At 49.9% G+C, this 132198-nt stretch overlaps 1 protein-coding gene across 1 annotated transcript; it reads right to left on the reverse strand.

The window, feature by feature from the left end:
- Positions 1 to 40137: 40137 nt before the first annotated feature.
- Positions 40138 to 106448, reverse strand: LOC147097805 (3',5'-cyclic-AMP phosphodiesterase 4D-like). The gene is made up of 13 exons (XM_085971924.1): positions 106372 to 106448; positions 103714 to 103784; positions 100543 to 100586; positions 99033 to 99145; positions 63006 to 63099; positions 61168 to 61349; positions 59853 to 59951; positions 49553 to 49717; positions 49144 to 49243; positions 47906 to 48060; positions 47390 to 47512; positions 45144 to 45326; positions 40138 to 44182 (listed from the first exon to the last, which is right to left on the reverse strand). The coding sequence occupies exons 4-13, from the start codon at positions 99045 to 99047 to the stop codon at positions 43745 to 43747; spliced, it is 1554 nt and encodes a 517-aa protein (XP_085828050.1). The 5' UTR covers positions 99048 to 99145; positions 100543 to 100586; positions 103714 to 103784; positions 106372 to 106448; the 3' UTR covers positions 40138 to 43744.
- Positions 106449 to 132198: the final 25750 nt, after the last annotated feature.

Here is a 132198-nt window from a genome sequence, read left to right on the forward strand (position 1 = left end):
CAGGGCTATGATCGGAGAGCGGGGCAGTGGGATTAGTTTGGGGATTGATACAGGGCTATGGGGGGAGAGCGGAGCAGTGGGATTAGTTTGGGGATTGATACAGGGCTATGGGGGGAGAGTGGGGCAGTGGGATTAGTTTGGGGATTGATACAGGGCTATGGGGAGTGAGCGGGGCAGTGGGATTAGTTTGGGATTGATGCAGGGCTATGGGGAGAGAGCGGGGCAGTGGATTAGTTTGGGATTGATACAGGGCTATGGGGAGAGAGTGGGGCAGTGGCATTAGTTTGGGGATTGATACAGGGCTATGTGGAGAGAGTGGGGAAGTGGGATTAGTTTGGCATTGATACAGGGCTATGGGGGGAGAGCAGGGCAATGGGATTAGTTTGGGATTGATACAGGGCTATGGGGAGTGAGCGGGGCAGTGGGATAAGTTTGGGATTGATACAGGGCTATGGGGAGAGAGCGGGGCAGTGGGATTAGTTTGGAATTGATACAGGGCTATGATCGGAGAGTGGGGCAGTGGGATTAGTTTGGGGATTGCTACAGGGCTATGATCGGAGAGTGGGGCAGTGGGATTAGTTTGGGATTGATACAGGGCTATGGGGAGAGAGCGGGGCAGTGGGATTAGTTTGGGGATTGATACAGGGCTATGGGGAGAGAGCGGGGCAGTGGGATTAGTTTGGAATTGATACAGGGCTATGATCGGAGAGCGGGGCAGTGGGATTAGTTTGGGGATTGATACAGGGCTATGGGGAGTGAGCGGGGCAGTGGGATTAGTTTGGGGATTGATACAGGGCTATGGGGGGAGAGTGGGGCAGTGGGATTAGTTTGGGGATTGATACAGGGCTATGATCGGAGAGCGGGGCAGTGGGATTAGTTTGGGGATTGATACAGGGCTATGATCGGAGAGCGGGCAGTGGGATTAGTTTGGGGATTGATACAGGGCTATGGGGAGAGTGCGGGGCAGTGGGATTCGTTTGGAATTGATACAGGGCTATGGGGGGAGAGCGGAGCAGTGGGATTAGTTTGGGGATTGATACAGGGCTATGGGGGGAGAGCGGGGCAGTGGGATTAGTTTGGGGATTGATACAGGGCTATGGGGAGAGAGCGGGGCAGTGGGATTAGTTTGTGATTGATACAGGGCTATGGGGAGAGAGCGGGGCCGTGGGATTAGTTTGGGATTGATACAGGGCTATGGGGAGAGAGCGGGGCAGTGGGATTAGTTTGGGATTGATACAGGGGCTATGGGAGAGAGCGGGGCAGTGGGATTAGTTTGGGATTGATACAGGGCTATGGGGGGAGAGCGGGGCAGTGGGATTAGTTTGGGGATTGATACAGGGCTATGGGGGGAGAGTGGGGCAGTGGGATTAGTTTGGGGATTGATACAGGGCTATGGGGGGAGAGTGGGGCAGTGGGATTAGTTTGGGGATTGATACAGGGCTATGGGGAGAGAGCGGGGCAGTGGGATTAGTTGGGGATTGATACAGGGCTTTGGGGAGAGAGCGGGGCAGTGGGATTAGTTTGGGGATTGATACAGGGCTATGGGGGAGAGTGGGGCAGTGGGATTAGTTTGGGGATTGATACAGGGCTATGGGGGGAGAGTGGGGCAGTGGGATTAGTTTGGGATTGATACAGGGCTATGGGGAGAGAGCGGGGCAGTGGGATTAGTTTGGGATTGATACAGGGCTATGGGAGAGAGCGGGGCAGTGGGATTAGTTTGGGGATTGATACAGGGCTATGGGGGGAGAGTGGGGCAGTGGGATTAGTTTGGGGATTGATACAGGGCTATGGGGAGTGAGCGGGGCAGTGGGATTAGTTTTGGATTGATGCAGGGCTATGGGGAGAGAGCGGGGCAGTGGGATTAGTTTGGGATTGATACAGGGCTATGGGGAGAGAGTGGGGCAGTGGCATTAGTTTGGGGATTGATACAGGGCTATGCGGAGAGAGTGGGGAAGTGGGATTAGTTTGGGATTGATACAGGGCTATGGGGGGAGAGCAGGGCAGTGGGATTAGTTTGGGTATGATACAGGGCTATGGGGAGTGAGCGGGGCAGTGGGATTAGTTTGGGATTGATACAGGGCTATGATCGGAGAGTGGGGCAGTGGGATTAGTTTGGGGATTGCTACAGGGCTATGATCGGAGAGTGGGGCAGTGGGATTAGTTTGGGATTGATACAGGGCTATGGGGAGAGAGCGGGGCAGTGGGATTAGTTTGGGGATTGATACAGGGCTATGGGGAGAGAGCGGGGCAGTGGGTTTAGTTTGGAATTGATACAGGGCTATGATCGGAGAGCGGGGCAGTGGGATTAGTTTGGGGATTGATACAGGGCTACGGGGAGTGAGCGGGGCAGTGGGATTAGTTTGGGGATTGATACAGGGCTATGGGGGGAGAGTGGGGCAGTGGGATTAGTTTGGGGATTGATACAGGGCTATGATCGGAGAGCGGGGCAGTGGGATTAGTTTGGGGATTGATACAGGGCTATGATCGGAGAGCGGGGCAGTGGGATTAGTTTGGGGATTGATACAGGGCTATGGGGAGAGAGCGGGGCAGTGGGATTAGTTTGGGATTGATACAGGGCTATGGGGAGAGAGCGGGGCAGTGGGATTAGTTTGGGATTGATACAGGGCTATGGGGAGAGAGCGGGGCAGTGGGATTAGTTTGGGATTGATACAGGGCTATGGGGAGAGAGCGGGGCAGTGGGATTAGTTTGGGATTGATACAGGGCTATGGGGGGAGAGCGGGGCAGTGGGATTAGTTTGGGGATTGATAGAGGGCTATGGGGGGAGAGTGGGGCAGTGGGATTAGTTTGGGGATTGATACAGGGCTATGGGGGGGAGAGTGGGGCAGTGGGATTCGTTTGGGGATTGATACAGGGCTATGGGGAGAGAGCGGGGCAGTGGGATTAGTTGGGGGATTGATACAGGGCTTTGGGGAGAGAGCGGGGCAGTGGGATTAGTTTGGGGATTGATACAGGGCTATGGGGGGAGAGTGGGGCAGTGGGATTAGTTTGGGGATTGATACAGGGCTATGGGGGGAGAGTGGGGCAGTGGGATTAGTTTGGGATTGATACAGGGCTATGGGGAGAGAGCGGGGCAGTGGGATTAGTTTGGGATTGATACAGGGCTATGGGGAGAGAGCGGGGCAGTGGGATTAGTTTGGGGATTGATACAGGGCTATGGGGAGAGAGCGGGGCAGTGGGATTAGTTTGGAATTGATACAGGGCTATGATCGGAGAGTGGGGCAGTGGGACTAGTTTGGGGATTGATACAGGGCTATGATCGGAGAGTGGGGCAGTGGGATTAGTTTGGGGATTGATACAGGGCTATGGGAGAGAGCAGGGTAATGTAATTAGTTTGGGGATTGATACAGGGCTATGATCGGAGAGCGGGGCAGTGGGATTAGTTTGGGGATTGATACAGGGCTATGATCGGAGAGCGGGGCAGTGGGATTAGTTTGGGGATTGATACAGGGCTATGGGGAGAGAGCGGGGCAGTGGGATTAGTTTGGGATTGATACAGGGCTATGGGGGGAGAGCGGGGCAGTGGGATTAGTTTGGGATTGATACAGGGCTATGATCGGAGAGCGGGGCAGTGGGATTAGTTTGGGGATTGATACAGGGCTATGGGGAGAGAGTGGGGCAGTGGGATTAGTTTGGGGATTGATACAGGGCTATGGGGAGTGAGCGGGGCAGTGGGATTAGTTTGGGGATTGATACAGGGCTATGGGGGGAGAGCGGGGCAGTGGGATTAGTTTGGGGATTGATACAGGGCTATGGGGGGAGAGTAGGGCAGTGGGATTAGTTTGGGGATTGATACAGGGCTATGGGGAGAGAGCGGGGCAGTGGGATTAGTTTGGGGATTGATACAGGGCTATGGGGAGTGAGCCGGGCAGTGGGATTAGTTTGGGGATTGATACAGGGCTATGGGGGGGGGAGAGTGTGGCAGTGGGATTAGTTTGGGGATTGATACAGGGCTATGGGGAGTGAGCGGGGCAGTGGGATTAGTTTGGGATTGATACAGGGCTATGGGGAGAGAGTGGGGCAGTGGGATTAGTTTGGGGATTGATACAGGGCTATGGGGAGTGAGCGGGGCAGTGGGATTAGTTTGGGGATTGATACAGGGCTATGGGGGGAGAGCGGGGCAGTGGGATTAGTTTGGGGATTGATACAGGGCTATGGGGGGAGAGTGGGGCAGTGGGATTAGTTTGGGGATTGATACAGGGCTATGGGGAGAGAGCGGGGCAGTGGGATTAGTTTGGGATTGATACAGGGCTATGGGGAGAGAGCGGGGCAGTGGGATTAGTTTGGGGATTGATACAGGGCTATGGGGAGTGAGCGGGGCAGTGGGATTAGTTTGGGGATTGATACAGGGCATTGGGGGGAGAGCGGGGCAGTGGGATTAGTTTGGGATTGATGCAGGGCTATGGGGAGAGAGCGGGGCAGTGGGATTAGATTGGGATTGATACAGGGCTATGGGGAGAGAGTGGGGCAGTGGGATTAGTTTGGGGATTGATACAGGGCTATGCGGAGAGAGTGGGGAAGTGGGATTAGTTTGGGATTGATACAGGGCTATGGGGGGAGAGCAGGGCAGTGGGATTAGTTTGGGGATTGATACAGGGCTATGGGGGGAGAGTGGGGCAGTGGGATTAGTTTGGGGATTGATACAGGGCTATGGGGAGAGAGCGGGGCAGTGGGAATAGTTTGGGATTGATACAGGGCTATGGGGAGAGAGTGGGGCAGTGGGATTAGTTTGGGGATTGATACAGGGCTATGGGGAGTGAGCGGGGCAGTGGGATTAGTTTGGGGATTGATACAGGGCTATGGGGGGAGAGTGGGGCAGTGGGATTAGTTTGGGGATTGATACAGGGCTATGGGGAGTGAGCGGGGCAGTGGCATTAGTTTGGGATTGATGCAGGGCTATGGGGAGAGAGCGGGGCAGTGGGATTAGTTTGGGATTGATACAGGGCTATGGGGAGAGAGTGGGGCAATGGCATTAGTTTGGGGATTGATACAGGGCTATGCGGAGAGAGTGGGGAAGTGGGATTAGTTTGGGATTGATACAGGGCTATGGGGGGAGAGCGGGGCAGTGGGATTAGTTTGGGATTGATACAGGGCTATGGGGAGTGAGCGGGGCAGTGGGATTAGTTTGGGATTGATACAGGGCTATGGGGAGAGAGCGGGGCAGTGGGATTAGTTTGGAATTGATACAGGGCTATGGGGGGAGAGCGGGGCAGTGGGATTAGTTTGGGGATTGATACAGGGCTATGGGGGGAGAGTGGGGCAGTGGGATTAGTTTGGGGATTGATACAGGGCTATGGGGGGAGAGTGGGGCAGTGGGATTAGTTTGGGGATTGATACAGGGCTATGGGGAGAGAGCGGGGCAGTGGGATTAGTTTGGGGATTGATACAGGGCTTTGGGGAGAGAGCGGGGCAGTGGGATTAGTTTGGGGATTGATACAGGGCTATGGGGGGAGAGTGGGGCAGTGGGATTAGTTTGGGGATTGATACAGGGCGATGGGGGGAGAGTGGGGCAGTGGGATTAGTTTGGGATTGATACAGGGCTATGGGGAGAGAGCGGGGCAGTGGGATTAGTTTGGGATTGATACAGGGCTATGGGGAGAGAGCGGGGCAGTGGGATTAGTTTGGGGATTGATACAGGGCTATGGGGGGAGAGTGGGGCAGTGGGATTAGTTTGGGGATTGATACAGGGCTATGGGGAGTGAGCGGGGCAGTGGGATTAGTTTTGGATTGATGCAGGGCTATGGGGAGAGAGCGGGGCAGTGGGATTAGTTTGGGATTGATACAGGGCTATGGGGAGAGAGTGGGGCAGTGGCATTAGTTTGGGGATTGATACAGGGCTATGCGGAGAGAGTGGGGAAGTGGGATTAGTTTGGGATTGATACAGGGCTATGGGGGGAGAGCAGGGCAGTGGGATTAGTTTGGGTATGATACAGGGCTATGGGGAGTGAGCGGGGCAGTGGGATTAGTTTGGGATTGATACAGGGCTATGATCGGAGAGTGGGGCAGTGGGATTAGTTTGGGGATTGCTACAGGGCTATGATCGGAGAGTGGGGCAGTGGGATTAGTTTGGGATTGATACAGGGCTATGGGGAGAGAGCGGGGCAGTGGGATTAGTTTGGGGATTGATACAGGGCTATGGGGAATGAGCGGGGCAGTGGGATTAGTTTGGGATTGATGCAGGGCTATGGGGAGAGAGCGGGGCAGTGGGATTAGTTTGGGATTGATACAGGGCTATGGGGAGAGAGCGGGGCAGTGGGATTAGTTTGGGATTGATACAGGGCTATGGGGAGAGAGCGGGGCAGTGGGATTAGTTTGGGATTGATACAGGGCTATGGGGGGAGAGCGGGGCAGTGGGATTAGTTTGGGGATTGATACAGGGCTATGGGGGGAGAGTGGGGCAGTGGGATTAGTTTGGGGATTGATACAGGGCTATGGGGGGAGAGCGGGGCAGTGGGATTAGTTTGGGGATTGATACAGGGCTATGGGGGGAGAGTGGGGCAGTGGGATTAGTTTGGGGATTGATACAGGGCTATGGGGAGAGAGCGGGGCAGTGGGATTAGTTTGGGGATTGATACAGGGCTATGGGGAGTGAGCCGGGCAGTGGGATTAGTTTGGGGATTGATACAGGGCTATGGGGGGGGAGAGTGTGGCAGTGGGATTAGTTTGGGGATTGATACAGGGCTATGGGGAGTGAGCGGGGCAGTGGGATTAGTTTGGGATTGATACAGGGCTATGGGGAGAGAGTGGGGCAGTGGGATTAGTTTGGGGATTGATACAGGGCTATGGGGAGTGAGCGGGGCAGTGGGATTAGTTTGGGGATTGATACAGGGCTATGGGGGGAGAGCGGGGCAGTGGGATTAGTTTGGGGATTGATACAGGGCTATGGGGGGAGAGTGGGGCAGTGGGATTAGTTTGGGGATTGATACAGGGCTATGGGGAGAGAGCGGGGCAGTGGGATTAGTTTGGGATTGATACAGGGCTATGGGGAGAGAGCGGGGCAGTGGGATTAGTTTGGGGATTGATACAGGGCTATGGGGAGTGAGCGGGGCAGTGGGATTAGTTTGGGGATTGATACAGGGCAATGGGGGGAGAGCGGGGCAGTGGGATTAGTTTGGGATTGATGCAGGGCTATGGGGAGAGAGCGGGGCAGTGGGATTAGATTGGGATTGATACAGGGCTATGGGGAGAGAGTGGGGCAGTGGGATTAGTTTGGGGATTGATACAGGGCTATGGGGGGAGAGTGGGGCAGTGGGATTAGTTTGGGGATTGATACAGGGCTATGGGGAGAGAGCGGGGCAGTGGGAATAGTTTGGGATTGATACAGGGCTATGGGGAGAGAGTGGGGCAGTGGGATTAGTTTGGGGATTGATACAGGGCTATGGGGAGTGAGCGGGGCAGTGGGATTAGTTTGGGGATTGATACAGGGCTATGGGGGGAGAGTGGGGCAGTGGGATTAGTTTGGGGATTGATACAGGGCTATGGGGAGTGAGCGGGGCAGTGGGATTAGTTTGGGATTGATGCAGGGCTATGGGGAGAGAGCGGGGCAGTGGGATTAGTTTGGGATTGATACAGGGCTATGGGGAGAGAGTGGGGCAATGGCATTAGTTTGGGGATTGATACAGGGCTATGCGGAGAGAGTGGGGAAGTGGGATTAGTTTGGGATTGATACAGGGCTATGGGGGGAGAGCAGGGCAGTGGGATTAGTTTGGGATTGATACAGGGCTATGGGGAGTGAGCGGGGCAGTGGGATTAGTTTGGGATTGATACAGGGCTATGGGGAGAGAGCGGGGCAGTGGGATTAGTTTGGAATTGATACAGGGCTATGATCGGAGAGTGGGGCAGTGGGATTAATTTGGGGATTGCTACAGGGCTATGATCGGAGAGTTGGGCAGTGGGATTAGTTTGGGATTGATACAGGGCTATGGGGAGAGAGCGGGGCAGTGGGATTAGTTTGGGATTGATACAGGGCTATGGGGAGAGAGCGGGGCAGTGGGATTAGTTTGGGGATTGATACAGGGCTATGGGGAGAGAGCGGGGCAGTGGGATTAGTTTGGAATTGATACAGGGCTATGATCGGAGAGTGGGGCAGTGGGACTAGTTTGGGGATTGATACAGGGCTATGATCGGAGAGCGGGGCAGTGGGATTAGTTTGGGGATTGATACAGGGCTATGATCGGAGAGCGGGGCAGTGGGATTAGTTTGGGGATTGATACAGGGCTATGGGGGGAGAGCGGAGCAGTGGGATTAGTTTGGGGATTGATACAGGGCTATGGGGGGAGAGTGGGGCAGTGGGATTAGTTTGGGGATTGATACAGGGCTATGGGGAGTGAGCGGGGCAGTGGGATTAGTTTGGGATTGATGCAGGGCTATGGGGAGAGAGCGGGGCAGTGGGATTAGTTTGGGATTGATACAGGGCTATGGGGAGAGAGTGGGGCAGTGGCATTAGTTTGGGGATTGATACAGGGCTATGCGGAGAGAGTGGGGAAGTGGGATTAGTTTGGCATTGATACAGGGCTATGGGGGGAGAGCAGGGCAATGGGATTAGTTTGGGATTGATACAGGGCTATGGGGAGTGAGCGGGGCAGTGGGATAAGTTTGGGATTGATACAGGGCTATGGGGAGAGAGCGGGGCAGTGGGATTAGTTTGGAATTGATACAGGGCTATGATCGGAGAGTGGGGCAGTGGGATTAGTTTGGGGATTGCTACAGGGCTATGATCGGAGAGTGGGGCAGTGGGATTAGTTTGGGATTGATACAGGGCTATGGGGAGAGAGCGGGGCAGTGGGATTAGTTTGGGGATTGATACAGGGCTATGGGGAGAGAGCGGGGCAGTGGGATTAGTTTGGAATTGATACAGGGCTATGATCGGAGAGCGGGGCAGTGGGATTAGTTTGGGGATTGATACAGGGCTATGGGGAGTGAGCGGGGCAGTGGGATTAGTTTGGGGATTGATACAGGGCTATGGGGGGAGAGTGGGGCAGTGGGATTAGTTTGGGGATTGATACAGGGCTATGATCGGAGAGCGGGGCAGTGGGATTAGTTTGGGGATTGATACAGGGCTATGATCGGAGAGCGGGGCAGTGGGATTAGTTTGGGGATTGATACAGGGCTATGGGGAGAGTGCGGGGCAGTGGGATTCGTTTGGAATTGATACAGGGCTATGGGGGGAGAGCGGAGCAGTGGGATTAGTTTGGGGATTGATACAGGGCTATGGGGGGAGAGCGGGGCAGTGGGATTAGTTTGGGGATTGATACAGGGCTATGGGGAGAGAGCGGGGCAGTGGGATTAGTTTGGGATTGATACAGGGCTATGGGGAGAGAGCGGGGCAGTGGGATTAGTTTGGGATTGATACAGGGCTATGGGGAGAGAGCGGGGCAGTGGGATTAGTTTGGGATTGATACAGGGCTATGGGGAGAGAGCGGGGCAGTGGGATTAGTTTGGGATTGATACAGGGCTATGGGGGGAGAGCGGGGCAGTGGGATTAGTTTGGGGATTGATACAGGGCTATGGGGGGAGAGTGGGGCAGTGGGATTAGTTTGGGGATTGATACAGGGCTATGGGGGGAGAGTGGGGCAGTGGGATTAGTTTGGGGATTGATACAGGGCTATGGGGAGAGAGCGGGGCAGTGGGATTAGTTTGGGGATTGATACAGGGCTTTGGGGAGAGAGCGGGGCAGTGGGATTAGTTTGGGGATTGATACAGGGCTATGGGGGGAGAGTGGGGCAGTGGGATTAGTTTGGGGATTGATACAGGGCTATGGGGGGAGAGTGGGGCAGTGGGATTAGTTTGGGATTGATACAGGGCTATGGGGAGAGAGCGGGGCAGTGGGATTAGTTTGGGATTGATACAGGGCTATGGGGAGAGAGCGGGGCAGTGGGATTAGTTTGGGGATTGATACAGGGCTATGGGGGGAGAGTGGGGCAGTGGGATTAGTTTGGGGATTGATACAGGGCTATGGGGAGTGAGCGGGGCAGTGGGATTAGTTTTGGATTGATGCAGGGCTATGGGGAGAGAGCGGGGCAGTGGGATTAGTTTGGGATTGATACAGGGCTATGGGGAGAGAGTGGGGCAGTGGCATTAGTTTGGGGATTGATACAGGGCTATGCGGAGAGAGTGGGGAAGTGGGATTAGTTTGGGATTGATACAGGGCTATGGGGGGAGAGCAGGGCAGTGGGATTAGTTTGGGTATGATACAGGGCTATGGGGAGTGAGCGGGGCAGTGGGATTAGTTTGGGATTGATACAGGGCTATGATCGGAGAGTGGGGCAGTGGGATTAGTTTGGGGATTGCTACAGGGCTATGATCGGAGAGTGGGGCAGTGGGATTAGTTTGGGATTGATACAGGGCTATGGGGAGAGAGCGGGGCAGTGGGATTAGTTTGGGGATTGATACAGGGCTATGGGGAGAGAGCGGGGCAGTGGGTTTAGTTTGGAATTGATACAGGGCTATGATCGGAGAGCGGGGCAGTGGGATTAGTTTGGGGATTGATACAGGGCTACGGGGAGTGAGCGGGGCAGTGGGATTAGTTTGGGGATTGATACAGGGCTATGGGGGGAGAGTGGGGCAGTGGGATTAGTTTGGGGATTGATACAGGGCTATGATCGGAGAGCGGGGCAGTGGGATTAGTTTGGGGATTGATACAGGGCTATGATCGGAGAGCGGGGCAGTGGGATTAGTTTGGGGATTGATACAGGGCTATGGGGAGAGAGCGGGGCAGTGGGATTAGTTTGGGATTGATACAGGGCTATGGGGAGAGAGCGGGGCAGTGGGATTAGTTTGGGATTGATACAGGGCTATGGGGAGAGAGCGGGGCAGTGGGATTAGTTTGGGATTGATACAGGGCTATGGGGAGAGAGCGGGGCAGTGGGATTAGTTTGGGATTGATACAGGGCTATGGGGGGAGAGCGGGGCAGTGGGATTAGTTTGGGGATTGATAGAGGGCTATGGGGGGAGAGTGGGGCAGTGGGATTAGTTTGGGGATTGATACAGGGCTATGGGGGGGAGAGTGGGGCAGTGGGATTCGTTTGGGGATTGATACAGGGCTATGGGGAGAGAGCGGGGCAGTGGGATTAGTTGGGGGATTGATACAGGGCTTTGGGGAGAGAGCGGGGCAGTGGGATTAGTTTGGGGATTGATACAGGGCTATGGGGGGAGAGTGGGGCAGTGGGATTAGTTTGGGGATTGATACAGGGCTATGGGGGGAGAGTGGGGCAGTGGGATTAGTTTGGGATTGATACAGGGCTATGGGGAGAGAGCGGGGCAGTGGGATTAGTTTGGGATTGATACAGGGCTATGGGGAGAGAGCGGGGCAGTGGGATTAGTTTGGGGATTGATACAGGGCTATGGGGAGAGAGCGGGGCAGTGGGATTAGTTTGGAATTGATACAGGGCTATGATCGGAGAGTGGGGCAGTGGGACTAGTTTGGGGATTGATACAGGGCTATGATCGGAGAGTGGGGCAGTGGGATTAGTTTGGGGATTGATACAGGGCTATGGGAGAGAGCAGGGTAATGTAATTAGTTTGGGGATTGATACAGGGCTATGATCGGAGAGCGGGGCAGTGGGATTAGTTTGGGGATTGATACAGGGCTATGATCGGAGAGCGGGGCAGTGGGATTAGTTTGGGGATTGATACAGGGCTATGGGGAGAGAGCGGGGCAGTGGGATTAGTTTGGGATTGATACAGGGCTATGGGGGGAGAGCGGGGCAGTGGGATTAGTTTGGGATTGATACAGGGCTATGATCGGAGAGCGGGGCAGTGGGATTAGTTTGGGGATTGATACAGGGCTATGGGGAGAGAGTGGGGCAGTGGGATTAGTTTGGGGATTGATACAGGGCTATGGGGAGTGAGCGGGGCAGTGGGATTAGTTTGGGGATTGATACAGGGCTATGGGGGGAGAGCGGGGCAGTGGGATTAGTTTGGGGATTGATACAGGGCTATGGGGGGAGAGTAGGGCAGTGGGATTAGTTTGGGGATTGATACAGGGCTATGGGGAGAGAGCGGGGCAGTGGGATTAGTTTGGGGATTGATACAGGGCTATGGGGAGTGAGCCGGGCAGTGGGATTAGTTTGGGGATTGATACAGGGCTATGGGGGGGGGAGAGTGTGGCAGTGGGATTAGTTTGGGGATTGATACAGGGCTATGGGGAGTGAGCGGGGCAGTGGGATTAGTTTGGGATTGATACAGGGCTATGGGGAGAGAGTGGGGCAGTGGGATTAGTTTGGGGATTGATACAGGGCTATGGGGAGTGAGCGGGGCAGTGGGATTAGTTTGGGGATTGATACAGGGCTATGGGGGGAGAGCGGGGCAGTGGGATTAGTTTGGGGATTGATACAGGGCTATGGGGGGAGAGTGGGGCAGTGGGATTAGTTTGGGGATTGATACAGGGCTATGGGGAGAGAGCGGGGCAGTGGGATTAGTTTGGGATTGATACAGGGCTATGGGGAGAGAGCGGGGCAGTGGGATTAGTTTGGGGATTGATACAGGGCTATGGGGAGTGAGCGGGGCAGTGGGATTAGTTTGGGGATTGATACAGGGCAATGGGGGGAGAGCGGGGCAGTGGGATTAGTTTGGGATTGATGCAGGGCTATGGGGAGAGAGCGGGGCAGTGGGATTAGATTGGGATTGATACAGGGCTATGGGGAGAGAGTGGGGCAGTGGGATTAGTTTGGGGATTGATACAGGGCTATGCGGAGAGAGTGGGGAAGTGGGATTAGTTTGGGATTGATACAGGGCTATGGGGGGAGAGCAGGGCAGTGGGATTAGTTTGGGGATTGATACAGGGCTATGGGGGGAGAGTGGGGCAGTGGGATTAGTTTGGGGATTGATACAGGGCTATGGGGAGAGAGCGGGGCAGTGGGAATAGTTTGGGATTGATACAGGGCTATGGGGAGAGAGTGGGGCAGTGGGATTAGTTTGGGGATTGATACAGGGCTATGGGGAGTGAGCGGGGCAGTGGGATTAGTTTGGGGATTGATACAGGGCTATGGGGGGAGAGTGGGGCAGTGGGATTAGTTTGGGGATTGATACAGGGCTATGGGGAGTGAGCGGGGCAGTGGCATTAGTTTGGGATTGATGCAGGGCTATGGGGAGAGAGCGGGGCAGTGGGATTAGTTTGGGATTGATACAGGGCTATGGGGAGAGAGTGGGGCAATGGCATTAGTTTGGGGATTGATACAGGGCTATGCGGAGAGAGTGGGGAAGTGGGATTAGTTTGGGATTGATACAGGGCTATGGGGGGAGAGCGGGGCAGTGGGATTAGTTTGGGATTGATACAGGGCTATGGGGAGTGAGCGGGGCAGTGGGATTAGTTTGGGATTGATACAGGGCTATGGGGAGAGAGCGGGGCAGTGGGATTAGTTTGGAATTGATACAGGGCTATGGGGGGAGAGCGGGGCAGTGGGATTAGTTTGGGGATTGATACAGGGCTATGGGGGGAGAGTGGGGCAGTGGGATTAGTTTGGGGATTGATACAGGGCTATGGGGGGAGAGTGGGGCAGTGGGATTAGTTTGGGGATTGATACAGGGCTATGGGGAGAGAGCGGGGCAGTGGGATTAGTTTGGGGATTGATACAGGGCTTTGGGGAGAGAGCGGGGCAGTGGGATTAGTTTGGGGATTGATACAGGGCTATGGGGGGAGAGTGGGGCAGTGGGATTAGTTTGGGGATTGATACAGGGCGATGGGGGGAGAGTGGGGCAGTGGGATTAGTTTGGGATTGATACAGGGCTATGGGGAGAGAGCGGGGCAGTGGGATTAGTTTGGGATTGATACAGGGCTATGGGGAGAGAGCGGGGCAGTGGGATTAGTTTGGGGATTGATACAGGGCTATGGGGGGAGAGTGGGGCAGTGGGATTAGTTTGGGGATTGATACAGGGCTATGGGGAGTGAGCGGGGCAGTGGGATTAGTTTTGGATTGATGCAGGGCTATGGGGAGAGAGCGGGGCAGTGGGATTAGTTTGGGATTGATACAGGGCTATGGGGAGAGAGTGGGGCAGTGGCATTAGTTTGGGGATTGATACAGGGCTATGCGGAGAGAGTGGGGAAGTGGGATTAGTTTGGGATTGATACAGGGCTATGGGGGGAGAGCAGGGCAGTGGGATTAGTTTGGGTATGATACAGGGCTATGGGGAGTGAGCGGGGCAGTGGGATTAGTTTGGGATTGATACAGGGCTATGATCGGAGAGTGGGGCAGTGGGATTAGTTTGGGGATTGCTACAGGGCTATGATCGGAGAGTGGGGCAGTGGGATTAGTTTGGGATTGATACAGGGCTATGGGGAGAGAGCGGGGCAGTGGGATTAGTTTGGGGATTGATACAGGGCTATGGGGAATGAGCGGGGCAGTGGGATTAGTTTGGGATTGATGCAGGGCTATGGGGAGAGAGCGGGGCAGTGGGATTAGTTTGGGATTGATACAGGGCTATGGGGAGAGAGTGGGGCAGTGGCATTAGTTTGGGGATTGATACAGGGCTATGCGGAGAGAGTGGGGAAGTGGGATTAGTTTGGCATTGATACAGGGCTATGGGGGGAGAGCAGGGCAATGGGATTAGTTTGGGATTGATACAGGGCTATGGGGAGTGAGCGGGGCAGTGGGATAAGTTTGGGATTGATACAGGGCTATGGGGAGAGAGCGGGGCAGTGGGATTAGTTTGGAATTGATACAGGGCTATGATCGGAGAGTGGGGCAGTGGGATTAGTTTGGGGATTGCTACAGGGCTATGATCGGAGAGTGGGGCAGTGGGATTAGTTTGGGATTGATACAGGGCTATGGGGAGAGAGCGGGGCAGTGGGATTAGTTTGGGGATTGATACAGGGCTATGGGGAGAGAGCGGGGCAGTGGGATTAGTTTGGAATTGATACAGGGCTATGATCGGAGAGCGGGGCAGTGGGATTAGTTTGGGGATTGATACAGGGCTATGGGGAGTGAGCGGGGCAGTGGGATTAGTTTGGGGATTGATACAGGGCTATGGGGGGAGAGTGGGGCAGTGGGATTAGTTTGGGGATTGATACAGGGCTATGATCGGAGAGCGAGGCAGTGGGATTAGTTTGGGGATTGATACAGGGCTATGATCGGAGAGCGGGGCAGTGGGATTAGTTTGGGGATTGATACAGGGCTATGGGGAGAGTGCGGGGCAGTGGGATTCGTTTGGAATTGATACAGGGCTATGGGGGGAGAGCGGGGCAGTGGGATTAGTTTGGGGATTGATACAGGGCTATGGGGAGAGAGCGGGGCAGTGGGATTAGTTTGGGATTGATACAGGGCTATGGGGAGAGAGCGGGGCAGTGGGATTAGTTTGGGATTGATACAGGGCTATGGGGAGAGAGCGGGGCAGTGGGATTAGTTTGGGATTGATACAGGGCTATGGGGAGAGAGCGGGGCAGTGGGATTAGTTTGGGATTGATACAGGGCTATGGGGGGAGAGCGGGGCAGTGGGATTAGTTTGGGGATTGATACAGGGCTATGGGGGGAGAGTGGGGCAGTGGGATTAGTTTGGGGATTGATACAGGGCTATGGGGGGAGAGTGGGGCAGTGGGATTAGTTTGGGGATTGATACAGGGCTATGGGGAGAGAGCGGGGCAGTGGGATTAGTTTGGGGATTGATACAGGGCTTTGGGGAGAGAGCGGGGCAGTGGGATTAGTTTGGGGATTGATACAGGGCTATGGGGGGAGAGTGGGGCAGTGGGATTAGTTTGGGGATTGATACAGGGCTATGGGGGGAGAGTGGGGCAGTGGGATTAGTTTGGGATTGATACAGGGCTATGGGGAGAGAGCGGGGCAGTGGGATTAGTTTGGGATTGATACAGGGCTATGGGGAGAGAGCGGGGCAGTGGGATTAGTTTGGGGATTGATACAGGGCTATGGGGGGAGAGTGGGGCAGTGGGATTAGTTTGGGGATTGATACAGGGCTATGGGGAGTGAGCGGGGCAGTGGGATTAGTTTTGGATTGATGCAGGGCTATGGGGAGAGAGCGGGGCAGTGGGATTAGTTTGGGATTGATACAGGGCTATGGGGAGAGAGTGGGGCAGTGGCATTAGTTTGGGGATTGATACAGGGCTATGCGGAGAGAGTGGGGAAGTGGGATTAGTTTGGGATTGATACAGGGCTATGGGGGGAGAGCAGGGCAGTGGGATTAGTTTGGGTATGATACAGGGCTATGGGGAGTGAGCGGGGCAGTGGGATTAGTTTGGGATTGATACAGGGCTATGATCGGAGAGTGGGGCAGTGGGATTAGTTTGGGGATTGCTACAGGGCTATGATCGGAGAGTGGGGCAGTGGGATTAGTTTGGGATTGATACAGGGCTATGGGGAGAGAGCGGGGCAGTGGGATTAGTTTGGGGATTGATACAGGGCTATGGGGAGAGAGCGGGGCAGTGGGTTTAGTTTGGAATTGATACAGGGCTATGATCGGAGAGCGGGGCAGTGGGATTAGTTTGGGGATTGATACAGGGCTACGGGGAGTGAGCGGGGCAGTGGGATTAGTTTGGGGATTGATACAGGGCTATGGGGGGAGAGTGGGGCAGTGGGATTAGTTTGGGGATTGATACAGGGCTATGATCGGAGAGCGGGGCAGTGGGATTAGTTTGGGGATTGATACAGGGCTATGATCGGAGAGCGGGGCAGTGGGATTAGTTTGGGGATTGATACAGGGCTATGGGGAGAGAGCGGGGCAGTGGGATTAGTTTGGGATTGATACAGGGCTATGGGGAGAGAGCGGGGCAGTGGGATTAGTTTGGGATTGATACAGGGCTATGGGGAGAGAGCGGGGCAGTGGGATTAGTTTGGGATTGATACAGGGCTATGGGGAGAGAGCGGGGCAGTGGGATTAGTTTGGGATTGATACAGGGCTATGGGGGGAGAGCGGGGCAGTGGGATTAGTTTGGGGATTGATAGAGGGCTATGGGGGGAGAGTGGGGCAGTGGGATTAGTTTGGGGATTGATACAGGGCTATGGGGGGGAGAGTGGGGCAGTGGGATTCGTTTGGGGATTGATACAGGGCTATGGGGAGAGAGCGGGGCAGTGGGATTAGTTGGGGGATTGATACAGGGCTTTGGGGAGAGAGCGGGGCAGTGGGATTAGTTTGGGGATTGATACAGGGCTATGGGGGGAGAGTGGGGCAGTGGGATTAGTTTGGGGATTGATACAGGGCTATGGGGGGAGAGTGGGGCAGTGGGATTAGTTTGGGATTGATACAGGGCTATGGGGAGAGAGCGGGGCAGTGGGATTAGTTTGGGATTGATACAGGGCTATGGGGAGAGAGCGGGGCAGTGGGATTAGTTTGGGGATTGATACAGGGCTATGGGGAGAGAGCGGGGCAGTGGGATTAGTTTGGAATTGATACAGGGCTATGATCGGAGAGTGGGGCAGTGGGACTAGTTTGGGGATTGATACAGGGCTATGATCGGAGAGTGGGGCAGTGGGATTAGTTTGGGGATTGATACAGGGCTATGGGAGAGAGCAGGGTAATGTAATTAGTTTGGGGATTGATACAGGGCTATGATCGGAGAGCGGGGCAGTGGGATTAGTTTGGGGATTGATACAGGGCTATGATCGGAGAGCGGGGCAGTGGGATTAGTTTGGGGATTGATACAGGGCTATGGGGAGAGAGCGGGGCAGTGGGATTAGTTTGGGATTGATACAGGGCTATGGGGGGAGAGCGGGGCAGTGGGATTAGTTTGGGATTGATACAGGGCTATGATCGGAGAGCGGGGCAGTGGGATTAGTTTGGGGATTGATACAGGGCTATGGGGAGAGAGTGGGGCAGTGGGATTAGTTTGGGGATTGATACAGGGCTATGGGGAGTGAGCGGGGCAGTGGGATTAGTTTGGGGATTGATACAGGGCTATGGGGGGAGAGCGGGGCAGTGGATTAGTTTGGGGATTGATACAGGGCTATGGGGGGAGAGTAGGGCAGTGGGATTAGTTTGGGGATTGATACAGGGCTATGGGGAGAGAGCGGGGCAGTGGGATTAGTTTGGGGATTGATACAGGGCTATGGGGAGTGAGCCGGGCAGTGGGATTAGTTTGGGGATTGATACAGGGCTATGGGGGGGAGAGTGTGGCAGTGGGATTAGTTTGGGGATTGATACAGGGCTATGGGGAGTGAGCGGGGCAGTGGGATTAGTTTGGGATTGATACAGGGCTATGGGGAGAGAGTGGGGCAGTGGGATTAGTTTGGGGATTGATACAGGGCTATGGGGAGTGAGCGGGGCAGTGGGATTAGTTTGGGGATTGATACAGGGCTATGGGGGGAGAGCGGGGCAGTGGGATTAGTTTGGGGATTGATACAGGGCTATGGGGGGAGAGTGGGGCAGTGGGATTAGTTTGGGGATTGATACAGGGCTATGGGGAGAGAGCGGGGCAGTGGGATTAGTTTGGGATTGATACAGGGCTATGGGGAGAGAGCGGGGCAGTGGGATTAGTTTGGGGATTGATACAGGGCTATGGGGAGTGAGCGGGGCAGTGGGATTAGTTTGGGGATTGATACAGGGCAATGGGGGGAGAGCGGGGCAGTGGGATTAGTTTGGGATTGATGCAGGGCTATGGGGAGAGAGCGGGGCAGTGGGATTAGATTGGGATTGATACAGGGCTATGGGGAGAGAGTGGGGCAGTGGGATTAGTTTGGGGATTGATACAGGGCTATGCGGAGAGAGTGGGGAAGTGGGATTAGTTTGGGATTGATACAGGGCTATGGGGGGAGAGCAGGGCAGTGGGATTAGTTTTGGGGATTGATACAGGGCTATGGGGGGAGAGTGGGGCAGTGGGATTAGTTTGGGGATTGATACAGGGCTATGGGGAGAGAGCGGGGCAGTGGGAATAGTTTGGGATTGATACAGGGCTATGGGGAGAGAGTGGGGCAGTGGGATTAGTTTGGGGATTGATACAGGGCTATGGGGAGTGAGCGGGGCAGTGGGATTAGTTTGGGGATTGATACAGGGCTATGGGGGGAGAGTGGGGCAGTGGGATTAGTTTGGGGATTGATACAGGGCTATGGGGAGTGAGCGGGGCAGTGGCATTAGTTTGGGATTGATGCAGGGCTATGGGGAGAGAGCGGGGCAGTGGGATTAGTTTGGGATTGATACAGGGCTATGGGGAGAGAGTGGGGCAATGGCATTAGTTTGGGGATTGATACAGGGCTATGCGGAGAGAGTGGGGAAGTGGGATTAGTTTGGGATTGATACAGGGCTATGGGGGGAGAGCGGGGCAGTGGGATTAGTTTGGGATTGATACAGGGCTATGGGGAGTGAGCGGGGCAGTGGGATTAGTTTGGGATTGATACAGGGCTATGGGGAGAGAGCGGGGCAGTGGGATTAGTTTGGAATTGATACAGGGCTATGGGGGGAGAGCGGGGCAGTGGGATTAGTTTGGGGATTGATACAGGGCTATGGGGGGAGAGTGGGGCAGTGGGATTAGTTTGGGGATTGATACAGGGCTATGGGGGGAGAGTGGGGCAGTGGGATTAGTTTGGGGATTGATACAGGGCTATGGGGAGAGAGCGGGGCAGTGGGATTAGTTTGGGGATTGATACAGGGCTTTGGGGAGAGAGCGGGGCAGTGGGATTAGTTTGGGGATTGATACAGGGCTATGGGGGGAGAGTGGGGCAGTGGGATTAGTTTGGGGATTGATACAGGGCGATGGGGGGAGAGTGGGGCAGTGGGATTAGTTTGGGATTGATACAGGGCTATGGGGAGAGAGCGGGGCAGTGGGATTAGTTTGGGATTGATACAGGGCTATGGGGAGAGAGCGGGGCAGTGGGATTAGTTTGGGGATTGATACAGGGCTATGGGGGGAGAGTGGGGCAGTGGGATTAGTTTGGGGATTGATACAGGGCTATGGGGAGTGAGCGGGGCAGTGGGATTAGTTTTGGATTGATGCAGGGCTATGGGGAGAGAGCGGGGCAGTGGGATTAGTTTGGGATTGATACAGGGCTATGGGGAGAGAGTGGGGCAGTGGCATTAGTTTGGGGATTGATACAGGGCTATGCGGAGAGAGTGGGGAAGTGGGATTAGTTTGGGATTGATACAGGGCTATGGGGGGAGAGCAGGGCAGTGGGATTAGTTTGGGTATGATACAGGGCTATGGGGAGTGAGCGGGGCAGTGGGATTAGTTTGGGATTGATACAGGGCTATGATCGGAGAGTGGGGCAGTGGGATTAGTTTGGGGATTGCTACAGGGCTATGATCGGAGAGTGGGGCAGTGGGATTAGTTTGGGATTGATACAGGGCTATGGGGAGAGAGCGGGGCAGTGGGATTAGTTTGGGGATTGATACAGGGCTATGGGGAGAGATCGGGGCAGTGGGTTTAGTTTGGAATTGATACAGGGCTATGATCGGAGAGCGGGGCAGTGGGATTAGTTTGGGGATTGATACAGGGCTATGGGGAGTGAGCGGGGCAGTGGGATTAGTTTGGGGATTGATACAGGGCTATGGGGGGAGAGTGGGGCAGTGGGATTAGTTTGGGGATTGATACAGGGCTATGATCGGAGAGCGGGGCAGTGGGATTAGTTTGGGGATTGATACAGGGCTATGATCGGAGAGCGGGGCAGTGGGATTAGTTTGGGGATTGATACAGGGCTATGGGGAGAGAGCGGGGCAGTGGGATTAGTTTGGGATTGATACAGGGCTATGGGGAGAGAGCGGGGCAGTGGGATTAGTTTGGGATTGATACAGGGCTATGGGGAGAGAGCGGGGCAGTGGGATTAGTTTGGGATTGATACAGGGCTATGGGGAGAGAGCGGGGCAGTGGGATTAGTTTGGGATTGATACAGGGCTATGGGGGGAGAGCGGGGCAGTGGGATTAGTTTGGGGATTGATACAGGGCTATGGGGGGAGAGTGGGGCAGTGGGATTAGTTTGGGGATTGATACAGGGCTATGGGGGGGAGAGTGGGGCAGTGGGATTCGTTTGGGGATTGATACAGGGCTATGGGGAGAGAGCGGGGCAGTGGGATTAGTTGGGGGATTGATACAGGGCTTTGGGGAGAGAGCGGGGCAGTGGGATTAGTTTGGGGATTGATACAGGGCTATGGGGGGAGAGTGGGGCAGTGGGATTAGTTTGGGGATTGATACAGGGCTATGGGGGGAGAGTGGGGCAGTGGGATTAGTTTGGGATTGATACAGGGCTATGGGGAGAGAGCGGGGCAGTGGGATTAGTTTGGGATTGATACAGGGCTATGGGGAGAGAGCGGGGCAGTGGGATTAGTTTGGGGATTGATACAGGGCTATGGGGAGAGAGCGGGGCAGTGGGATTAGTTTGGAATTGATACAGGGCTATGATCGGAGAGTGGGGCAGTGGGACTAGTTTGGGGATTGATACAGGGCTATGATCGGAGAGTGGGGCAGTGGGATTAGTTTGGGGATTGATACAGGGCTATGGGAGAGAGCAGGGTAATGTAATTAGTTTGGGGATTGATACAGGGCTATGATCGGAGAGCGGGGCAGTGGGATTAGTTTGGGGATTGATACAGGGCTATGATCGGAGAGCGGGGCAGTGGGATTAGTTTGGGGATTGATACAGGGCTATGGGGAGAGAGCGGGGCAGTGGGATTAGTTTGGGATTGATACAGGGCTATGGGGGGAGAGCGGGGCAGTGGGATTAGTTTGGGATTGATACAGGGCTATGATCGGAGAGCGGGGCAGTGGGATTAGTTTGGGGATTGATACAGGGCTATGGGGAGAGAGTGGGGCAGTGGGATTAGTTTGGGGATTGATACAGGGCTATGGGGAGTGAGCGGGGCAGTGGGATTAGTTTGGGGATTGATACAGGGCTATGGGGGGAGAGCGGGGCAGTGGGATTAGTTTGGGGATTGATACAGGGCTATGGGGGGAGAGTGGCGCAGTGGGATTAGTTTGGGGATTGATACAGGGCTATGGGGAGAGAGCGGGGCAGTGGGATTAGTTTGGGGATTGATACAGGGCTATGGGGAGTGAGCCGGGCAGTGGGATTAGTTTGGGGATTGATACAGGGCTATGGGGGGGGAGAGTGTGGCAGTGGGATTAGTTTGGGGATTGATACAGGGCTATGGGGAGAGAGCGGGGCAGTGGGATTAGTTTGGAATTGATACAGGGCTATGATCGGAGAGTGGGGCAGTGGGACTAGTTTGGGGATTGATACAGGGCTATGATCGGAGAGCGGGGCAGTGGGATTAGTTTGGGGATTGATACAGGGCTATGATCGGAGAGCGGGGCAGTGGGATTAGTTTGGGGATTGATACAGGGCTATGGGGAGAGTGCGGGGCAGTGGGATTCGTTTGGAATTGATACAGGGCTATGGGGGGAGAGCGGAGCAGTGGGATTAGTTTGGGGATTGATACAGGGCTATGGGGGGAGAGTGGGGCAGTGGGATTAGTTTGGGGATTGATACAGGGCTATGGGGAGTGAGCGGGGCAGTGGGATTAGTTTGGGATTGATGCAGGGCTATGGGGAGAGAGCGGGGCAGTGGGATTAGTTTGGGATTGATACAGGGCTATGGGGAGAGAGTGGGGCAGTGGCATTAGTTTGGGGATTGATACAGGGCTATGCGGAGAGAGTGGGGAAGTGGGATTAGTTTGGGATTGATACAGGGCTATGGGGGGAGAGCAGGGCAGTGGGATTAGTTTGGGATTGATACAGGGCTATGGGGAGTGAGCGGGGCAGTGGGATAAGTTTGGGATTGATACAGGGCTATGGGGAGAGAGCGGGGCAGTGGGATTAGTTTGGAATTGATACAGGGCTATGATCGGAGAGTGGGGCAGTGGGATTAGTTTGGGGATTGCTACAGGGCTATGATCGGAGAGTGGGGCAGTGGGATTAGTTTGGGATTGATACAGGGCTATGGGGAGAGAGCGGGGCAGTGGGATTAGTTTGGGGATTGATACAGGGCTATGGGGAGAGAGCGGGGCAGTGGGATTAGTTTGGAATTGATACAGGGCTATGATCGGAGAGCGGGGCAGTGGGATTAGTTTGGGGATTGATACAGGGCTATGGGGAGTGAGCGGGGCAGTGGGATTAGTTTGGGGATTGATACAGGGCTATGGGGGGAGAGTGGGGCAGTGGGATTAGTTTGGGGATTGATACAGGGCTATGATCGGAGAGCGGGGCAGTGGGATTAGTTTGGGGATTGATACAGGGCTATGATCGGAGAGCGGGGCAGTGGGATTAGTTTGGGGATTGATACAGGGCTATGGGGAGAGTGCGGGGCAGTGGGATTCGTTTGGAATTGATACAGGGCTATGGGGGGAGAGCGGAGCAGTGGGATTAGTTTGGGGATTGATACAGGGCTATGGGGGGAGAGCGGGGCAGTGGGATTAGTTTGGGGATTGATACAGGGCTATGGGGAGAGAGCGGGGCAGTGGGATTAGTTTGGGATTGATACAGGGCTATGGGGAGAGAGCGGGGCAGTGGGATTAGTTTGGGATTGATACAGGGCTATGGGGAGAGAGCGGGGCAGTGGGATTAGTTTGGGATTGATACAAGGCTATGGGGAGAGAGCGGGGCAGTGGGATTAGTTTGGGATTGATACAGGGCTATGGGGGGAGAGCGGGGCAGTGGGATTAGTTTGGGGATTGATACAGGGCTATGGGGGGAGAGTGGGGCAGTGGGATTAGTTTGGGGATTGATACAGGGCTATGGGGGGAGAGTGGGGCAGTGGGATTAGTTTGGGGATTGATACAGGGCTATGGGGAGAGAGCGGGGCAGTGGGATTAGTTTGGGGATTGATACAGGGCTTTGGGGAGAGAGCGGGGCAGTGGGATTAGTTTGGGGATTGATACAGGGCTATGGGGGGAGAGTGGGGCAGTGGGATTAGTTTGGGGATTGATACAGGGCTATGGGGGGAGAGTGGGGCAGTGGGATTAGTTTGGGATTGATACAGGGCTATGGGGAGAGAGCGGGGCAGTGGGATTAGTTTGGGATTGATACAGGGCTATGGGGAGAGAGCGGGGCAGTGGGATTAGTTTGGGGATTGATACAGGGCTATGGGGGGAGAGTGGGGCAGTGGGATTAGTTTGGGGATTGATACAGGGCTATGGGGAGTGAGCGGGGCAGTGGGATTAGTTTTGGATTGATGCAGGGCTATGGGGAGAGAGCGGGGCAGTGGGATTAGTTTGGGATTGATACAGGGCTATGGGGAGAGAGTGGGGCAGTGGCATTAGTTTGGGGATTGATACAGGGCTATGCGGAGAGAGTGGGGAAGTGGGATTAGTTTGGGATTGATACAGGGCTATGGGGGGAGAGCAGGGCAGTGGGATTAGTTTGGGTATGATACAGGGCTATGGGGAGTGAGCGGGGCAGTGGGATTAGTTTGGGATTGATACAGGGCTATGATCGGAGAGTGGGGCAGTGGGATTAGTTTGGGGATTGCTACAGGGCTATGATCGGAGAGTGGGGCAGTGGGATTAGTTTGGGATTGATACAGGGCTATGGGGAGAGAGCGGGGCAGTGGGATTAGTTTGGGGATTGATACAGGGCTATGGGGAGAGAGCGGGGCAGTGGGTTTAGTTTGGAATTGATACAGGGCTATGATCGGAGAGCGGGGCAGTGGGATTAGTTTGGGGATTGATACAGGGCTATGGGGAGTGAGCGGGGCAGTGGGATTAGTTTGGGGATTGATACAGGGCTATGGGGGGAGAGTGGGGCAGTGGGATTAGTTTGGGGATTGATACAGGGCTATGATCGGAGAGCGGGGCAGTGGGATTAGTTTGGGGATTGATACAGGGCTATGATCGGAGAGCGGGGCAGTGGGATTAGTTTGGGGATTGATACAGGGCTATGGGGAGAGAGCGGGGCAGTGGGATTAGTTTGGGATTGATACAGGGCTATGGGGAGAGAGCGGGGCAGTGGGATTAGTTTGGGATTGATACAGGGCTATGGGGAGAGAGCGGGGCAGTGGGATTAGTTTGGGATTGATACAGGGCTATGGGGGGAGAGCGGGGCAGTGGGATTAGTTTGGGGATTGATACAGGGCTATGGGGGGAGAGTGGGGCAGTGGGATTAGTTTGGGGATTGATACAGGGCTATGGGGGGGAGAGTGGGGCAGTGGGATTCGTTTGGGGATTGATACAGGGCTATGGGGAGAGAGCGGGGCAGTGGGATTAGTTGGGGGATTGATACAGGGCTTTGGGGAGAGAGCGGGGCAGTGGGATTAGTTTGGGGATTGATACAGGGCTATGGGGGGAGAGTGGGGCAGTGGGATTAGTTTGGGGATTGATACAGGGCTATGGGGGGAGAGTGGGGCAGTGGGATTAGTTTGGGATTGATACAGGGCTATGGGGAGAGAGCGGGGCAGTGGGATTAGTTTGGGATTGATACAGGGCTATGGGGAGAGAGCGGGGCAGTGGGATTAGTTTGGGGATTGATACAGGGCTATGGGGAGAGAGCGGGGCAGTGGGATTAGTTTGGAATTGATACAGGGCTATGATCGGAGAGTGGGGCAGTGGGACTAGTTTGGGGATTGATACAGGGCTATGATCGGAGAGTGGGGCAGTGGGATTAGTTTGGGGATTGATACAGGGCTATGGGAGAGAGCAGGGTAATGTAATTAGTTTGGGGATTGATACAGGGCTATGATCGGAGAGCGGGGCAGTGGGATTAGTTTGGGGATTGATACAGGGCTATGATCGGAGAGCGGGGCAGTGGGATTAGTTTGGGGATTGATACAGGGCTATGGGGAGAGAGCGGGGCAGTGGGATTAGTTTGGGATTGATACAGGGCTATGGGGGGAGAGCGGGGCAGTGGGATTAGTTTGGGATTGATACAGGGCTATGATCGGAGAGCGGGGCAGTGGGATTAGTTTGGGGATTGATACAGGGCTATGGGGAGAGAGTGGGGCAGTGGGATTAGTTTGGGGATTGATACAGGGCTATGGGGAGTGAGCGGGGCAGTGGGATTAGTTTGGGGATTGATACAGGGCTATGGGGGGAGAGCGGGGCAGTGGGATTAGTTTGGGGATTGATACAGGGCTATGGGGGGAGAGTGGGGCAGTGGGATTAGTTTGGGGATTGATACAGGGCTATGGGGAGAGAGCGGGGCAGTGGGATTAGTTTGGGGATTGATACAGGGCTATGGGGAGTGAGCCGGGCAGTGGGATTAGTTTGGGGATTGATACAGGGCTATGGGGGGGGAGAGTGTGGCAGTGGGATTAGTTTGGGGATTGATACAGGGCTATGGGGAGTGAGCGGGGCAGTGGGATTAGTTTGGGATTGATACAGGGCTATGGGGAGAGAGTGGGGCAGTGGGATTAGTTTGGGGATTGATACAGGGCTATGGGGAGTGAGCGGGGCAGTGGGATTAGTTTGGGGATTGATACAGGGCTATGGGGGGAGAGCGGGGCAGTGGGATTAGTTTGGGGATTGATACAGGGCTATGGGGGGAGAGTGGGGCAGTGGGATTAGTTTGGGGATTGATACAGGGCTATGGGGAGAGAGCGGGGCAGTGGGATTAGTTTGGGATTGATACAGGGCTATGGGGAGAGAGCGGGGCAGTGGGATTAGTTTGGTGATTGATACAGGGCTATGGGGAGTGAGCGGGGCAGTGGGATTAGTTTGGGGATTGATACAGGGCAATGGGGGGTGAGCGGGGCAGTGGGATTAGTTTGGGATTGATGCAGGGCTATGGGGAGAGAGCGGGGCAGTGGGATTAGATTGGGATTGATACAGGGCTATGGGGAGAGAGTGGGGCAGTGGGATTCGTTTGGGGATTGATACAGGGCTATGCGGAGAGAGTGGGGAAGTGGGATTAGTTTGGGATTGATACAGGGCTATGGGGGGAGAGCAGGGCAGTGGGATTAGTTTGGGGATTGATACAGGGCTATGGGGGGAGAGTGGGGCAGTGGGATTAGTTTGGGGATTGATACAGGGCTATGGGGAGAGAGCGGGGCAGTGGGAATAGTTTGGGATTGATACAGGGCTATGGGGAGAGAGTGGGGCAGTGGGATTAGTTTGGGAATTGATACAGGGCTATGGGGAGTGAGCGGGGCAGTGGGATTAGTTTGGGGATTGATACAGGGCTATGGGGGGAGAGTGGGGCAGTGGGATTAGTTTGGGGATTGATACAGGGCTATGGGGAGTGAGCGGGGCAGTGGCATTAGTTTGGGATTGATGCAGGGCTATGGGGAGAGAGCGGGGCAGTGGGATTAGTTTGGGATTGATACAGGGCTATGGGGAGAGAGTGGGGCAATGGCATTAGTTTGGGGATTGATACAGGGCTATGCGGAGAGAGTGGGGAAGTGGGATTAGTTTGGGATTGATACAGGGCTATGGGGGGAGAGCAGGGCAGTGGGATTAGTTTGGGATTGATACAGGGCTATGGGGAGTGAGCGGGGCAGTGGGATTAGTTTGGGATTGATACAGGGCTATGGGGAGAGAGCGGGGCAGTGGGATTAGTTTGGAATTGATACAGGGCTATGATCGGAGAGTGGGGCAGTGGGATTAATTTGGGGATTGCTACAGGGCTATGATCGGAGAGTTGGGCAGTGGGATTAGTTTGGGATTGATACAGGGCTATGGGGAGAGAGCGGGGCAGTGGGATTAGTTTGGGATTGATACAGGGCTATGGGGAGAGAGCGGGGCAGTGGGATTAGTTTGGGGATTGATACAGGGCTATGGGGAGAGAGCGGGGCAGTGGGATTAGTTTGGAATTGATACAGGGCTATGATCGGAGAGTGGGGCAGTGGGACTAGTTTGGGGATTGATACAGGGCTATGATCGGAGAGCGGGGCAGTGGGATTAGTTTGGGGATTGATACAGGGCTATGATCGGAGAGCGGGGCAGTGGGATTAGTTTGGGGATTGATACAGGGCTATGGGGAGAGTGCGGGGCAGTGGGATTCGTTTGGAATTGATACAGGGCTATGGGGGGAGAGCGGAGCAGTGGGATTAGTTTGGGGATTGATACAGGGCTATGGGGGGAGAGTGGGGCAGTGGGATTAGTTTGGGGATTGATACAGGGCTATGGGGAGTGAGCGGGGCAGTGGGATTAGTTTGGGATTGATGCAGGGCTATGGGGAGAGAGCGGGGCAGTGGGATTAGTTTGGGATTGATACAGGGCTATGGGGAGAGAGTGGGGCAGTGGCATTAGTTTGGGGATTGATACAGGGCTATGCGGAGAGAGTGGGGAAGTGGGATTAGTTTGGGATTGATACAGGGCTATGGGGGGAGAGCAGGGCAGTGGGATTAGTTTGGGATTGATACAGGGCTATGGGGAGTGAGCGGGGCAGTGGGATAAGTTTGGGATTGATACAGGGCTATGGGGAGAGAGCGGGGCAGTGGGATTAGTTTGGAATTGATACAGGGCTATGATCGGAGAGTGGGGCAGTGGGATTAGTTTGGGGATTGCTACAGGGCTATGATCGGAGAGTGGGGCAGTGGGATTAGTTTGGGATTGATACAGGGCTATGGGGAGAGAGCGGGGCAGTGGGATTAGTTTGGGGATTGATACAGGGCTATGGGGAGAGAGCGGGGCAGTGGGATTAGTTTGGAATTGATACAGGGCTATGATCGGAGAGCGGGGCAGTGGGATTAGTTTGGGGATTGATACAGGGCTATGGGGAGTGAGCGGGGCAGTGGGATTAGTTTGGGGATTGATACAGGGCTATGGGGGGAGAGTGGGGCAGTGGGATTAGTTTGGGGATTGATACAGGGCTATGATCGGAGAGCGGGGCAGTGGGATTAGTTTGGGGATTGATACAGGGCTATGATCGGAGAGCGCGGCAGTGGGATTAGTTTGGGGATTGATACAGGGCTATGGGGAGAGTGCGGGGCAGTGGGATTCGTTTGGAATTGATACAGGGCTATGGGGGGAGAGCGGAGCAGTGGGATTAGTTTGGGGATTGATACAGGGCTATGGGGGGAGAGCGGGGCAGTGGGATTAGTTTGGGGATTGATACAGGGCTATGGGGAGAGAGCGGGGCAGTGGGATTAGTTTGGGATTGATACAGGGCTATGGGGAGAGAGCGGGGCAGTGGGATTAGTTTGGGATTGATACAGGGCTATGGGGAGAGAGCGGGGCAGTGGGATTAGTTTGGGATTGATACAGGGCTATGGGGAGAGAGCGGGGCAGTGGGATTAGTTTGGGATTGATACAGGGCTATGGGGGGAGAGCGGGGCAGTGGGATTAGTTTGGGGATTGATACAGGGCTATGGGGGGAGAGTGGGGCAGTGGGATTAGTTTGGGGATTGATACAGGGCTATGGGGGGAGAGTGGGGCAGTGGGATTAGTTTGGGGATTGATACAGGGCTATGGGGAGAGAGCGGGGCAGTGGGATTAGTTTGGGGATTGATACAGGGCTTTGGGGAGAGAGCGGGGCAGTGGGATTAGTTTGGGGATTGATACAGGGCTATGGGGGGAGAGTGGGGCAGTGGGATTAGTTTGGGGATTGATACAGGGCTATGGGGGGAGAGTGGGGCAGTGGGATTAGTTTGGGATTGATACAGGGCTATGGGGAGAGAGCGGGGCAGTGGGATTAGTTTGGGATTGATACAGGGCTATGGGGAGAGAGCGGGCAGTGGGATTAGTTTGGGGATTGATACAGGGCTATGGGGAGAGAGCGGGGCAGTGGGATTAGTTTGGAATTGATACAGGGCTATGATCGGAGAGTGGGGCAGTGGGACTAGTTTGGGGATTGATACAGGGCTATGATCGGAGAGTGGGGCAGTGGGATTAGTTTGGGGATTGATACAGGGCTATGGGAGAGAGCAGGGTAATGTAATTAGTTTGGGGATTGATACAGGGCTATGATCGGAGAGCGGGGCAGTGGGATTAGTTTGGGGATTGATACAGGGCTATGATCGGAGAGCGGGGCAGTGGGATTAGTTTGGGGATTGATACAGGGCTATGGGGAGAGAGCGGGGCAGTGGGATTAGTTTGGGATTGATACAGGGCTATGGGGGGAGAGCGGGGCAGTGGGATTAGTTTGGGATTGATACAGGGCTATGATCGGAGAGCGGGGCAGTGGGATTAGTTTGGGGATTGATACAGGGCTATGGGGAGTGAGCGGGGCAGTGGGATTAGTTTGGGGATTGATACAGGGCTATGGGGGGAGAGCGGGGCAGTGGGATTAGTTTGGGGATTGATACAGGGCTATGGGGGGAGAGTGGGGCAGTGGGATTAGTTTGGGGATTGATACAGGGCTATGGGGAGAGAGCGGGGCAGTGGGATTAGTTTGGGGATTGATACAGGGCTATGGGGAGTGAGCCGGGCAGTGGGATTAGTTTGGGGATTGATACAGGGCTATGGGGGGGGAGAGTGTGGCAGTGGGATTAGTTTGGGGATTGATACAGGGCTATGGGGAGTGAGCGGGGCAGTGGGATTAGTTTGGGATTGATACAGGGCTATGGGGAGAGAGTGGGGCAGTGGGATTAGTTTGGGGATTGATACAGGGCTATGGGGAGTGAGCGGGGCAGCGGGATTAGTTTGGGGATTGATACAGGGCTATGGGGGGAGAGCGGGGCAGTGGGATTAGTTTGGGGATTGATACAGGGCTATGGGGGGAGAGTGGGGCAGTGGGATTAGTTTGGGGATTGATACAGGGCTATGGGGAGAGAGCGGGGCAGTGGGATTAGTTTGGGATTGATACAGGGCTATGGGGAGAGAGTGGGGCAGTGGGATTAGTTTGGGGATTGATACAGGGCTATGGGGAGTGAGCGGGGCAGTGGGATTAGTTTGGGGATTGATACAGGGCAATGGGGGGAGAGTGGGGCAGTGGGATTAGTTTGGGGATTGGTACAGGGCTATGGGGAGTGAGCGGGGCAGTGGGATTAGTTTGGGATTGATGCAGGGCTATGGGGAGAGAGCGGGGCAGTGGGATTAGATTGGGATTGATACAGGGCTATGGGGAGAGAGTGGGGCAGTGGGATTAGTTTGGGGATTGATACAGGGCTATGCGGAGAGAGTGGGGCAGTGGGATTAGTTTGGGGATTGATACGGGGCTATGGGGAGAGAGCGGGGCAGTGGGAATAGTTTGGGATTGATACAGGGCTATGGGGAGAGAGTGGGGCAGTGGGATTAGTTTGGGGATTGATACAGGGCTATGGGGAGAGAGTGGGGCAATGGCATTAGTTTGGGGATTGATACAGGGCTATGCGGAGAGAGTGGGGAAGTGGGATTAGTTTGGGATTGATACAGGGCTATGGGGGGAGAGCAGGGCAGTGGGATTAGTTTGGGATTGATACAGGGCTATGGGGAGTGAGCGGGGCAGTGGGATTAGTTTGGGATTGATACAGGGCTATGGGGAGAGAGCGGGGCAGTGGGATTAGTTTGGAATTGATACAGGGCTATGATCGGAGAGTGCGGCAGTGGGATTAGTTTGGGGATTGCTACAGGGCTATGATCGGAGAGTGGGGCAGTGGGATTAGTTTGGAATTGATACAGGGCTATGATCGGAGAGTGGGGCAGTGGGATTAGTTTGGGGATTGATACAGGGCTATGATCGGAGAGCGGGGCAGTGGGATTAGTTTGGGGATTGATACAGGGCTATGGGGAGAGTGCGGGGCAGTGGGATTCGTTTGGAATTGATACAGGGCTATGGGGGGAGAGTGGGGCAGTGGGATTAGTTTGGGGATTGATACAGGGCTATGGGGAGAGAGCGGGGCAGTGGGATTAGTTTGGGATTGATACAGGGCTATGGGGAGAGAGCGGGGCAGTGGGATTAGTTTGGGATTGATACAGGGCTATGGGGAGAGAGCGGGGCAGTGGGATTAGTTTGGGATTGATACAGGCCTATGCGGAGAGAGCGGGGCAGTGGGATTAGTTTGGGATTGATACAGGGCTATGGGGAGAGAGCGGGGCAGTGGGATTAGTTTGGGATTGATACAGGGCTATGGGGGGAGAGCGGGGCAGTGGGATTAGTTTGGGGATTGATACAGGGCTATGGGGGGAGAGCGGGGCAGTGGGATTAGTTTGGGGATTGATACAGGGCTATGGGGAGAGAGCGGGGCAGTGGGATTAGTTTGGGGATTGATACAGGGCTATGGGGGGAGAGCGGGGCAGTGGGATTAGTTTGGGGATTGATGCAGGGCTTTGGGGAGAGAGCGGGGCAGTGGGATTAGTTTGGGGATTGATACAGGGCTATGGGGAGAGAGCGGGGCAGTGGGATTAGTTTGGGATTGATACAGGGCTATGTTCGGAGAGCGGGGCAGTGGGATTAGTTTGGGGATTGATACAGGGCTATGGGGAGAGAGCGGGGCAGTGGGATTAGTTTGGGGATTGATACAGGGCTATGGGGGGAGAGTGGGGCAGTGGGATTAGTTTGGGGATTGATACAGGGCTATGGGGAGAGAGTGGGGCAGTGGGATTAGTTTGGGATTGATACAGGGCTATGATCGGAGAGTGGGGCAGTGGGACTAGTTTGGGGATTGATACAGGGCTATGATCGGAGAGTGGGGCAGTGGGATTAGTTTTGGGATTGATACAGGGCTATGGGAGAGAGCAGGGTAATGTAATTAGTTTGGGGATTGATACAGGGCTATGGGGAGTGAGTGGGGCAGTGGGATTAGTTTGGGATTGATACAGGGCTATGATCGGAGAGCGGGGCAGTGGGATTAGTTTGGGGATTGATACAGGGCTATGGGGGGAGAGTGGGGCAGTGGGATTAGTTTAGGGATTGATACAGGGCTATGGGGAGAGCGGGGCAGTGGGATTAGTTTGGGATTGATACAGGGCTATGGGGGGAGAGTGGGGCAGTGGGATTAGTTTGGGGATTGATACAGGGCTATGGGGGGAGAGTGGGGCAGTGGGATTAGTTTGGGATTGATACAGGGCTATGGGGAGTGAGCAGGGTAATGTAATTAGTTTGGAATTGATACAGGGCTATGATCGGAGAGTGGGGCAGTGGGATTAGTTTGGGATTGATACAGGGCTATGGGGAGAGAGCAGGGTAATGTAATTAGTTTGGAATTGATACAGGGCTATGGGGGGAGAGCGGAGCAGTGGGATTAGTTTGGGATTGATACAGGGCTATGGGGGGGAGAGTGGGGCAGTGGGATTAGTTTGGGATTGATACAGGGCTATGGGGAGAGAGCGGGGCAGTGGGATTAGTTTGGGGATTGATACAGGGCTATGGGGAGAGAGCGGGGCAGTGGGATTAGTTTGGGGATTGATACAGGTCTATGGGGAGAGAGCGGGGCAGTGGGATTAGTTTGGGATTGATACAGGGCTATGGGGAGAGAGCGGGGCAGTGGGATTAATTTGGGATTGATACAGGGCTATGGGGAGAGAGCGGGGCAGTGGGATTAGTTTGGGATTGATACAGGGCTATGGGGAGAGAGCGGGGCAGTGGGATTAGTTTGGGATTGATACAGGGCTATGGGGAGAGAGCGGGGCAGTGGGATTAGTTTGGGATTGATACAGGGCTATGGGGGGAGAGTGGGGCAGTGGGATTAGTTTGGGGATTGATACAGGGCTATGGGGGGGAGAGTGGGGCAGTGGGATTAGTTTGGGGATTGATACAGGGCTATGGGGGGAGAGTGGGGCAGTGGGATTAGTTTGGGGATTGATACAGGGCTATAGGGAGAGAGCGGGGCAGTGGGATTAGTTTGGGATTGATACAGGGCTATGGGGGGAGAGCGGGGCAGTGGGATTAGTTTGGGATTGATACAGGGCTTTGATCGGAGAGTAGGGCAGTGGGATTAGTTTGGGGATTGATACAGGGCTATGGGGAGAGAGCGGGGCAGTGGGATTAGTTTGGGGATTGATACAGGGCTATGGGGAGTGAGTGGGGCAGTGGGATTAGTTTGGGGATTGATACAGGGCTATGGGGGGAGAGCAGGGTAATGTAATTAGTTTGGAATTGATACAGGGCTATGATCGGAGAGTGGGGCAGTGGGATTAGTTTGGGGATTGATACAGGGCTATGGGGAGAGAGTGGGGCAGTGGGATTAGTTTGGGATTGATACAGGGCTATGGGGGAGAGTGGGGCAGTGGGATTAGTTTGGGATTGATACAGGGCTATGGGGGGAGAGCAGGGTAATGTAATTAGTTTGGAATTGATACAGGGCTATGATCGGAGAGTGGGGCAGTGGGATTAGTTTGGGGATTGATACAGGGCTATGGGGAGAGAGCGGGGCAATGGGATTAGTTTGGGATTGATACAGGGCTATGGGGGGAGAGCAGGGTAATGTAATTAGTTTGGAATTGATACAGGGCTATGATCGGAGGGTGGGGCAGTGGGATTAGTTTGGGGATTGATACAGGGCTATGGGGAGAGAGTGGGGCAGTGGGATTAGTTTGGGATTGATACAGGGCTATGGGGCGGGGGGAGAGTGGGGCAGTGGGATTAGTTTGGGATTGATACAGGGCTATGGGGAGAGAGCGGGGCAGTGGGATTAGTTTGGGGATTGATACAGGGCTATGGGGAGAGAGCGGGGCAGTGGGATTAGTTTGGGGATTGATACAGGGCTATGGGGGGAGAGTGGGGCAGTGGGATTAGTTTGGGGATTGATACAGGGCTATGGGGAGAGAGCGGAGCAGTGGGATTAGTTTGGGATTGATACAGGGCTATGGGGGGAGAGCAGGGTAATGTAATTAGTTTGGAATTGATACAGGGCTATGATCGGAGAGTGGGGCAGTGGGATTAGTTTGGGGATTGATACAGGGCTATGGGGAGAGAGTGGGGCAGTGGGATTAGTTTGGGATTGATACAGGGCTATGGGGGGAGAGTGGGGCAGTGGGATTAGTTTGGGATTGATACAGGGCTATGGGGAGAGAGCGGGGCAGTGGGATTAGTTTGGGGATTGATACAGGGCTATGGGGAGAGAGCGGGGCAGTGGGATTAGTTTGAGGATTGATACAGGGCTATGGGGGGAGAGTGGGGAAGTGTGATTAGTTTGGGATTGATACAGGGCTATGGGGGGAGAGCAGGGTAATGTAATTAGTTTGGAATTGATACAGGGCTGTGATCGGAGAGTGGGGCAGTGGGATTAGTTTGGGGATTGATACAGGGCTATGGGGAGAGAGCGGGGCAATGGGATTAGTTTGGGATTGATACAGGTCTATGGGGGGAGAGCAGGGTAATGTAATTAGTTTGGAATTGATACAGGGCTATGATCGGAGAGTGGGGCAGTGGGATTAGTTTGGGGATTGATACAGGGCTATGGGGAGAGAGTGGGGCAGTGGGATTAGTTTGGGATTGATACAGGGCTATGGCGGGGGGGGTGGGAGAGTGGGGCAGTGGGATTAGTTTGGGATTGATACAGGGCTGTGGGGAGAGAGCGGGGCAGTGGGATTAGTTTGGGGATTGATACAGGGCTATGGGGAGAGAGCGGGGCAGTGGGATTAGTTTGGGGATTGATACAGGGCTATGGGGAGAGAGCGGGGCAGTGGGATTAGTTTGGGGATTGATACAGGGCTATGGGGAGAGAGCGGGGCAGTGGGATTAGTTTGGGGATTGATACAGGGCTATGGGGGGGAGAGTGGGGCAGTGGGATTAGTTTGGGGATTGATACAGGGCTATGGGGAGAGAGCGGGGCAGTGGGATTAGTTTGGGATTGATACAGGGCTATGATCGGAGAGTGGGGCAGTGGGATTAGTTTGGGGATTGATACAGGGCTATGGGGGGAGAGTGGGGCAGTGGTATTAGTTTGGGGATTGATACAGGGCTATGGGGAGAGAGTGGGGCAGTGGGATTAGTTTGGGATTGATACAGGGCTATGGGGAGTGAGCGGGGCAGTGGGATTAGTTTGGGATTGATACAGGGCTATGGGGAGAGAGCGGGGCAGTGGGATTAGTTTGGGGATTGATACAGGGCTATGGGGAGAGAGCGGGGCAGTGGGATTAGTTTGGGGATTGATACAGGGCTGTGGGGGGAGAGTGGGGCAGTGGGATTAGTTTGGGGATTGATACAGGGCTATGGGGGGAGAGTGGGGCAGTGGGATTAGTTTGGGGATTGATACAGGGCTATGATCGGAGAGCAGGGTAATGTAATTAGTTTGGAATTGATTTTGGGCTATGATCGGAGAGTGGGGCAGTGGGATTAGTTTGGGATTGATACAGGGCTATGGGGGGAGAGCAGGGTAATGTAATTAGTTTGGAATTGATTTTGGGCTATGATCGGAGAGTGGGGCAGTGGGATTAGTTTGGAATTGGTTTGGGAAAGAGGTGGCACCGACACGATGGGCCCTGTGGCCTCCTCCTGTGCTGTAACCGTTTACGGTTCTATGATATAAAAGATTGACACCAACTCACCGCAAACCTTCTCCGTGCTTTTTATTTGTTTATTTTTGACGTTTCTCATAATTAAACCCCATATATTGATTGATGGGGGGAGTGTGAACACATTCTACACTGACGGATTGAGAGAGAGACGGACAAAGATAGCGAGATGTCTCAAACCCCAGCCACAATGTGGACTGGCTGAGATGTGAATCTGGGCACGAGTTCAGAGACAGCTCTCGCCCGAGCACTGCAACAAATGTACAAATATTACAATCGGTAATTTCAAGTGATTTTTAATATTTTTTCAAACATATTTCTGTGAGATTTGATGCTACAGTTTACAACAGGTCCATCTGATGAATGTGGAACGTTGAATATTGAAAGTGCTGTGTCCTTTACCAAACCATCCTAGACCCTCCTGTTCTGTGGGCACCTTGGATTAAAAATATACAATCGCACAGCAAAGTGTGAAGCTCAGTCCAGCAGTGGCAGCTACTGAGCCGTGACCTTTACCATGCCCATTTGATCTTTTGTTGGTCTACGATGATTGTGTAAAGCTTCACGATTTCCGGGACTTGAATTACTGTCACTGCTGTGAGCTCAGACCCAATGAGCTGGACAGTGGGGCTGAGCTGAGGCAGCGAGTGGGGGTTCGCCTGGAGTCAGCTTTGTCCATTCAAACAATGGTGGAGCAAAGCCGGGTTGGGTCGATAGTGGACGACACACACCTCACCCTCACCGCAGGGTGTCTGACTGGAAAACGCTGAGCCATATCCAGCCCACAGGCAATGTTCCCTCGAAATGTTTTTGTCGTTGCATGGCCCCTTGCCGTGCTGGCCATGCAAAATACCGCGTGTGATTTTTGCATTGACAAGCTGGCAGCGCGGGATCCCTGGAGCACTGTGCAGCCGCACAGCTTAAAGGGAACGTTGCCCACAGGGTGCTGCATTTCTGACTCATTAGCCTGAAGGAGACCCTGAAGGAGTTCTGTTTACCATTAGGCTGGTGTGCGCTCAGCGAGTGTGTGTTCAGTGTGAGCTCATCGAGTGTGCGATCAGTGTGAGCTCAGTGTGTGTTCAGTGAGTGTGCACTCAGTGCATGTGCGTTCAGTGTGAGCTCAGCGAGTGCACGCTCAGTGAGTGTGAGCTCAGCGAGTGTGTGTTCAGTGAGTGTGAGTTCAGTGAGTGTGATCAGTGAGTGTGAGTTCAGCGAGTGTGTGTTCAGTGAGTGTAAGTTCAGCGAGTGTGAGCTGAGTGTGGGCTCAGTGAGTGTGAGCTCAGCAAGTATGTGTTCAGCGTGTGTGAGTTCGGCGAGTGTGAGCTGAGTGTGCGTTCAGCAAGTGTGGGCTCAGTGCATGTGAGCTCAGCGAGCGTGTGTTCAGCATGTGTGAGTTCAGCGAGTGTGCTTTCAGCGAGTGTGAGCTGAGTGTGCGTTCAGTGAGACAGCTGAGTGCATGTGTGCTCAGCGAGTGTGTGCTCAGTGAATCTGTGCTCAGCGAGTGTGAGCTCAGCGAGCATGTTCAGTGAGTGTGAGTTCAGTGAGTGTGAGCTGAGTGCATGTGAGCTCAGCGAGTGTGAGCTCAGCGAGTGTGAGCTCAGTGAGTGTGCGCTCAGCGAGTGAGCTCAGCGAGCATGTTCAGTGAGTGTGAGCTCAGTGAGTGTGAGCTCAGTGAGTGTGAGCTCTGCGAGTGTGCGCTCAGCGATTGTGTTCAGTGAGTGTGAGTTCCGAGAGCGTGTTCAGCGAGTGTGTTCAGTGAGCGTGAGTTGAGCGAGTGTGTTCAGTGAGTGTGTTCAGCGAGCGTGTTCAGTGAGTGAGTTCAGTGAGCGTGAGTTCAGCGATTGTGTTCAGTGAGTGTGTTCAGTGAGTGTGTTCAGCGAACGTGTTCAGTGAGCGTGAGTTCAGCGAGTGTGCACTCAGTGTGTTCAGTGAGCATGAGTTCAGTGAGCGTGTTCAGCGAGTGTGCTCAGTGAGTGTGTGCTCAGTGAGTGTGTTACACAGCTGCACAAGGGTCCTGCAAGTTTCCTGTTTGCAGTTTCCAATTCTCTCAAATTCCTGAACATGCGATTCAGAGAACAATTTGGCCAATCAAGTTTAGCCTCGATATTAAATATTACAGAGTGAATCAGTCGGGGAATGGGCGAGGGGGGGGATGGGCGAGGGGGTTTGTGCGAGGGGGGGGTGGTGGGCGAGGAGGGTGGGTGGTGTGCTTGGGAGGGGATGGGCGTTGGGGGGGTGGGATGGCGAATCTGTGAGTCAGTATATTGGGGTATCTGTGCAGGGAGAGATGTCGGCTTTTGGCGTTGTGCCTCATACTGGACCGTTAGTAATTATATCCCCTTCAGAGGCAGAAATTAGACTTTGTGCAGATCTGGGTTTACGCTGATCTTTTTGCCTGATCCAATCTCTGATGTGTAAGCCCACTCCCCCGCCATGCGTGAGTACGAGTGCGAGTGTGTGTGTGTGAGAGTGAGTGTGCGCGAAAGTGTGAGAGTGTGCAAGAGTGAGTGTGTGAACGCGCGAGTGTGTGTGTGTGTGTGTGCGAGTGAGAGTGCGCGTGAGTGTGTGAGAGAGTGAGTGCGCGTGCGAGTGTGTGAGAGTGAGTGCACGCGCGAGTATGTGTGAGTACGCGTGCAAGTGAGTGCGAGTGTGTGTGAGTGCGCGCGCAAGTATGTGTGAGAGTGTGAGTGCGCGCGCGAGTGTGTGTCAGTGAGTGCGTGCACAAGTGTGAGAGTGTGCGCGCGAGTGTGTGTGCTTGCGAGTGTGTGTGAGAGAGAGTGTGCGCGCGAGTGTGAGAGTGAGTGCGTGTGAGAGAGTGTACACACGCGAGTGTGTTTGAGAGAGTGTGTGCGCAAGTGTGTGTGATAGAGTGTGCGTGCGAGTGTGTGATAGTGTGCGCGCGAGTGTGTGTGAGAGTGAGTGCGCGAGTGTGTGTGAGTGAGTGCGTGCGCGTGTCTGTGTGAGAGTGCACGCGTAAATGAGTGTGTGTGCACGAGAGTGTGTGTGAGAGTGAGTGTGTGCTGCACACGAGCGTGAGTGTGTGTGCGCGAGTGTATTTGAGTGTGTGTGAGTGAGCGAGTGTGAGCGAGTGTTTGCGAGAGTGAGTGTGCGAGAGTGAGTGTATGTGAGTGAGTGTGTGTGTGTGAGTGAGCGAGTGAGTGCGCGCGAGTATGTGTGAGAGTGAGTGCGTGTGCGAGTGAGTGCGCGCGCGAGTGAGTGCGCACGCGAGTGTGAGAGAGTGAGTGCGTGCACGAGTGTGAGAATGAGTGTGCGCGCGAGTGTGTGTGTGAGTGCGCGTGAGTCTGCGATAGTGAGTGCACGTGCGTGTGTGTGCGCGCGAGTGTGTGTGCGCGCGAGTGTGAGAGAGCGAGTGCACGCGCGAGTGTGAGTGAGTGAGCGCGCGTGATAGAGTGTGCGCGCGAGTGTGTGTGTGAGTGCGCGCGAGTGTGTGTTTGTGCGCGAGTGTGCGAGTGCGCGCGCGCGAGTGTGTGCGAGAGTGAATGCGCACGCGAGTGTGTGAGTGCGCGCGAGTGTGAGTGCGCGCGCGCGCGAGTGTGAGTGAGTGAGCGTGCGTGAGTGAGTGCACGCACGAGTGTGTGAGAGTGAGTGTGCGCGCGAGTGTGTGTAAGTGTGCGCGCGATTGTGTGAGTGAGTGCGCGAGTGTGTGCACGTGTGAGCGTGTGTGTGTGTGTGTGTGTGCTGCACATGAGTGTGTGTGTGCGCAAGAGAGTGTATGTGAGTGTGTGTGTGTGAGCAAGTGTATGTGAGTGAACGAATGTGTGTGTGTGAGCGAGTGTGTGTGTGTGAGCGAGTGTGCGTGTGAGTGAGCGAGTGCGTGCGAGAGTGAGTGTGTGTGTGAGCGTGTGCGAGAGTGTGAATGAGTGTGTGTGTGTGAGTGAGCGTGTGCGAGAGTGAGTGTGTGCTGCATACGTGTTTCACCCCCCTCCCCATGTTGGTAAAGGATGCAGGGTTGGTGTAGATGTCAATCAGCGGTTCCAGGCTCCAAGTGTTCGCAATTCCACAGCACATTATATTACACAGGATTTGACACTATTCTCCTCACCAGGATTATCTCTCGGTCTCAACAGCTTTTGAATGAATCATTTACAAACATTACATTATGTACAAATATCAAACCAGAACCAAAAAAATAAAATCATGAATAATACAAACTAAAAAACTGTACAACAACCACAGACCCGTGCCTGAACCTGGCTGGTTGGTGGAGACTGTACAGAATGGCCACGATATCACCAGCTGATATCTCTCTGTTCGCTGGCCCGCTTGGCTGAGATGGGGGAGCGGGTTTTCACTAACTGCTCCGTGATTTGGAACATGTTTTCCCCAAAGTACCCGGCAACTCGGAGAGTCCGAGGGGAACAAATAAAACCACCGTTAAAGCAGGAATGAAGTGAGGGGTCAGAACCACAAGAGGCCGCTGGATGCCACAAGCAATGAGTCGCAGCGATTGGTCAGAGAGCTGTTGGGACACGAACCCCTATCGCCAATGTAGAAAACGTCCCACCGCCATTTTGAGACACAATCAGACACAAGATGGATGCCAAACCAAAGAGGGAACTAGTAGGTGACCCCCCCTGCCATTTTCTGTCCCCAGGGTGTGATTCCTCCAACCCATCCCGATAAAATCTGCTTAATTTGTGCCTGAATTTGAGGCGACAACATGATTGGCTGATCTGGGGTCCGCGGTGCTAACTTTTTGGAGTTTCTGCTGATTCCTGAGGATTGCTACTGAAGCTACAGATCCTGACCAGGGCTGATGGACTTTATCTTTCACGTGGTGTGAATCTTGAGCCAGTTGTTGTGATCCGACCTTTAATTAACCTGCAGCTCTGGGTGATGTCAATGCCTTTCGTGGATAAGTCTGACCTTGCTTCAGAATCTAACCCACACCCGTCACATCACATCAGACTACAATAATGGGACAGGGAGGGACAGACCGTGACTGGAGGCTGGGATTGGAGCCAACCCTCGGCCCGGTTCAGTGCTCTAATGGGTAAGGGTGGTGCTATATGGACACACAGGGGAAGCGTACAATGCTCCAGCTGTCTAATCTTTGGCTCTGCCAGCCTCACTCTAAGCGCTCTGGCTATGAGGGGTTCTGATAAGAGTAAATAAGGAGAAACTGTTTCCAGTGGCGGGAGGGTCGGTAACCAGAGGACACAGACTTACGGTGACTGGCAAAAGAACCAGACGGGAGATGATTTTTTTCCGCAGCGAGTTGTTGTGATCTGGAACGCGCTGCCTGAAAGGGCGGTGGAAGCAGATTCAATAGTAACTTTCAAAAGGTAATTGGATAAATACTTTGGGGGGAAAATGGGGAAAGAGCAGGAGAGTAGGACTGATTTGGAGAGCTCTTTCAAAGAGCCGGCACAGGCACGATGGGCCGAATGGCCTCCTCCTGTGCTGTATCATCCCACGATTCTAAATGGCTGTTACGCTATGGGGAGAGCGTGTGCTCCATATCAGGCTCTAGCTGTGTGGGTTCCTGCTCCGTCAGATATCGCTGGAACAAATGGACTCCTCCCCAAAACAAGCCTGGATGGAATCTTGGAGTGACAACAGTGAGCAGGAGGCGGACTCTGTGGAGGCATTTAGACTCTTGCTGCCCAGGCAGGACAGTGGATAGAAACTAACATTATGTTTAGAGGTTTTTGGGGGGTTTAAGATCCCCCAGAAATGGTGGTATTTGCAACATTGTTTGGGGCAGGGATCGGCTCTGACTGGTTTCATACCCGACTGTGATCAATCACTCCTTACATGTTCAGTTCACAGAGAGCGGACACTCGCTGGAACTGCTCACCCTTCCTTCTCCGTCTATTTCCTCTCTGGAATTTTACTTTCAGAGAAAGGCAGACAGAAATTCCATTAACTGGATTCACAAGTGACAATGTAGAGCCAGGACTTCATTCCAGCTCATCCCGTTAGTTCTGGAACTCGATATGATTAGCGTCAAGTTCCATGGGCTGTGTCCTGATTGATTGAACCATTGATGGTGCTGAGAACAGCAGAGTATTGGCGATTCTGGTAGACTCCGATAGCTCGGCCCTTGGCACAGGAAGGAATCTCCATGGCATCACACCCACAATCTCATCTCCGGGATTGAGAGCGAGCTGTCGGGAGTTCTCTTGCGAGCGCAAACTGAGTTTAAGGCAAAAAAAATCTACTTTATACTGACCCTTATACAGCAAACCAGGAGAGCAGCAATTTCATGTCCTGAATTTAAAGGCCGTGTGTAATCGCGGAGATAAATGGAGAAACAAACAAATAAAGGTTGTGGTTTAGAACAGAACTCTCTCCTTATTCTGGGGCAGAGAAGCAATCATTCTGAATCCAGTATTTGTTTTGCACCCCAGGATATCAGTGTGTGCGTACATGCTTGTGTGTTTCTCTGCGTGTGTTTGTATGTGCATGCATCCATGTATGCGTATGCACGCGTGTGTATGCGTATGCACGCGTGTGTGTATGTGCGCATGTATCTGCGTATGTATGTCTGTGTGTGTTTGTATGTGCGTGTGTGTCTGTGTGCATGTGTGTGTCTGCGTGTTTATGTGTATCGGGTGAAGACACTATTGGGCTTGGCTGTGATATTCCCATGGTTAAATAGCCTGCCAGCACTCACTGAAGAATGGCCGCCAGGTACTGGAGATGCTGTGGAGCTGACCTCAGTGAGAGTCAGTGCCTCCAAAAGAGGAGAGGAGTAAAGTGGATAAGAGGTTGTCCTGATGTGGTACAGCTGGAACCCAGGAGTGATGGACCAAACCTGACCTCGTTCCACTCAAAGCTGCTCACAGACATGAAAGTGCAGCGCCCTCCCAGCACAAAGGAATGGGAAACCTCGAGCGGAGGAAACTTTCCCATCCTCAGCCAGCACAGTAAGTCCCGCAAATCCCACACATCCCAGAATCTCTGTAACATAAATTATTTAAAAATGTCCCAAAGATATTGCCGTATTGTGCAAAAGAAGGTTGGAGGAAGACTTCACAAATTGAAGAGCAGAGCTTAGTGTTTGTAACCGGTTTAGCTTCAAACCCACCGGCTTGTGTCCCATTGATCTGGCTCTTTCCAGAACCTCGCAGAATAAATTATAAGAAACAGTGCGTAAAATATAACATTAAAAATAAAACAAATCATTGCTTGACTTAACTACAAAGACGAAGCTTGTAGATAATTCTAGAAAAGGCACGCAGTCCCCAGACCCTGTCACACTCAGAGAAACAGATCCCCTTGCCATGGAAACTGTGCGGAGGAGAGGAAGCTTAGTCTGGTTCACCTGATTCCGGTTGAAAGTCTGTCGTTCTCTCCAGCTTGTTACCTTCTCCTTCACTCCTGTCGGGCTGGGGCGAGAGTGAGGAACACAAGTGTGATTTCAAAACAAACTCCTCTTGCCCCGTTACCCGTCGAAGGTTCAAACCAGACAAAGAATGGCTTTGATCTCCCGCCCCCTTCCCGTTGCGAGTTTCCTGAGTGTTAGGGCGGTCTGATGGTGGAACCCGCCCACAGACGCAGATTCCAATCTACAGTTGATGCGCATGTCTCCAAAAAAAGACAAATTTCATTCGTTTTGTCTGTTCCACACACGCCAGCCGCCCATTTTTATGATTCTACAGAAGATGCGTCCTTGGCTGTGGCGCCTGATTGTCCCTCCTCGCTGTCTCTCTCCTCCTGTACCTCCGCTGTGCTCAGCATGGTCTCCTCCTCGCTGTCTCTCTCCTCCTGTACCTCCACTGTGCTCAGCATGGTCTCCTCCGAGCTGTGGCAGCTTGTTTCCTCCTCTCCCATGCTGTTCCTCTCCTTGTCTGATCGGTCGGAATCCTCTTCCTCCTCCAGCGTCAGTTCAAACTGGAACTTGTCGATGCAGACCTCTTCGCCCTGGCTGGGATCATCGAGTGGTGGGGAGGGGCTCTGTGGAATCATACTCTGGTACCAGTACCTGTTGTCCTCCAGTGTGTCCAGGATATCCTGAGCATCAGGGTGTACCAGGTCACCCCAGGTCTCCCACAGAGGGTGCACAATGTAGTCAATGAACCCCACCTGCAAGGTACAGAGATTGACATGAGAGACAGTAAACTCCTCCCCTTCCCTTCCAGAGATTGTGTAGATTGGGCCTATACCCTCTGGCGTTTAGAAGAATGAGAGGTGATCTCATTGAAACATACAAGATTCTGAGGAGGATTGACAGGGTAGATGCTGAGAGGTTGTTTCCCCTGGCTAGAGTGTCTAGAACTAGGGGGCATAGTCTCAGGATAAGGGGTCGGCCATTTAAGACTGAGATGAGGAGGAATTTCTTCACTCAGAGGGCGGTGAATCTTTGGAATTCTCTGCCCCAAAGGGCTGTGGATGCTCAGTCATTGAGTATATTCAAGGCTGAGATCGATAGATTTTTGGATTCTAGGGGAATCAAGGGAAATGGGGATAGTGCAGGAAAGTGGAGTTGATGTAGAAGATCAGCCGTGATCTTATTGAATGGCGGAGCAGGCTCGAGGGGCCGTGTGGCCGACTCCTGCTCCTATTTCTTATGTTCTCATGTTCTTCCCCCTCCTGCCCGCCCCCTTCCCCTCGTCCCTTCCCCCCCTCCTCCCTGTGGGATCTTGCCGTCTGTCCCGCTGTTCAGTGCTGCTCCCATGACATGAAGCCCAGATCGGGGAAGGTGCTGAACAGGGATCAGAGGTGAACCCACATTTTTCCACTAAATTTCTCCCTTCTCTCCTGGTGATACTAACTCTGACTGAGGTACGGACCCACAAACCTCCGTCTCTCTCTGGCACTAACTCAAGTGCCCAGAGCGTCAGCTATTAAACCATGGGGGGCATCACAGCAAATCGTCAGTCGATGCTCACACTCAGACAGTCGCTGGATAGAGAGGAGGAGCAGGAACCTGTGAGAACCCCGGAGTACTGAGGCTAACTGGTGTGTGTGGCTCAGAGTTATACTAACCGCGCCCCAGGGCAGTGACTCCCAGCCCCAGGTGGGAATGCCCAGTGCCCACTGGTACCTGCGACTTTTCCACTGAGGCTGTGTGCTTGTCACACATGGGGCTGATCTCCATCCCTCGCTCTCGCTCCTTGTCTCCCTGTCGGAAGAACTCCTCCAGGATGCGGTCTGTCCACTGACGGTACAGCTCCAGCGGTTTAGTGGGATTACTCAGGTCCGCGCAGTGAACCATGTTCCTCATCACCTAGCAACACAAACGCACCTACACTCAGTAACCACGGCACCCGACCTCTGGACAGTCGATCCCCCCGGACACGGGACAGTCGGTACCCCCAGACATGGGACAGTCCGGCCCCCCAGACACGGGACAGTCGGACCCCCCGGACACGGGACAGTCGAACCCCCCGGACACGGGACAGTCAGTCCCCCCAGACAGGGGACAGTTGGACCCCCCGGACACGGGACAGTCGGTACCCCCAGACACGGGACAGTCGGTCCCCACAGGACACGGGACAGTCGGTCCCCCCAGGACACGGGACAGTCGGTCCCCCCAGGACACGGGACAGTCGGACCCCCCAGACACGGGACAGTCGGACCCCCCAGACACGGGACAGTCGGTCCCCCCAGACACGGGACAGTCGGTACCCCCAGACACAATACAGTCGGTCCCCCCAGACACGGGACAGTCCGGCCCCCCGAACACGGGACAGTCGGTCCCCCGGACACAGGACAGTCGGACCCCCCAGACACGGGACAGTCGGACACCCGGACACGGGACAGACCGCCCCCCGGACACGGGACAGTCGGTCCCCCGGACACGGGACAGTCGGACCCCCCAGACACGGGACAGTCGGACCCCCCAGACACGGGACAGTCGGTCCCCCGGACACGTGACAGTCGGACCCCCGGACACGGGACAGTCGGACCCCCCAGACACGGGACAGTCGGACCCCCCAGACACGGGACAGTCGGACCCCCGGACACGGGACAGTCGGTCCCCCGGACATGGGACAGTCGGTCCCCCCAGACACGGGACAGTCGGACCCCCCAGACATAGGACAGTCGGACCCCCCAGACACAGGACAGTCGGACACCCGGACACGGGACAGTCGGTCCCCCGGACACGGGACAGTCGGTCCCCCGGACACAGGACAGTCGGTCCCCCCAGACACGATACAGTCGGACCCCCCAGACACAGGACAGTCGGTCCCCCGGACACAGGACAGTCGGTCCCCCGGACACGGGACAGTCGGACCCCCGGACACGGGACAGTCGGACCCCCAGACACGGGACAGTCGGTCCCCCGAACACAGGACAGTCGGACCCCCCAGACACGGGACAGTTGGACCCCCAGACACGGGACAGTCGGTCCCCCAGACATGGGACAGTCGGTACCCCAGACACGAGACAGTCGGTACCCAAGACACGGGACAGTCGGTCCCCCAGACACGGGACAGTCGGTCCCCCAGACACGAGACGGTCGGTACCCCAGACACAGGACAGTTGGTCCCCCCAGACACGTGACAGTCTGGTCCCCCCAGACACAGGACAGTCGGACACGGGACAGTCGGTCCCCCGGACATGGGACAGTTGGTCCCCCGAACACGGGACAGTTGGTCCCCCAGACACGTGACAGTCGGTCCCCCAGACACGGGACAGTCGGTCCCCCAGACACGTGACAGTCCGGCCCCCCCAGACACAGGACAGTCGGACACCCGGACTCGGGACAGTCCGGCCCCCAGACACGGGACAGTCGGCCCCCCGGACACGGGACAGTCGGTCCCCCGAACACGGGACAGTCGGTCCCCCGGACACGGGACAGTCGGACACCCGGACACGGGACAGTCGGTCCCCCGGATACAGGACAGTCGGACACGGGACAGTCGGTCCCCCGGACACGGGACAGTCGGTCCCCCGGACACAGGACAGTCAGTCCCCCGGACACGGGACAGTCGGACACCCGGACACGGGACAGTTGGTCCCCCGGACACGGGACAGTTGGACCCCCGGACACGGACAGTCGGTCCCCCAGACACGTGACAGTCGGACCCCCAGACACGGGACAGTCGGTCCCCCAGACACGAGACAGTCGGTACCCCAGACACAGGACAGTCGGTCCCCCAGACACGGGACAGTCGGTCCCCTAGACAAGAGACAGTCGGTACCCCAGACACGGGACAGTCGGTCCCCCAGACACGGGACAGTCGGACCCTCCAGACACGGGACAGTCCGGCCCCCCCAGACACGGGACAGTCGGACCCTCCAGACACGGGACAGTCCGGCCCCCGGACACGGGACAGTCGGTACCTGGATCCTGTCAGTGTAATTGTCGAGCAGCAGGACTCCTGAGCTGGTCACTTTCTTTGTCTCCACCATGGTCTTCAGGTCTGCCAGGAGGGTCATGTGTTTCGACATGTCCGTCGCCAGAACCTGTGGATGGGCAATAAATCAGACAGAGAGACTCGCATTTATATAGCGCCTTTGACCACCTCGCGATGCCCCAACGTGGTTTACAGTCAATGAAGTACTTTTGAAGTGTAGTCACTGTTGTAATGTGGGAAACACGGCAGCAGAACAAGCTCCCACACACCGCAACACGATAAAGATCAGATCATCTGTTTTAGTGACGTTTAATGTCTGATCTGAAGAACGGCCCCTCTGACAGTGCAGCACTCCCTCAGTACGGTACTGGGAGTGTCAGCCTGGATAATGGAATCCACGACCTTCTGACTCAGAGGCGAGAGTGAGACCCGCCGAGCTGGGCCGGGCTGAGCCGGGAGCAGAGCAGGGGCTCCGAGGGTTCACGTGCGGAGGCAGACTCACCATGTCGATGACCATTTTGCGCAGACTCTGCCGCTGCCGTTTGGGAAGGTTCTGGAAGATGTCGCAGTTTTCCTCCTGAAGGAGTTTGAAGCCCACAGCGAGGTGATGATTCTCCAACACAGACTCGTCGTTATACATCAGTGCCAGCTCGGAGTCTGAGAGACAGTAACACAACCGTCAGTGCTGGGCATCAGCCCAGGGCCAGAGTGTTAAAACCACACAACCGGCTCCTCACACCAAACACACGGCGGCACCTGCCTGTCAGGGACAAATCTCAGCCCGTCCCTGGAGGATGCAAACCGGCAGAATGCTGCGCCCCTTTAGGAGCTGAGACCAGTATCAGGAGCAGTGTCAGCTCCTCTGGTGACTCAGTGGCCCCATGTGATACTGAACCTTGATCCCAGGAGGGCCTCGGCTTCAAACCCCGCTCTGCGCTGAGTGAGTGATCTCATTGTAGGGGCTACGATTGGCCTCAGCCAAGCTGGGCTATGGAGGGGCGGGAAATCAGCCAGGATTGCTGTTCCTGATCGCTATCCAGTGACTGGGCATCGGGTCAGGACAAGGTTAGGATGGCTATGATGGCGCCTACAGTCGAATAGCCTGCCAACACTCACTCTCTGGGCTCACACAGAACGGCCACTTGGGTGATGGTGGAGAGCAGGGTGGCTGCTTCCCGTCATTCCCCAGCAAGAGTCAGGCCTTTGAGAGAGGAAGGAATAAATGTTTCAAACAAAGTTGCTGATTCCTGCAGCCCTCGCCACCCTGAATAATGAACACTTGCAGTTAACAATCTCCCCAGATCAGGCTCCACTCCCGAGCTGTGTAGAGGCCGGTAATGCAGTGGTTGCGTTACTGGACTAGGAATCCAGCCGTGGCAGGCTGGGAATTTGAAATCAGTTTTTTTTAAATCTGGCAATAAAAAGCTGTGATTAGTAAAAGTGACCATGAGGCTGTCGTCAGAACCCAACCCGTTCACTAATGTTCTTCAGGGAAGGAAAGCTGCTGTCTTGTCCCGGTCTGGCTCCAGTCGCCCACCAATGTGGCCGACTCCTCACTGCCCTCTGAAGCAGCCCAGCAACACACTCAGTTCTATCAAACCGCAAGCGGTTCAAGGCGGCGGCTTACCGCCACCTTCTCATGGCAGCTAGGGATGGGCGATGAACGCCGCCCGTGCCAGCGACGCCCACAAATCGAGAATGACTAAGAATGAAAGTGCCCGTGCTGGGTTTGATACTCACTGGTGTTGATGAGGAATTGATTGGAAACTCCCGGGTGATCCACATCGTGAATTGCGGCAGCAAACAGTGCGGCAAGAGTCTCCAGATCGGTGAAGACAGCCTGAAATAAATCGCAGGCACAGTCAGAGGCCACACATTACGTCTATTTGTAGATAACTGGCATCCACCCGCGATCAAACAGGGGCCCAAAACACGCAGCATCTCCTTCCTCAGCCAGCAGGACCCAGGGGAGCGAGGGCAGCAAGCAGCCACCCAGCCAAGAATCAAAAGCGTCTGGGAATCTGTCCTGGAGCCCTGAGGGAGAGACTGTGTGCAGCAGGAGTTACACTCGCCCTGGATGTGTCGCTCCCACCTACCCCACACGGTGAAGGAGATATACTGAAGAGGAGTGAGGGCGAAATGTACTCACATCGAGGGCCGGGGTGGACAGCAGCACGTGCATGGACTGGGTGACGTCAGCCGCGTGCAGACTGTTGTGGTATGCGACATCGGCATGGTAATGATCCTCCAGTGTCATAATGTAGGTGATGAAAGTGTCAACCGGAATGCTGAAGGTCTTCATCAAGTCTCTCTCCTGAAATAAACACAGTGAATGACCCTTAGCCTGAATAAACAGTGACTCTGTACAGTTACAGTGAGTGACCCTCACCCTGAATAAACAGTGACTCTGTACAGTTACAGTGAGTGACCCTTACCCTGAATAAACAGTGACTCTGTACAGTTACAGTGAGTGACCCTTACCCTGAATAAACAGTGACTCTGTACAGTTACAGTGAGTGACCCTCACCCTGAATAAACAGTGACTCTGTACAGTTACAGTGAGTGACCCTTACCCTGAATAAACAGTGACTCTGTACAGTTACACAGTGAGTGACCCTTACCCTGAATAAACAGTGACTCTGGACAGTTACACAGCGAGTGGCCCTTACCCTGAATAAACAGTGACTCTGTACAGTTACACAGTGAGTGACCCTTACCCTGAATAAACAGTGACTCTGTACAGTTACAGTGAGTGACCTTTACCCTGAATAAACAGTGACTCTGTACAGTTACAGTGAGTGACCCTCACCCTGAATAAACAGTGACTCTGTACAGTTACAGTGAGTGACCCTTACCCTGAATAAACAGTGACTCTGTACAGTTACAGTGAGTGACCCTCACCCTGAATAAACAGTGACTCTGTACAGTTACAGTGAGTGACCCTTACCCTGAATAAACAGTGACTCTGTACAGTTACAGTGAGTGACCCTTACCCTGAATAAACAGTGACTCTGTACAGTTACAGTGAGTGACCCTCACCCTGAATAAACAGTGACTCTGTACAGTTACAGTGAGTGACCCTTACCCTGAATAAACAGTGACTCTGTACAGTTACACAGTGAGTGACCCTTACCCTGAATAAACAGTGACTCTGGACAGTTACACAGCGAGTGGCCCTTACCCTGAATAAACAGTGACTCTGTACAGTTACACAGTGAGTGACCCTTACCCTGAATAAACAGTGACTCTGTACAGTTACAGTGAGTGACCTTTACCCTGAATAAACAGTGACTCTGTACAGTTACAGTGAGTGACCCTCACCCTGAATAAACAGTGACTCTGTACAGTTACAGTGAGTGACCCTTACCCTGAATAAACAGTGACTCTGTACAGTTACACAGTGAGTGACCCTTACCCTGAATAAACAGTGACTCTGGACAGTTACACAGTGAGTGACCCTTACCCTGAATAAACAGTGACTCTGTACAGTTACACAGTGAGTGACCCTTACCCTGAATAAACAGTGACTCTGTACAGTTACACAGTGAGTGACCCTTACCCTGAATAAACAGTGACTCTGTACAGTTACACAGTGAGTGACCCTTACCCTGAATAAACAGTGACTCTGTACAGTTACACAGTGAGTGACCCTTACCCTGAATAAACAGTGACTCTGTACAGTTACAGTGAGTGAACCTTACCCTGAATAAACAGTGACTCTGTACAGTTACAGTGAGTGACCCTTACCCTGAATAAACAGTGACTCTGTACAGTTACAGTGAGTGACCCTTACCATGAATAAACAGTGACTCTGTACAGTTACACAGTGAGTGACCCTTACCCTGAATAAACAGTGACTCTGTACAGTTACAGTGAGTGACCCTTACCCTGAATAAACAATGACTCTGTACAGTTACACAGTGAGTGACCCTTACCCTGAATAAACAGTGACTCTGTACAGTTACACAGTGAGTGACCCTTACCCTGAATAAACAGTGACTCTGTACAGTTACAGTGAGTGACCCTTACCCTGAATAAACAGTGACTCTGTACAGTTACAGTGAGTGACCCTTACCCTGAATAAACAGTGACTCTGTACAGTTACACAGTGAGTGACCCTTACCCTGAATAAACAGTGACTCTGTACAGTTACAGTGAGTGACCCTTACCCTGAATAAACAGTGACTCTGTACAGTTACAGTGAGTGACCCTTACCCTGAATAAACAGTGACTCTGTACAGTTACAGTGAGTGACCCTTACCCTGAATAAACAGTGACTCTGTACAGTTACAGTGAGTGACCTTTACCCTGAATAAACAGTGACTCTGTACAGTTACACAGTGAGTGACCCTTACCCTGAATAAACTGTGACTCTGTACAGTTACACAGTGAGTGACCCTTACCCTGAATAAACAGTGACTCTGTACAGTTACACAGTGAGTGACCCTTACCATGAATAAACAGTGACTCTGTACAGTTACACAGTGAGTGACCCTTACCCTGAATAAACAGTGACTCTGTACAGTTACAGTGAGTGACCCTTACCCTGAATAAACAGTGACTCTGTACAGTTACAGTGAGTGACCCTTACCCTGAATAAACAGTGACTCTGTACAGTTACAGTGAGTGACCCTTACCATGAATAAACAGTGACTCTGTACAGTTACACAGTGAGTGACCCTTACCCTGAATAAACAGTGACTCTGTACAGTTACAGTGAGTGACCCTTACCCTGAATAAACAGTGACTCTGTACAGTTACAGTGAGTGACCCTTACCCTGAATAAACAGTGACTCTGTACAGTTACACAGTGAGTGACCCTTACCCTGAATAAACAGTGACTCTGTACAGTTACAGTGAGCGACCCTTACCCTGAATAAACAGTGACTCTGTACAGTTACAGTGAGTGACCCTTACCCTGAATAAACAGTGACTCTGTACAGTTACACAGTGAGTGACCCTTACCCTGAATAAACAGTGACTCTGTACAGTTACAGTGAGCGACCCTTACCCTGAATAAACAGTGACTCTGTACAGTTACAGTGAGTGACCCTTACCCTGAATAAACAGTGACTCTGTACAGTTACACAGCGAGTGACCCTTACCCTGAATAAACAGTGACTCTGTACAGTTACACAGTGAGTGACCCTTACCCTGAATAAACAGTGACTCTGTACAGTTACACAGTGAGTGACCCTTACCCTGAATAAACAGTGACTCTGTACAGTTACACAGTGAATGACCCTTACCCTGAATAAACTGTGACTCTGTACAGTTACACAGTGAGTGACCCTTACCCTGAATAAACAGTGACTCTGTACAGTTACAGTGAGTGACCCTTACCCTGAATAAACAGTGACTCTGTACAGTTACACAGTGAGTGACCCTTACCCTGAATAAACAGTGACTCTGTACAGTTACACAGTGAATGACCCTTACCCTGAATAAACTGTGACTCTGTACAGTTACACAGTGAGTGACCCTTACCCTGAATAAACAGTGATTCTGTACAGTTACAGTGAGTGACCTTTACCCTGAATAAACAGTGACTCTGTACAGTTACACAGTGAGTGACCCTTACCCTGAATAAACAGTGACTCTGTACAGTTACACAGTGAGTGACCCTTACCCTGAATAAACAGTGACTCTGTACAGTTACACAGTGAGTGACCCTTACCCTGAATAAACTGTGACTCTGTACAGTTACACAGTGAGTGACCCTTACCCTGAATAAACAGTGACTCTGTACAGTTACAGTGAGTGACCCTTACCCTGAATAAACAGTGACTCTGTACAGTTACAGTGAGTGACCCTTACCCTGAATAAACAGTGACTCTGTACAGTTACACAGTGAGTGACCCTTACCCTGAATAAACAGTGACTCTGTACAGTTACACAGTGAGTGACCCTTACCCTGAATAAACAGTGACTCTGTACAGTTACACAGTGAGTGACCCTTACCCTGAATAAACAGTGACTCTGTACAGTTACAGTGAGTGACCCTTACCCTGAATAAACAGTGACTCTGTACAGTTACAGTGAGTGACCCTTACCCTGAATAAACAGTGACTCTGTACAGTTACAGTGAGTGACCTTTACCCTGAATAAACAGTGACTCTGTACAGTTACACAGTGAGTGACCCTTACCCTGAATAAACTGTGACTCTGTACAGTTACACAGTGAGTGACCCTTACCCTGAATAAACAGTGACTCTGTACAGTTACAGTGAGTGACCCTTACCCTGAATAAACAGTGACTCTGTACAGTTACAGTGAGTGACCTTTACCCTGAATAAACAGTGACTCTGTACAGTTACACAGTGAGTGACCCTTACCCTGAATAAACAGTGACTCTGTACAGTTACACAGTGAGTGACCCTTACCCTGAATAAACAGTGACTCTGTACAGTTACACAGTGAGTGACCCTTACCCTGAATAAACTGTGACTCTGTACAGTTACACAGTGAGTGACCCTTACCCTGAATAAACAGTGACTCTGTACAGTTACAGTGAGTGACCCTTACCCTGAATAAACAGTGACTCTGTACAGTTACAGTGAGTGACCCTCACCCTGAATAAACAGTGACTCTGTACAGTTACAGTGAGTGACCCTTACCCTGAATAAACAGTGACTCTGTACAGTTACACAGTGAGTGACCCTTACCCTGAATAAACAGTGACTCTGGACAGTTACACAGCGAGTGGCCCTTACCCTGAATAAACAGTGACTCTGTACAGTTACACAGTGAGTGACCCTTACCCTGAATAAACAGTGACTCTGTACAGTTACAGTGAGTGACCTTTACCCTGAATAAACAGTGACTCTGTACAGTTACAGTGAGTGACCCTCACCCTGAATAAACAGTGACTCTGTACAGTTACAGTGAGTGACCCTTACCCTGAATAAACAGTGACTCTGTACAGTTACACAGTGAGTGACCCTTACCCTGAATAAACAGTGACTCTGGACAGTTACACAGTGAGTGACCCTTACCCTGAATAAACAGTGACTCTGTACAGTTACACAGTGAGTGACCCTTACCCTGAATAAACAGTGACTCTGTACAGTTACACAGTGAGTGACCCTTACCCTGAATAAACAGTGACTCTGTACAGTTACACAGTGAGTGACCCTTACCCTGAATAAACAGTGACTCTGTACAGTTACACAGTGAGTGACCCTTACCCTGAATAAACAGTGACTCTGTACAGTTACAGTGAGTGACCCTTACCCTGAATAAACAGTGACTCTGTACAGTTACAGTGAGTGACCCTTACCCTGAATAAACAGTGACTCTGTACAGTTACAGTGAGTGACCCTTACCATGAATAAACAGTGACTCTGTACAGTTACACAGTGAGTGACCCTTACCCTGAATAAACAGTGACTCTGTACAGTTACAGTGAGTGACCCTTACCCTGAATAAACAGTGACTCTGTACAGTTACAGTGAGTGACCCTTACCCTGAATAAACAATGACTCTGTACAGTTACACAGTGAGTGACCCTTACCCTGAATAAACAGTGACTCTGTACAGTTACACAGTGAGTGACCCTTACCCTGAATAAACAGTGACTCTGTACAGTTACAGTGAGTGACCCTTACCCTGAATAAACAGTGACTCTGTACAGTTACAGTGAGTGACCCTTACCCTGAATAAACAGTGACTCTGTACAGTTACAGTGAGTGACCCTTACCCTGAATAAACAGTGACTCTGTACAGTTACAGTGAGTGACCTTTACCCTGAATAAACAGTGACTCTGTACAGTTACACAGTGAGTGACCCTTACCCTGAATAAACTGTGACTCTGTACAGTTACACAGTGAGTGACCCTTACCCTGAATAAACAGTGACTCTGTACAGTTACAGTGAGTGACCCTTACCATGAATAAACAGTGACTCTGTAGTTACACAGTGAGTGACCCTTACCCTGAATAAACAGTGACTCTGTACAGTTACAGTGAGTGACCCTTACCCTGAATAAACAGTGACTCTGTACAGTTACAGTGAGTGACCCTTACCCTGAATAAACAGTGACTCTGTACAGTTACACAGTGAGTGACCCTTACCCTGAATAAACAGTGACTCTGTACAGTTACAGTGAGCGACCCTTACCCTGAATAAACAGTGACTCTGTACAGTTACAGTGAGTGACCCTTACCCTGAATAAACAGTGACTCTGTACAGTTACACAGTGAGTGACCCTTACCCTGAATAAACAGTGACTCTGTACAGTTACAGTGAGCGACCCTTACCCTGAATAAACAGTGACTCTGTACAGTTACAGTGAGTGACCCTTACCCTGAATAAACAGTGACTCTGTACAGTTACACAGCGAGTGACCCTTACCCTGAATAAACAGTGACTCTGTACAGTTACACAGTGAGTGACCCTTACCCTGAATAAACAGTGACTCTGTACAGTTACACAGTGAGTGACCCTTACCCTGAATAAACAGTGACTCTGTACAGTTACACAGTGAATGACCCTTACCCTGAATAAACTGTGACTCTGTACAGTTACACAGTGAGTGACCCTTACCCTGAATAAACAGTGACTCTGTACAGTTACAGTGAGTGACCCTTACCCTGAATAAACAGTGACTCTGTACAGTTACACAGTGAGTGACCCTTACCCTGAATAAACAGTGACTCTGTACAGTTACACAGTGAATGACCCTTACCCTGAATAAACTGTGACTCTGTACAGTTACACAGTGAGTGACCCTTACCCTGAATAAACAGTGACTCTGTACAGTTACAGTGAGTGACCTTTACCCTGAATAAACAGTGACTCTGTACAGTTACACAGTGAGTGACCCTTACCCTGAATCAACAGTGACTCTGTACAGTTACACAGTGAGTGACCCTTACCCTGAATAAACAGTGACTCTGTACAGTTACACAGTGAGTGACCCTTACCCTGAATAAACTGTGACTCTGTACAGTTACACAGTGAGTGACCCTTACCCTGAATAAACAGTGACTCTGTACAGTTACAGTGAGTGACCCTTACCCTGAATAAACAGTGACTCTGTACAGTTACAGTGAGTGACCCTTACCCTGAATAAACAGTGACTCTGTACAGTTACACAGTGAGTGACCCTTACCCTGAATAAACAGTGACTCTGTACAGTTACACAGTGAGTGACCCTTACCCTGAATAAACAGTGACTCTGTACAGTTACACAGTGAGTGACCCTTACCCTGAATAAACAGTGACTCTGTACAGTTACAGTGAGTGACCCTTACCCTGAATAAACAGTGACTCTGTACAGTTACAGTGAGTGACCCTTACCCTGAATAAACAGTGACTCTGTACAGTTACAGTGAGTGACCTTTACCCTGAATAAACAGTGACTCTGTACAGTTACACAGTGAGTGACCCTTACCCTGAATAAACTGTGACTCTGTACAGTTACACAGTGAGTGACCCTTACCCTGAATAAACAGTGACTCTGTACAGTTACAGTGAGTGACCCTTACCCTGAATAAACAGTGACTCTGTACAGTTACACAGTGAGTGACCCTTACCCTGAATAAACAGTGACTCTGTACAGTTACAGTGAGTGACCCTTACCCTGAATAAACAGTGACTCTGTACAGTTACACAGTGAGTGACCCTTACCCTGAATAAACAGTGACTCTGTACAGTTACACAGTGAATGACCCTTACCCTGAATAAACTGTGACTCTGTACAGTTACACAGTGAGTGACCCTTACCCTGAATAAACAGTGACTCTGTACAGTTACAGTGAGTGACCCTTACCCTGAATAAACAGTGACTCTGTACAGTTACACAGTGAGTGACCCTCACCCTGAATAAACAGTGACTCTGTACAGTTACAGTGAGTGACCTTTACCCTGAATAAACAGTGACTCTGTACAGTTACACAGTGAGTGACCCTTACCCTGAATAAACAGTGACTCTGTACAGTTACACAGTGAATGACCCTTACCCTGAATAAACTGTGACTCTGTACAGTCACACAGTGAGTGACCCTTACCCTGAATAAACAGTGACTCTGTACAGTTACAGTGAGTGACCTTTACCCTGAATAAACAGTGACTCTGTACAGTTACACAGTGAGTGACCCTTACCCTGAATAAACAGTGACTCTGTACAGTTACACAGTGAGTGACCCTTACCCTGAATAAACAGTGACTCTGGACAGTTACACAGTGAGTGACCCTTACCCTGAATAAACTGTGACTCTGTACAGTTACACAGTGAGTGACCCTTACCCTGAATAAACAGTGACTCTGTACAGTTACAGTGAGTGACCCTTACCCTGAATAAACAGTGACTCTGTACAGTTACAGTGAGTGACCCTTACCCTGAATAAACAGTGACTCTGTACAGTTACACAGTGAGTGACCCTTACCCTGAATAAACAGTGACTCTGTACAGTTACACAGTGAGTGACCCTTACCCTGAATAAACAGTGACTCTGTACAGTTACACAGTGAGTGACCCTTACCCTGAATAAACAGTGACTCTGTACAGTTACACAGTGAATGACCCTTACCCTGAATAAACAGTGACTCTGTACAGTTACACAGTGAATGACCCTTACCCTGAATAAACAGTGACTCTGTACAGTTACACAGTGAGTGACCCTTACCCTGAATAAACAGTGACTCTGTACAGTTACAGTGAGTGACCCTTACCCTGAATAAACAGTGACTCTGTACAGTTACAGTGAGTGACCCTTACCCTGAATAAACAGTGACTCTGTACAGTTACACAGTGAGTGACCCTTACCCTGAATAAACAGTGACTCTGTACAGTTACACAGTGAGTGACCCTTACCCTGAATAAACAGTGACTCTGTACAGTTACAGTGAGTGACCCTTACCCTGAATAAACAGTGACTCTGTACAGTTACAGTGAGTGACCCTTACCCTGAATAAACAGTGACTCTGTACAGTTACAGTGAGTGACCCTTACCCTGAATAAACAGTGACTCTGTACAGTTACACAGTGAGTGACCCTTACCCTGAATAAACAGTGACTCTGTACAGTTACAGTGAGTGACCCTTACCCTGAATAAACAGTGACTCTGTACAGTTACAGTGAGTGACCCTTACCCTGAATAAACAGTGACTCTGTACAGTTACACAGAGAGTGACCCTTACCCTGAATAAACTGTGACTCTGTACAGTTACACAGTGAGTGACCCTTACCCTGAATAAACAGTGACTCTGTACAGTTACAGTGAGTGACCCTTACCCTGAATAAACAGTGACTCTGTACAGTTACACAGTGAGTGACCCTTACCCTGAATAAACAGTGACTCTGTACAGTTACACAGAGAGTGACCCTTACCCTGAATAAACAGTGACTCTGTACAGTTACAGTGAGTGACCCTTACCCTGAATAAACAGTGACTCTGTACAGTTACAGTGAGCGACCCTTACCCTGAATAAACAGTGACTCTGTACAGTTACAGTGAGTGACCCTTACCCTGAATAAACAGTGACTCTGTACAGTTACACAGAGAGTGACCCTTACCCTGAATAAACAGTGACTCTGTACAGTTACAGTGAGTGACCCTTACCCTGAATAAACAGTGACTCTGTACAGTTACACAGTGAGTGACCCTTACCCTGAATAAACAGTGACTCTGTACAGTTACACAGTGAGTGACCCTTACCCTGAATAAACAGTGACTCTGTACAGTTACACAGAGAGTGACCCTTACCCTGAATAAACAGTGACTCTGTACAGTTACAGTGAGTGACCCTTACCCTGAATAAACAGTGACTCTGTACAGTTACAGTGAGCGACCCTTACCCTGAATAAACAGTGACTCTGTACAGTTACAGTGAGTGACCCTTACCCTGAATAAACAGTGACTCTGTACAGTTACACAGAGAGTGACCCTTACCCTGAATAAACTGTGACTCTGTACAGTTACACAGTGAGTGACCCTTACCCTGAATAAACTGTGACTCTGTTCAGTTACAGTGAGTGACCCTTACCCTGAATAAACAGTGACTCTGTACAGTTACAGTGAGTGACCTTTACCCTGAATAAACAGTGACTCTGTACAGTTACACAGTGAGTGACCCTTACCCTGAATAAACAGTGACTCTGTACAGTTACACAGTGAATGACCCTTACCCTGAATAAACAGTGACTCTGTACAGTTACACAGTGAGTGACCCTTACCCTGAATAAACAGTGACTCTGTAGTTACACAGTGAATGACCCTTACCCTGAATAAACAGTGACTCTGTACAGTTACACAGAGAGTGACCCTTACCCTGAATAAACAGTGACTCTGTACAGTTACACAGTGAGTGACCCTTACCCTGAATAAACAGTGACTCTGTACAGTTACACAGTGAATGACCCTTACCCTGAATAAACTGTGACTCTGTACAGTTACAGTGAGTGACTTTTACCCTGCACTGTGTGTTAGGTGAGTCCAGTTCCTACCTGGAAGATGGCGTACATGATGCAGCTGAGCGGCCTGTTGTTGGAAAACTCCGAAACCCGGAAAATGTTAAGGCCCCATATGTTCAAGTCATCCAGTTCCTAGAAGAAACAGGGCAACACGTTAAACACAGCATGACACTGCTTGATACTCTCAGGCCACTCACACAGGGTGTTCTTAACCCTTCTGCCCCCATCTCTCCTGAAGGTGCTGACTCTCCCTGGGGTACAGTTCCCCTCCTCTCCTGAAGGTGCTGACTCTCCCTGGGGTACAGTTCCCCTCCTCTCCTGAAGGTGCTGACTCTCCCTGGGGTACAGTTCCCCATCTCTCCTGAAGGTACTGACTCTCCCTGGGGTACAGTTCCCCTCCTCTCCTGAAGGTGCTGACTCTCCCTGGGGTACAGTTCCCCTCCTCTCCTGAAGGTGCTGACTCTCCCTGGGGTACAGTTCCCCATCTCTCCTGAAGGTACTGACTCTCCCTGGAGTACAGATCCCCTCCTCTCCTGAAGGCACTGACTCTCCCTGGGGTACAGTTCCCCTCCTCTCCTGAAGGTGCTGACTCTCCCTGGGGTACAGTTCCCCTCCTCTCCTGAAGGTACTGACTCTCCCTGGGGTACAGTTCCCCTCCTCTCCTGAAGGTACTGACTCTCCCTGGGGTACAGATCCCCTCCTCTCCTGAAGGTACTGACTCTCCCTGGAGTACAGATCCCCTCCTCTCCTGAAGGCACTGACTCTCCCTGGGGTACAGTTCCCCTCCTCTCCTGAAGGTGCTGACTCTCCCTGGGGTACAGTTCCCCATCTCTCCTGAAGGTACTGACTCTCCCTGGAGTACAGATCCCCTCCTCTCCTGAAGGCGCTGACTCTTCCTGAGGTACAGTTCCCCATCTCTCCTGAAGGCACTGACTCTCCCTGGGGTACAGTTCCCCTCCTCTCCTGAAGGTGCTGACTCTCCCTGGGGTACAGTTCCACAGGTTCTGGGCACACTCTGGTACCTCACCCTCCACGTGTGGCCGGTTATTTGACCCTGTCCTCCCCGAGTATCTCCTCACACCCGTGCACGTGACAGCAGCAGCATGGGCACCGAGGCTCCTTCTGCTGTCCTGGCTCAGATCAGCTATCAGCACAGACCGGGGGTGGAACCTGCGTCCTTCTGCTCTGCGGGGCTCAGTCCCACAGCAGGCTGGGCATTTCCCCGGGGTGTTCAGTGAGCTTGCTAACCATGAAAGCAAGCCTGGAGCAGCTGGCAGTGTTGGCACAGTGCCAGCTGTATTCTCGCGGGCTGGTGTTTGTATAACTGGTGCCAACGAGCTATTGTTACCTTGGTCAGTGCTTCCTCCTGCTGGGTCTTCACTCCAAACCTGGGGATGCTGGAGTTGCTGAGACTGAGGCTGGAGGTGTGGGTCAGCTTCTTCACACCGCTGATCTGACACATGGGCTGTTTCTTCTTCCTGTCTCGCTCCTTCTGTGTGGGAGGCGGGATCTCCACTTCGTTCTGCTTGTCTGAAAATAAGTGACACATGGCAGATGAAATTTAACACAGAGTAGTGTGAAGTGATACATTCTGGTAGGAAGAATGAGGAGAGGCAATACACACACACACACACAGAGTCCCTGGGGTGCCTCCTCTCCCTCGCTCTGTCCCTGGGGTGCCTCCTCTCCCTCCCTCTGTCCCCAGGGTGCCTCCTCTCCCTCCCTCTGTCCCTAGGTTGCCTCCTCTCCCTCCATCCCCAGGGTGCCTCCTCTCCCTCCCTCTGTTCCCAGGGTGCCACCTCTCCCTCCCTCTGTCCCCAGGGTGCCTCCTCTCCCTCCCTCTGTCCCCAGGGTGCCTCCTCTCCCTCCCTGTGTCCCTGGGGTGCCTCCTCTCCCTCCCTGTGTCCCCAGGGTGCCTCCTCTCCCTCCCTCTGTCCCAGGGGTGCCTCCTCTCCCTCCCTCTGTCCCCAGGGTGCCTCCTCTCCCTCTGTCTGTCCCTGGGGTGCCTCCTCTCGCTCCCTGTGTCCCCAGGGTGTCTCCTCTCCCTCTGTCTGTCCCTGGGGTGCCTCCTCTCCCTTCCTCTGTCCCTAGGGTGCCTCCTCTCCCTCCCTCTGTCCCTGGGGTGCCTCCTCTCCCTCCCTCTGTCCCTGGGGTGCCTCCTCTCCCTCCCTCTGTCCCTGGGGTGCCTCCTCTCCCTCCCTCTGTCCCTGGGGTGCTTCCTCTCCCTCCCTCTGTCCCAGGGGTGCCTCCTCTCGCTCCCTGTGTCCCCAGGGTGTCTCCTCTCGCTCCCTGTGTCCCCAGGGTGCCTCCTCTCCCTCCCTCTGTCCCCAGGGTGCCTCCTCTCCCCCCCTCTGTCCCCAGGGTGCCTCCTCTCCCTCCCTGTGTCCCTGGGGTGCCTCCTCTCCCTCCCTGTGTCCCCAGGGTGCCTCCTCTCCCTCCCTCTGTCCCAGGGGTGCCTCCTCTCCCTCCCTCTGTCCCCAGGGTGCCTCCTCTCCCCCCCTCTGTCCCCAGGGTGCCTCCTCTCCCTCCCTGTGTCCCTGGGGTGCCTCCTCTCGCTCCCTGTGTCCCCAGGGTGCCTCCTCTCCCTCCCTCTGTCCCAGGGGTGCCTCCTCTCCCTCCCTCTGTCCCCAGGGTGCCTCCTCTCCCTCTGTCTGTCCCTGGGGTGCCTCCTCTCGCTCCCTGTGTCCCCAGGGTGTCTCCTCTCCCTCTGTCTGTCCCTGGGGTGCCTCCTCTCTCTCCCTCTGTCCCTAGGGTGCCTCCTCTCCCTCCCTCTGTCCCTGGGGTGCCTCCTCTCCCTCCCTCTGTCCCTGGGGTGCCTCCTCTCCCTCCCTCTGTCCCTGGGGTGCCTCCTCTCCCTCCCTCTGTCCCAGGGGTGCCTCCTCTCGCTCCCTGTGTCCCCAGGGTGTCTCCTCTCGCTCCCTGTGTCCCCAGGGTGCCTCCTCTCCCTCCCTCTGTCCCCAAGGTGCCTCCTCTCCCCCCCTCTGTCTCCAGGGTGCCTCCTCTCCCTCCCTGTGTCCCTGGGGTGCCTCCTCTCGCTCCGTTTCCCTGGGGTGTCTCCTCTCCCTCCCTCTGTCCCAGGGGTGCCTCCTCTCCCTTCCTCTGTCCCTGGGGTGCCTCCTCTCGCTCCCTGTGTCCCCAGGGTGCCGCCTCTCCCTCCCTCTGTCCCCAGGGTGCCTCTTCACTTACCTAGGAAGGTGCTGGAGATGTACTCAGAGACCTGGTTCCCTGAGCGGCTCATTTCCGAGAGATGGGTCAGTTCCCTGTTCAGCATCCTCTTGAACTGTTAAAGAGAGAGACGGGTGTGAGTACCACCCCAGGCAGATCAGCGCCCCATCTCTTCAATCCTCCCACAGTTAAAACATCAAAAGCTTAGAATATCATGTAGGCAAATTAACAAACACATCCAGCGCCACCCAGTGTCTGTAATTAACTGGAGCCACGGCACCCGCGCCCCCAGACCAGGACCATTGTGCCGTGACTGGCTTCAGTCATTAATCGACTGCAGGATTCGGGTTCCAGGGTACAGTCCCCTGGGGAACACTCTCGCAGCGCTGTGTAGGCACCAGGGGTCCAATCAGGTTCTGTCCTCATGGCCTTTCCAGCACGGCTCGCTGTGTCCTGATCAGACATGGCACCAGGAACCTTCTACCTTGTGTGGCTCAGTACCCCACGGGGGCAGTTACTAACAGAGCCAACACGGGAGCTTCTAGCAGTTGTTTATTTTACTCTATATGTGCAAATATGTGTTTCATGACACAATGTATTGGAATAATTAGTATCAAACTGTTCAAAATGACCACACTGCATTGGAGTGTGTGCGAGGCCGAGTGTGTGTGCGGGGTGTGCGCAAGGGGTGAAGTGTGTGTGCGGGGGCTGAGTGTGTGCGGGGCTGAGTGTGTGCGCGGGGGCTGAGTGTGCGGGGGCGGAGTGTGTGTGCGGGGGCTGAGTGTGCGCGGGGCTGAGTGTGTGCGCGGGGGCTGAGTGTGTGTGCGGGGGCTGAGTGTGCGCGGGGGCTGAGTGTGTGCGGGGGCTGAGTGTGTGCGGGGCGGAGTGTGTGTGCGGGGGCGGAGTGTGTGCGCGGGGCGGAGTGTGTGTGCGGGGGCGGAGTGTGTGTGCGGGGACGGAGTGTGTGTGCGGGGGCGGAGTGTGTGTGCGGGGGCTGAGTGTGTGTGCGGGGGCTGCGCGTGTGTGCGGGGGCGGAGTGTGTGCGCGGGGCGGAGTGTGTGTGCGGGGGCTGAGTGGGTGTGCGGGGGCTGCGTGTGTGCGCGGGGCGGAGTGTGTGTGCGGGGGCGGAGTGTGTGTGCGGGGGCTGAGTGGGTGTGCGGGGGCGGAGTGTGTGTGCGGGGGCGGAGTGTGTGCGCGGGGCGGAGTGTGTGTGCGGGGGCTGAGTGTGTGTGCGGGGGCTGCGTGTGTGCGCGGGGCGGAGTGTGTGTGCGGGGGCTGAGTGGGTGTGCGGGGGCTGAGTGTGTGCGCGGGGTGGAGTGTGTGTGCGGGGGCTGAGTGTGTGTGCGGGGGCGGAGTGTATGCGCGGGGCGGAGTGTGTGTGCGGGGGCTGAGTGTGTGTGCGGGGGCTGCGTGTGTGCGCGGGGCGGAGTGTGTGTGCGGGGGCTGAGTGGGTGTGCGGGGGCTGAGTGTGTGCGCGGGGTGGAGTGTGTGTGCGGGGGCTGAGTGTGTGCGCGGGGGCTGAGTGTGCGGGGGCGGAGTGTGTGTGCGGGGGCGGAGTGTGTGTGCGGGGGCGGAGTGTGTGTGCGGGGGCGGAGTGTGTGTGCGGGGGCGGAGTGTGTGTGCGGGGGCGGAGTGTGTGTGCGGGGCGGAGTGTGTGTGCGGGGGCTGAGTGTGTGTGCGGGGGTGGAGTGTGTGTGCGGGGGCGGAGTGTGTGTGCGGGGCGGAGTGTGTGTGCGCGGGGCGGAGTGTGTGTGCGGGGCGGAGTGTGTGTGCGCGGGGCGGAGTGTGCGCGGGGGCTGAGTGTGTGTGCGGGGGCGGAGTGTGTGTGCGGGGGTGGAGTGTGTGTGCGGGGGCGGAGTGTGTGTGCGGGGGCGGAGTGTGTGTGCGGGGGCGGAGTGTGTGTGCGGGGCGGAGTGTGTGTGCGGGGGCGGAGTGTGTGTGCGGGGGCGGAGTGTGTGTGCGGGGCGGAGTGTGTGTGCGGGGGCGGAGTGTGTGTGCGGGGGCGGAGTGTGTGTGCGGGGGCGGAGTGTGTGTGCGGGGCGGAGTGTGTGCGCGGGGCGGAGTGTGTGTGCGGGGCGGAGTGTGTGTGCGGGGGCGGAGTGTGTGCGGGGGCGGAGTGTGTGTGCGTGGGGCGGAGTGTGTGTGCGGGGCGGAGTGTGTGTGCGGGGGCGGAGTGTGTGTGCGGGGGCGGAGTGTGTGTGCGGGGGTGGAGTGTGTGTGCGGGGGCGGAGTGTGTGTGCGGGGGTGGAGTGTGTGTGCGGGGGCGGAGTGTGTGTCCGGGGGCTGAGTGTGTGTGCGGGGGTGGAGTGTGCGCGGGGGCTGAGTGTGCGGGGGCGGAGTGTGTGTGCGGGGGCGGAGTGTGTGTGCGGGGGCTGAGTGTGTGTGCGGGGGCGGAGTGTGTGTGCGGGGGCGGAGTGTGTGCGGGGGCCGAGCGTGTGCGGGGGCGGAGTGTGTGTGCGGGGGCAGAGTGTGTGTGCGGGGGCGGAGTGTGTGTGCGGGGGCGGAGTGTGTGTGCGGGGGCGGAGTGTGTGTGCGGGGGCGGAGTGTGTGTGCGGGGGCGGAGTGTGTGTGCGGGGCGGAGTGTGTGTGCGGGGGCTGAGTGTGTGTGCGGGGGCGGAGTGTGTGTGCGGGGGCGGAGTGTGTGTGCGGGGGCGGAGTGTGTGTGCGGGGGCGGAGTGTGTGTGCGGGGCGGAGTGTGTGTGTGCGGGGCGGAGTGTGTGTGCGGGGGCGGAGTGTGCGCGGGGGCGGAGTGTGTGCGGGGGCGGAGTGTGTGTGCGGGGCGGAGTGTGTGTGCGGGGGCGGAGTGTGTGTGCGGGGGCGGAGTGTGTGTGCGGGGCGGAGTGTGTGTGTGCGGGGCGGAGTGTGTGTGCGGGGGCGGAGTGTGCGTGCGGTGGCGGAGTGTGCGCGGGGGCGGAGTGTGTGCGGGGGCGGAGTGTGTGTGCGGGGGCGGAGTGTGTGTGCGGGGGCGGAGTGTGCGTGCGGGGGCGGAGTGTGCGCGGGGGCGGAGTGTGTGCGGGGGCGGAGTGTGTGTGCGGGGGCTGAGTGTGTGTGCGGGGGCGGAGTGTGTGTGCGGGGGCTGAGTGTGTGTGCGGGGGCGGAGTGTGTGTGCGGGGGCGGAGTGTGTGTGCGGGGGCGGAGTGTGTGTGCGGGGGCGGAGTGTGTGTGCGGGGGCGGAGTGTGTGTGCGGGGGCGGAGTGTGTGTGCGGGGGCTGAGTGTGTGCGCGGGGGCTGAGTGTGCGGGGGCTGAGTGTGTGTGCGGGGGCTGAGTGTGTGTGCGGGGGCGAAGTGTGCGCGGGGGCTGAGTGTGCGGGGGCGGAGTGTGTGTGCGGGGCGGAGTGTGTGTGCGCGGGGCGGAGTGTGTGCGCGGGGCGGAGTGTGTGTGCGCGGGGCGGAGTGTGTGTGCGGGGGCGGAGTGTGTGTGCGGGGGCGGAGTGTGTGTGCGGGGGCGGAGTGTGTGTGCGGGGGCGGAGTGTGTGTGCGGGGGCGGAGTATGTGTGCGGGGGCGGAGTGTGTGTGCGGGGGCGGAGTGTGTGTGCGGGGCGGAGTGTGTGTGCGGGGGCGGAGTGTGTGTGCGGGGGCGGAGTGTGTGTGCGGGGGCGGAGTGTGTGTGCGGGGGCGGAGTGTGTGTGCGGGGGCGGAGTGTGTGTGCGGGGGCGGAGTATGTGTGCGGGGGCGGAGTGTGTGTGCGGGGGCGGAGTGTGTGTGCGGGGGCGGAGTGTGTGTGCGGGGCGGAGTGTGTGTGCGGGGGCGGAGTGTGTGTGCGGGGGCGGAGTGTGTGTGCGGGGCGGAGTGTGTGTGCGGGGGCGGAGTGTGTGTGCGGGGGCGGAGTGTGCGCGGGGGCTGAGTGTGCGGGGGCTGAGTGTGTGTGCGGGGGCTGAGTGTGTGTGCGGGGGCGGAGTGTGTGCGGGGGCCGAGCGTGCGCGGGGGCTGAGTGTGTGTGCGGGGCGGAGTGTGTGTGCGGGGGCGGAGTGTGTGTGCGGGGGCGGAGTGTGTGTGCGGGGGCGGAGTGTGTGTGCGGGGGCGGAGTGTGTGTGCGGGGCGGAGTGTGTGTGCGCGGGGCGGAGTGTGTGTGCGCGGGGCGGAGTGTGTGTGCGCGGGGCGGAGTGTGTGTGCGGGGGCCGAGCGTGCGCGGGGGCTGAGTGTGTGTGCGGGGCGGAGTGTGTGTGCGGGGCGGAGTGTGTGTGCGGGGGCCGAGCGTGCGCGGGGGCTGAGTGTGTGTGCGGGGGCGGAGTGTGTGTGCGGGGCGGAGTGTGTGTGCACGGGGCCGAGCGTGCGCGGGGGCTGAGTGTGCGGGGGCCGAGCGTGCGCGGGGGCGGAGTGTGTGTGCGGGGCGGAGTGTGTGTGCGGGGGCGGAGTGTGTGTGCGCGGGGCGGAGTGTGTGTGCACGGGGCCGAGCGTGCACGGGGGCGGAGTGTGTGCGTGTAGCAGTTGCCCGTATTCTACGGTACGATTACGAGGGAACCAGCGAATCGGAGCATGAATGGTTCAGTGACACGGACACTCAGGATGTGATAGAAACTTGTCGCCGCTCTGACTCCCTGCAGATTTGACGAAGTTGAATTCAGGAGGAACTTTCACCCAGTTTCTAGTATCCAGGAATCAGCCACCCCTGTTCCCTGTCCTCACCAAGGATCCACACTTGACACAAACCTTTGCTTTCTCAGCCAGCTGTGCTATGAATTTTATTTTACCTAAAAGAAAGACGAGTGCCTTTCACAAACTCAGGATGCCCAAAGCCAATGAAGTACTTTTGAAGTGTGGTCACTGTTGTGATGTAGGAAACGCAGCAGCCTACCTGAGCACAGCAAGCTCCCACGAACAGCAATGTGATAATGACCAGATAATCTGTTTTAGTGATGTTGGTTGAGGGATAAATATTGGACAAGACACCTGGGAGAACTCCCCTGCTCTTCTTTGAATAGTGCCAAGGGATCTTTTATGTCCACCCGAGAAAGCAGACGGGCCTCGGTTTAATGTTTCATCCCTCAGTATCGCCCCTCCAACAGTGCGGCGCTCCCTCAGTACAGCCCCTCCGACAGTGCAGCGCTCCTTCAGTACTGCCCCTCCGACAGTGCAGCACTCCCTCAGTACTGCCCCTCCGACAGTGCGGCGCTCCCTCAGTACTGCCCCTCCAACAGTGCGGCGCTCCCTCAGTACTGCCCCTCCGACAGTGCAGCACTCCCTCAGTACTGCTCCTCCGACAGTGCGGCGCTCCCTCAGTACTGCCCCTCCGACAGTGCAGCACTCCCTCAGTACTGCTCCTCCGACAGTGAGGCGCTCCCTCAGTACTGCCCCTCCGACAGTGCAGCTCTCCCTCAGTACTGCTCCTCCGACAGTGCAGCACTCCCTCAGTACTGCTCCTCCGACAGTGCAGCACTCCCTCAGTACTGCCCCTCCGACAGTGAGGCGCTCCCTCAGTACTGCCCCTCCGACAGTGCAGCACTCCCTCTGTACTGCCCCTCCGACAGTGCAGCACTCCCTCAGTACTGCCCCTCCGACAGTGCAGCACTCCCTCAGTACTGCTCCTCCGACAGTGCGGCACTCCCTCAGTACTGCCCCTCCGACAGTGCGGCGCTCCCTCAGTATCGCCCCTCCAACAGTGCGGCGCTCCCTCAGTACAGCCCCTCCGACAGTGCAGCGCTCCTTCAGTACTGCCCCTCCGACAGTGCAGCACTCCCTCAGTACTGCCCCTCCGACAGTGCGGCGCTCCCTCAGTACTGCTCCTCCGACAGTGCGGCGCTCCCTCAGTACTGCCCCTCCGACAGTGCAGCACTCCCTCAGTACTGCTCCTCCGACAGTGAGGCGCTCCCTCAGTACTGCCCCTCCGACAGTGCAGCTCTCCCTCAGTACTGCTCCTCCGACAGTGCAGCACTCCCTCAGTACTGCTCCTCCGACAGTGCAGCACTCCCTCAGTACTGCCCCTCCGACAGTGAGGCGCTCCCTCAGTACTGCCCCTCCAACAGTGCAGCACTCCCTCTGTACTGCCCCTCCGACAGTGCAGCACTCCCTCAGTACTGCCCCTCCAACAGTGCAGCACTCCCTCAGTACTGCTCCTCCGACAGTGCGGCACTCCCTCAGTACTGCCCCTCCAACAGTGCGGCGCTCCCTCAGTACTGCCCCTCCGACAGTGCGGCACTCCCTCAGTACTGCCCCTCCAACAGTGCGGCGCTCCCTCAGTATTGCCCCTCCGACAGTGCGGCGCTCCCTCAGTACTGCCCCTCCCACAGTGCGGTGCTCCCTCAGTACTGCCCCTCCGACAGTGCAGCACTCCCTCAGTACTGCTCCTCTGACAGTGAGGCGCTCCCTCAGTACTGCCCCTCCGACAGTGCAGCTCTCCCTCAGTACTGCTCCTCCGACAGTGCAGCACTCCCTCAGTACTGCTCCTCCGACAGTGCAGCACTCCCTCAGTACTGCCCCCCCGACAGTGAGGTGCTCCCTCAGTACTGCCCCTCCGACAGTGCAGCCCTCCCTCAGTACTGCCCCTCCGACAGTGCAGCGCTCCCTCAGTACTGCCCCTCCGACAGTGCGGCGCTCCCTCAGTATTGCCCCTCCGACAGTGCGGCGCTCCCTCAGTATTGCCCCTCCGACAGTGCGGCGCTCCCTCAGTACTGCCCCTCCGACAGTGCAGCGCTCCCTCAGTACTGCCCCTCCGACAGTGCAGCCCTCCCTCAGTACTGCCCCTCCGACAGTGCAGCCCTCCCTCAGTACTGCCCCTCCGACAGTGCGGCACTCCCTCAGTATTGCCCCTCCGACAGTGCGGCGCTCCCTCAGTATTGCCCCTCCGACAGTGCAGCACTCCCTCAGTACTGCCCCTCCGACAGTGCAGCCCTCCCTCAGTACTGCCCCTCCGACAGTGCAGCACTCCCTCAGTATTGCCCCTCCGACAGTGCGGCGCTCCCTCAGTATTGCCCCTCCGACAGTGCAGCACTCCCTCAGTATTGCCCCTCCGACAGTGCGGCGCTCCCTCAGTACTGCCTAGATTTCTTTTTCTTTCTTTTTTATTTTACCTTGAGTTTTTTTGACTTCCGTTCTACCACTGCTGTGAAAGTGTTTACCTGTCTCCCACTCTCCTTTGTCCCAGGAAGAGCCAGCCTGAGAATCAGTACTTGATGATTAACTCTTACCTTAATGTAAGTCCAGGACACTGAGAAGAGATAGTCAGGCATGGTGGCTGTGTTTGAGGAGTTTGATGTCAGGCCAGTGTCAGGTGTTGTCAGAGTCCTGAAGCCAGCTGTGCCGAGCTCGGTCACAGGCAGTCCGGGTGGGAGATCAGAGTGGCAATTCAGTCGAATTCTGAAAAGCTGACTCCTCCGACACACTCCTCTCGCTGCTGGCTGTGCTGAACCTGGGACCAGATCCTGATGCTGAATGAAAACCCGATCCCACTTCTTCCCGGCTCTACATCAGACCCAACGTGATCCCTTCCGATGTGATTCACACACTCAGACTGGTTAGACGCTGCCCAGCATCAGAGAACAGTCAGTGCCCTCTGGAGGGTAGTGGCAAACTGAAGGGTGCAAAATCCTACGTCATGGACCCACAGAGCGTGCCAAATGCAGTTACTGCTGATGTTTGACAGTTTTGCTATAACGAGGAGGACTAGGGGGTGGAGGGCCAGTGGAATTCAGACATAATCACTTCCATCTGGGATTCAACTTTGAATCTGGGAGCTTGTTCTAAAGGTCCAAAGTTGGAGCCGCAATCTGTCGTAATCAGGGCCAGACACTTCTAATCAAACCTGATCCATCTGCGAATGGGCACCAGACCTCAGGAATATACTGAGGAGTATATTCCCCCTTTACTCCCGATAACACTCTCCGCGTGTACAGTACTGAGCTCACTGGTCAGACGCTGCCCAGCATCAGAGAACAGTCAGTGCCCTCTGCAGGGTAGTGCCAACTGAAGGGTGTAAAATCCTACGTCATGTACCCACAGACCATGTCAAACACAGTTACTGCTGATGTTTAGTGACCCTTGTGATCACGAGGCATGACGATCAGGTTACAATCGGTCCCTGTAAATCCCGCTCCCGTCCCATGAATTTGCAGACAGTGGGGACACAGTGTGAAGCAGTTCTTGACGCTCCAGATTATTTCAGTTGGACTGTACATGGGAACGGCATGTTCTGTGCGGTTAAAATCCTACCTGGCTCTCCCTGTGCTGACGCGGGAGGCTGGGACAATGCTGACAGCCAATTGAGTCAAGGGGAAAATTGCTATAGCAACTGCAAAATCTCCATGGGAACTGCATCTGCGAGTCCTAGGGCCGAGGTATGGTCCCATGTGCAGCACCAGAACCTGGAGATAGCAGCACTGCCAGAGTGAGTCTCCCGGCTCCTCACCACACAGACAGGCTCTCCCTCAAGGTTCCCTGCCGACAACACCAAGCTTGGCTCCTGCATTGTCAGCCGGATCCATCGTACAGAGACGCAAAACTGAGACTCGCACCAACTGGCCTATGATGGGATATTTGGCATTTCTTGTTTCATAGATTCATACAGCACAGAAGGAGGCCATTCGGCCCATCGTGCCTGTGCCGGCTCTTTGGTAGAGCTATCCAATTAGTCCCACTCCCCTGCTCTTTTCCCATAGCCCTGAAAATTTTCTTTCCTTTTGAAGTATTTATCCAATTCCCTTTTGAAAGTTACTATTGAATCTGCTTCCACCACCATTTCAGGCAGCCATTCGGCCCCTCGAGCCTGCTCCACCATTCAACGAGATCATGGCTGATCATCTAAATTCAGTACCCCATATCCCTTGATCCCTTTAGCCTTAAGAAATATATCCAACTCCTTCTTGAATATATTTAATGAACTGGCCTCCACCGCCCTCTGTGGTAGAGAATTCCACAGGTTCACCACTCTCTGGGTGAAGAAATTCCTCCTCATCTCAGTCCTAAATGGAATTTCTTCACCCAGAGAGTGGTGAACCTGTGGAATTCTCTACCACAGAAGGCAGTGGAGGCCAATTCATTAAATATATTCAAGAAGGAGTTGGATATATTTCTTAAGGCTAAAGGGATCAAGGGATATGGGGAGAAAGCAGGGACAGGGTACTGAATTTGGATGATCAGCCATGATCTCGTTGAATGGCGGAGCAGGCTCGAGGGGCCGAATGGCCTACTCCTGCTCCTATCTTCTATGTTTCTATCACAACAACTCGCTGCGTAAAAAAATTCTCCTCATCTCCCCTCTGGCTCTTTTGCCAATGATCTTAAATCTGTGTCCTCTGGTTACCGACCCTTCTACCATTGGAAACAGTTTCTCCTTCTTTACTCTATCAGAACCATTCATAATTTTGAACACCTCTATTAAATCACCCCCTTAGCCTTCTCTGCTTTAAGGAGAACAACCCCAACTTCTCCAGTCTCTCCACGTAACATAAGTCCCTCATCCCTGGTACCATTCTAGTAAATGTCCTCGGCACCCTCTCCAAGGCCTCATCCTTCCTATTTAAAACAAAGTGAACTGAAGTTGCTCTGGCAGCTGATGGTGTTCATTCAATGAGCAAGCCCCCCCGGCTCCGTCCCGCACCGTCTGTATTCGCTGATCTCAGTCAGCCAGCAGCAAGGACTGCAACTGGCCTCGGCGTTGCTGGATCAGGGAGAAACAGTTGTGCCCAGTGCCCCTCTGTGCATGTTGGTGAGGACAGGTTGGGTTCAGCCGTGGCCCCCATTCTCTGCCTCCAGAGGAAGTCTGGAGTCCGTGGGACCAAACTCAACGTGGCCAGTGCCCACAGGGGAGAACAGGAGAAAACTGGGGGGAATATGTACAGTGGCACACGAAGGGTGGTGGGGCAGGAGAGTGGATGCACAGAGGACCACATTCAGAAGATCGAAGGGAGTGGGAGGTTGCAGAGGTCAGGGGCAGTCAATACAGCGTGGGATTTGGTGATTAGGTCAAGGATTTTAAATTTCATACACTGGTGGGATGTGTAAGAATTCGCAATAATTTACAGTTATGAAGATTCATTTTTTTTTGATTAAAGGATCCCTGAGCGAGGTGCTTTTAAGTTTCCAAAGATAAAATGGCTGTCACACCACATGGCCGAAGGACAAAAGAGGTTTGGAATGCAGCTTTCTGTGTCTGGAAGTAAGGTTCAATGAAGACAAAGGACAATGCTTTGTTTACAAAGCAATTGAATGCTATTAGCATTTGTTTGTATGTCGAGTGGATCCAAAGGACATCTAAACTGCAGAAGTGACTTTTTGTATCTTAAATGGGAAGCGTTAACATTTGAAAGGATTTTTAAGACACCCAGTACTGGACAATGGAGCAGATGTATCTCCCTTTTGTTTCAGCACAGGGAGCTCTGAAAATCACATTAACTCAATCTAACCACTTTGAGTTAGCCTATCACAGCTTTGGGGTTAATTTTGCACACAGCCCTTGCAAGGCAGAACGGCAGGGGGGCTCACCAGGTATAAAGATAGATGCTGAAGCCAGCTCTCTCTCTTGACTTCCTGGGATGATAAGGTGAGCTCTCTCTCTCTCTCTCTCTCTCTCTCTCTTCGCTGGACCATGTGAGCAGAGATTTTCTGACTCTCAACAAGGCAACCTAGCAGGAGTTAAGGGGGGATGGTGATTTAAGGGAATTGCTAAGATTGTTTAAATAACATTGTAGTCATTGTACCCCTCGCTTTTGCCGTGTGTACCCCCTTGATATATAGTTTTACAATTTTACTGTGTTCGTGTGGGATAGTTTGATATTGTGATTGTAGTTTCTTTTAGTTAATAAAGCTTGATAATTTTCTCTCATCCAAACCACGTGTTCCGTTTTAATATCATTAATTATAAGTTCCTCCACTCAGAACTAAAGGAGGGGTAGCGAAATTGGTTTGGAGTGCAGCAGCAAAAAGACTGCTGGCGTCCGCACTTGGATACTTCCAGCTTGCTTGTAGTATCCTCTTGAAGAAATGAGCAATAATTTCTGACCCCCCACAAACAACCATCCCCTGTATTTACCTAATAGCTATCTGCCACTGATCCCCGTCCCGTCTATTCCCCTTAAATTCAAGAAAAAAACCATGGTACGGTAGGCATCTTACAGATACTTCAGTTTTCACTAAGGGGTCTCATACCCCTACACGCTTGTAAAATTATACAGTGTAAACCAAATTTACAGATGGGGAGCCAGTGCCTGCGAGGACAGGGGTGGTGGGTGAGTGCGACATGGAGAATGGAGAAAGGAAGTCAGCCAGGAGGGTGTCATACTAATTGAGTCTGAAGGTGCCGAAAGTCTGGGTGTGGGTTTCAGTGGAGGGGGATTAGGCTAGGGGTGGATGGAGCACCCTTGTGGAGGTGGATGTAAGTTAATATGGTGCTTGAGGTACAGATCAGCATCAAGGTTGCACACTGTCCTGTTGAACCTCAGTGAGAAGCCAGGGAGGGGAATGGAATCCGTGTGGATGAGTGGAGTTTGTGGAGAGCACTGGAAACCATGGATTCAGTATTCCCAAGGTTCAATTGAAGGAAGTTGTAGGAATTTGTGTTCTAGCTGACATTGCACTCTGTCTCTCTTCCATTCCGCTCACGCTCACTTTCCCTCATTCCCAATCTTCTCTCTCTCCCTTCCCCAGCTCTGTCTCTCCCACACTGAGCTGCCAATAATTTTCCATAAACTAGTGGAAAAAGCAGTTTGTCCAAAGATATTTATCTACCAGCTGTCAAATTATGTTATCAAATATGTAAACATACCTTAAAAAAAACCACATTCTACGTCACTGATACCCCAGAGAGTCAGCGAAGGAAATGGGTTAACTCCTTCACCAAAAACTGGCTACACAGCGGGTAAAAGGGAACGATTCTCTCCCGTCTGGGACTATACGGTCTGTGTGTGTCTCAGTGTCAGCTCCTGTACACGTACAGTACACACAGCGGGTAAAAGGGAACGATTTTCTCCCGTCTGGGACTGTACGGTCCGTGTGTGTCTCAGTGTCAGCTCCTGTACATGTACAGTACACAGCGGGTAAAAGGGCATGATTCTCTTCTGTCTGGGACTGTATGGCCCGTGTGTGTCTCAGTGTCAGCTCCTGTACATGTACAGTACACACAGCGGGTAAAAGGGAACGATTCTCTCCCGTCTGGGACTGTACGGCCCGTGTGTGTCTCAGTGTCAGCTCCTGTACATGTACAGTACACACAGCGGGTAAAAGGGAACGATTCTCTCCCGTCTGGGACTGTATGGTCTGTGTGTGTCTCAGTGTCAGCTCCTGTACATGTACAGTACACAGCGGGTAAAAGGGAACGATTCACTCCCGTCTGGGACTGTACGGCCTGTGTGTGTCTCAGTGTCAGCTCCTGTACATGTACAGTACACACAGCGGGTAAAAGGGAACGATTCTCTCACATCTGATACTGTACGGCCTGTGTGTGTCTCAGTGTCAGCTCCTGTACATGTACAGTACACACAGCGGGTAAAAGGGAACGATTCTCTCACATCTGGTACTGTATGACACACTACAACACAGGATAAAGTACTAAACTGGAGTTACTTCTCATCTTGATGGCGACGCTGTTGCCATGGTAACAGTTTGCTTCTTACTCCTCTAAAATTATGAAAATATTTTTTCAAACAAATATTCCATAAGATTTTGCATTTTGAAATCTTAACACTTATCTCAGACTTGGTAATCATGTCTGAAAGTTAAAGTTAAGAGGTAGTACTATAAGGAGAGAAGGCGTGGGTAAGGGGGGTCCCGGTGACTAGATCGAGTACTTCCAGGGCAGGTACATCCTGGGTCCAATTCAAAGCGTTACACCGCAGAAACAACTGTAGTAACATGTTGAAGAAACATTGCACTGACATCACGCTCACCGTGGAATGGACTGAGAACCACAAGAGGTGCCAGAGAAAAGTCACAGACCTGTGTGTCTGGGCTCGTCAACCAAGGACCCAGAGGAGACAGGTCAGAGGTGACAGGTCAGAGGTGACAGGTCAGCATCTGGAAATCCCTAGATGGCTCAGTGGGGAAATGCACTAGCTGGGGTTTTGGTACAATCTCTCACTGGTACAGGCCGGCCTTTAGAAGGCTAGATAGACAGGACGCCCCCTCCCAATCACTGTGGCTCGATACACGGATGCCCTGCCTGCTGTGATGAGCTTTACACAAGGCCCCGGCTTCCAGCTCTGTTCTCAGTATGGACTGAACAATTGGCCTCAGTACCTGAGTTAGGGAGAGGCAGGGATCCTTCTCCTGATCACTATTCAGTGCATGAACATAGGAACAGGAATAGACCATTTAGCCCCTTGAGCCTGTTGCACCATTCAATGAGATCATGGCTTTTCTGTGACCTAACTCCATCCACCCGCCTTTGGCCCCGTATCCCTTAATACCTTTGGTTAACAAAATTCTATCAATCTCCGATTTAAAATTAACAATTGATCCAGCACCAATTGCCGTTTGCGGAAGAGAGTTCCAAACTTCTACCACCTTTGTGTGTAGAAGTGTTTCCTAATTTCACTCCTGAAAGGTCTGGCTCTAATTTTTAGACGATGCCCCCAGTCCTAGACTCCCCAACCAGCGGAAATAGTTTCTCTCCATCTTTTTGTTTTATTCATTCCTGGGATGTGGGTGTCGCTGGCAAGGCCAGCATTTATTGCCCATCCCTAATTGCCCTGGAGAAGGTGGTGGTGAGCCGCCTTCTTGAACCGCTGCAGTCCCGTGTGGTGATGGTACTCCCACAGTGCTGTTAGGGAGGGAGTTCCAGGATTTTGACACAGCGACGATGAAGGAACGACGATATATTTCCAAATCAGGATGGTGTGTGACTTGGAGGGGAACTTGGAGGTGGTGGTGTTCCCATGTGCCTGCTGCCCTTGTCCTTCTAGGTGGTAGAGGTCGCGGGTTTGGGAGGTGCTGCCGAAGAAGTTGCTGCAGTGCATCTTGTAGATGGTACACACTGCAGCCATGGTGCGCCGGTGGTGGAGGGAGTGAATGTTTAAGGTGGTGGATGGGGTGCCAATCAAGCGAGCTGCTTTGTCCTGGATGGTGTCGAGCTTCTTGAGTGTTGTTGCAGCTGCACTCATCCAGGCAAGTGGAGAGTATTCCATCACACTCCTGACTTGTGCCTTGTAGATGGTGGAAAGGCTTTGGGGAGTCAGGAGGTGAGACACTCGCCACAGAATACCTAGCCTCTGACCTGCTCTTGTAGCCTCAGTATTTATGTGGCTGGTCCAGTTAAGGTTCTGCTCTATGGTGACCCCCAGGATGTTGATGGTGGGGGATTCGGTGATGGTAATGCTGTTGAATGTCAAGGGGTGGTGGTTAGACTCTCGCTTGTTGGAGATAGTCATTGCCTCGCACTTGTGTGGCGCGAATGTTACTTGCCACTTATCAGACCAAACCTGAATGTCATCCAACTCTTGCTGCATACAGGCATGGACTGCTTCATTATGAGAAGTTGCAAATGGAACTGAACACTGTGTTCATCAGTGAACATCCCCACTTCTGACCTTATGATGGAGGGAAGGTCATTGATGAAGCAGCTGAAGATGGTTGGGCCTAGGACACTGCCCTGAGGAACTCCTGCAGCGATGTCCTGGGGCTGTGATGATTGACCTTCAACCACCACAACCATCTTCCTTTGTGCTAGGTATGACTCCAACCAGTGGAGAGTTTTCCCCTGATCCCATTGACTTCAATTTTACTAAGGCTCCTTGATGCCACACTCAAGTCAAATGCTGCCTTGGTGTCAAGGGCAGTCACTCTCACCTCACCTCTGGAATTCAGCCCTTTTGTCCATGTTTGGACCAAGGCTGTAATGAGGTCAGGAGCCGAGTGGTCCTGACGGAACCCAGACTGGGCATTGGTGAGCAGGTTATTGGTGAGTAAGTGCTGCTTGAAAGCACTGTCGACGACACCTTCCATCACTTTGCTGATGATTGAGAGTAGACTGATGGGGCAGTAATTGGCTGGATTGGATTTGCCCTGCTTTTTGTGGACAGGACATACCTGGGCAGTTTTCCACATTGTCGGATAGATGCCAGTGTTGTAGCTGTACTGGAACAGCTTGGCTAGAGGCGCGGCTAGTTCTGGAGCACAAGTCTTCAGCACGATAGCCGGGATGTTGTCAGGGTCCACAGCCTTTGCTGTATCCAGTGCGCTTAGCCATTTCTTGATACCACGTGGAGTGAATCGAATTGGCTGAAGACTGGCTTCTGTGAAGGTGGGGACCTCAGGAGGAGATCGATATAGATCATCCACTCGGCACTTCTGGCTGTAGGTGGTTACAAATGCTTCAGCCTTGTCTTCTGCACTTGCGTGCTGGGCTCCGCCATCAGAGGATGGGGATATTCACGGAGCCTCCTCCTCCCATTAGTTGTTTAATTGTCCACCACCATTCACGACTGGATGTGCCAATTAGAGTACCTACCCATTATCCCTACTCTCTGTCTCCTGCCGCTCAGTCAATTTCCTAACCAGGTCAATAATTTGCTTCCAATTCCGTGGGCTTCTATCTTAGATAACAGTCTCTTATGAGGGACTTTATCAAATGCCTTCTGGAAGTCCATATAAATAACATCCATAGACATTCCCCTGTCCATTACTTTGGTCACCTCCTCAAAAAATTCAATCAGTTTCATCAGGCTGACCTGCCTTTCACAAATCCATGCTGGCTCTCGCTGATCAACTGAAAATGTTCATGGTGTTCACTCACCCTGTCCTTAATTAAAAACTCGAGCAATTTGCCGACAACAGATGTTAACTGGTCTAGAATTCCCTGGTTTCCCGCTCCGCCTTTTTTAAATAGCGGAGTGACCTGTGCAATTTTCCAATCTAAAGGAATGGTTCCTGAATCGAGAGAACTTTGGAAGATTATAGTTAGGGCATCAACAATGTGCTCACCTACTTCCTTTAACACCCTGGGATGGAAACCGTCTGGTCCTGGGGATTTGTCACTCTTTAGTGCCATTATTTCCTTCATTACTGTTATTTTACTTACATTCATTTTATTGAGTCCCTGTCCCCGATTCAATATTAGTTTCCTTGGGATTTCTGGTATGCTATCCTCTTCTTGTACTGTAAATACTGGCGCAAAGTAATTATTCAACAGGTCCGCCATTTCCTTATCATTGACAATATCACCAATATCAGGTTTCAAGGGGCCCACATTGCTCCTGACCACTCGCATTTTCCTAATATAATTGTAAAAATCCTGTGTGTTGATTTTGATATCCCTTGCAAGTTTCTTTTCATATTCCCTGTTTTGTGACCTTTTGATGTTCTTTGTATCTTTCCCATTCGCCAGGATCTGTGCTATTTTTCACATTTTGTCTGCTTTTTCTTTTAGTTTTATGCTGTCTCTTACCTCTTTAGTTGTCCATGGGTGTTTTATTGGCAAGTCGAGCTCTTGCCCCTCAGGGTATAAACTGGTTCTGTATCACCTTAAATTCTTTTTTGAACACCTCCCACTGATCTTCTTTCATTTTACCTATTAACAGATTTGCCCAGTTTACTGTGGACAGTCTCTGTCTCATCCCATTGAAGTCAGCCTTTACCCAAATCTAGAACCTTAGTAGCTGTTTCGCGTTTCTCCCTTTCAAAAACTAGGTGGAACTATGATCGCTATTAGATAAATGTTCACGCACCGTTAGGCTGTTAACTAAATCTGGCTCATTGCTCATTACTAAATCTAATATGGTTTGCCCCCTTGTTGCCTCGAGTACATATTGTTGCAGAAAACTATCCCGGACACACTGAAGAAATTCACTACCTTTCTGACAGGTGCTAGTCTGCCTATCCCGATCTATATGAAAGTTAAAATCGCCCATTGAAACCACTCTGCCTTTTCTACACGCTTGTCTAATCTCTGCATTTATACAATCTAGCACTTCACAGCTGCTACCAGGGGGCCTAACACAACTCCCACTACAGTCTGAAATCCTTTCCTATTTCTTAATTCTACCCATAAAATCTCCATTGCCTGCTTACCTCTCTTTATATCCTCTCTTATCATTGAAGTGATTTCATCCTCAATCACTAAGGCTACTCCTCCCCCTCTGCCATTTTCCCTATAACCTGGCATATTTAGTTCTCAGTCCTGACCGCCTTGCAGCCATGTCTCAGTAATGGCTACCATGTTATACCCTCCAAGTTGAATTTGATATTGATGTCAGATGATGCCCCCCCTAGTCAAACAGGCTACCCACACTCACTGTCTAGACTAGCACGTGAAGAATGGGCACCTGGATGGGGTACAGGGTGGTGCCCAGCACCCATAGAACCAAAGCCAGGACAGGAGGCGGAATTAGGAAAAAGGAAAGGTCGCTACTCGATATACTGAGTTACCCAGTCACCTCAACCACAAATCATTATCATTACAATCGGAGGGTCTTCTAAAGGTCATCTTAAACATCTGGGAGAGGCTCATGAACACATCATATACACTGACGGAGACCCTTCCACATGAGATAACAGCACATTACAACAACAACTTGCATTGATATAGCACCATGAACATAAAAAGGGATCAAAGTACAAGACAATAGCCAGATGCTTTCATCAATCTGAGACTGTTTGAGGAAGCGAGCTGGGTTGGGCTGGACTGGGCTGTGTGGGGCTGGGCTGGGCTAGGCCGGGCTAGGCTGGGTTTGGCCGGGCCGGGCCAGGCCGGGCTGAGGTGGGTTGGGGTGTTTGGGGCTGGGCTGGGCTGGACCGGGCTGGGCTGGGTTGGGCCAGGCCAGGCTGGGCTGAGGTGGGTTGGGGTGTGTGGGGCTGGGCCGGGCCAGGCTGAGCTGTGTGGGGCTAGGCTGAGCTGAGTTGGAGTGTGTGAGGCCGGGCCGGGCCGGGGTGTGTGGGGTCGGGCCGGGGTGTGTGGGGCTGTGCCGGGCTGGGGTGTGTGGGGCCGGGCTGGGCCAGGCTGGGCTGGGGTGTGTGGGGCCGGGCCGAGCTGGGGTGTGTGGGGCCGGGCTGGGCCAGGGTGTGTGGGGCCGTGCCGGGCTGGGGTGTGTGGGGCTGGGCCGGGCCAGGCTGAGCTGTGTGGGGCTAGGCTGAGCTGAGTTGGGGTGTGTGAGGCCGGGCCGGGCCGGGGTGTGTGGGGTCGGGCCGGGCCGGGCCGGGGTGTGTGGGGCCGGGCTGGGCCAGGCTGGGCTGGGGTGTGTGGGGCCGAGCTGGGGTGTGTGGGGCCGGGCTGGGCCAGGCCGGGCTGGGGTGTGTGGGGCCGGGCTGGGCCAGGCTGGGGTGTGTGGGGCCGGGCTGGGCTGGGGTGTGTGGGGCCAGGCTGGGCCAGGCCGGGCTGGGGTGTGTGGGGCCGGGCCGGGTTGGGTTGAGTTAGCCGGGTTGGATCACTTGCTGTTGTGCACCCTCTGTGTGAACAGAAGTGGTTGAACCACATTCAGTTCAGAGTGTGAACCAGTGAGTGGAGCTGGGTGGAGAGGCTGACAGTAAGTTGGAGCGTGCGTTGTTTACAGGGACGGCAGTGATACACCATGTGACCAACAAATGTATTATTCCACAATTTACAGCACAGAAACAGGCCATTCGGCCCAACAGGTCCAGGCCAGTGTTTATGCTCCACACGAGCCCAGCCTGCTGGTAAATGTTGTGTGTAATCTGCCGTGTCCTCGGGAGCCCAGGGTCTCATTTTGTTGCTTCCTGACATCAATGATGAGGTTTTGATCGAGCAGATCGGGAGAAACTGCTTCCAGTGGCAGAGGGTCGGTAACCAGAGGACACAGATTGAAGGTGATTGGTGAAAGATCCAGAGGGGAGATGAGGAGAATTTTTTGCACAGCGAGTTGTTGTGATCTGGAACGCGCTGCCTGAAAGGGCGGTGGAAGCAGATTCAATAGTAACTTTCAAAAGGGAATCGAATAAATACTTGAAGGGGCGATAATTGCAGGGCTGTGGGGAAAGAGCAGGGGGGAGTGGGATTAATTGGAGAGCTTGTTCTGAGCCGGCACAGGCATGATGGGCCGAATGGCCTCCTTCTGTGCTGTACCATTCCATGATTTTATGAATTTGAGGCCAACAGCCTGTGGACAGATCCAGAGGTCAATCAGAGGTCAGAAGTAACCAGCCAGAAATAACTAGCTTTCATAATTCCTTTTTAAATTATTACAGATATTTGAATGTGACAAAGTCTGACACTTGAATCATGAAAAATCTCAAACTTTTACATACTTGTAGCCATATAAATATCAATGTATATATTAGGTACTTTTCCCCCCACCTCTCCTGAAAGCAGTGAGTCTGGGCACCAGCTCCTGGCTCACCCTCCTGGCCATGAGTCCAGACACCGAGTACTGCTCGGCTATTGGACCATGGGGGCATCACATTCCAGCCTGATCCTGCCCTCTCGTAACGCCCACACATGCTGCACATCAACAACAACAACCACCTGCATTTATATCGCAGCTTTAATGTAGTAAAACATCCCAAGGCGCTTCTCAGGAGCGTATTCCTTCCCTAACCGAGGGTGACACAGACTGGGGTCAGTTAACTGAGTGGAGGCTGGGGATGGATCCGTGCCTCTCTGGGGGCAGTGTATTCACCCACTGAGCACCAGCTGTCGGGTGTACTGGAAGCCAGCCTGGCACCGGATGGACAGCTGCCTTCACCCCCTCACCAGTCAGGCCAGTGTGTGGAACAGGAGGGCACTGCTGAGCTTTATGGCCAGCTGGAGGGAATTACAGACTGTGCTTCAGCACTGTGAAGGTTATCTTTCCATTTCCCAGTTTCTGTGACACCCCTACCCACCCCGAGCCTCCGTGGTGGGGAACAAAGACACAAGTCCAGGAAGGTTTGCGAACTCTGACAATAATGAGATAATGGGAGCACCTGCAGCAACTTATAATTTAAAAGCAGAATTGGTTCTCGATCCCAGGCGGCGGAGGAAGGTGATGGGACTGAGCACAGTCCTGCCCCAAGATCAAATCCACCACACACACTTCTGGCAAGTTTTAATCAGTGGCAGGAGGGGGACAAATTACAATCAGAAAGTCAGGGGAAAGTCTGGAACTTGCTCACCAGTCCTGTGACAGAAGGAGGTGGCCCGATGAAAGCGAGTGAAATGGCGAATAGATGAAGTAGAGAAGCAGAGTCCTACCTGATCCCACCAGGCTACCAGCCACGGCTTAGAGCACGTCTCACAAAAAAAGTCAACCAGTGGCATCTTCTGTCAGGGTCTGGCACTCCTGTGGAATTTATAGATCTGCCTGTCGGGCAGTCTCGGCTGAACACCTGCACTGTTGGGGATCTCTGCGGCAACTCGTCCAGGGCCTGTTCACATCACAGCCTCTCCAGCCTTCCCTAAACCAGTTACGAGGGAGAGAAGGCTCCGAGCTTTTAGATCTCATCCAGTACACTTGGCATCTCCTTGGAGTTCGGCGTGACCTCAGCTGATGGACCTATCTCTGGCATGCTGTCCAAGGTGCTGCTCGTGACACCGGCTTTGTACTCTCACGAGCCACTCTTCCTGTTCGGTCCACCCTTCCCTGACGACGCTTGGCACTTGATGGGGCAAAGCAGGCCAGGCGAGGCGCCTGCTCAGCTAGGCCGAAGCCAGCAGCAGCCAGTGACAAGATGTCTCCCCTGCACTGCAGACTCTGACTACCCACAGTACACTGCAGTGTGGTGGAGAGGAGAGAGAAACTACTGGGCTCTCCTCATTATCACATCTTCAAACAACAAAAACTGACAATAAATAAAACCTCCAGCACTCAGCAAGGTGAAGCACAAGGCTTGTCACATTAAATCCAGGGAAACAGCATCGTAAAATGGAGCCTCTCTCTCTCTCTCTGGGTACCACAGTCAGCCGCTCTGTAATGACACAGGAGTCACTGTGCCTCAACCTTATTGATCATCATTCCCAGTCCTGGAGGCCTTTCACGGATATGCCGGCCTCTCGCTCTCTCCTGGATGTCTGGAATGTACACTGTTTGCAGTCTCCTCCTATGGCAGCCCAGCACAGACAGTGTCTGCGAGCTGCTCCTGTATCCTCACTGCAGTCGGTGATGTAAATAGGGGGAGGGAGTGAGAGAGAGAGAGGAGGGAGGGAGGTGTGCAGCAGCACTACACCAGGGGGCACACACACCACTGCCACAACCAGCCACTGCTGAACTCTAATAACCCCCAGATTGTCTCTCTTATTACCCCTCTGAAATTACCACCAGAGAGGGAGGGGCATAATACCAGAGTGCGTTCATTAAAGGGGCAGTCCCAGCCAATTCCCTGCTGCAAATTAATCTCTGCTGCTATCTGCCTGATCGCTCTCTATATAATTTATTTTACCTCTTGTTATCTGTCATCTATCTCTTTCTCTGTCTCTCTCTTTCTGTCTGTCGCTCTATCTGTCGGTCTCTCTCACTCGGTGTCTCTTTCAGACTCTCTCTCTCTCTCTCTCTCTCCCTGACAGTCTTTCTTTCGCTCTGACTCTCTCTCACTGACTCTCTCTCTCTCTGACTCTCTCACTCTCTCTCTCTGACTCGCTCCGACAGTCTTTCTCTCTCTCTCTCTCTCTCTCCCTGACAGTCTTTCTTTCGCTCTCTGACTCTCTCTCACTGACTCTCTCTCTCTGACTCTCTCTCTCTGACTCGCTCCGACAGTCTTTCTCTCTCTCTCTCTCTCTCTCTCCCTGACAGTCTTTCTTTCGCTCTCTGACTCTCTCACACTGACTCTCTCTCTCTGACTCTCTCACTCTGACTCGCTCCGACAGTCTTTCTCTCTCTCTGACTCTCTCTCACTGACTCTCTCTCTCTGACTCTCTCACTCTCTCTCTCTCTGACTCGCTCCGACAGTCTTTCTCTCTCTCTGACTCTCTCTCTCTCTCTCTCCCATCTATCTCTTGGTCCTTTTATCCAAGACCTCCCTCTTTTGTCGTTAACTGAAATGGCTGTCCCTGGGTTTTGAAGGCGCTGTTTGTGCTCAATTTTCCTGGGTCAGCTCGTTAGCACAAGTGCAGATTAGGACTGTGTAGGGAGTGGGGGGAGCGGAAAGTTGTGTGTAAGTGAAAGTTAATGGGATGGGGCAATTAAAGGGGAGCATCATAATAGGGGGACAACAATATTCAAAACCTTTGGAGAACTTCAATAGGCATTTCAGCCCAGTAGCAGCTTTGGCCGATGATGAAGGAGCAAGGGAGGGGATTCAGTGCCAGGAAACCCAAAGTGCGGGCGTGAGTTTGCAGGTGCTGGAGAGCCCACACGAGCCCTGGTTAATGGAGGGGACTGCAGTACTCTGGGAGCACTCTTGCCTCGGAGTCTGAAGGTCGTGGGTTTAAGTTCCACTCCAGAGACTTGAACACATTATACAGGCTGACAGTTCCGGTGCCAGTACTGAGGGAGCGCTGCACTGTCGGAGGGGCAGTACTGAGCTCCACGCACTGTCGGAGGGGCAGTACTGAGGAAGCGCCGCGCTGTCGGAGGGGCAGTACTGAGGGAGTGCTGCACTGTCGGAGGGGCAGTACTGAGGGAGCGCTGCACTGTCGGAGGGGCAGTACTGAGGAAGCGCCGCGCTGTCGGAGGGGCAGTACTGAGGGAGTGCTGCACTGTCGGAGGGGCAGTACTGAGGGAGTGCCGCACTGTTGGAGGGGCAGTACTGAGGGAGTGCTGCACTGTCGGAGGGGGAGTACTGAGGGAGCGCTGCACGGTTGGAGGGGCAGTACTGAGGGAGCGCTGCAAAGTCGGAGGGGCAGTATTGAGAGAGCGCTCCATGGTCGGAGGGGCAGTATTGAGGGAGTGCTGCACTGTCGGAGGGGGCAGTACTGAGGGAGTGCTGCACTGTCGGAGGGGTGGTACTGAGGGAGCGTTGCACTGTCGGGGGGACAGTACTGAGGGAGCGCCGCACTGTCGGGGGGACAGTACTGAGGGAGCGCCGCACTGTCGGGGGGACAGTACTGAGGGAGCGCTGCACTGTCGGAGGGGCAGTACTAAGGGAGTGCCGCACTGTCGGAGGGGCAGTACTGAGGGAGCGCCGCACTGTCGGAGGGGCAGTACTGAGGGAGCGCCGCACTGTCTTTTGGATGAGACATTAAACCGAGGCCCCATCTGCCCATTCAGGTGGATGTAAAAGATCCCACGGCACTATTTTGAAGAAGAGTAGGTGAGTTCTCCCTGATGTCCTGGACCAATATTTATCCCTCAACCAACATCATTAAAAAACAGATTATCTGGTCATTATCACATTGCTGTTTGTGGGAGCTTGCTGTGCGCAAATTGGCTGCTGCATTTCCTACATTACAACAGTGACTACACTTCAAAAATACTTCATTGGCTGCAAAGCGCTTTGGGATGTCCTGGGGTTGTAAAAGGCGCTATATAAATGCAAGTTCTTTCTTACTTCACTGACAGGTCTGTAGTTACAGGTTCAGGCAATGGGTGATTACACACTCCGAGATTCAAACTGGTTTTGATGCAGAGCTCGGAGTGACAATGATCCAGATTACAACACGTGCACTAGCCTGGACAGCACCTTCAGTGCAGAGGGAATTCTGACAACTGGGGGTAGGGTACGAACAATGAGTGGGGTGGGTGATTTAATGCTCATGTGCCCCTCTTACTGGAGCCAGCTCATGTGTAATTTGTTAAACTTGCTCATGGTTAAAGGGTTAATATGGGCCTCACTGGCTAACCAGCGTCTAACTCAACTCTTGTTAATACAAGCTGAAAGTACAAGTAGGTAGCGTTCGCCAGTGATTGCTGTGCTCAGACTCAGACCCAGTGACGTGGTAAATACCCTTCAATGTCTGAATTCCTCCTCCTGATAGCACATGTGGCACCGTTTAAATCCCATTAGCCCTCATCTCACTGGAGTGATATGGAAAAGTGATGACGTAAACAGGCTGAGGTGGACCCCATCCCAAATCATGCAATTTTAACCCTTTCAAGTTCTTGCTGAGTGGTGCAATGGGTTAGACTCCAGCCTTTCCCCTCTCGGAGCTGCGTTCAAACCCAGCTCACGCCTGAGATGAAAGTCTCCTCGGTCTGGTGGTGATACGAGGTTAGACAGTCTCGGCCCAATTCCCAGTGAGCTTGGACACATGGCACAAAAACATTCCCAATTCAGCACTAATTGGCAATAAATCAACAGTCTCACTCAAAAAAGCGACTGGATGGCTGGTGTGGGGAAAATGCCAGAGTAGTGTAGAAGAATAACCTCTTGAGGGATTGATGCTGAGGTACACTGTTGGTGAAGGAGTTTTACTATATTCCTGCCTTGGGCGTGTTCTTTTATATTCATTCTTGGGATGTGGGCGTCGCTGGCAAGGCCGGCATTTATTGCCCGTCCCTAATTGCCTTGAGAAGGTGGTAAGCTGCGATTGGCACCCCATCTACCACATTAAACATCCACTCCCTCCACCACCGGTGTACCGTGGCTGCAGTGTGTACCATCTACAAGATGCACTGCAGCAACTCGCCAAGGCTTCTTCGGCAGCACCTCCCAAACCCGCGACCTCTTCCACCTAGAAGGACAAGGGCAGCAGGCGCATGGGAACACCACCACCTCCAAGTTCCCCTCCAAGTCACACACTGTTCTGACTTGGAAATATATCGCAGATCCTTCATCGTCGCTGGGTCAAAATCCTGGAACTGCCTACCTAACAGCACTGTGGGAGCACCTTCACCACACGGACTGCAGCGGTTCAAGAAGACGGCTCACCACCACCTTCTCCAGGGCAATTAGGGATGGGCAATAAATGCTGGCCTTGCCAGCGACACCCACATCCCACAAACAAATTAAAAAAAACTGTCTGCTTTGTCCTGGATGGTGTTGGGCTTGAGTTTTGTTGGAGCTTCACTCATCCAAGCAAGTGGAGAGTATTCCATCACACTCCTGACTTGTGTTTTGATGGTGGTGAAGAGGCTTTGGGGAGTCAAGAGGTGAGCCACACGCTGCCGAATGTCCAGCCTCTACATCTGCTCTAGTAGCCACAGTATTTATGTGGCTGGTCCATTTAAGTTTCCGGTCAATGATGATACCCAGGATGTTGATGGTGGCGGATTTGATAATGGTAATACCAATGAATGTCAAGGGTAGGTGGTTAGACTCTCTTGTTGGAGATGGTCATTGCCTGGCACTTGTTTATGTGAATGTTACCTGCCACTTAACAGACCAAGCCTGGATGCTGACTGCTTCATTATCTGAGGAGTTGCTAATGGAGCTGATCACTGTGCAGTCATCAGCGAACATCCCCATTTCTGACCTTATGCTGAAGGGAAGGTGATTGATGAAGCAGCTGAAGATGGTTGGGCCTAGGACACTGCCTTGAGGAACTCCTGCAGCTCTGAGGCTGAGATGATTGGTCTCCAACCACCACAACCATCTTCCTTTGTGCTAGGTATGACTCCAGCCAGTGGAGAGTTTTACCCTCGATTCCCACTGACTTCAGTTTTACTAGGGCTCCTTGATGCCACACTCAGTCAAATGCTGCCTTGGTGTCAAGGGCAGTCTCTCTCACCTCACCTCTGGAATTCAGCTCCTTAGTCCATGTTTGGACCAAGGCTGTAAGAGGTCTGGAGCCGAGTGGTCTTGGCGGAACCCAAACTGAGCATCAGTGAGCAGGTTATTGGTGAGTAAATGCCACTTGATAGCACTGTCGATGACACCTTCCATCACTTTGCTGAAGATTGAGAGTAGGCTGATGTAGGTAATTGGTCGGGTTGGATTTGTCCTGCTTTTTGTGGACAGGACATACCTGGGCAATTTTCCATATTGTCAGGTAGATGCCAGCGTTGTAACTGCAATGGAACAGCTTAACTTTGGGTATGACCGGTTCTGGAGCACAGGTCTTCAGCACTACAGCCGGGATGTTATCAGGATGCATAAAGGACCTTTTGTCTGTATCTAAGCCGTTCTGTACCTGCCCTGGGAGTGTTTGATGGGACAATGTAGAGGGAGCTTTACTCTGTATCTAACCCGGGCTGTGCCTGCCCTGGGAGTGTTTGATGGGACAGTGTAGAGGGAGCTTTACTCTGTATCTAACCCAGGCTTTACCTGCCCTGGGAGTGTTTGATGGGACAGTGTAGAGGGAGCTTTACTCTGTATCTAACCCGGGCTGTACCTGCCTTGGGAGTGTTTGATGGGACAGTCCAGAGGGAGCTTTACTCTGTATCTAACCCGGGCTTTACCTGCCCTGGGAGTGTTTGATGGGACAGTGTAGAGGGAGCTTTACTCTGTATCTAACCCAGGCTGTACCTGCCTTGGGAGTGTTTGATGGGGACAGTATAGAGGGAGCTTTGCTCTCTATCTAACCCGGGCTGTACCTGCCCTGGGAGTGTTTGATGGGACAGTGTAGAGGGAGCTTTACTCTGTATCTAACCCGTGCTGTACCTGCCCTGGGAGTGTTTGATGGGGACAGTGTAGAGAGAGCTTTACTCTGTATCTAACATGGGCTGTACCTGCCCTGGGAGTGTTTGATGGGACAGTGTAGAGGGAGCTTTACTCTTTATCTAACCCATGCTGTACCTGCCCTGGGAGTGTTTGATGGGACAGTGTAGAGGGAGTTTTACTCTGTATCTAACCCGTGCTGTACCTGCCCTGGGAGTGTTTGATGGGGACAGTGTAGAGAGAGCTTTACTCTGTATCTAACATGGGCTGTACCTGCCCTGGGAGTGTTTGATGGGACAGTGTAGAGGGAGCATTACTCTTTATCTAACCCATGCTGTACCTGCCCTGGGAGTGTTTGATGGGACAGTGTAGAGGGAGCTTTACTCTGTATCTAACCCATGCTGTACCTGCCCTGGGAGTGTTTGATGGGACAGTGTAGAGGGAGCATTACTCTTTATCTAACCCATGCTGTACCTGCCCTGGAAGTGTTTGATGGGACAGTGTAGAGGGAGCTTTACTCTGTATCTAACCCGTGCTGTACCTGCCCTGGGAGTGTTTGATGGGACAGTGTAGAGGGAGCTTTACTCTGTATCTAACCCATGCTGTACCTGCCCTGGGAGTGTTTGATGGGACAGTGTAGAGGGAGCTTTACTCTGTATCTAACCCGTGCTGTACCTGCCCTGGGAGTGTTTGATGGGACAGTGTAGAGGGAGCTTGACTCTGTATCTAACCCGGGCTGTACCTGCCCTGATATTTGGGGGAATACTCTGCTGGTGCAAGTGTAATCTGCATTACACACAAGCCATAGACCCGTTGTAAATTCTGGGGACTGGGGTCATTTCACGGTTCAAGCAGGAGTTTTACATGAGCAAGGGCCTTTGCCCTTGCCGACTATCTGCAATCGATGACCCTAGTCTAGCAAGATTTGGTGCCTTTCTAACAGCTGCAGTGGAACTTCTACAACCTCTCAGCTGGCATGAATTCTGCTGAGGGTCTAACCAGTGGAATTGTCAGGGAAGTCCGGAAACATCCCTCGACATGCCCGTGGGGGAAGCTGGGTACATCTGTCCATGCCACACCCCGCTTCACCCCCACTGTGATTTAAAGGGACACTACACAGCAATTGAGGTGTAATGTTGGCAGACCTTGGACCCGAAGGAGTATTGGTGCTTTCTACCCGTTTAGTCCCGAGTACTTTGAGCCTGGATGTGTGAATGGAGTGTGTTGCAGCACAAATATTCCTGACCTCACTAAAAGCCTGTGTGTGCACATGGGTGAGACAATCAGAAATACCGAATAAATATCAGGAACATCTCCTGGCTATGGCGCTGGATTGGCACCCCAGAGGCAGTGGGTTCAAACCCCACAATGGCGAGCTGTGGAACTGAATGAAATAACTGGTAAGTTGTGGGCTGGCACCAGGAAAATGACCGTGAAAGCTGGCAGATTGTCGATTCACTGATGTTCTTCAGGGCAGGGAACCTGCGCCTAGACCCGGTCAGTGCCTACACGTGACTCCAGTCCCACACTACAGGGTTGACTCTTAAACCTCTCTGAAGTGGCCCAGCTGCAAACAATCGCTACAAAGTTCAGGAAGAAACAAAAACCCATTCAGTCTCCTGGATGAAAACCTACCCACTGAGTATGTTAGAAGTCCCAACTAACATTCCTCTCTCAACCAACACCACCAAAAACAGATCAACTGGACATTCTTGTCATTGCTGTCTTGTGGGAGCTTAGGAAATGGTGCAGTTACCTACATAACAACCATTACAGCACTGAAATAACACATTCTACGTGAAGGTGTTCCTGAGAGATGAAACTAAGAGCTGAACATAAATACAACTCTTTTCTTTCTAGAGCAGCGGCACCTTTATTCTGATTCCTCCCAACAACAGCTTGTATTTATCCAGCGCCTTTAATGTAGTAAAACGTCCCGAGGCGCTTCACAGGAGCGATTATCAAACAAAATCTGACACTGAGCCACATGAGGAGATTATAGGACAGGGGACCAAAAGCTTGGGTAAAGAGGGAGGTTTTAAGGAGCGTCTAAAAGGAGGAGAGAGAGGCGGAGAGGTTTAGGGAGCGCTTGTGGCCTCGGCAGCTGAAGGAACGGCCATCAATAGTGGAGCGATTAAAATCGGGGATGTGCAAGAAGCCAGAATTGGAGGACTGCAAAGATCTCAGAGGGCTGTAGGGCTGGAGGAGGTTACAGAGATAGGAAGGGACGAGGCAATGGAGGGATTTGAAAACAAGGATGAGAATTTTGAAATCGAGGCGTTGCCGGACCGGGAGCCAATGTAGGTCAGCGAGCACAGGGGTGATGGGTGAACGGGGCTCGGTGCGAGTTAGGATATGGGCAGCGAGCACAGGGGGTGATGGGTGAATGGGACGTGGTGCGAGTCAGGACACGGGGCAGTGAGCACAGGGGTGATGGGTGAACGGGACTGGGTGTGAGATAGGACACGGGGCAGTGAGCACAGGGGGTGATGGGTGAACGGGACGTGGTGCGAGTTAGGGTACGGGCAGTGAGCACAGGGGGTGATGGGTGAACGGGACTTGGTGCAAGTTAGGGTACGGGCAGTGAGCACAGGGGTGATGGGTGAACGGGACTGGGTGTGAGTTAGGACACGGGGCAGTGAGCACAGGGGTGATGGGTGAACGGGACTGGGTGTGGGTGAACGGGACTGGGTGTGAGTTAGGACACGGGGCAGTGAGCACAGGGGGTGATGGGTGAACGGGACTGGGTGTGAGTTCGGACACGGGGCAGTGAGCACAGGGGGTGATGGGTGAACGGGACTGGGTGTGAGTTAGGACACGGGGCAGTGAGCACAGGGGGTGATGGGTGAACGGGACTGGGTGTGAGTTAGGACTCGGGGCAGTGAGCACAGGGGGTGATGGGTGAACGGGACTGGGTGCGAGTTAGGACACGGGGCAGTGAGCACAGGGAGTGATGGGCGAACGGGACGTGGTGTGAGTTAGGACACGGGGCAGTGAGCACAGGGGGTGATGGGTGAACGGGACTCGGTGCGAGTTAGGACACGGGGCAGTGAGCACAGGGGGTGATGGGTGAACGGGACTGGGTGTCAGTTAGGACACGGGGCAGTGAGCACAGGGGTGATGGGTGAACGGGACTGGGTGTGAGTTAGGACACGGGGCAGTGAGCACAGGGGTGATGGGTGAACGGGACTTGGTGCGAGTTAGGACACGGGGCAGTGAGCACAGGGGGTGATGGGTGAACGGGACTGGGTGTGAGTTAGGACACGGGGCAGTGAGCACGGGGTGATGGGTGAATGGGACTCGGTGCGAGTTAGGACACGGGACAGTGAGCACAGGGGGTGATGGGTGAACGGGACTGGGTGTGAGTTAGGACACGGGGCAGTGAGCACAGGGGGTGATGGGTGAACGGGACTGGGTGCGAGTTAGGACACGGGGCAGTGAGCACAGGGGGCGATGGGTGAACGGGACTGGGTGCGAGTTTGGACACGGGGCAGCGAGCACAGGGGGTGATGGGTGAACGGGACTGGGTGTGAGTTAGGACACGGGGCAGTGAGCACAGGGGTGATGGGTGAACGGGACTGGGTGTGAGTTAGGACACGGGGCAGTGAGCACAGGGGGTGATGGGTGAACGGGACTGGGTGTCAGTTAGGACACGGGGCAGTGAGCACAGGGGTGATGGGTGAACGTGACTGGGTGTGAGTTAGGACACGGGGCAGTGAGCACAGGGGTGATGGGTGAACGGGACTGGGAGCGAGTTAGGACACGGGGCAGTGAGCACAGGGGTGATGGGTGAACGGGACTGGGAGTGAGTTAGGACACGGGGCAGTGAGCACAGGGGGTGATGGGTGAACAGGCCTGGGTGTGAGTTAGGACACGGGGCAGTGAGCACAGGGGGTGATGGGTGAACGGGACTGGGTGTGAGTTAGGACACGGGGCAGTGAACACAGGGGTGATGGGTGAATGGGACTTGGTGCGAGTTAGTACACGGGGCAGTGAGCACAGGGGGTGATGGGTGATTGGGACTTGGTGCGAGTTAGGACACGGGGCAGTGAGCACAGGGGGTGATGGGTGAACGGGACTGGGTGTGAGTTAGCACACGGTCAGTGAGCACAGGGGGTGATGGGTGAACGGGACTGGGTGTGAGTTAGGACACGGGGCAGTGAACACAGGGGTGATGGGTGAATGGGACTTGGTGCGAGTTAGGACACGGGGCAGTGAGCACAGGGGGTGATGGGTGAACGGGACTTGGTGCGAGTTAGGACACGGGGCAGTGAGCACAGGGGGTGATGGGTGAACGGGACTGGGTGTGAGTTAGCACACGGTCAGTGAGCACAGGGGGTGATGGGTGAACGGGACTGGGTGTGAGTTAGGACACGGGGCAGTGAGCACAGGGGGTGATGGGTGAACGGGACTGGGTGTGAGTTAGGACACGGGGCAGTGAGCACAGGGGGTGATGGGTGAACGGGACTGGGTGTGAGTTAGGACACGGGGCAGTGAGCACGGGGTGATGGGTGAATGGGACTTGGTGCGAGTTAGGACACGGGGCAGTGAGCACAGTGGGTGATGGTTGAACGGGACTTGGTGCGAGTTAGGACACGGGGCAGTGAGCACAGGGGTGATGGGTGAACGGGACTCGGTGCGAGTTAGGACACGGGGCAGTGAGCACAGGGGGTGATGGGTGAACGGGACTGGGTGTCAGTTAGGACACAGGGCAGTGAGCACAGGGGTGATGGGTGAACGGGACTGGGTGTGAGTTAGGACACGGGGCAGTGAGCACAGGGGTGATGGGTGAACGGGACTGGGAGCGAGTTAGGACACGGGGCAGTGAGCACAGGGGGTGATGGGTGAACGGGACTGGGTGTGAGTTAGGACACGGAGCACTGAGCACAGGGGGTGATGGGTGAACGGGACTTGGTGCGAGTTAGGACACGGGGCAGTGAGTACAGGGGGTGATGGGTGAACGGGACTGGGTGCGAGTTACGACACGGGGCAGTGAGCACAGGGGGTGATGGGTGAACGGGACTGGGTGCGAGTTCGGACACGGGGCAGTGAGCACAGGGGGCGATGGGTGAATGGGACTGGGTGTGAGTTAGGACACGGGGCAGCGAGCACAGCGGGTGATGGGTGAACGGGACTGGGTGCGAGTTAGGACACGGGGCAGTGAGCACGGGGGTGATGGGTGAACGGGACTTGGTGCGAGTTAGGACACGGGGCAGTGAGCACAGGGGGTGATGGGTGAACGGGACTGGGTGTGAGTTAGGACACGGGGCAGTGAGCACAGGGGGTGATGGGTGAACGGGACTGGGTGCGAGTTACGACATGGGGCAGTGAGCACAGGGGTGATGAGTGAACGGGACTGGGTGCGAGTTAGGACACGGGGCAGTGAGCACAGGGGTGATGGGTGAACGGGAGTGGGTGTGAGTTAGGACACGGGGCAGTGAGCACAGGGGGTGATGGGTGAACGGGACTGGGTGTGAGTTAGGACACGGGGCAGTGAGCACAGGGGGTGATGGGTGAACGGGACTGGGTGCGAGTTAGGACACGGGGCAGTGAGCACAGGGGGTGATGGGTGAACGTGACTGGGTGTGAGTTAGGACACGGGGCAGTGAGCACAGGGGGTGATGGGTGAACGGGACTGGGTGCGAGTTAGGACACGGGGCAGTGAGCACAGGGGTGATGGGTGAACGGGACTTGGTGCGAGTTAGGACACGGGGCAGTGAGCACAGGGGGCGATGGGTGAACGGGACTTGGTGCGAGTTAGGACACGGGGCAGTGAGCACAGGGGGTGATGGGTGAACGGGACTGGGTGTGAGTTAGGACACGGGGCAGTGAGCACAGGGGGTGATGGGTGAACGGGACTTGGTGCGAGTTAGGACACGGGGCAGTGAGCACGGGGTGATGGGTGAACGGGACTGGGTGTGTGTTAGGACATGGGGCAGTGAGCAGAGGGGGTGATGGGTGAACGGGACTGGGTGCGAGTTAGGACACGGGGCAGTGAGCACAAGGGGTGATGGGTGAACGGGACTGGGTGCGAGTTAGGACACGGGGCAGTGAGCACAGGGGGTGATGGGTGAACGGGACTGGGTGTGAGTTAGGACACGGGGCAGTGAGCACAGGGGGTGATGGGTGAACGGGACTTGGTGCGAGTTAGGACACGGGGCAGTGAGCACAGGGGGTGATGGGTGAACGGGACTCGGTGCGAGTTAGGACACGGGGCAGTGAGCACAGGGGGCGATGGGTGAACGGGACTGGGTGTGAGTTAGGACACGGGGCAGTGAGCACAGGGGGTGATGGGTGAACGGGACTGGGTGTGAGTTAGGGTACGGGCAGCGAGCACAGGGGGTGATGGATGAATGGGACTGGGTGTGAGTTAGGACACGGGGCAGTGAGCACAGGGGTGATGGGTGAATGGGACTGGGTGTGAGTTAGGACACGGGGCAGTGAGCACAGGGGGTGATGGGTGAACGGGACCGGGTGCGAGTTAGGACACGGGGCAGCGAGCACAGGGGGTGATGGGTGAACGGGACTGGGTGTGAGTTAGGACACGGGGCAGTGAGCACAGGGGGTGATGGGTGAATGGGACTGGGTGTGAGTTAGGACACGGGGCAGTGAGCACAGGGGGTGATGGGTGAACGGGACTGGGTGTGAGTTAGGACACGGGGCAGTGAGCACAGGGGGTGATGGGTGAACGGGACTGGGTGTGAGTTCGGACACGGGCAGTGAGCACAGGGGGTGATGGGTCAACGGGACTGGGTGTGAGTTAGGACACGGGGCAGTGAGCACAGGGGGTGATGGGTGAACGGGACTGGGTGTGAGTTAGGGTACGGGCAGCGAGCACAGGGGGTGATGGATGAACGGGACTGGGTGTGAGTTAGGACACGGGGCAGTGAGCACAGGGGGTGATGGGTGAACGGGACCGGGTGCGAGTTAGGACACGGGGCAGCGAGCACAGGGGGTGATGGGTGAACGGGACTGGGTGTGAGTTAGGACACGGGGCAGTGAGCACAGGGGGTGATGGGTGAACGGGACTGGGTGCGAGTTAGGACACGGGGCAGTGAGCACAGGGGGTGTTGGGTGAACGGGACTGGGTGTGAGTTAGGACACGGGGCAGCGAGCACAGGGGGTGATGGGTGAACGGGACTGGGTGTGAGTTAGGACACGGGGCATTGGAATAGTCCCAATAGAAAATAGTCTCTTTAGGCCAGCTTGGCCCAATCATTGTCCTTCAAGGTCCAGGCAAGCCTCATAACACCTAATGTGGTCAGCGCACATGGGCAGCAACACCATATGGCACCTGTCAATGCTGATCCAAAACTGGCGACTAGACACCATGTGAGTGTGGCTCTGCTGCTCAGTCTGCCCATGTGTCAAGCAATCAAGATGAGGAATCACTGATGATCAGGAAACTTGCATGCTGAAACAATTGGTCCCAAACCCGCGACCTCTACCACCGAGAAGGGCAAAGGCAGCAGGTGCATGGGAACACCACCACCTCCAAGTTACACACCATCCCCCAACTTGGACATATATCGGCCGTTCCTTCATCGTCGCTGGGTCAAAATCCTGGAACTCCCTCCCTAACAGCACTGTGGGAGCACCTTCACCACACGGACTGCAGCGGTTCAAGGCAGCGGCTCACCACCACCTTCTCAAGGGCAACTAGGGGTGGGCAATAATTGCTGGCCTTGCCAGCGATGCCCACATCCCGAGAATGCATAAAACAAAAGGAGCTATTTTGCACCTTCACCACGATGTCCCTGCTCACCACGGTGCCCCTGCTCACCACGGTGCCCCTGCTCACCACGGTGATCCTGCTCACCACGGTGCCCCTGCTCACTATGGTGCCCCTGCTCACCACGGTGATCCTGCTCACCACGGTGCCCCTGCTCACCACGGTGCCCCTGCTCACCACGGTGCCCCTGCTCACCACGGTGCCCCTGCTCACCACGGTGCCCCTGCTCACCACGGTGATCCTGCTCACCACGGTGCCCCTGCTCACCACGGTGCCCCTGCTCATCACGGTGACCCTGCTCACCACGGTGACCCTGCTCATCACGGGGCCCCTGCTCACCACGGTGCCCCTGCTCACCACGGTGCTCCTGCTCACCACGGTTCCCCTGCTCACCACGGTGCCCCTGCTCACCACGGTGATCCTGCTCACCACGGTGCCCCTGCTCACCACGGTGCCCCTGCTCATCACGGTGCCCCTGCTCATCACGGTGACCCTGCTCACCATGGCGACCCTGCTCATCATGGTGCCCCTGCTCACCACAGTGCTCCTGCTCACCACGGTGCTCCTGCTCACCACGGTGCCCCTGCTCACCATGGTGCTCCTGCTCACCACGGTGCCCCTGCTCACCACGGTGCCCCTGCTCACCACGGTGCTCCTGCTCACCACGGTGCCCCTGCTCACCACGGTGCTCCTGCTCACCAAGGTGCCCCTGCTCACCACGGTGCCCCTGCTCACCACGGTGCCCCTGCTCACCACGGTGCCCCTGCTCACGTACAAGTACACCCGTTTCACTCGTGTAGAGATTTCTAATGGTGTTTCACCCCTGGTTTTGGACTGGCTTCAAGTTGGCCACTTTACTTTGATCTGAATGTATGAACACCACCTTTTGCCCAGTCCCAGGACAGACAGAGACAGACCAATCACAGCTCCTGCAGCAGGGATCAAACGCCACACTTATACCGTCCACCTCGGAGTTATGAAAGTTACTCTATAGTCAGCCCCAAACTACACTGTCCAGCTCTAAAGCAGATGGGTATCACCCGACTGATATACTTCGACTGCAGCACCACAATTCAATCAAGAGAAATGACCGAAGCTAGCAGCACTGCCCATCCTGCACCTCACACGTCAATCACTGCTACTAACTCGGACTAAATTGAGCACAACAAATCAGGATGTGTAAGAGCTTGAGAGCTGCTAACCTCTGGGAGGACGTGAAACGGGGTCTGTCCTCGGTCAGGAGGCGCGATCGGGAGAAGGGGGTCCACCTGGAACTGGCAGCTCTCGACAGTGGCTGCACTGATGGCCACTCCAGCCCCTCCTGACCACTCAGCCCCTCCACTCCGGCCCCTCCTGACCACTCAGCCCCTCCACTCCGGCCCCTCCTGACCACTCAGACCCTCCACTCCGGCCCCTCCTGACCACTAAGACCCTCCACTCCGGCCCCTCCTGACCACTCAGGCCCTCCACTCCGGCCCCTCCTGACCGCTCAGACCCTCCACTCCGGCCCCTCCTGACCACTCAGACCCTCCACTCCGGTCCCTCCTGACCGCTCAGACCCTCCACTCCGGCCCCTCCTGACCACTCAGACCCTCCACTCCGGCCCCTCCTGACCGCTCAGACCCTCCACTCCGGCCCCTCCTGACCGCTCAGACCCTCCACTCCGGCCCCTCCTGACCACTCAGCACCTCCACTCCGGCCCCTCCTGACCACTCAGACCCTCCACTCCAGCCCCTCCTGACCGCTCAGACCCTCCACTCCGGCCCCTCCTGACCACTCAGACCCTCCACTCCGGCCCCTCCTGACCGCTCAGACCCTCCACTCCGGCCCCTCCTGACCACTCAGACCCTCCACTCCGGCCCCTCCAGACCACATTGCTCCAGCCTGCCCCAGATCCAAGAGTTTGCCCCAATGCGCACTGGTCAGACTCGAAGCCTCCTTATTGAAGGAACGCTGGCTTCAGGCAGACATTGAAACATCAGCAGCCACCCCCGACGCCCTGCCCCCCAACCCTCTGCAACCCTTCCCGCCCCCTGCCCACACTCTCTTACCTTGTTCGAGGCCATCTCGCTGACTGAGCGATAGGTCTGGATTGTCTCCAGCTGGTCCAGGCACCAGTCCAGCTCCTCCAGAGTTTCCTTGGCCAGTTGCTGGTAAGTTTCATCTGGAAACACAGTGTCACATGCTCGGTTAAAACTGGCAATCCCCCGCCCACCCGTACTGAGAGGTGTGGATATGCTCGTACTGCCCAGAGATAGCGCACACTGCCCTTCACCATACCCTCACACACTCACTCTCTCACACCCCCACAGGGACGGAGGGGAGGGCCAGAGTGACAGAGGGGGAGGAGGTGGGGGAAGGGATGAGGGGTGGAGGGAGAGGGAGGGGCAAAGGTAGAGGGGCGGAGGGGAGGAGCAGAGATGGAGGGGGTGGTTGGAGGGGGAGCAGTGGAGTGGAGGGGAAGGCGGAGGGGGTGGGTCGCAGAAAGATTCTGCTCTTTCTAACCAGTCGATTGGACTGTAGATCAGTGCGACATGGCCTGGGAGTGTTTGATGGGACAGTGTAGAGGGAGCTTTAATCTGTATCTAACCCCATGCTGTACCTGCCCTGGGAGTGTTTGATGGGGACAGTGTAGAGGGAGCTTTAATCTGTATCTAACCCGTGCTGTACCTGCCCTGGGAGTGTTTGATGGGACAGTGTAGAGGGAGCTTTACTCTGTATCTAACTCGTGCTGTACCTGCCCTGGGAGTGTTTGATGGGACAGTGTAGAGGGAGCTTTACTCTGTATCTAACCCGTGCTGTACCTGCCCTGGGAGTGTTTGATGGGACAGTGTAGAGGGAGCTTTAATCTGTATCTAACCCGTGCTGTACCTGCCCTGGGAGTGTTTGATGGGACAGTGTAGAGGGAGCTTTACTCTGTATCTAACCCGTGCTGTACCTGCCCTGGGAGTGTTTGATGGGACAGTGTAGAGGGAGCTTTACTCTGTATCTAACCCGTGCTGTACCTGCCCTGGGAGTGTTTGATGGGACAGTGTAGAGGGAGCTTTACTCTGTATCTAACCCGTGCGGTACCTGCCCTGGGAGTGTTTGATGGGACAGTGTAGAGGGAGCTTTACTCTGTATCTAACCCCATGCTGTACCTGCCCTGGGAGTGTTTGATGGGACAGTGTAGAGGGAGCTTTACTCTGTATCTAACCCGTGCTGTACCTGCCCTGGGTGTGTGTTTAATGGGACAGTGTAAAGGGAGCTTTACTCTGTATCTAACCTGTGCTGTACCTGCCCTGGGAGTGTTTGATGGGACAGTGTAGAGGGAGCTTTACTCTGTATCTAACCGCGTGCTGTACCTGCCCTGGGAGTGTTTAATGGGACAGTGAACTGATGGGGACTGTATCTACTGCGGGATTCTGCATGCTGTCAGTTGTCTGCAGGGGTTTTGAAGCTGACACTGTGAACACCCGACTTGCAGGGATTGCAATGGACATGAGCTACTCCCTCCATTGAACAGCGGCTGCAGGAACTGTGAGCTCTTCAGTTCCTTTGCTATGTGAGAGGTTTCATTACCTGACAGGGTGCAGAGAGCAGGCTGTGGTCCCACTGGAGACCTCCTGTGGAGGAAAATAGAAAAACAAGTTCATGTAACGTGCGGCACAGAGAGACAGGATACACGCAGACAGGAAACACGCAGACAGGCAACACGCAGACAGGAAATACGCAGACAGGCAACACGCAGACAGGATACACGCAGACAGGAAACACGCAGACAGGCAACACGCAGACAGGCAACACGCAGACAGGATACACGCAGACAGGAAACACGCAGACAGGCAACACGCAGACAGGCAACACGCAGACAGGAAACACGCAGACAGGAAACACGCAGACAGGAAACACGCAGACAGGCAACACGCAGACAGGCAACACGCAGACAGGCAACACGCAGACAGGCAACACGCAGACAGGCAACACGCAGACAGGAAACACGCAGACAGGCAACACGCAGACAGGAAACACGCAGACAGGAAACACGTAGACACGATACACACACGCAGACAGGAAACACGCAGATAGGAAACACGCAGACAGGATAGATGCAGATAGCACGCAGACACGATACACTAAGACAGCACGCAGACACGATATACGCAGACACGATACACGCAGATAGCACGCAGACATGATACACACACACAGACAGGAAACATGCAGACAGGATAGATGCAGATAGCACGCAGACACGATACACCAAGACAGCATGCAGACACGATACACGCAGACAGCAGAGATACGATACACGCAGACACGATACACGCAGACAGGAAACACGCAGACAGGAAATATGCAGACAGGAAACATGCAGGTAGCACGCAGACAGAATACATGCAGACAGGAAACACGCAGACAGGAAACACGCAGACAGGAAATATGCAGACTGGAAACATGCAGGTAGCACGCAGACAGAATACATGCAGACAGGAAACACGCAGACAGGAAACACGCAGACAGGAAACATGCAGACAGGAAACATGCAGACAGGATACGCGCAGACACGATACACGCAGACAGGAAACACGCAGACAGGAAATATGCAGACAGGAAACATGCAGGTAGCACGCAGACAGGATACATGCAGACAGGAAACACGCAGACAGGAAACACGCAGACAGGAAACATGCAGGTAGCACGCAGACAGGATACATGCAGACAGGAAACACGCAGACAGGAAACATGCAGACAGGAAACATGCAGACACGATACACGCAGACAGGAAACACGCAGACAGGAAATATGCAGACAGGAAACATGCAGGTAGCACGCAGACAGGATACATGCAGACAGGAAACACGCAGACAGGAAACATGCAGACAGGAAACATGCAGACAGGATACACGCAGACACGATACACGCAGACAGGAAACACGCAGACAGCGCAGACACGATACACGCAGAAATGTAAGAAATGGAGGCAGAGACGCGAGTAAATCGTGATGTGTAGTGTTTCCACTCCCTGATTTGATGTGGTATTGTTTTATTATTGGTGTCTACAGTGTACGTTCTAACAGGCACAGCACCCACACTGCCTTATATCAGCCAGGAATACCCTCCCTGTGCTGTGCCTGCCCTGCAGTAACTCAGTGTCTGCAGCACTTCTCACTGTCACTGGCACCAGTCAGTGCAGGCAGGTACTGCCCTCTGGAGGACAATAGCAAACACTACGCCACAGCACCGAGTAGGCAAAAAGACTTTCATTTCTATAGCGCCTTTCATGACCACCGGACGTCTCAAAGTGCTTTACAGCCAATGAAATACTTTTTTGACGTGTAGTCAATGCGGGAAACACGGCAGCCAATTTGCGCACAGCAAGCTCCCACAAACAGCAATGTGATAATGACCAAATAATCTGGGTTTTTTTGTTATGTTGATTGAGGGATAAATATTGGCCAGAACACCAGGTAGAACTCCCCTGCTCTTCGAAATAGTGGCCGTGGAATCTTTTATGTCTACCTGAGAGAGCAGACGGGTCCTCGGTTTAACATCTCATCCGAAAAACGGCACCTCCGACAGTGCAGCACTCCCTCAGTACTGCACTGGAGTGTCAGGCAGGAAGGTTAAAGCCTGTTCAAGATGCCTGCCTTCAATCTGGTCTGTGGGCTGTTTCCCAGTGTTCAGAATCTACGCAGACAAATCCTGGGATATGAATGTTAATGCAGAGGGAGTGCTCAGAGTGTACACAAGAAGCTGGTTGCTCACTGGTGGGAGTACTGAGCGTGTGCACAGATTCTTTGTGTGGACTCCCTCTGAGTTAATGTTCATGCTGAATGTGTTTGAGGTTCAGTCTGAGTGCAATAGTGTTCCTCGTAACCAATTCCACCTTTCACCAGCACCAGGGGCAGCTCACCCCAGACAAACAACCCAAAACCTCAGCCGAAGAGAATCGGCTGGAAATCCGCTGAGATTCTCCAGTGGGGGATAGGCCGGGATTCTCCGGTGGCAGGGGGGAGGGTGTGCACCGGGATTCCCGGGAGGGCGGGGGGGACCTCGGCCGGGGTTCTCCTGATGGAGGGCTTTAAAATGACGAGGGGGTTCGATAGGGTGGATGTGGAGAAACTGTTTCCACTTGTGGGTAGGTCCAGAACAAGGGGGCATAAACATAAGATAGTCATTACCAGATCAAATAAAGAATTGAGGAGGAATCTCTTTAAACAAAGAAAGAATAAACTTGCATTTACATAATGCTGTTCCTGCCCTCAGGAAGTGCTTTACAGCCATTGAAGTGCTTTTGAAGTCAGTGTTGGAATGTAGGTCACAGAGACTGGTGAGAATGTGGAACTCGCTGTCACATGAAGCGGCTGAAGATAGTGTTGATGCGTTTAAGGGGAGGCTTGATGCATACAGGGGGGAGAAGGGAATGGGGGTGTTATGGGAGCAGGGTGAGAAGAGATCATTAGAGTGGGAGGAGGCTGGTGTGGAGTATAAAGACCGGCATAGACCAGCTGGGCTGAATGGCCTGTTTCTGTGCTGTACAATCAATGGAATTCCATGTAACCTGTGATAGGTCACAGATAAGTCACAGGACCCGAATCTGCACTTCTGATTGGGTGGTGAGCAGTTATCGTGTTTCCCCTTAGCGAATGACAGAATAATTGGTGGCACGGGACTGCGCTGTGATTGGTGTGTGACTGCTCCACACTGTGTGCTGTGATTGGCTGTCTCCAGCGGGTATCTGATACTCACTTATTAGGAGGTCCTTGAGTGTTGGCCAGAACAGTGAAGTTGTTTCTCACACTGCGCAAACTCGCTAGGATCTGAGGGGAAGAGAGAAAGCAATAAGCAAAGGGCAGAACAACATGGGGTTAGATACAGAGTAAATCTCCCTCTACACTGTCCCATCAAACACTGCCAGGGCAGGTACAGGACAGGTTAGGTACAGAGTAAAGCTCCCTCTGCACTGTCCCATCAAACACTCCCAGGGCAGGTACAGCACGGGTTAGATACAGAGTAAAGCTCCCTCTACACTGTCCCATCAAACACTCCCAGGGCAGGTACAGCACGGGGTTAGATACAGAGTAAAGCTCCCTCTACACTGTCCCATCAAACACTCCCAGGGCAGATACAGCACGGGTTAGATACAGAGTAAAGCTCCCTCTGCACTGTCCCATCAAACACTCCCAGGGCAGGTACAGCACAGGTTAGATACAGAGTAAAGCTCCCTCTGCACTGTCCCATCAAACACTGCCAGGGCAGGTACAGCACAGATTAGATACAGAGTAAAGCTCCCTCTACACTGTCCTGTCAAACACTCCCAGGGCAGGTACAGAACGGGTTAGATACAGAGTAAAGCTCCCTCTACACTGTCCCATCAAACACTCCCAGGGCAGGTACAGCACGGGTTAGATACCGAGTAAAGCTCCCTCTACACTCTCCCATCAAACACTCCCAGGGCAGGTACAGCACGGGTTAGATACAGAGTAAAGCTTCCTCTACACTGTCCTGTCAAACACTCCCAGGGCAGGTACAGCACGGGTTAGATACAGAGTAAAGCTCCCTCTACACTGTCCCATCAAACACTCCCAGGGCAGGTACAGCACGGGTTAGATACAGAGTAAAGCTCCCTCTACACTGTCCCATCAAACACTGCCACGGCAGGTACAGCACAGGTTAGATACAGAGTAAAGCTCACTCTACACTGTCCTGTCAAACACTCCCAGGGCATATAATCATAGAATGGTTACAGCATGGAAGAAGGCCATTCGGCCTGTCGAGCCCGTGCCGGCTCTCTGCAAGAGCAGCTCAGCTAGTCCCACTCCCCCGCCCTTTCCCTGTAGCCCTGCAATTTTTTCTCTTTCAGGTACTTATCCAATTCCCTTTTGAAAGCTGTGATTGAATCTGCCTCCAGCACCCTTTCAGGCAGTGCATTGCAGATCTTAGCCACTCATTACGTAAAAAAGTTTTTTCTTATGTCGCCTTTGGTTCTTTTGCCAATCATCTTAAATCTGTGTCCTCCGGTTCTCGACCCTTCCGTCAATGGGAACAGTTTCTCTTTATCTATTTTGTCCAGACCCCTCATGATTTTTAACTCCTCTATCAAATCTCCTCTTAATCTTCACTGCTCTAAGGAGAACAACCCCAGCTTGTCCAATCTATCCACGTAACTGAAGTCCCTCATCCTTTGAATCATTCTCGTAAATCTTTTCTGCACCCTCTCTAAGGCCTTCACATCCTTCCTAAAGTGCGGTGCCCAGAATTGGATACAATACTCCAGTTGAGGCCCATCAAACACTCCCAGCTCAGGTACTGCATGGGTTAGATACAGAGTAAAGCTCCCGCTACACTGTCCCATCAAACACTCCCAGGGCAGGTACAGCATGGGTTAGATACAGAGTAAAGCTCCCTCTACACTGTCCCATCAAACACTCCCAGGGCAGGTATAGCACGGGTTAGATACAGAGTAAAGCTCCCTCTGCACTGTCCCGTCAAACACTCCCAGGGCAGATACAGCACAGGTTAGATACAGAGTAAAGCTCCCTCTACACTGTCCCGTCAAACACTCCCAGGGCAGATACAGCATGGATACCAGGGATGAGGGACTTCAGTTACGTGGATAGACTGGAGAAGCTGGGGTTGTTCTCCTTAGAGCAGAGAAGGTTAAGGGGAGATTTAATTGAGGTGTTCAAAATCATGAGGGGTTTTGACAGAGTAAATAAGGAGAAAGTGTTTCCAATGGCAGGAGGTTCGGTAACCAGAGGACACAGATTGAAGGTGATTGGCCAAAGAACCAGGGTGAGGTGAGAAGTATTATTTTACGCAGCGAGTTGTTGTGATCTGGAATGCGCTGCCTGAAAGGGCGGTGGAAGCAGATTCAATAGTAACTTTCAAAAGGGAACTGGAAATCTTTGAAAAGGAAAGATGGGGAAAGAATAGGGGAATGGGACTAATTGGAGAGCTCTTTCAGAGAGCCCAGTACAGGCACGGAGGGCCGAATAGCCTCCTTCTGTGCTGTCAGTTTCTATGATTTCCCATTTCTCACACCACCCAACCAGAAGACTGACTAAGACTCACAAATTAGTGTGGAGTAGTGATTATTTTTTCTGCTGTGATCCGATTCCACTAGAAATGAATTGAGAAAGAACAAAGTCATTGAATCCATACATTCAGCAGACAGAGAAGAGCTTCATCCCCTCTAAGCTCGATATGACCCCAGGTCCCAGAGGTGACGGCTGGTGTCTGACTCACAGCCCCGCCACTTACAACAATGCCTCTTCAAATATTCTGCAGTGGAATTTGAGAGAGATTCTTATTTGACTTGTGATTTTTGGAAGAATGTTGTGGAGAGAGAGTGAGAGACAGAGACAGACAGACAGTCTGTAAGAGGCTGTTTAACTTTGAACTCACCTGAGCAAAAGGAGTGACAATGAGGTCCTCGGTATGTCTGAAAGGAAAACACAGGAGTTGACAACATGGACCGACAGGCTGATCACAGACCACAAAATCCCTACAGAGACACGTACAGAGAGATTGAGATAGTTATCGGCAGAGCGAGAGGTACAGCAAGTGAATAAGAAAGAAAGACAAGAGATATGGTTATAGACAGAGGGAGAGATGGAGAGAAAGAGTGAAAGAAAGACACAGATACAGTTTGATAATGCTCCTGTGAAGCACCTTGGGATGTTTTACTTTATTAAAGGCGCTATATAAATGCAAGTTGTTATAGGTGGAGGGAGAGATAAAGAAAGACAGAGATACACACGCAGAGGGAGAGATAGAGAGAGAGACAGAATGAGGAGATACAGAAAGAGAGAGGGATATACAGGGATTTACTCAGATGATACCAAGGATGAGAGGCTTTAGTTATGAGGGGAGACTGGAGTTGGTGGGACTCTCGTCACTGGAACAGGGAAGTTATGGGCAGATCTGACAGAGGTTTTAACATTCGGCGGGGTTTTTCAGAAGGTAAATAGGGTAAACCTATTCTCAGTGGTTGGTGAGTCAAGAGCATAAATTTAAGATCATAAATTTAAGAAGTGTGAAGTGGGGCGGGCTAACAAGGCAAGGGAATACACTATAAATGGTCGGACACTGAGAAGTGCAGAAGAACAGAGGGACCTTGGAGTGCATGTCCACAGATCCCTGAAGGTAGCAGGACAGGTAGATAAGGTGGTTAAGAAGGCATACGGGATACTTTTCTTTATTAGCCGAGGCACAGAATATAAGATCAGGGAAGTTATGCTTGAACTGTATAAAACACTAGTTAGGTCACAGCTAGAGTAATGTGTACAGTTCTGGTCACCACATTACAGGAAAGATGCGATTGCACTAGAGGGTGCAGAGGAGATTTACCAGGATGTCACCGCTGACAGGGAACTTACCTGGACCAGCTGGAATAAAAAGCTAGTCTCAGTAATGGTGACCATGAAACTACCGGATTGTCGTAAAAACCCATCTGGTTCACTAATGTCCTTCAGGGAAGGAGATCTGCTGTCCTTACCCGGTCTGGCCGATATGTGACTCCAGACCCATATGTGGTTGACTCTTAACTGCCCTCTGAAATGGCCCAGCAAGGCACTCAGTTGTAAAAAAAACGCTACAATAAACAATAAGAATGAAACCGGACGGACCACCCTGCATTGACCTCGGCACCGGCTACGGACACGGCCCAGTCGACCCTGCAAAGTCCTCCTCACCAACATCTGCGGACTTGTGCCAAAATTGGGACAGCTGTCCCACAGACTAGTCAAGCAACAGCCTGACTTAGTCATACTCACAAAATCATACCTTTCAGTCAATGTCCCAAACTCCTCCATCACCATCCCTGGGTAAGTCCTGTCCCACCAGCAGGTCAGACCCACCAGGGGTGGTGGCACAGTGGTATACAGTCGGGAAGGAGTGGCCCTGGGAGTCCTCAACATTGACTCCAGACCCCATGAAGTCTCATGGCTTCAGGTCATGCATGGGCAAGGAAACCTCCTGCTGATTACCACCTACCGCCCTCCCTCAGCTGATGAATCAGTATCCCTCCATTTGGAAGAAGCACTGAGAGTAGCGAGGGCACAGAATGTACTCTGGGGACTTCAATGTCCATCACTAAGAGTGACTCAGTAGCACCACAACTGACCGAGTCCTGAAGCACATAGCTGCCAGTCTGGGCCTGCGACAGGTGGTGAGCGAACCAACAAGAGGGAAAAACCTACTTGACCTCGTCCTCACCAATCTTCCTGTTGCAGATGCATCTGTCCATGACAGCATTGGCAGCAGTGACCACCGTACAGTCATTGAGGAGAAGAAGTCCCGTCTTCACACTGAGGACACCCTCCATCGTGTTGTGTGGCACTACCACCGTGCTAAATGGGATAGATTCAGAACAGATCTAGCAGCTCAAAACTGGGAATCCATGAGGCGCTGTGGGCCATCAGCAGCAGAATTGTATTTCACCACAATCTGTAACCTCATGGCCCGACATATCCCTCACTCTACCATTACCATCAAGCCAGGGGACCAACCCTGGTTCAATAAGGAGTGTAGAAGAGCATGTCAGGAGCAGCACTAGGCGTACCTAAAAATGAGGTGCCAACCTGGGGAAGCTGCAACACAGGACTACATGCATGCTAAAAAGCAGAAGCAGCATGCTTTTGACAGGGTTAAGTGATCCCACAATCAACGGATCAGATCAAAGCTCTGCAGTCCTGCCACATCCAGTCGTGAATGGTGGTGGACAATTAAACAACTAACGGGAGGAGGAGGCTCCAAGAATATCCCCATTCTCGTGAGTGCAAAAGACAAGGCTGAAGTGTTTGCAGCCAGAAGTGCCGAGTGGATGATCCATATCGGCCTACTCCTGAGGTCCCCACCATCACAGAAGCCAGTCTTCAGCCAATTCGATTCACTCCACGTGATATCAAGAAACGGCTGAGCGCACTGGATACAGCAAAGGCTATGGGCCCCGACAACATCCTGGCTACCGTGCTGAAGACTTGTGCTCCAGAACTAGCCGTGCCTCTAGCCAAGCTGTTCCAGTACAACTACAACACTGGCATCTATCTGACAATGTAGAAAACTGCTCAGGTATGTCCTGTCCACAAAAAGCAGGACAAATCCAATCCGACCAATTACTGCCCCATCAGTCTACTCGCAATCATCAACAAAGTGATGGAAGGTGTCATCGACAGTGCTATCAAGCGGCACTTACTCACCAATAACCTGCTCACTGATGCCCAGTTTAGGTTCCGCCAAGACCACTCGGCTCCTGACCTCATTACAGCCTTGGTCCAAACATGGATAAAGGAGCTGAATTCCAGAGAAGTGAGATGACTGCCCTTGACATCAAGGCAGCATTTGACTGAGTGTGGCATCAAGGAGCCCTAATAAAACTGAAGTTAATGGGAATCGGGGGGGAAAACGCTCCACTGGCTGGAGTCATACCTAGCACAAAGGAAGATGGTTGTGGTGGTTGAAGATCAATCATCACAGCCCCAGGACATCGCTGCAGGAGTTCCTCAGGGCAGTGTCCTAGGCCCAACCATCTTCAGCTGCTTCATCAATGACCTTCCCTCCAACATAAGGTCAGAAATGGGGATGTTCACTGATGACTGCACAGTGTTCAGCGCCATTCACAACTCCTGAGATAATGAAGCAGTCCATGCCCGCATGCAACAAGACCTGGACGATGTTCAGGCTTGAGCTGATAAGTGGCAGGTAACATTCACGCCACAGAAATGTCAAGCAATGACTATCTCCAACAAGTGAGAGTCTAACCACCTCCCCTTGACATTCAACGGTATTACCATAACCGAATACCCCACCATCAACATCCCGGGGGTCACCATTGACCAGAAACTTAACTGGACCAGCCACATAAATACTGTGACAACAAGAGCAGGTCAGAGGCTAGGCATCCTGCGGCAAGTGTTTCACCTCCTGACTCCCCAAAGCCTTTCCACCATCTACAAGGCACAAGTGAGGAGTGTGATGGAATACTCTCCACTTGCCTGGATGAGTGTAGTTCCAACAACACTCAAGAAGCTCGACACCATCCAGGACAAAACAGCCAGCTTCATTGGCACCCCATCCACCGCCTTAAACATTCACTCCCTCCACCACCGGCGCACCGTGGCTGCAGTGTGTACCATCTACAAGATGCACTGCAGCAACTCGCCAAGGCTTCTTCGGCAGCACCTCCCAAACCCGCGACCTCTTCCACCTAGAAGGACAAGGGCAGCAGGTGCATGGGAACACCACCGTCTCCAAGTTCCCCTCCAAGTCACACACCAGCCTGACTTAGAAGTATATCGCCGATCCTTCATCGTTGCTGGGTCAAAGTCCTGGAACTCGCTACCTAACAGCACTGTGGGAGTACCTTCACCGCACGGACTGCAGTGGTTCAAGAAGGCGGCTCACCGCCACCTTCTCAAGGGCAATTAGGGATGGGCAATAAATGCTGGCCCACATCCTAGGAACGAATTTTTAAAAATGTTGCCAGCACTGGAGAATTTCAAATCAAATCAAATCAACTTTTATTGTCATTGTTAGTGCACAAGTGCAGTACAACGAAATGTAGGCTTGCGGCTCCCGAGAGTGTACAATTTGGATTAGGACACTTAAACATTTCAACATACATTTGTACATATATATTAGCATAAATATGACCATAATAAAGTGAATAAAGTGCATCGGCAGTTTTTTAGCTATGAGGAAAGATTGGATAGGCTGGGTTTGTTTTCCTTGGAACAGAGGAGGTTGAAGGGAGACTTGATTGAGGTGTATTAAATTATGAGGGGCCTAGATAGGATAGGAAGGACCTATTTCCCCTAGCAGAGGGGTCAATAACCAGGGGGCATAGATTTAAAGTAATTGGTAGAATGATTAGAGGGGAGTCGAGGAGAAATGTTTTCACCCAGAGGGCGGTGGGGGTCTGGAACTCACTGCCTGAAAGGGTGGTAGAGGCAGAAACCCTCATCACATTTAAACAGTACTTGGATATGCACTTGAAGTGCCGTAACCTACAGGGCTACGGACCAAGAGCTGGAAAGTGGGATTAGGGTGGATAGCTCTTTGTCAGCCGGCATGGACAAGATGGACCGAATGGCCTCCTTCTGTGCCGTAAAGCTCTATGATTCTATGATCATTGTAAAAAGAACAATGGGAAAAGTTAGGAAAATCACTTTCTGTTGGGCCATGGAATGCTCTATCAGAAACTGTGGAAGAAACAGGATCCAGAAAAGCGTATTCTAGAGGAGTGGATAAATATTTGAAATAGAAAAATTTTAAAGGGTTTGAGGAAAGGGCAGAGGGATGGGAGTAAGTGACTCTCAGAGAGTCGGAACAGGTGCAGTGGACTTAATAGGAACAAAGGAACAGGAGGCCATTCAGCCCCTCGAGCCTGTTCCGCCATTCAATGAGATCATGGTTAAGAACATAAGAAATAGGAGCAGGAGTAGGCCAATCGGCCCCTCGAGCCTGCTCCGCCATTCAATAAGATCATGGCTGATCTGATCCTAACCGCCAATCTACTATCACAGAACCATCTCCTGAATCTAACGGAATTAGACACACGAAATAGGAGCAGGATCAGGCTACACGGCCCCTGGGCCCGCTCCGCTACCCACAGGGCCATGACCGATCCGAACCTAGACTCATGTCCAAATTCCTGCCCACTCCCCGTAACCCTTAATTCCCTTTACTTCTAGGAAACTGTCTATTTCTGTTTTAAATTTATGTAATGATGTAGCTTCTACAGCTTTTTGGGGCAGCATATTCCATGGACCTACCACCCTCTGAGTGAAGTAGTTCCTCCTCATCTCAGTTTTGAAAGAGCAGCCCCTTATTCTAAGACTATGCCCCCTAGTTCTAGTTTCACCCATCATCGGGGACATCCTCCCCGCATCCACCCGATCCAACCCCTTCACAATCTTATATGTTTCAATAAGATCGCCTCTCATTCTTCTGAACTCCAATGAGTAGAGTCCCAATCTACTCAACCTCTCCTCATATGTCCATCCCCTCATCCCCGGGATTAACCGAGTGAACCTTCTTTGTACTGACTCGAGAGCAAGTATGTCCTTTCTTAGTATGGACACCAAAACTGTATGCAGTATTCCAGGTGCGGTCTCACCAATACCTTGTACAACTGAAGCAATACCTCCCTATTTTTATATTCTATCCCCCTAGCAATGAAAGCCAACATTCCATTGGCCTTCTTAATCACTTGCTGCACCTGCATACTAACCTTTTGAGTTTCGTGCACCAGGACTCCCAGATCCCTTTGTACTTCAGTACTTTCCAGTTTCTTGCCATCTGTATCTTAACTACATCCACCTGTCTTGGTTCCGTAATCCTTAATACCCTTGCCCAATAAAAATGTATCTATCTCAGTTTTTAAATTTTCAATTGCCCCCCCGCAGCCTCAACAGCTTTTTTGGGGAGAGTTCCATTTTTCCACCACCCTTTGTGTGAAGAAGTGCTTCCTGACACCACCCCTGAACGGCCTGGCTCTAATTTTAAGGTTATGCCCCACTTGTTCTGGACTCCCCCCACCAGAGGAAATAGTTTCTCTCTATCTACCCGATCAAATCCTTTAATCATCTTCAACACCTCGATTAGATCACCCTAAACTCGAGGAAATACAAGCCCAGTCTGTGCAACCTGTCCTCGTAATTTAACCCTTTTAGCCCCGGTATCATTCTGGTGATACATGGCTGCATCTGCTGCAGGACACTATTACTCTACGAGAGAGATAGAAAGAGAGAGAGAGAGAGAGAGAGAGAAGCAAAATAAAACAAAGGGACCAGCAGAACTAGAGAGGGAGAGAGGAGAAAAGTAAAGAGAAAAGAGAGAGATAGATAGATACAGAGGCAAAAAAAATAATGAGGCAAAGACAGATTGAGAGAGACAGGGATTGAGGGGCGATGGTGAGATAAAGATAGAGAAATAGATCATGAGATGACACAGTGGGAAAGTGAGGAGAGGGCAATGTTACTGCAGAGAGTTCGGTCTGAAAGTTGTAAACAATGATTTAAATTAGGTTAAAGATCAGGAATAAATGTGGGAACTTCAAACACACAAGGGTCAGCAGGGCAGGTTGTTCGAGCTGTGATGGTCAGGGCTGTGTCTCCTGTATAGAATCATAGAATGAATCATAGAATGGTTACAGCACAGAAGGAGGCCATTCGGCCCCTCGAGCCCGTGCCGGCTCTCTGTAAGATCACTTCAGATAGTCCCACTCCCCCGCCCTTTCCCCGTAGCCCTGCAAATTTCTTTCCTTCAGGTACTTATCCAACTCCCTTTTGAAAGCCGTGATTGAATCTCTCTCCACCACTCGTAACCACTCGCTGAGTAAAAAAGTTTTTTCTTACGTCGTCTTTGGTTCTTTTGCCAATCACCTTAAATCTGTGTCGTCTGGTTCTCAACCCTTCTGCCAATGGGAACAGTTTCTCTCTATCTACTCTGTCTCGACCCCTTATGATTTTGAACACCTATCAAATCTCCTCTCAATCTTCTCTGCTCCAAGGAGAACAACCCCAGCTTCTCCAGTCTATCAACGTAACTGAAGTCCCTCATTCCTGGAATCATTCTCGTAAATCTTTTCTGCACCCTCTCTAAGGCCATCACATCCTTCCTAAAGTGCGGTGCCCAGAATTGGACACAATACTCCAGTTGAGGCCGAACCAGTGTTTTATAAAAGTTCATCATAATTTCCACGCTTTTGTGCTCTATACCTCTATTCATGAAGCCCAGGATCCCGTAAGCCTTTTTAACTGTTTTCTCAATCTGCCCTGCCACCTTCAATGATTTGTGTAGACATATCCCCAGGTCTCTCTGTTCATGCACCCACTTCAGGATTGTACCCTTTAGTTTATATGTCCTCTCCTCATTCTTTCTACCAAAATGTGTCCCCTGTCCTGTATCTGCTGTCTCATAATTACTGTTATTGAGATAGGTGTTTGTAAATTTGCAGCTCCAGGTCAGAAGAAACCAGCATTAAATAATGATCTTTTCCTGATTTTATTAACACTTTTGATCTAGTATAGTGAGTCACACTAGCAGATCTCCCATGGTGTTGCTCATTGGCAGTCTGGGATCTGAAGCACTGTTGCGATGTCCAGCGGTTAACCTGGCCTGCCCCTCACGGCCAATGGTCCACTTCTCGCTGTGGGGAGGTGCTCTCAATAGGCAAATGAAGGTAACTGTAGCTGCTTGTAAACTCACAGAGCCAATCAGAGGGCAGTTCTGACCAATTATAAATTCCTGACTCCAGGTCAGAAATGACCAACCTGCTTTCTCTTTGTTTAAAGATTGTTTTGCATTCTGTAGTACAATGGGAAACTTTTAAACATTAGGTCTGGCGTGTGACTGACCTTTGATCTCTCGTGGTGAGGCTCAGAGGGAGTCAAGACTAAGTGCAGTCACAGTGAAGCAGGGTCACTGGACCAGGGCACAGACAGAATCCAGTCCCCTTATAAAGGCACCCATCCAGCCCATATTTTTATATCATACGTTGACTTTATACTATTATTTTTCATTAAGTAGAAAAGGTTTTGGCAATTTGGGAAGCAGAGGGGTGGAACTGGTTGGAGCATCAAAATATCTCTGCTGAGGGGCTGGGACAAACAAAACTGAGGAAGGAGGGAGTAATTAAAGCGTGACACGTTTACATAGACAGATCCCATTATAAAGCTGGACATAGCAACTTATAATGGGAAAGGTTCGTACAAAAAGTGGGACAGTGCGTGGACAACAGGAAGTAAGATTCTGTGGACACGAAGTGTACGCTGACGTAAGCTTTGGACGTATTATAGAGAGGGAGATAATATAAGATATAATTATAGAGAGAGAGATAATAAGATATAATTATAGAGAGATAATATAAGATATAATTATAGAGAGATAATATAAGATATAATTATAGAGAGATAATATAAGATATAATTATAGAGAGAGAGATAATATAAGATATAATTATAGAGAGAGATAATATAAGATATAATTATAGAGAGAGATAATATAAGATATAATTATAGAGAGAGATAATATAAGATATAATTATAGAGAGAGATAATATAAGATATAATTATAGAGATAATATAAGATATAATTATAGAGAGATAATATAAGATATAATTATAGAGAGAGATAATATAAGATATAATTATAGAGAGAGATAATATAAGATATAATTATAGAGATAATATAAGATATAATTAGAGAGAGAGAGATAATATAAGATATAATTATAGAGATAATATAAGATATAATTATAGAGAGAGAGATAATATAAGATATAATTATAGAGATAATATAAGATATAATTATAGAGATAATATAAGATATAATTATAGAGAGAGATAATATAAGATATAATTATAGAGATAATATAAGATATAATTATAGAGAGAGATAATATAAGATATAATTATAGAGAGAGAGATAATATAAGATATAATTATAGAGATAATATAAGATATAATTATAGAGAGAGATAATATAAGATATAATTATAGAGAGAGAGATAATATAAGATATAATTATAGAGAGAGATAATATAAGATATAATTATAGAGAGAGATAATATAAGATATAATTATAGAGAGAGAGATAATATAAGATATAATTATATAGAGATAATATAAGATATAGTTATAGAGATAATATAAGATATAATTACAGAGAGAGATAATATAAGATATAATTATAGAGAGAGAGATAATATAAGATATAATTATATAGAGAGATAATATAAGATATAGTTATAGAGAGAGATAATATAAGATATAATTAGAGAGAGAGATAACATAAGATATAATTATAGAGATAATATAAGATATAATTATAGAGATAATATAAGATATAATTATAGAGAGAGAGATAATATAAGATATAATTATAGAGAGAGAGATAATATAAGATATAATTATAGAGAGAGATAATATAAGATATTGTGGTAAACCACTGTTGTTAGTATTGTTGTACTTGTCTGTGCATGCCTCAGCTGACTCCGCCCCTGGCTCCACCCTCATGGCTGGGTATAAAGGTCGCTGCTCAGAAGCCTCCGGCCCTTTTGGATACCAGGCAACCCCAAGAGGCATGCTCTGTTCTTTGGTAATAAAAGCCTGTTTATTACTTACTCAATCTCCAGTCTTTTGTAGCAATTGATAGTGCATCAATTTTATTACCAAAGTTAAATGTTGGCTGCGGATGCTGATCAACCGATGGCGCAAAACGCTGAGCAGCAGGCGCTGCTGCGAGCCCTCAGACCAACATGCCTGGACCTAGACCCCCAAGAAGCGGGTTCGTCGACTAAATTCGCACAATGGCTGCGTTGCTTTGAGGCGTATCTGGAAGCCTCGACCGTGACTCTTGATGAAAATAAACTGAAAATCCTGGCCTCGAAGGTGAGCCACCAAGTCTATACTTTAATCCAAGATGCGACGACCTACGCGGCGGCTATCAACCTACTGAAAGGGCAGTATGCACGCCCGGTTAACACGGTCTATGCCAGGCACCTTTTAAGATCTCGCAGACAGCAGCCCGGGGAATCGGTGGAAGCCTTCCTACGGGCACTGCGGGTACTCGGACGCGGCTGCGACTGCAAGGAAGTATCGGCCGCGGCACATGCGGAGGGACTGATACGAGACGCTTTCGTTGCGGGTCTAAGGTCCGACTACTCCCGGCAGAGGCTGCTGGAGAAGGGTGAAATAGACCTGACAAAGGCAGTGTCCCTCGCGCTCTCGCTCGACGCGGCCCACAGAAATATGGACGCTTTCTCCCCTCATCGCCCCGCGCCGTGGACGCCGCAATCTTGGGCCATGGGACCGCCACCTCCAACTGCTGCAGCGATGTCCAAGGCACAAAAATGCTATTTTTGTGGCCAAGCTAAACACCCTAGAGCACGCTGCCCCGCGAAGAATGCTACCTGCTCCGGCTGCGGGAAGAAAGGTCACTACGTTAGCGCCTGCAAAGGGAAGACCGCTAACGCCAGCAGCGCTGCGTGCGAACCGTGGGTGCAGCCATCTTGTCCGCCATCTTGGGCTCCCCCAGCTGCGTGGGGACCGTGGGCGCCGCCATTTTGTCCGCCATCTTGGACGCCTCCGACTTTGGTTACGGGGGACCCGGACTCCACCACCGCCTCATCGGACGACCGCATCGACACGCTTGAACATACGCTGGCTTCCGTGACGCTGGATCAATCTCTCCCGCATCAACTGTCCAGGTCCATGATGGACATTACGGTAAACGGCTGCGCCACTACCTGCCTTTTTGACAGCGGGAGCACGGAGAGTTTTATACACCCCGACACGGTGCGCAGTTACTCTCTCCCGGTCCTGCCGACGCGTCATCGCATCTCTATGGCTTCCAAAGCCCAGTCAGCGGACGTCGGTGGCTACTGTATGGTGACTCTTTCAGTGCGGGGTACTGAATACAAAAATTTTAAACTTCTGGTCCTGCCCCATCTCTGCGCTGCCGTCCTACTGGGGTTGGATTTTCAGTGCCACCTTAAGAGTGTCACTTTAGCGTATGGTGGACCCCTCCCCCCTCTCACAGTCTGCAGCCAGCAGTTTTTAAATCGCCCGCCGCGCGCCATTTGCAGCCTCTCCACCCTTAAAGTCTCCCCCCCCTCCTTGTTCGCTAACCTCACCCGCGACTGTAAGCCCATCGCTACCAAAAGTAGGCGTTACAGTGCCGGGGATAGGGGTTTCATTAAATCCGAGGTAGCGAGACTCCTGAAGGAAGGGATTATCGAGAGCAGCAATAGCCCATGGCGAGCACAAGTGGTGGTGGTGAAGGCTGGCGGCAAACAGCGCCTAGTTATTGACTACAGCCAGACGATCAACCGCTACACCCAGCTGGATGCATATCCACTCCCCCGCATATCTGACATGGTCAATCAGATAGCACAATACCGGGTGTTCTCGACGATTGATCTGAAGTCGGCATACCACCAGCTCCCCATCAGGGCTGAGGACCGCCAGTACACAGCTTTTGAAGCTGACGGTCGGCTCTATCACTTTCTCAGAGTTCCCTTCGGCGTCACCAACGGAGTTTCTGTCTTCCAACGGGAGATGGACCGGATGGTTGACCAGAACGCGCTCCAGGCCACTTTCCCATATCTAGACAACGTCACCATCTGCGGCCACGACCAGCAGGACCACGACGTTAATCTAGAGAAATTCCTCCGGACGGCCCAGCGGCTGAATCTCACATACAACAAAGACAAATGTATGTTTCGTACTACGCGCCTTGCTATTCTTGGCTGCGTAGTGGAGAACGGAGTCATCGGCCCAGACCCCGATAGAATGCGCCCCCTTATGGAGCTCCCCCTCCCCCACTGCCAGAAAGCACTGAAGAGATGCCTGGGGTTTTTCTCTTACTATGCGCAGTGGGTGCCCAACTATGCAGATAAAGCCCGACCCCTCATCAAGTCCGCCTCCTTCCCCCTGACAGCAGAGGCCTGTGCAGCCTTCACTCTCATAAAAGGAGACATTGCGAAGGCCACAATGCACGCTGTGGATGAGTCCCTTCCTTTTCAAGTGGAGAGCGACGCATCCGACTTTGCCCTAGCTGCAACCCTTAACCAGGCGGGGAGACCCGTGGCCTTTTTCTCAAGGACCCTCCAGGGCCCCGAGATTCGACACTCCTCTGTCGAAAAGGAGGCCCAGGCCATTGTGGAAGCCGTGCGACATTGGCGGCATTACCTGGCCGGAAAACGATTTACCCTGCTCACTGACCAGCGTTCAGTGGCTTTTATGTTTCATAATAAGCAGCGGGGCAAAATCAAGAATGACAAGATCTTAAGGTGGAGAATCGAACTCTCCACCTACAATTACGATATCTTGTACCGGCCCGGGAAACTCAATGAGCCCCCAGATGCCCTATCACGTGGTACGTGCGCCAACGCGCAGGTTGATAGGCTACAGACCCTCCACAATGACCTCTGCCACCCGGGGGTCACCAGGTTCTTCCATTTTATCAAATCCCGTAACCTGCCCTACTCCATCGAGGAGGTCAGGACCATGACCAGGAACTGCCAGATCTGTGCCGAGTGCAAGCCGCATTTTTATAGGCCAGACAGAGCGAGCCTGATCAAAGCCACGCGCCCCTTCGAGCGGCTGAGCATCGATTTTAAAGGGCCCCTCCCCTCCTCTGACCGCAATGTGTACTTCCTCAATATAATTGATGAGTACTCCCGTTTCCCGTTTGCCATCCCTTGCTCGGACATGACCAGTACCACGGTCATTAAATGTCTGAATGACCTCTTCGCCTTGTTCGGTTTCCCTAGCTATATCCATAGCGACAGGGGCTCATCTTTTATGAGCGACGAACTTCGGCAGTACCTGCTCGCGAGAGGCATTGCTACAAGCAGGACCACCAGCTACAACCCCCGGGGTAACGGCCAGGTGGAAAGGGAGAATGCGACAGTCTGGAAGGCAGTCCTTTTAAACTTAAAATCTAAGGGCCTTCCGACCTCCCGCTGGCAGGAGGTCCTCCCTGCGGCGCTCCATTCCATTCGGTCGCTGCTCTGTACACCCACCAATGCCACTCCTCACGAGAGAATGTTCTCCTTCCCCAGGAAGTCCACGTCGGGGATTTCGCTACCAACATGGCTGACTTCTCCAGGTCCCGTCCTACTGCGGAAGCACGTGAGGACCCATAAGGCGGACCCCCTGGTCGAGAGGGTGAGCCTCCTCCACGCTAACCCGCAGTATGCTTACGTGGTGTACCCGGACGGGCGGGAGGACACAGTCTCCATTCGAGACCTCGCACCTGCAGGTGCTCCTGAAACACCCTCTTCGCCACCCACCGCTACTCCTGCCTACCCCCAGGACACAGTCCCCGCACGAGACCTCGCACCTTCGGGTGCCTCTGAGAGACCACCATCGCTACCTCCCATTACCCATGCTCTGACCCCTGTAGACGGCATGCAGCAGCCCCAGGGTCCGCCACCTGCTACACCTCCTCTGAACGAGACACCGGGTTCACCGTTGGATGCTGCACCATCACCGCCGCTGCTGCGACGCTCAGGACGGCTTACAAGGCCTCCTGATAGACTTCAGTACACGAATTTTTAGTGCACTTCACCCCGCCGGACTCAATTCTAAACAAGGGGTGAATGTGGTAAACCACTGTTGTTAGTATTGTTGTACTTGTCTGTGCATGCCTCAGCTGACTCCGCCCCTGGCTCCACCCTCATGGCTGGGTATAAAGGTCGCTGCTCAGAAGCCTCCGGCCCTTTTGGATACCAGGCAACCCCAAGAGGCATGCTCTGTTCTTTGGTAATAAAAGCCTGTTTATTACTTACTCAATCTCCAGTCTTTTGTAGCAATTGATAGTGCATCAGATATAATTATAGAGAGAGAGATAATATAAGATATAATTATAGAGAGAGATAATATAAGATATAATTATAGAGAGAGAGATAATATAAGATATAATTATAGAGAGAGAGATAATATAAGATATAATTATAGAGAGAGATAATAAGATATAATTAGAGAGATAATATAAGATATAATTATAGAGAGAGATAATATAAGATATAATTATAGAGAGAGATAATATAAGATATAATTATAGAGAGATAATATAAGATATAATTATAGAGAGATAATATAAGATATAATTATAGAGAGAGATTATATAAGATATAATTATAGAGAGAGATAATATAAGATATAATTATAGAGAGAGATAATATAAGATATAATTATAGAGAGATAATATAAGATATAATTATAGAGAGAGATAATATAAGATATAATTATAGAGAGAGATAATATAAGATATAATTATAGAGATAATATAAGATATAATTATAGAGAGAGAGATAATATAAGATATAATTATAGAGAGAGATAATATAAGATATAATTATAGAGAGAGATAATATAAGATATAATTATAGAGAGAGATAATATAAGATATAATTATAGAGAGAGATAATATAAGATATAATTATAGAGAGAGATAATAAGATATAATTATAGAGATAATAAGATATAATTAGAGAGAGAGATAATATAAGATATAATTATAGAGAGAGATAATATAAGATATAATTATAGAGAGAGATAATATAAGATATAATTATAGAGAGAGAGATAATATAAGATATAATTATAGAGAGAGATAATATAAGATATAATTATAGAGAGAGATAATAAGATATAATTAGAGAGATAATAAGATATAATTAGAGAGAGAGATAATATAAGATATAATTATAGAGATAATATAAGATATAATTATAGAGAGAGATAATATAAGATATAATTATAGAGATAATAAGATATAATTAGAGAGAGAGATAATATAAGATATAATTATAGAGAGAGAGATAATATAAGATATAATTATAGAGATAATATAAGATATAATTATAGAGAGAGATAATATAAGATATAATTATAGAGATAATATAAGATATAATTAGAGAGAGAGATAATATAAGATATAATTATAGAGAGAGAGATAATATAAGATATAATTATAGAGATAATATAAGATATAATTATAGAGAGATAATATAAGATATAATTATAGAGAGAGAGATAATATAAGATATAATTATAGAGATAATATAAGATATAATTATAGAGAGAGAGATAATATAAGATATAATTATAGAGATAATATAAGATATAATTATAGAGAGAGAGATAATATAAGATATAATTATAGAGAGAGATAATATAAGATATAATTATAGAGAGAGATAATATAAGATATAATTATAGAGAGAGATAATATAAGATATAATTATAGAGAGAGATAATATAAGATATAATTATAGAGAGAGATAATATAAGATATAATTATAGAGAGAGAGATAATATAAGATATAATTATAGAGAGAGATAATATAAGATATAATTATAGAGAGAGATAATATAAGATATAATTATAGAGAGAGATAATATAAGATATAATTATACAGAGAGATAATATAAGATATAGTTATAGAGAGAGATAATATAAGATATAATTATAGAGAGAGATAATATAAGATATAATTAGAGAGAGAGATAACATAAGATATAATTATAGAGATAATATAAGATATAATTATAGAGATAATATAAGATATAATTATAGAGAGAGAGATAATATAAGATATAATTATAGAGAGAGAGTAATATAAGATATAATTATAGAGAGAGATAATATAAGATATAATTATAGAGAGAGAGATAATATAAGATATAATTATAGAGAGAGATAATATAAGATATAATTATAGAGAGAGAGATAATATAAGATATAATTATAGAGAGAGAGATAATATAAGATATAATTATAGAGAGAGATAATATAAGATATAATTATAGAGAGAGATAATATAGATATAATTATAGAGATAATATAAGATATAATTATAGAGAGAGATAATATAAGATATAATTATAGAGAGAGATAATATAAGATATAATTATAGAGAGAGATAATATAAGATATAATTATAGAGAGAGATAATATAAGATATAATTATAGAGAGAGATAATATAAGATATAATTATAGAGAGATAATATAAGATATAATTATAGAGAGAGATAATATAAGATATAATTATAGAGAGAGATAATATAAGATATAATTATAGAGATAATATAAGATATAATTATAGAGAGAGAGATAATATAAGATATAATTATAGAGAGAGATAATATAAGATATAATTATAGAGAGAGATAATATAAGATATAATTATAGAGAGAGATAATATAAGATATAATTAGAGAGAGATAATATAAGATATAATTATAGAGAGAGATAATATAAGATATAATTATAGAGATAATATAAGATATAATTATAGAGAGAGAGATAATATAAGATATAGTTATAGAGAGAGATAATATAAGATATAATTAGAGAGAGATAATATAAGATATAATTATAGAGAGAGATAATATAAGATATAATTATAGAGATAATATAAGATATAATTATAGAGAGATAATATAAGATATAATTATAGAGAGAGATAATATAAGATATAATTATAGAGATAATATAAGATATAATTATAGAGAGATAATATAAGATATAATTATAGAGAGATAATATAAGATATAATTATAGAGAGAGATAATATAAGATATAATTATAGAGAGAGAGATAATATAAGATATAATTATAGAGAGAGATAATATAAGATATAATTATAGAGAGAGATAATATAAGATAAATTATAGAGAGAGATAATAAGATATAATTATAGAGATAATATAAGATATAATTATAGAGAGAGATAATATAAGATATAATTATAGAGAGAGATAATATAAGATATAATTATAGAGAGAGAGATAATATAAGATATAATTATAGAGAGAGATAATATAAGATATAATTATAGAGAGAGATAATATAAGATATAATTATAGAGAGAGATAATAAGATATAATTATAGAGATAATATAAGATATAATTATAAGAGAGATAATATAAGATATAATTATAGAGAGAGATAATATAAGATATAATTATAGAGAGAGATAATATAAGATATAATTATAGAGAGAGATAATATAAGATATAATTATAGAGAGAGATAATATAAGATATAATTATAGAGAGATAATATAAGATAAATTATAGAGAGAGATAATATAAGATATAATATAGAGAGAGTAATAAAGATATAATTATAGAGATAATATAGATATAATTATAGAGAGAGATATAATATAAGATATAATTATAGAAGAGAGAGATAATATAAGATATAATTATAGAGAGAGAGATAATATAAGATATAATTATAGAGAGAGAGATAATATAAGATATAATTATAGAGAGAGATAATAAAGATATAATTAGAGAGATAATATAAGATATAATTATAGAGAGAGATAATATAAGATATAATTATAGAGAGAGATAATATAAGATATAATTATAGAGAGAAAGATAATTAGAGGATAATATAAGATATAATTATAGAGAGAGATTATATAAGATATAATTATAGAGAGAGATAATATAAGATATAATTATAGAGAGAGATAATATAAGATATAATTATAGAGAGATAATATAAGATATAATTATAGAGAGAGATAATATAAGATATAATTATAGAGAGAGATAATATAAGATATAATTATAGAGATAATATAAGATATAATTATAGAGAGAGAGATAATATAAGATATAATTATAGAGAGAGATAATATAAGATATAATTATAGAGAGAGATAATATAAGATATAATTATAGAGAGAGAATAATATAAGATATAATTATAGAGAGAGATAATATAAGATATAATTATAGAGAGAGATAATATAAGATATAATTATAGAGAGAGATAATAAGATATAATTATAGAGAGAGAGATAATATAAGATATAATTATAGAGAGAGATAATATAAGATATAATTATAGAGAGAGATAATATAAGATATAATTATAGAGAGAGATAATATAAGATATAATTATAGAGAGAGATAATATAAGATATAATTATAGAGAGAGATAATAAGATATAATTAGAGAGAGAGATAATATAAGATATAATTATAGAGAGAGATAATATAAGATATAATTATAGAGATAATATAAGATATAATTATAGAGAGAGATAATATAAGATATAATTTATAGAGATAATATAAGATATAATTATAGAGAGAGATAATATAAGATATAATTATAGAGAGAGATAATATAAGATATAATATAGAGAGATAATATAAGATATAATTATAGAGAGAGATAATATAAGATATAATTATAGAGATAATATAAGATATAATTATAGAGAGAGATAATATAAGATATAATTATAGAGAGAGAGATATATAAGATATAATTATAGAGATAATATAAGATATAATTATAGAGAGATATATAAGATATATAATTATAGAGAGAGAGATAATATAAGATATAATTATAGAGAATAATATAAGATATAATTATAGAGAGAGATAATATAAGATATAATTATAGAGAGATAATATAAGATATAATTATAGAGAGAGATAATATAAGATATAATTATAGAGAGAGATAATATAAGATATAATTATAGAGAGAGATAATATAAGATATAATTATAGAGAGATAATATAAGATATAATTATAGAGAGAGATAATATAAGATATAATTATAGAGAGAGAGATAATATAAGATATAATTATAGAGAGAGATAATATAAGATATAATTATAGAGAGAGATAATATAAGATATAATTATAGAGAGAGATAATATAAGATATAATTATAGAGAGAGATAATATAAGATATAATTATAGAGATAATATAAGATATAATTATAGAGAGAGATAATATAAGATATAATTATAGAGAGAGATAATATAAGATATAATTAGAGAGAGGATAATATAAGATATAATTATAGAGAAATATAAGATATAATTATAGAGATAATATAAGATATAATTATAGAGAGAGAGATAATATAAGATATAATTATAGAGAGAGATAATATAAGATATAATTATAGAGAGAGATAATATAAGATATAATTATAGAGAGAGAGATAATATAAGATATAATTATAGAGAGAGATAATATAAGATATAATTATAGAGAGAGAGATAATATAAGATATAATTATAGAGAGAGAGATAATATAAGATATAATTATAGAGAGAGATAATATAAGATATAATTATAGAGAGAGATAATAAGATATAATTATAGAGATAATATAGATATAATTATAGAGAGAGATAATATAAGATATAATTATAGAGAGAGATAATATAAGATATAATTATAGAGAGAGATAATATAAGATATAATTATAGAGAGAGATAATATAAGATATAATTATAGAGAGAGATAATATAAGATATAATTATAGAGAGATAATATAAGATATAATTATAGAGAGAGATAATATAAGATATAATTATAGAGAGAGATAATATAAGATATAATTATAGAGATAATATAAGATATAATTATAGGAGAGAGATAATATAAGATATAATTATAGAGAGAGATAATATAAGATATAATTATAGAGAGAGATAATATAAGATATAATATATAGAGAGAGATAATATAAGATATAATTAAGAGAGAGATAATATAAGATATAATTATAGAGAGAGATAATATAAGATATAATTATAGAGATAATATAAGATATAATTATAGAGAGAGAGATAATATAAGATATAATTATAGAGAGAGATAATATAAGATATAATTAGAGAGAGGATAATATAAGATATAATTATAGAGAGAGATAATATAAGATATAATTATAGAGATATATAAGATATAATATAGAGAGATAATAAGATAATATAGAGAGAGAGATAATATAAGAATAATTATAGATAAAGTAATTAAGAGAGATAATATAAGATATAATTATAGAGAGAGATAATATAAGATATAATATAGAGAGAGATAATATAAGATATAATTATAGAGAGAGAGATAATATAAGATATAATTATAGAGAGAGATAATATAAGATATAATTATAGAGAGAGATAATATAAGATATAATTATAGAGAGAGATAATAAGATATAATTATAGAGATAATATAAGATATAATTATAGAGAGAGATAATATAAGATATAATTATAGAGAGAGATTATATAAGATATAATTATAGAGAGAGAGATAATATAAGATATAATTATAGAGAGATAATATAAGATATAATATAGAGAGAGATAATATAAGATATAATTATAGAGAGAGATAATAAGATATAATTATAGAGATAATATAAGATATAATTATAGAGAGAGAGATAATATAAGATATAATTATAGAGAGAGATAATATAAGATATAATTATAGAGAGATAATATAAGAATATAATTATAGAGAGAGATAATATAAGATATAATTATAGAGAGAGATAATATAAGATATAATTATAGAGAGAGATAATATAAGATATAATTATAGAGAGAGATAATATAAGATATAATTATAGAGAGAGATATATAAGATATAATTATAGAGATAATATAAGATATAATTATAGAGAGAGAGATAATATAAGATATAATTATAGAGAGAGATAATATAAGATATAATTATAGAGAGAGATAATATAAGATATAATTATAGAGAGAGATAATATAAGATATAATTAGAGAGAGATAATATAAGATATAATTATAGAGAGAGATAATAAGATATAATTATAGAGATAATATAAGATATAATTATAGAGAGAGAGATAATATAAGATATAATTATAGAGAGAGATAATATAAGAATAATTAGAGAGAGATAATATAAGATATAATTATAGAGAGATAATATAAGATATAATTATAGAGATAATATAAGATATAATTATAGAGAGATAATATAAGATATAATTATAGAGAGAGAGATAATAAGATATAATTATAGAGAGAGATAATATAAGATATAATTAGAGAGAGAGATAATATAAGATATAATTATAGAGAGAGAGATAATATAAGAATAATTATAGAGATAATAATAAGATATAATTATAGAGAGAGATAATATAAGATATAATTATAGAGAGAGAGATAATAAGATATAATTATAGAAGATAATATAAGATATAATTATAGAGAGAGAGATAATATAAGATATAATTATAGAGATAATATAAGATATAATTATAGAGAGATAATAAGATATAATATAGAGATAATATAAGATATAATTATAGAAGAGAGAGATAATATAAGATATAATTATAGAGAGAGAGATAATATAAGATATAATTATAGAGAGAGAGATAATATAAGATATAATTATAGAGATAATATAAGATATAATATATAGAGAGATAATATAAGATATAATTATAGAGAGATAATATAAGATATAATTATAGAGAGAGATAATATAAGATATAATTATAGAGAGAGATAATATAAGATATAATTATAGAGAGAGATAATATAAGATATAATTATAGAGAGAGATAATATAAGATATAATTATAGAGAGATAATATAAGATATAATTATAGAGAGAGATAATATAAGATATAATTATAGAGATAATATAAGATATAATTATAGAGAGAGAGATAATATAAGATATAATTATAGAGATAATATAAGATATAATTATAGAGATAATATAAGATATAATTATAGAGAGATAATATAAGATATAATTATAGAGATAATATAAGATAATTATTAGAGAGAGATAATATAAGATATAATTATAGAGAGAGATAATATAAGATATAATTATAGAGATAATAAGATAATTATAGAGATAATATAAGATATAATTATAGAGATAATATAAGATATAATTATAGAGAGAGATAATATAAGATATAATTATAGAGAGAGATAATATAAGATATAATTATAGAGAGAGATAAAGATAATATAGAGATAATAAGATAATTATAGAGAGAGATAATATAAGATATAATTATAGAGAGATAATATAAGATATAGATTATAGAGAGAGAGATAATATAAGATATAATTATAGAGAGAGATAATAAAGATATAATTATAGAGAGATAATATAAGATATAATTATAGAGAGAGATAATATAAGATATAATTATAGAGAGAGATAATATAAGATATAATTATAGAGATAATATAAGATATAATTATAGAGAGAGATAATATAAGATATAAATATAGAGAGAGATAATATAAGATATAATTATAGAGAGATAATATAAGATATAATTAGAGAGAGAGATAATATAAGATATAATTATAGAGAGAGAGATAATATAAGATATAATTATAGAGAGAGATAATATAAGATATAATTATAGAGAGATAATATAAGATATAATTATAGAGAGAGATAATATAAGATACAATTATAGAGAGAGATAATAAGATATAATTATAGAGAGATAATATAAGATATAATTATAGAGAGAGATAATATAAGATATAATTATAGAGATAATATAAGATATAATTATAGAGAGAGAGATAATATAAGATATAATTATAGAGAGAGATAATATAAGATATAATTATAGAGAGAGATAATATAAGATATAATTATAGAGAGAGATAATATAAGATATAATTATAGAGAGATAATATAAGATATAATTAGAGAGAGAGAGATAATAAGATATAATTATAGAGAGAGAGATAATATAAGATATAATTATAGAGATAATATAAGATATAATTATAGAGAGAGATAATATAAGATATAATTATAGAGATAATATAAGATATAATTATAGAGAGAGATAATATAAGATATAATTATAGAGAGAGAGTAATATAAGATATAATTATAGAGAGAGATAATATAAGATATAATTAGAGAGAGAGATAATATAAGATATAATTATAGAGAGAGATAATATAAGATATAATTATAGAGAGAGATAATATAAGATATAATTATCGAGATAATATAAGATATAATTATAGAGATAATATAAGATATAATTATAGAGAGAGATAATATAAGATATAATTATATAGAGAGATAATATAAGATATAATTATAGAGAGAGATAATATAAGATATAATTATAGAGAGATAATAAGATTAATAATTATAGAGAGAGAGATAATAAGATATAATTATAGAGAGAGATCAATATAAGATATAATTATAGAGAGATAATATAAGATATAATTAATAGAGAGAGATAATATAAGATATAATTAGAGAGAGAGAGATAATATAAGATATAATTAGAGAGAGAGAGATATAAGATATAATTATAGAGAGAGATAATATAAGATATAAGTATAGAGAGATAATATAAGATATAATTTATAGAGATAATATCAAGATATAATTATAGAGAGAGAGATAATATAAGATATAATTATAGAGAGAGATAATATAAGATATAATTATAGAGAGAGAGATAATATAAGATATAATTATAGAGATAATATAAGATATAATTATAGAGAGAGATAATATAAGATATAATTATAGAGATAATATAAGATATAATTATAGAGAGAGAGATAATATAAGATATAATTATAGAGATAATATAAGATATAATTATAGAGAGAGATAATATAAGAATATAATTATAGAGAGATAATATAAGATATAATTATAGAGATAATATAAGATATAATTATAGAGAGAGATAATATAAGATATAATTATAGAGAGAGAGATAATATAAGATATAATTATAGAGATAATATAAGATATAATTATAGAGAGATAATATAAGATATAATTATAGAGAGAGAGATAATATAGAGATATATAGAGAGAGAGAGAGGACCATACCTTGGGCCAAATATGTAACAACATGTCACAACCTGAGGACTGTTTAAAATAAGACTGTTTAAATTAATATTGAACGTACAAATGAAGTACAAAGACTGTTAAAATTAATATTGTTTAAAAGTAATATTGTATGTACCCCAACAAATGTCAAACTCGATTGACACTACAGAATGTTGGAAAACTGTACCTTTTTGCTATGTAAGCTTTGGCAATATGGTTCTCTGTAACTTTCATGCAATAAAGCATTTATAGGAATTGGAATAGGATAATATAAGATATAATTATAGAGAGAGATAATATAAGATATAATTATAGAGAGATAATATAAGATATAATTAGAGAGAGAGAGATAATATAAGATATAATTATAGAGAGATAATAAGATATAATTATAGAGAGAGATAATAAGATATAATTATAGAGAGATAATATAAGATATAATTATAGAGAGAGATAATAAGATATAATTAGAGAGAGATAATATAAGATATAATTATAGAGAGAGATAATATAAGATATAATTATAGAGATAATATAAGATATAATTATAGAAGAGAGAATATAAGATATAATTATAGAGAGAGATAAATATAAGATATAATTATAGAGATAATATAAGATATAATTATAGAGAGAGAGATAATATAAGATATAATTATAGAGATAATATAAGATATAATTATAGAGAGAGAGATAATATAAGATATAATTTATAGAGAGATAATATAAGATATAATTATAGAGATAATATAAAGATATAATTATAGAGAGATAATATAAGATATAATTATAGAGAGAGATAATATAAGATATAATTATAGAGATAATATAAGATATAATTATAGAGAGAGATAATATAAGATATAATTATAGAGATAATATAAGATATAATTATAGAGATAATATAAGATAATAATTATAGAGAGAGAGATAATATAAGATATAATTATAGAGATAATATAAGATATATTATGAGAGAGAGATAATATAAGATAATAATTATAGAGAGAAGATAATATAAGATATAATTATAGAGAAGATATATAAGATATAAATTATAGAGATAATATAAGATATAATTATAGAGAGAGATAATATAAGATATAATTATAGAGGATAATATAAGATATAATTATAGAGAGAGATAATATAAGATATAATTATAGAGAGATAATATAAGATATAATTATAGAGAGAGATAATATAAGATATAATTATATAGAAAGAGATAATATAAGATATAATTATAGAGATAATATAAGATATAATAAGAGATAATAAGATATATAGGAGAGAGATAATATAAGATATAATTATAGAGAGGAGATAATAAGATATAATTATAGAGATAATATAAGAATATAATTATAGAGAGAGATAATATAAAGATATAATTATAGAGAGAGAAAATATAAGATATAATTATAGAGAGAGATAATATAAGATATAATTATAGAGATAATATAAGATATAATTATACTAGAGAGATAATATAAGATATAATTATAGAGAGAGATAATATAAGATATAATTATAGAGAGAGATAATAAGATATAATTATAGAGAGATAATATAAGATATAATTATAGTAGAGGATAATATAAGATATAATTAAGAGAGAGAGATAATATAAGATATAATTTATAGAGAGATAATATAAGATATAATTATATAGAGAGATAATATAAGATATAATTATAGAGATAATATAAGATATAATTATAGAGAGAGATAATATAAGATATAATTATAGAGAGAGATAATATAAGATATAATTATAGAGATAATATAAGATATAATTCATAGTGAGAGATAATTTAAGATATAATTATAGAGAGAGAGATAAAAGATATAATTATATAGAGATAATATAAGATATAATTATATAGAGAGAGATAATATAAGATTAATTATAGAGAGAGAGATAATATAAGAAATAATTTTAGAGAGAGATACTATAAGAATAGTTATAGAGATAAATATAAGATATAAGTATTAGAGATAATATAAGATATAATGGTA

Source organism: Somniosus microcephalus, chromosome 31 (assembly GCF_052327205.1).
Source record: "Somniosus microcephalus isolate GS21.2 chromosome 31, FLI_Smic_1.0, whole genome shotgun sequence".
Taxonomy (NCBI): Eukaryota; Metazoa; Chordata; class Chondrichthyes; order Squaliformes; family Somniosidae; genus Somniosus; species Somniosus microcephalus.

Coding starts and splice junctions, on each gene's coding strand:
- LOC147097805 (XM_085971924.1), bottom strand. Junction 61,350..63,005: donor CATCTCCAGCACCTTCCTAG/GTAAGTGAAGAG, acceptor ACTTATTTTCAG/ACAAGCAGAACGAAGTGGAG. Junction 44,183..45,143: donor CCTCAGTGGAAAAGTCGCAG/GTACCAGTGGGC, acceptor TGTACCTTGCAG/GTGGGGTTCATTGACTACAT.